The 144,179-nt window shown below is 46.7% G+C and overlaps 1 protein-coding gene across 6 annotated transcripts; it reads right to left on the bottom strand.

The window, feature by feature from the left end:
• Positions 1-45,647: 45,647 nt before the first annotated feature.
• SIPA1L2 (signal induced proliferation associated 1 like 2) lies at positions 45,648-141,820 on the bottom strand. Of its 6 annotated transcripts, XM_048486093.1 has the most exons (23): positions 141,580-141,820; positions 120,774-122,459; positions 115,188-115,321; positions 113,526-113,714; positions 110,341-110,515; positions 108,838-108,941; positions 104,358-104,435; positions 97,016-97,173; positions 94,010-94,586; positions 90,527-90,801; positions 87,218-87,475; positions 85,128-85,211; positions 82,515-82,618; positions 79,845-79,948; positions 73,865-74,250; positions 71,433-71,657; positions 69,994-70,144; positions 66,430-66,649; positions 63,588-63,719; positions 59,806-59,859; positions 58,767-58,890; positions 51,930-52,011; positions 45,648-46,861 (listed from the first exon to the last, which is right to left on the bottom strand). In XM_048486093.1, the coding sequence occupies exons 2-23, from the start codon at positions 122,233-122,235 to the stop codon at positions 46,715-46,717; spliced, it is 5,223 nt and encodes a 1,740-aa protein (XP_048342050.1). In that variant the 5' UTR covers positions 122,236-122,459; positions 141,580-141,820; the 3' UTR covers positions 45,648-46,714. The 6 variants fall into 6 exon arrangements, with proteins under 6 accessions (XP_048342050.1, XP_048342079.1, XP_048342060.1 ...); XM_048486122.1 differs by lacking the exon at positions 51,930-52,011; XM_048486103.1 differs by lacking the exon at positions 59,806-59,859.
• Positions 141,821-144,179: the final 2,359 nt, after the last annotated feature.

The following is a 144,179-nucleotide window of genomic DNA, read 5'->3' as shown; positions in this document are numbered from 1 at the left end:
GCTAATTATTTTTGGTTCCAAAGTGGCAAGACAGGACTGAAGCAATACAGGCAAAGCTAGCTTGTGAGAAGCCCATCACATTGGAAATTAGGTTGTCAGTTTGCCACCCCCACCCCCCCCAATTTACTGCAGTGAATACTCAGAAAGTATTCCTGATCCCAACGCACTTCCCCACAAGATATGTGTAAGTGCTGACTCCATGGCTACCCAACACATCCCTCAAAAATGCTCCCAAAGGGGGAGGACTGAGTAAACTACCACCATGTGCACAGTGTGGGAACACATTTGTTCTTTGATGAGTCTGTGGAAAATCACTAATTGCAGTACATGTGACTCTTCGGACTCTTTGCAAGCAGCTGTCCAATGGGGGTTGGGGAGGCTTGGGAGAAGTCTATTCATTTCATAGTGCCACCCACCTGCTGAGCCTGCAGCCAACAGTTACAGTGACAAATGTGTATCTAGCTGCTCTGCTGTTGGGTTGCCAGATCTTCTGCTGTAGCCTGACTCCAGCACCAGGGCAAACTGCTAACTGACAGTTGTTTGACTGGCATGGTGGTTTCTGTCATGGTGTACAGTACTTGGGACTGGTCTATCAAGCACCTTGCAGTGCCACAGAAGCCTTATTTTTAGTATGTCTGATCATGTTCAAGAAATGAGTGAATGGCTTTGTAAGTCTGTGTTTGATGGGGGGTTGGTGGGCAGCAGTCTGTTCCTGCCCCCTGCTTCCAATAGACCCCTGCCGCCTTCTGTATAGGACTTGTACTGGAGAGGCTGAAGGTGTCCTCCTCTGTGACCTCAGGATGCACAATTCCCTGGTCACTGCTGGTGTCTTACATGCACTTGGTGGGGTGGGGTAATGGAATAGAAGGGTTGCTGAGATGAATGGGAGCAGATGACAGCCCCCCCTGCTAAATGCAGCAGATAAATGGTGAATGGGAAGGAGTTACTTACCAAATTACTGTGAGTACATCACCATGAGCTGCCCTTTCCCAAGTGATTGTGTGATGGCACTCCTTCCAGGGCTATCTAGTAGCTAAGCTCACATGGGACTTGAAATGGTTCTCTTTTGGGCTGATTCCCCACTCACCATTAGATGCGCGCTCGCAACTCCAAATATCCAGGTTTCCAGCAGAACTCCCCACTACACCAGTGCCGAAAACGCATTGACCCCGTTTCAGCCACTCCCCCCACCCCTCAGCGTATGTTATTCCAGAACCTGGAAGAAAGTAGAACTTTTGGGGGGAAAACCCGCTGAATGAGGAGCAGTGGGGAACCGCGTGGGTGAATCCGGATTTGAATTTCCGGTTGCTGGTAGTAACGTGGAGCCTTTTGTCAAATGAGGAAACAGTGGACTGGACGTGATGCGCGTTCAGCCCTTTTTTCCCGTGGATCTGAGATTGACGTCATTTTGTGGAGAAGTAGAGCCAGTGGCATAGGATTGCAAGGGAGCATTCAGTTAAAGTCTAGTATTCATTCCTTTTTGCCACTAGAGCTCATGTGGCTTAGGTGGCTAAAGCAGCCTTGTGCTGTAGTTTGAAATCTTGTTGGTTCCAGCCCAGCCAGGGATGAGTTGTTTTTTTAAATTGTGCATGAAGGACTTGAGGGCAACTATTTTAATAATATAAAGGGACAGTAACAGCCCCGCCAAAAGCAGATGTTTGTGTGGGGTTTTTCTTCCCCTCCCCATCTAAGCACCATCCACACATTCCTCCTCTCCCGGCCATTGCAACAGCATTTATTGCCTGTGTCCCCCCCCCTCTCTTTTTAAGGGCAGCCAAACTGGAGCTCCCTCGTCCCGATCGAGTATATATTTGAATCAATTTGTTGACTATTTTTGCTAACCTGCAGGTAGAACCTGGAGTTCTCCTGGAAGTATAACTGATCTTCAGGCTATAGTGATCAGTTGCCTTGGAGGAAATAGGAGCTGTGGAGGGCAGATTGTATGGTATACCATAGATTTTAAGTGAAGTCTCTGCACAAATTCCTCCCTCCCCAGTCAAGGCCCTTGCCTACCCAAGAATTTCCCAGACCAGATCTAGCAATCCTATTGTTGATAATTATTAAACTTTCGTAGTTTCAGTGGCTTGAAACTGTTACCCAGTTATCCTACTCATCCGTTATACTACTTTACAGAGAGGAAATCTGTTGCGGGCTGTTGCATATTTGCTGTAGCACACTAGTTCACAGCAGCAGGGTTTTGGTGGAAAAGAAGGTGAATCAAAGTATGTGTTTGGCACAGCATTTAGCATAGTGAAGTAGAGCTGGCCGTGGACAATTCAGGCAATCTGGTGCCCAATTTAAATGTGATTCTTCCATTCCAGTGGAAATCAGTGGCTCTCTTGAGATCTAGTAGAGCTCTTTCACGTCACTGGCTAGCTGAACCTGCCTGGAACTGAACTTGGGAGGACCTTCTACTTGCAAAACCAGGTGCTTCACCATTAGGCCATGGCTTCATCCCTGAGCTACATTTTAAACTGTAACAATAGGTGTGGGTATACCCGCCGCAGAAGATAGTTCATTTCATACTCCTGACATTTTGTAAAAACAAGCAAGGCCCTGCAGAGGTCAATGTATCACTTGATACATCACTGGGCTAAAATTCAAGTATGCCTGTAAAAGGCAGTCGTTGGCTTTTCCAGGCTTTCTAGAGCCACATGCCCTGTTCATGACCTTATGACACAATTTGCTGCTGCTTGCTTGTCAGGAAATGAGTTCATATAGGGTAAAGCCTTTAAACGTTTTCCATTGCTCTCTGTGTGCTCTTTCTGTGCTCTCTCTTTCTCTAAGCCACAGAGTACTGCAATGGGTGAGCAGTTTTCTGCTCATGTCTAAAAATGGAATTCAGAGTAGTGAATTTTAAAGCATTTTTCAATGTTATTTAGAGAGGTGATATTGCTATAAGAAATTTTTTGTACTGCATAATTGAGAGACAGTTAGTGTTTAATTTTGGCAAGATGGTGTGACTTATGTCTATGTTTTTTAATTTGTATTTGGCTAATTTGTGTTTATGATATGCACTAGAGTCTGTAGTGACAATGACTAAACAGAGCATGGCTACAAGAACCAAGCAGTGTGCATTGCTTACAGAAATTTACGAACAGGCCTTTTCATTTCTTTTTGTTTTTTGGTGAGACATTTCATTTCACTCATTTTTATTGATGATGTTCCCAGTTCCTTTGTTTCTTTTATGCCATTTTTACCAGTTAGAGTGGTAATAATTCTACTGATAATAATTTTATCAGTTAGTGATAATAATTCTACTAATTAGTATAGTGGGGGGGGGGGATGACTGAATTTTCATCAAGAACAGAGAGAATCCATGTCAGAAGCTAGGATGTGTGAGTTGTATCAGAGTGTTCACAAAATTAAGTGATGTCCCTAGAAATAATCTGGATATTTTTCTCCAGTTTGCAACATTCAGGGATGTTGTGCTGCTGTCTACTCATTTCCCTTACATTTCCCTGTCTAGTCATTTAAGGTCATTTCCCTTACTTAATACTGCTCTCCATTCTCTTTTCCCTTTTACTGTTCTCCTTTACTAGGTGACCTTGGGCTAATATAAAGGCATGTTGTTGTTTAAAAAACTGGGTGTTGTTCTTGTCCTTTTGGGGGGGGGGCTTTGAGAACAATCACAAAATGCATATGCTCCTATAGTTTTGATAACTGTCAAAGAGGACATTTAGATGGAAGATGTAGGGAAATGGCACAGCTTAAATGCCTTCTTGTGAAAAAAAATGTTTAAAGCTGCTGAGGTCCTGTTCTTTACATCTGTTGTCCTTTAGGGTCCTGTAGGGATGAGCCGCTGACCCAGCAGAACCGCAGGCAGAGTGCTTGGCATGCCGGCCCAACTATGGCCTTCTGGTCGCACCCGCTCCCCCATCCCCCACCCCCCGGTGAGTCACAGGTCATGAACTACCTGGCTCACAGCCACCAGGTGTCCCAGACAAAGGGACAATGGAGCCCTTGCCCCCAGGTGTGGATTAGACCCACACACGGATGCTTCCTCCTGCACGTAACAGCCTGATGAGATCATGCATCACATGATGATCTTCCGCTCTCCCGCTCTCCTGCCTCCCGGTCCGCCCACGTAGCCCCCCCTTCTTGTAAACCCTAATAAAAGGATCCCGAGCCTAGCACAAGGCAGAGTAGCCGGATCCACGGCATGGGATCCCGCGCTCCCTGCTGCTGGCTCTCTCCACCAGATGGTATCTCCGCGTCTCGTCTCATTATTACGACGACCCTGCGGGCATGACTACAACTGGTGCCGAAACCCGGGAATCCTCGAACCTCCACCCTGCTTACCGTCGCCTGGGAAAAGGCCGCGGTACCGACGTCCGCTGGATCGGCGCATCCAGGGACTCGAGTTCTAGGACACTCTCTCGTCTGACGAACCAACGGTAAGTATGGGAGCTTGCAAAAGCAGGGCTTATGACAAGCACGTTAGTGAATTGAAAGCGCTAGCGAAAAGCGGCAGGGTCTCCGTAAAGAGAGGGGAGCTGCGCAAATTGGTTGAGGAGATTGAAGCTCAATGTCCATGGTACCCAGAGAGGGGGACATTGAATCTTAAGGATTGGGAAAACATCGGGCGCACTCTGCACAGAGAGCCTCGCGCGCCGATGTCGCTGCTACTGACGTGGAGGCAATGTTATGTCGCCATCAGCCTGCAGGTCTATGGCCCTCTTGCCGTAGATCACCCTCCTTTTGACCCTTCAGCTTCAATTTCACCCCCGGAACTTTCTCTATCCACTAAAATAGACGCCTGTCCTCCTCCCGCTTTACTTGCTTCCTCGCCTCCTTCGGATCCTCCCGCGGCTCGGCCGCCCCCTCCCTTCGCCCCGCCTTCCGCTCCACTCCCGCCTTCATTTTCTGAAGCCACCGCACCTCCGTCAGCGCCACGTAATGGCGCGGGTTTCAAAACTCTGGCAGAGCGCGTTAACCATGATCTGCGGAGGAAGGAAACCCTGACGGAAGATGATGCCTACCTTCTCGCTGTGTCCAATGTCTGCCTCCTATCCAATCCTTCTGCCTCTATGCCTTCACTCGAATCTAATCTAAGTTCAGCTAGTCTAAATCTCGTTGCTTGCTCTTCCTCTGCGTCTATGCTTCCCACTCTGCTAGCTCCTTCTATTTCTGAAGTCACCATGCCTCCGTCAGTGCCACAGAGTGGCGTGCATTTCAAAATCTCTGCAGAGTCCATAACCCCTGAATTGCAGCAGAAAGAAATGCTGACGGAAGAAGACGCCAACATTCTGGCACTATGCCCAGTCCGTCTCACTAACCAAAAGGACTGCCGCTTTGAATCCTCCTCAGAATGTCCCATAGCCAATCTACAGGACAATGAGGCGTGGAGAGGGGAAGATGCTCTCACGATGGCCTTAAGCCTAGAGTCCTTCATAAAGAAGAAGCCCCCCTGGCCCCCTCCACCTGTAAGGTTCAAACCAGATCTCATAGCCTCTGAGCCTATGCAAAGCCCTAAGCTCAAAGCCCCCAGTGGCAGCAAAATCGTTAGTACCTCAGGAAGGGCAGAATCCCAGTCCGTAAAGGAACCGCCCTGCGAGATCCAGAGAGTAAGTTTCCCAAGTCCGGATATAGCCACCTTCAAAAAATCCAACACGTGCTTGCCTCTAAAGTCCAGATCGAGCCGGTTTCGGAATCCAGCCCATAGAAAACAAAGGCTTGCACAACTTACTCATCGACCCCCACCTAACCCCTTCTTCCACAGAAAAACGAAGAGCCGCCAACCCCTCCCCCCTACTGAGGAGGGGGAAGGACAAGAAGCCTGGATGTTTAAACTCATGTCACTTCCTCTTAGGTGTGTTTTCAATTGTATGTTCAATAAAAATGATCCAGCTTGGAAACACCTCCTACAGAATTGGGACAAAAGACTAACCACACTTCTTTTTCAGCCTGCTTATTAAGCTCACTGGATGCCTAAAAAAGGATCTTGAGTCAAAATTGCAAACCTCCTCATTGTATTATGTATGCTTATGTATATTCTGTGTGTCTTGCCCCCTCTAAAGAGACCCCTAAAGTTTTCCCTTCATGAGAGGGGCTCTTCCATTGCTTCTAAGCTGTACTCTTGTGCTTGAGTCTAAAGTTTTCCTCCCTTTGATTATGTGTGCCTATGCCTTGAAAAGTTTCACCCATTATGGTATCAGCCTTTAAGGGGCACAGTGCTCCCTAGGATGCCATTGGAATCTGCTTCAAGCTACCTCCATTTTAGTTTAAACCCTCAATCTCTTCTTGCTGCTTTTCCTTGAGAACCCTTTCTTTTGTCTACTCTGAGCCTACACTGCCACATTGGCGTGGCGCAAGTTTATAGGTGAAGCCAGAATTATTTCCATGCTCCCACATTTTCTGTTGAGCGCCACCTGGCTAGTCACAGTGCCAGGGGAGCCTCTCAGCCACACCTATCTTACACAGCCTCCGCTGTGAAGGTAGGAAGCGAGCTCAAACCGGCCAAAGTCTCCTTACAGGGGGGGAAGGTAGAGCTAACTTCCAAACCCTTCCCCCCCCCGCCTTCTCTTCTGCACACCCCCTTCTCTCGAATGGGCTGACGCACCCCACCTCTAGATCTAGGATCTGATAAAGGGCTTTGCAAACCCCTCTCAAGTTGCTCGTGTGATCAAACCTCAAGCCCAGGAACTGTTTTCTTTGCGTTTCTCTCTAAATCTTTCCTATGGATTGCTATATTACGATATGACTATAATTGTGAATTGTTTAAGTTGCTTTGCAAAAAACCCCCACACTTTAGACGGTGATTGGGATTGTTTTACAAACAAACACCCGACCTGGATGTGACCTCTCCCTTCTCCTAAGCCTTCGGGCAACTCTCTGCCTTGTGTTTTTTAACGCCTTGAATGTTGCAAGTGATCGTTGTCGGAATGGGCCAACTGCACCTAAGGAAAGCTTGGCCAAAACAAACGAAAGAAAGGGGAGTAGTCCCCCCCCCATCGACCCAATCAAGGTCTCATCCAGCAGACCATATCCAAAGTACTATTCTCTATACTAACTCAGCAAAGGCAAACCCCCCGAGGGAAAAAGCCTTGCTTGTCTTTCTCTTCCACACAGGATTCCAACTCGATGGGGCCAACTCAATCCCAGGGACGAGGAAAGCCGGCCCTATTGAGAGGGCACGATCGCCCCCCCCCCCAGCCTGGGCCGAAACAGGAGGGATCTCTCTGGAGCCGGCACACCCATACTTCCACGGAGATCGCAGCCCTCGCTGGCCCCCCCCCCCCGGGGGAATGGCAGCCTGGGCCAGCTGTGGCTCAGAGGTTGACGCTGTGTGTCGCTGCTCCTCATCTACAGTCGCCATTCTCTCTCCCTCTCTGCCGCCCCCTGGCTGGAGTTTGAAGTTGCAGCCAGGAACATTCCTGATAGGTTAACCTTTGGAACTCTCCGCTGTTTCCAGCCACCTGATTGTTATCGGAACATGCCTTCTCTTGCAGCCTTGCTCGTGAGAGTCACTGAACTTGCAATGCTAAAGACTATCAGTAGCTCTCTCTCTACGTTCTTGAGAAATCCATGGACTCTACCACCATCGCTCTAAAGGCTTTGGTGGCCAAACAGCAAGAGCCGTGCATTGGACAATTATGCAGCCATGGGCTGCCCCCCTTTCCCTTCATCACCTAGCTTTTGTATTGTTTAGCTATGTTTATTGTATTGTTTAGCTATGTTTTTGTATTGTTTTGCTATAGCTTTTGTATTGTTTAGCTATAGCTTTTGTATTGTTTAGCTATGTTTATTGTTTCCATTTGTATGATGCCTTTTGGAGCCGACCTCCAAAGGAATTATCGAGTACTGTAACCCAACTGATCGTTGAAGTTGTTGCATGCCTTGATTTTAGAAATTATGTTATTTGTTGTTGTTCCATCCCTGCTCATCTTTCCGCTGGGACTCTCTGCTGTCTCAGCCGCCTTACCATCGTCCTGCCTCAGGCTCCGCCCTGGGAGCCCAGGCGTCGCCACCGCTCTGCCCTTCCCCTCGACCCCTCTCGCCGGAGCGACGCGGCTGCCCTCCCCAGGCAGAGTAGGTTTCCCTCGTGACCTCCCCTGTGGGAGTCCCCGGACTTGTTTCCTGTAACGCCAAGACTGTCGGCCGCTCTGGCCTGCGCCCTTGCGAAGTCCATCATCTCCACCTCGACTGCTCTGGATGCTCTGGCCTCCGGGCCGCAAGAGCTTCGTCAAGCGACCTCAGATAATCATGCCGCTATTGATTGCTTATTGTTGTTAGCTCATATGAAAGTGCGTGAGTTGCAAGATGCTATACTTTTGTTCAATTCTGCATTGGTTTGATTGTATGCCTTATTGCTGAAACCTTCTCTATGTAATGTATTCCCAGCTTTGCTTATAATGTGTGTAAGAGACCCTTTGACTTTCCCCTACGTCGCAACCAGGTTCTCATGTTGCACAAGCAGCTCGACCAGCTTGGGCAAATAGCTGAGGAGGTGAGCGTCCCCTTAAATTGTCCCAACCAATTCAGCTTCCTTCCTAAAACATAAAAAAGGAGGAGATGTAGGGATGAGCCGCTGACCCAGCAGAACCGTAGGCAGAGTGCTTGGCATGCTGGCCCAACTACGGCCTTCTGGTCGCACCCGCTCCCCCATCCCCCACCCCCCGGTGAGTCACAGGTCATGAACTACCTGGCTCACAGCCACCAGGTGTCCCAGACAAAGGGACAATGGAGCCCTTGCCCCCAGGTGTGGATTAGACCCACACACGGACGCTTCCTCCTGCACGTAACAGCCTGATGAGATCATGCATCACATGATGATCTTCCGCTCTCCCGCTCTCCTGCCTCCCGGTCCGCCCACGTAGCCCCCCCTCTTGTAAACCCTAATAAAAGGATCCCGAGCCTAGCACAAGGCAGAGTAGCCGGATCCACGGCATGGGATCCCGCGCTCCCTGCTGCTGGCTCTCTCCACCAGATGGTATCTCCGCGTCTCATCTCATTATTACGACGACCCTGCGGGCACGACTACAGGGTCCAGCTGCCTTAATATGCTCCTACAACCGTTTACCATGAACAAGCAATGAATGAAATAATTTCCAGTCAGAATGTGCACTGTTGCCTTTGGACTCACCCTGATGCACAGGGCAATTAAGGACTAGTGTTGGGGTCTCTGTTTCGCTGTCATGGAATGTACAGGTTGCACACTCCTAGATCAGCATGAGCCAATTCAATTCCAGGCAGTCAGATAATTATGGGACCAATACTGATAGGGTCAGGTTAGAATTTTTTGGCAAACCATGGAAGTATAGTGTGCAAGTGCCTTCCCACTTCCCCTAGCCATCTGCCAGTTTCTCAGTGTGGTCGGTTGAATGAAAGCTCATCGGAAAATTCCATCTCACATCCAACTTTCTTCACTCTCCTCTTCTATTTCTTATTCCCATGGGGTTTTTTTCCACATCCCTTTCCAAACTTCCCTTCTTCATAAGCAATTGTTAGTGGACATTTTTAACTCCTTTCACTTGTAAATAGAGACCCCAAGAGTGGAATCAAATTCTGGGTTCCTTGGTCACTGAAGGCAGCAGACCTGCAATATCACTGCTCTTAATCTTGTTATGGTCAGATGACTTTGGTCTATAACTCATGGCTTTGTCTTTTCAATGGTACAAAGTATCTGTAAAACTCTCCTCCAACAACAAATTTCAAATGAATCAACTTTCTTCCAATCTAACTTTCTTCATTGTCCACCTTTCACACCCATGGGGAAAACTATAGTATGAATTCATAAAACTCATAATTCATAAAACTATAGTATGAATTAATGGGAAAAACTATAGTGTGAGTTAAGTTGGTTGCCAGTGACACATTGTTACACATACATTGCAATCTGAGGGGTTGAGCTGTGGCATCTACACTGGTGATGGCCACAATTAGCCGGAGCTCGGAAGCAGTGCAACTGTGCATTGCCTGGCTGCAAACTCTGCCATAGTGCCTGTGCTCCCACCCAGCTGCCCTGCTGCAAAGGGTCATCTGAGCCACGGCACTTCCTGGTTGCTGGGGGCATGCAGCAGTTGCCCCAGAATCTCTTTTCTAAAGAGGTGTCAAGCGCGCAGGGTCTGTCCATGAAGCATGGGGATCTCATTGGTTGCCTGTGGGAGTGTCTCTTTATTTGCATGGTTGGGGGGAGAGCGAGGTGCAGGCTGCATCTGTGGGTCAAGGGAGCCTCTTTGGATGCTCCTGAAAATTAGAAAGTGGGATGTGAGTGCAGCTTGCCAGGAGCTGTCGTGGACAGGTGGCAGGCCCTGGGTGGCAGTAGCTGTGGCAGGCAGAAGAAGCAGCTAGCAGAAGAGCTGTCGAGCATGAGTGAGCAGTGTGCAGCTTGCTACGGGGCAGGGGAGAGTGTGGAGCACCAGCCCAGTGCACCCACCACATGACAATTTAAAGTGGCACATGGGTCATTTGTCCCCATGGTTGAAGATGGAACCAAGGAATAGGAAATCTATAACAATTTCAATCTCTTCGTTGTTAGCCCAAACATTGTGTAATTCCTCAGAAGTCACTACTTTTGTCTTCAGCTGTAATCCTGTGTTGCTGCTTTCTGCTTTAATCTTTATTACTCTTTGGGTACTTTTAATAATTGTGTACAGGGTAGGATTTCATGAGGCATTGTGCCTCTTTCACACATGTATCAAAGATGCATAAATGTAGTGGGAATCCTATTCAGACTGGGAAAAGTGAATGTGAAATTACAGGAAAGGTTATGGAAAAGGTTTTGTTGCCGCATTTCAGTCTGCTAAATCCACTCATTGACTGTGATTTCTGAGCTATCAGGGTTGGAATGGTGGGATAAACCCAGTCTGTTCTGGTTTTGGCAGGCCATCACATTTCTTTGGGCTTCACTATAGATAAGTTGCTAGACAGTGAGGAAAAGAAGGCTTTCTAAAACATGAACATAGTTTTGACTGACTGTACACGTTAACCTGCTCATTTGTTGGATTACTCTGGGTGATATCGTTAAAAGAATGCTTCTTCTGTGCATGGCAGGGAACAAAGATGTGCAGTATATGTTGCAGGCATGTGTAAATCCATTCTTATTTCCTAAATCACCATAATGATTTGACCTGCTGTAACAAATTAAAAGGGAGGGGAAGCAAAATTGCTGGGATTTGTTCTTCAGGATGGTGTAATTATAAACAAAGACCATCCCTCCCCCATCATTACCTCCACACCAGTCTTATTTGCAGGATGTTCTCTGTGGTTCCTGTCACTGGTGCTAAGGATCTAATTCATCAGCCTTACCGCAGATGGTGTTATCCACTGGGATTTCAGTTGATCCATAATTAGCACCAGCAACTTCACTTGAAAGGGTGCAGAGGAAAGGGGAGGGGAGGAAGAGACAAGGGCACCACATGTCTGGCCTCTAGACAAAATCTCTTTCCTCCCTCCATCTATCTATTCTTACAGAATGTGCATGTGGAAGACTGTCATTTCTGCTGCTTCATTTCTGCTGCTAGATTTTAAAACAAACTTACTTGGGGAGATATTAAGCAACATTGCACAGGTCTCATTAAAAAGGAAAACAAAAAACAACCCCTCTAGCATTCAGGCAGGGGGCAAGACAGTGGAGTAGCAAATGGAGCCATCTTCCTATGCTTTTCTAATGCCCCCCACCCCAGTTCCTCAGTAACCATGGCAGTAGTCAAGAAGCCACACAGCTTATTGAGGTGCACATACTATAGTCTAAATTAAACAGAAATCAGTGGGAGAGGGATGTGTAGGGCATGCCTTTGATTTGTTCATAGGTCTATGGTGAAATCCCCCCCCCCCCCCCCCCGCCCCATGCAGGCAACTTAACTACTTAAGGGAGGAAAAATAATGCTTTTGGGAGATCAGTTATTGCAATAGCACAACAACCACACAATATCCAACTATGTGTGGATCCAGCTATATAGATTTGTGGCATCTAAATTCAAATCTATATTTTTTCTAGACTGATAGGTTGCAATTCAAATGTGAATATATACATACATACATACATAAAACCTTTATTAGGCATAAAACGAATATAACAACCAGCATTATCCAGACAGATGTTCCATATATAAAACCACCACAGGTATTATTCCAAGGTTCCTAAAAGGAACCTAGCTACAGAATTTAAAATCACAGAAGAAGAGTTGTTTAGTAGGAATGCCACCTTCCCAGCAACAGAGTATTCCTTAAACTTAGCAGGAAGGAAGGTCAACAGCCTGGTCCTAGCTTCCTCGTATTTGGGGCAGTTGAGCATTATATGTTCCATGGATTGCACCACTATAGTACAGTGGGGGCATTTCCGCTCTTGCGAGTCAATTTTAAGAAACCTCCCTTGGAGTACAGAACAAGGGAAGGAATTACAACGAGCCCTTGTGTATATCCATCTCAGCTTGGGCTCTTGGAGTATACTCAGATAGTCTGCCATCACATTGGTTTTGAATTTGATGTTGAAAAAGAAGGGGGAACAATTAATACCCGCTTGGTCTTGTAGAACTTGTAGCTCCTGGTCAAGGAGTCGCCTTTTTAGTTGAAAAAAGAGTTCGGAAGGAGGTAGCATTTGCAAAGACTCCCAGGAGAATCCCAGGGAAAGTATTTTAATTTCAACTGCCCGCCACCACTTAGATCCATGGAGCTGGGGGAGGATATGATTGATAAGGCTACCAGTGTCCGAATTAAAGCACAGGCGAACCCAGAACTTAAGGGTGGCCAGCCAAGCTTTCGTAACCAGCAGATGCTGTCCCGCTTCCAAACAGAGTGCAGCATAAGTGTGAATATATACTCTTTGAATGGGACTTTATCAATCTCAAGTTCCTCTGGAATTGTCTTTCTCACTTCATTTGTTTGCCAGTCTATTATTTTCTCGTCTAATGTTAAACAAGGTAATCTGCAGTCTTCTGATAAATGCCAGGTGACTGTGCAACTTTTAAATCTGAATGAGTGTGCAGCAAAATCTAGTTCTGATTTCATGAAATGTCAACAGCAGGTAAGAAAGAATGGCTGAAACACGATACTAGATCCAGTTTGGATGATGTCCTGATCTCCAGTTGATTTTTAAATGATCAGTTCATCAGTTCAATTGAAATGATCAGTTCAATCAGTTCAATTGAAAATTCATAGCTGTTTGGAGCATTGCTGTAATTCTTCTCCAGACAGCACAGTTAAGGCTGTCAATCGGGCTCAGGAACTTGCAGGAGATTTGAAGCTGTTGTGCAGTGAGGATGTTGTTTTTTAAAAAATGGGGGAAAGGTCTATCATTTACCCTGCCTTTGTGCATTCCTTACTGATGGTAATGACTGGGGAGGGTTTTTATACATGTATGACTTTGAAAATCATCATGGAAGTTGTAGTGTCCACCGTCCCCCATCTATTTTATCATACCCTTAAAAATGAAGCCAAGAGTACTAAGTAACTATTTGCATTATGAGCAAGGCTAGCTCTGACTGGCTGCCTTCATGAGCTCAAGCAAGCTAGCAAGCACAGCTACTGTGCAGCCACAAATCTGTTTGCCAGGCATTTGAACTGTCTGTACTGAATTGAACAAATCTGGCAATTGACCGATCCTCATCGCAGTTACCCAACCAGGTACATTCAACTGTCAAATGCATTTGCTCATTTTGAACTTGGGAGTGTTCCTTGTTAACATTGCAAAACTCCCCAACTCCCAAATAAAGTTTTTTCCCCTTAATCAATTTCCACTCATTAATTGATTGATTAAATGTATTAAAGTATACAGAGGTCTGCCACCTTTGTATGTGGAGGTTCCTTTTAGTCACCATGGCTAGTAGCCATTGATGGACCCATCTCCCATGAATCTGTCTAACCTGTTTTAAAGTCATCAACATTTGTGACTATTGTTGCATCCACTAGAAATTAATTCTACACTTTTATTACTCTTTACTTAAAAAGTATTTCCTCTTCTCTGTCCTAAACCTATGGTACATCAACTTCATTAGGTGCTCTGTATTAAGGGAGAGGGAGAAAAAGATGAGAAATGTCATATCCATTTTTGTTTTAGACAGCCTCTCCAGTCTTTTCTCAAAGGAAAGGTGATCCAACCCCTTGTTCATTGTACTTTTTCCTGCTCTAAAATATCAATTTTGAGACAGTGGCCATAACTGCTCACAGTATTCCAAAGACCTCACCAGTCAGAAGTCCAACAGGTAAGTATAATGCATAGTTTTGGTATCCAACTCCACTCACAAACTGATCTGTTTATTCTAGAATTGATTAAATCTTTTTTTCTTTAAACATGGAAAAGGACTCAAGAAAGCATCCTCACAGGCTGAAGTCAGAAATTCAACAGGTGAGTATGTTCCAGTATTACTTTCCAACTCCAGCAATGTAATCTGTTTCTTCATAGTTGTACTGCTGAGGGAAAGCTCAGCAGCAGGGCACAGGCACACCCCACTCACACTCACTCCCACCCACAAGCCCTTCAAGGCTGATCCTGTCAGGCAGTCACTCACTGCTACCTTTGAGGGAAATGTATCACTGTGAGGAGATCTCACTTTCCCATCCAAATCTGTTTACACCCTTCAGGCTAGTTAGGATGCTCCAAAAGAGACTTTGTGAGGCTTTTTAACAATAAACAAAACTGGAAATTTAATTTGCAGGATTTCTAGACTAGATGTTATAAAGATTATTATGCTTTACTTTTTCTTAGGCAGGAACACTTGGATGTTACAGAAAGTTCTTAGTTATTTACGTCAGATGTTACAGATAAAATATTCCTTCACTCAAGTTACTTCCTTCAGGGTGAACCTTCCTACACGGACCTGAACAAATACCTAAACCATCCACCGTTTCCACCAAGGAGTTTCACACTGGGCTAAACAACTTTCATGTTCCTCTAAACCCTTCTTGACACACCCTCAGAGACTCTCCGGTCCCATATCTAGGTGCTGACTCTGCAGAGATTATAACCAAGCCCTTTGTGTGGTTTTAGTATTGTCCCCATGATTAGGTTTCCTCAGTGGTGAAGCTCCCCTGGGGACATTTGGGGACAAATGACCCGGGCGGTCTCTGTGGGGGGGCACAAAATCACCAGATCATGCCCTGCCCCCTCCTCTGCTTGCCTGCTCGTCCTTCTCCCTCGTCATCCTCCTCCTTGCCTTTTCTTGCTCTTGCTCTCTCTGTTTCTCTCTATATATAAAAAACTCACTCAGCTTGGTATTTATGTCTCCACTATCAGCAAACCTTTCAAGTTATGGTAAGTCCCAATTTCATTTTACACAGTTTTCCAGCATCCTCAGGGCATCTGCAAATCACTATTTTGTAATTTGCAGTCATCACTTTCTGTCCCTCCAAAAGGATATTTCCTCCAAACTGTCCCCCAGCACCCTCAGAGCCTGCGTGCAAATGAGCCTTCTTCTCATTGGCTCCTACTTTCAGTTTTGTCTCATGAAGTGGAGAGGGAGAGAACTGGCAAAAGGGCTAGGATGCAGCCAGCAGGGACAGTAGATAAGAGATCATACATGCCCTTCTGAAAATTGCACTGGTAAGTTTAAAAAAGAAAAGAAAAGATGACTTTCTACTTTCAGTTTTACAGAGGCTTCATGAGGGGGCTAATCAAAACAAAAGCTAGTTTGTGGCTTCTATCTGTTATCTTCCAGCATAGGCACAGTATGATATCTGTGAATTGCATTTGCACGAGATCTTTAATGCATTGAATATGAAAACAATCTCTTTATAGGTAATGGTTTAGCACTATAAAACTGCATTATGAAAACAGCACACAGGCAGCATGAACTTTGGAGATTCAGAATCTAAAGAGTTTACAAAATAATCTCATAAAAGCCAGAATGCATCCAGCCATGAAACTTGAACAATTGAACCTGAAAAGTTTTAATTAGTAGTTTTTTTTATATTATGCATAAGCCATATAGTTAAAAAAATTATGCATATACATGTAGGTGATGTAAATGTTGCATACTTGATTCCATTAAACCTTCCAGTCTTCCCCCTTGCTACTTTAGTTGCCTGTGGCTATTTTGTTTTTGGTATAGCTTTTGGCATACAATTTTATAATACCATGTCTCTCAAAGTAAGTGCATAATGTGGTTTTTCACTATAGATTGTAGAATGAATTTCAGATACATAATAGTTAGCTAAGGAGTGCAAGTCATATTGTTCCAACCTGGGTATCCAAATGCACCAATTGAATTAGTCAAAATAATGTTCCATATCTTGTCTTTATTAATGTTGGCAAGACTTTTAGTCTTGTCATAAGATACATGCAACGTGTAAATCCTAAAAGCTTTTCATATTGTACTGAGCCATTACACAGTAACCTATTTTATTTTCTAATCTGAGCCAAATGTTTAAATTGGCTTCTATTTTAGAAAGTCGTTGCTCCACATTACCCATATGTTTCCCTCACATGTGCCTGTATGGGTAATCCCTTTCAGAGGCACCAGGAAGCTAATTTATGACAGGTAATTGAAGCAGTGGCCTCCCAGGCCCTTCTAAGTATAGAAGAAGCCATTCATAATGCATACACAGGACAGGAAGACATTCTAAGAACACCAGCTGAGTATGAATAATTAACACATTAAAATTCCACTCTTGGTATTGAATTTCATACAAAATATGCTGCCCTCTCTTAGATACTATGATTTCTGAATTAGTTTAAAGGTAATTCCTGGATTTTATTCCCATCCAGTGATGGGCAACCTAATAGCACTAAGAGAAGTAGACTGAGCAACTCCAATGGAACTGCCAACAATTCTAGGTGGTGACAAATGGTCAGGTATGAAGTCAAAATTCTCTCACTATATTCAAAATATGATTACTGAATTCAAAGGGGTTTGCACAAGAGTACTGTAGTATCACCCTGATCTTGATAGCCCAGGCTAGTCAGATTGTAACAGTATCAGCCCCTGTTAGGAATTGGATGAGAGACCGCCAAGGGAAATTTAGGGCTGCTGCACAGAAGCAGACAATGGCAAACCATATCTGATCCTGTCTTTCTTTGTAAACCCCAGGCGGTCACCATAAGTCAGCTGCAACTTGACAGCAGTGACTAAAAATAGCATCATTCCTTCTAATCAGAGATGAGATGGTCCCATCCCTATCAATTGAATGGCAACACAGCATCATTCACAGACAAGTAAGGATCACCTGCAAAAGAGATTTCCAAGATATTGAGAAAACTGGGGGGGAGGGGGGGGGAAGCTGTGTGGAATTCCTCCCAAGTACACTTTTATTTCCATCCTGAAGACATTTTATTTTGTGTTGTGTGAAAACAGCCAGTGTTAACCAACACAAAATAACTTCTTGTGGCAAGGTTACTCCACCAGCAATAGCCACAGGAGATGATCCTGAAGTAACTAAAAGGGGAAACATGCACAGAGGCCATTCTTTGCCCCACTGTCCCCTTCTTCCAGAAACCTCCTGCATCCACTGCAAATTTGCTGCTGATGGTAGGGATAAACAAGATGTGCTGTGGCAGGAGGACTATAAGAAAGAAGTGGAATTAATAGAAATCCCTCCATCTCTCACTTGCACAAAATGAAAGGATACTCTGCCATACTTCCTCCACCAGAAGAGAAAATGGGGTAACTTTGCCCGATTATGGCTCTGTCATAACCTATGTCACATTGCAGGGCAAGACTAGCCATGGTCTTGCCCTCCCTTTCACTGTCACTGCTAACACCTTGGGTAAAATCCAGTCACTTCCTTTGTCTCTCTTGTTGGTTGCTTGACCATGCTAGTTTGTATCTCTACCTGGACTTTAACATAACGAGTTCTAGTGAAATTGACAAAACTGTTTCAATCAACCATGCTAGTTTGTATCTCTGGCTTAATGTTACATCACCAGTTTGATATGACAAATATTTTTTTTAATTTCTTGCAAAAACAGGATAAGAGGGAGGAGAAAATGGCTGAACAAAAGGTTGGGAGACTACAGCAGGTGTGAACAAAGGGCATGCGTTTTGTGGGGCAGAGAAATGAAGATTATTTCAATATGATCACATGCTCAAGGGAAGTTGGCTTGGAAACAGATAGAAAAAACATCACTGTAAAATGCTCAGGAGCACAATGGAGGAAAAATGAAGAGAAAACATTTCTGCAACCAAATGGTCAGAGGCATACTGAGGGGAAATGGCACCTGGAGACAAATTGTCTTTGGTGTCCCCCCTGGCCTGGGAAGTGGGCTCTGCCCCCCTACCACTACCCCCCTTTGCTCCCAGCTCCCAGGGAGACAGCAGTCCCTTCTGCCCTGCACTTGGGGGAGGCAAAAGAGACAGACATCTATTGGGGTGGGGCTTAGAGGGCATGGCCACACCCCACACCACCCTGGGGGCATAGTTACACCTCCCCAAGGCCCTCCCCCAGCTTCTGGGGGGATTGCTCCAGGCTCCCAGGGAGCCAGCAGCCAGCAGTCCCTTCTGCCCTCCCATTCAGGGAGGTAGAAAAGACTGCCGTCTATCTGCCTTGTGCACTTGCTTTTATAGGACTGAGGCTGGGGGTGGGGCTTGGGGAGGGCGTGGCCACATCCCCATGTCACCCTGGGGGCATGGTCACATCCCCCCTAAGCCCTGTCCCCGGCCTCAGTGATATAAAAGCAAGTGCTGGAGGCCAGTAGATGGCAATGATGACATGGGCGGGGTTGAGGGTGCCGGAAGATGACTGTCGGGGTGGCCTGAGCGCTGAGGGATGGGAATTCTGGTCTGTGTGAGTCTGCTGTGTGAAACTATTCTTCGGTTGCTTCCTGACTGCTTATCTCTCCTCCACTCAGCTAGTGAAGACCAAATACTTTGGTCTGTAGTGCAGCTGTGGGATGATTGTATGGTGGGTGGGGGAATGGGTATGCTGGTGCTTTAAAATAGATATGTCCTGGCTGGAGCAGCCAGAGACGTCTTTGTACTGGACTGGACTATTCTAACCTGCAATAAAGGAACCATTGTTCATCAACAACTGTCTCAATTGACTGGTTTAAGGATGTTCTGACAACGACCAGTCAGCAGGACTTACTGCTGCCTTGTCGTCTGCTTCCTGGTCACGTTGGGTGGTGATTTTTCACCCCCCACATGACCAGGTAAGTGGTACCCGGGGGGCAGAGGATACCTCTCATCCCTGGGTAAATATGCCACTGCAAATGGTGGAATTAAGAGTAAAAAATCAAGCATTTGGTGGCAAGATATGTTGTAAACAGCTTCTGGGAGAAAGGCCATGCTCTGAGGGGGGCTTGAATTCTTTCTGGTTTGGCTCACAATCTGTTTGCCAGACACAAGCAGGGAACTGATGGTGGGTGACACAACTTCAAGGTCAAGAAAGAACTATATCCAGCCCCATAGCAACAGGCCCAACAAAGAAAGTCTTTAAGAAATTACTTCAACTGACATCACTTAAATCTAGTGCTCCCTTTCCCCTCAGCCATGAAATTACTCTAATAAGCCGTTTTGGCTTGTATTGTAAACCACTTAGTGCCACACAGCATGCAACATTGTGGCAAGGTGCATGGAAAAGAGTGTTCTCTCACCACACCAACCTCATTCTAGTCACCTTAAATAGTTTCCAATTAGGAGCTTGATCCTCAGAGCCCTCACCAGCCTCATGACTTACGAATGAGAAGTACACCATCATTTCCTCACCAGCTGTAAGTCATGGAAAAGGAGAAGGTCATTCCTGTAATTCCCTAGGGAAACCAACTGCTGCTGGCATAAGAATTAAAAATGAACAGCTCAATGCAACTGATATTTAAAGGTCTTAACTGACATATGTGAAATCAAGGACCATGAACTAGCACATGCTTAAAATTCTCTAACTGAGATCAATGGGACTTATATGTACTGCCTAGATCATGTCTAAAGGAATCAAGCAATTAGCCAAAATTAATAAACTGCAACTCTAGATGGCACACATTGCAGATTTGTTAAAGGGATGCTAGGAACTATCAGAGTGCAATCTATTTCCTTATTTCTAATTCATGATGTGAATGTACTGAAACCCACGTCAGTTTCACATATAGTACAACACCTTTATTGTTTCATCAGTTTCATTGAGTCATATCTGACAACTGAGAGAACTGGCAGTTATAGAACATTAAATGATTCATATCATTTTACACCTTCTGTAGTCTTATTCCTTTAGGAGATGTTTGACTGTGAATACAAAATGTCTCTCACTCTGTCTCTGTCTTTGCCTAATAATAGGTTGTCAAATATGCTTTTCCCATCGTATGGGGTTCTCAGTTTGTTGTTTATCATGTTATCTTTAAATGCTACATCTAAGCCTTGTACGTCTGCCAATTTTTCTTTTGCATGGTATGCATATTGACTTGTTTCTTCGTTTTCTAATTGCTGTTTTGCTAGTAGTCTTTGATCACACATATTATTCTTACATCTCAAGGAAATCAATATTCCAGTTGTATTTGGTACCTGAGGCAATTCACCTGGCAATGTATTAAGCAATCCATGAAATGTTTAGTGGAGGCCTCCCTCCTATACCTTGCTGTCACACCAGTTTATTGAAATGTTTCTCTGATTTGGAAACTGGAGCAACATCAGGGCCAGGAAAGGAGAGGCTTCTATAGACAGTCCGGTATGAGAAGGCATACATTTTTTCAGTTGAACCTCTAATAAATATACTTCAACAAGGTTCAGAGGTTTAAAAAAATGCAGTTTTCTCACATCACATTACATTATCTAGTTGCAAATGCATTTGAAAAACATAGTGATTATTGTGTGACTGGCTAAAATCTTTGGAATTCCCTCCATGTGGAAACTAGGGTACGGATTATAAATTATTATTGCTGACTTAACAACTTTGGGTACCTTTAAAATATAAGCAAACATGTCTTTCCATGCAACTATGTAGAATAGTTTGAATTTTAAGGTTTGAAGGCTACATTCTATTCTTTTGTCTTAAGTTCACTATTTGTGGCTCATGCCTCCAATACGATTGTCAGCCTTATGTTTCTGAAGTCTATGCAGACAAAGGCTGAGCCTCAACATAAAAGAATAAATGGACACAAATGTAATATGAAATGGTAACATAAAGAAGCAGTGAGAGAATATTTCACTCTTCACTCCTCTTACCGTAACTGGTCTCTGACAATCTGGATGGGTGGGCACCCAGACACCCTGACTGTGTTAACTAAAAGGCAGGCAGGCTGGCTGGCTTAGTCCAGGGGAGCACTCCAAGCTGAGCAACCCCCTGGCTGGGGATTCTTTCATGTGGACTCTGCAACAGCACAGCACAGCCTCCATAGCCCTCTCTCAGTGACAGCTGTGGAAGCTGTGCTGGGGTGACACAGCAGAGTCAGGGACGCTGAGCTGAGCAACCGTCTGCCACCCCAGCACCCCAGTGCAGTGTCCACAAGCCCTTCCTCAGACACCACATTGGGGCACTGGATCCCCCCACTTGAACTTTGTCATGCTACCATGGCCTGTAAGATAGCTGCACTGGAGGATGCATGACAGAATATGGCTTAAAACATTCAGTCTAAGTGTTAATTAATTAATTTTAAGTATCCCCCACTTAAGTGTCTACCTTTGTCTTCCCCGGGAAGACAAGGACCCTCCTTTGTCCTGGAAAGATTAAGATCTCTTGGCATGGCTAGAGGATCTGTTCTTCCCTATAAATTAGCTGCCCATCCTGTAATCAGTACTCAGCATTTCTGAAATAAGCCTTTGGTTCAGTTACACTGCCTGCTCTGCCTTCCATCAGAGCTCAGTGCAGGTTGCTGGACTCTGCTCATCGGACCATTTCACTTCTAGATGAGTGACCATTTCACTTTATTCCCCCCAAATCCTTTGCTTTTCCAAATCTTTCCCCTCAACCCTATCTATATCCTAGGACTGTATGGATTCTCTGCTGCTTTGATTTGTGTGTATACATTTTTGCTCTTTTTAATTATTTTGCTCTTTTTAATACAAATTGTTAATTTTTTACTCACATTTTCTATTGGATGGAGGAAAGAGAGCAATAGAGGCCTATAATGTCTTTAGAGAGCAATAGATGCCTATGATGTGTTTATTGATCAATATACCACTTAAGCAGGTCTCAAGCATTCAGCCATGGAGAGCAATCTCTTAGGGCAGCAAAAAGTTTTGTTCCACTCTGGTTCTAGTGAGACAGCTAGATCCTATGCATGGATCTAGATCAAAATATGACACAAATGGAGAAGCAAAATATGAACTGAGGAGATATAATATTTCCATGTCCACTCATTTCCCACCTAAAATAATGTAATTTTTACACTTGAGGGTATTTTTCAGAATAAAAACCCCACAGTGATATGGAAATGAAAGCTTTTGTTTCTACTTCACTGCTTGCTTTATCTGTTAGCTCAGGGGTAGGGAACCTGCGGCTCTCCAGATGTTCAGGAACTACAATTCCCATCAGCCTCTGTCAGCATGGCCAATTGGCCATGCTGGTAGGGGCTGATGGGAGTTGTAGTTCCTGAACATCTGGAGAGCCGCAGGTTCCCTACCCCTGCCCCCCCCCCCCCCCACCCCCCCCCCCCCCCACCCCCCCCCCCCCCCACCCCCCCCCCCCCCCACCCCCCCCCCCCCCCACCCCCCCCCCCCCCCACCCCCCCCCCCCCCCACCCCCCCCCCCCCCCACCCCCCCCCCCCCCCACCCCCCCCCCCCCCCACCCCCCCCCCCCCCCACCCCCCCCCCCCCCCACCCCCCCCCCCCCCCACCCCCCCCCCCCCCCACCCCCCCCCCCCCCCACCCCCCCCCCCCCCCACCCCCCCCCCCCCCCACCCCCCCCCCCCCCCACCCCCCCCCCCCCCCACCCCCCCCCCCCCCCACCCCCCCCCCCCCCCACCCCCCCCCCCCCCCACCCCCCCCCCCCCCCACCCCCCCCCCCCCCCACCCCCCCCCCCCCCCACCCCCCCCCCCCCCCACCCCCCCCCCCCCCCACCCCCCCCCCCCCCCACCCCCCCCCCCCCCCACCCCCCCCCCCCCCCACCCCCCCCCCCCCCCACCCCCCCCCCCCCCCACCCCCCCCCCCCCCCACCCCCCCCCCCCCCCACCCCCCCCCCCCCCCACCCCCCCCCCCCCCCACCCCCCCCCCCCCCCACCCCCCCCCCCCCCCACCCCCCCCCCCCCCCACCCCCCCCCCCCCCCACCCCCCCCCCCCCCCACCCCCCCCCCCCCCCACCCCCCCCCCCCCCCACCCCCCCCCCCCCCCACCCCCCCCCCCCCCCACCCCCCCCCCCCCCCACCCCCCCCCCCCCCCACCCCCCCCCCCCCCCACCCCCCCCCCCCCCCACCCCCCCCCCCCCCCACCCCCCCCCCCCCCCACCCCCCCCCCCCCCCACCCCCCCCCCCCCCCACCCCCCCCCCCCCCCACCCCCCCCCCCCCCCACCCCCCCCCCCCCCCACCCCCCCCCCCCCCCACCCCCCCCCCCCCCCACCCCCCCCCCCCCCCACCCCCCCCCCCCCCCACCCCCCCCCCCCCCCACCCCCCCCCCCCCCCACCCCCCCCCCCCCCCACCCCCCCCCCCCCCCACCCCCCCCCCCCCCCACCCCCCCCCCCCCCCACCCCCCCCCCCCCCCACCCCCCCCCCCCCCCACCCCCCCCCCCCCCCACCCCCCCCCCCCCCCACCCCCCCCCCCCCCCACCCCCCCCCCCCCCCACCCCCCCCCCCCCCCACCCCCCCCCCCCCCCACCCCCCCCCCCCCCCACCCCCCCCCCCCCCCACCCCCCCCCCCCCCCACCCCCCCCCCCCCCCACCCCCCCCCCCCCCCACCCCCCCCCCCCCCCACCCCCCCCCCCCCCCACCCCCCCCCCCCCCCACCCCCCCCCCCCCCCACCCCCCCCCCCCCCCACCCCCCCCCCCCCCCACCCCCCCCCCCCCCCACCCCCCCCCCCCCCCACCCCCCCCCCCCCCCACCCCCCCCCCCCCCCACCCCCCCCCCCCCCCACCCCCCCCCCCCCCCACCCCCCCCCCCCCCCACCCCCCCCCCCCCCCACCCCCCCCCCCCCCCACCCCCCCCCCCCCCCACCCCCCCCCCCCCCCACCCCCCCCCCCCCCCACCCCCCCCCCCCCCCACCCCCCCCCCCCCCCACCCCCCCCCCCCCCCACCCCCCCCCCCCCCCACCCCCCCCCCCCCCCACCCCCCCCCCCCCCCACCCCCCCCCCCCCCCACCCCCCCCCCCCCCCACCCCCCCCCCCCCCCACCCCCCCCCCCCCCCACCCCCCCCCCCCCCCACCCCCCCCCCCCCCCACCCCCCCCCCCCCCCACCCCCCCCCCCCCCCACCCCCCCCCCCCCCCACCCCCCCCCCCCCCCACCCCCCCCCCCCCCCACCCCCCCCCCCCCCCACCCCCCCCCCCCCCCACCCCCCCCCCCCCCCACCCCCCCCCCCCCCCACCCCCCCCCCCCCCCACCCCCCCCCCCCCCCACCCCCCCCCCCCCCCACCCCCCCCCCCCCCCACCCCCCCCCCCCCCCACCCCCCCCCCCCCCCACCCCCCCCCCCCCCCACCCCCCCCCCCCCCCACCCCCCCCCCCCCCCACCCCCCCCCCCCCCCACCCCCCCCCCCCCCCACCCCCCCCCCCCCCCACCCCCCCCCCCCCCCACCCCCCCCCCCCCCCACCCCCCCCCCCCCCCACCCCCCCCCCCCCCCACCCCCCCCCCCCCCCACCCCCCCCCCCCCCCACCCCCCCCCCCCCCCACCCCCCCCCCCCCCCACCCCCCCCCCCCCCCACCCCCCCCCCCCCCCACCCCCCCCCCCCCCCACCCCCCCCCCCCCCCACCCCCCCCCCCCCCCACCCCCCCCCCCCCCCACCCCCCCCCCCCCCCACCCCCCCCCCCCCCCACCCCCCCCCCCCCCCACCCCCCCCCCCCCCCACCCCCCCCCCCCCCCACCCCCCCCCCCCCCCACCCCCCCCCCCCCCCACCCCCCCCCCCCCCCACCCCCCCCCCCCCCCACCCCCCCCCCCCCCCACCCCCCCCCCCCCCCACCCCCCCCCCCCCCCACCCCCCCCCCCCCCCACCCCCCCCCCCCCCCACCCCCCCCCCCCCCCACCCCCCCCCCCCCCCACCCCCCCCCCCCCCCACCCCCCCCCCCCCCCACCCCCCCCCCCCCCCACCCCCCCCCCCCCCCACCCCCCCCCCCCCCCACCCCCCCCCCCCCCCACCCCCCCCCCCCCCCACCCCCCCCCCCCCCCACCCCCCCCCCCCCCCACCCCCCCCCCCCCCCACCCCCCCCCCCCCCCACCCCCCCCCCCCCCCACCCCCCCCCCCCCCCACCCCCCCCCCCCCCCACCCCCCCCCCCCCCCACCCCCCCCCCCCCCCACCCCCCCCCCCCCCCACCCCCCCCCCCCCCCACCCCCCCCCCCCCCCACCCCCCCCCCCCCCCACCCCCCCCCCCCCCCACCCCCCCCCCCCCCCACCCCCCCCCCCCCCCACCCCCCCCCCCCCCCACCCCCCCCCCCCCCCACCCCCCCCCCCCCCCACCCCCCCCCCCCCCCACCCCCCCCCCCCCCCACCCCCCCCCCCCCCCACCCCCCCCCCCCCCCACCCCCCCCCCCCCCCACCCCCCCCCCCCCCCACCCCCCCCCCCCCCCACCCCCCCCCCCCCCCACCCCCCCCCCCCCCCACCCCCCCCCCCCCCCACCCCCCCCCCCCCCCACCCCCCCCCCCCCCCACCCCCCCCCCCCCCCACCCCCCCCCCCCCCCACCCCCCCCCCCCCCCACCCCCCCCCCCCCCCACCCCCCCCCCCCCCCACCCCCCCCCCCCCCCACCCCCCCCCCCCCCCACCCCCCCCCCCCCCCACCCCCCCCCCCCCCCACCCCCCCCCCCCCCCACCCCCCCCCCCCCCCACCCCCCCCCCCCCCCACCCCCCCCCCCCCCCACCCCCCCCCCCCCCCACCCCCCCCCCCCCCCACCCCCCCCCCCCCCCACCCCCCCCCCCCCCCACCCCCCCCCCCCCCCACCCCCCCCCCCCCCCACCCCCCCCCCCCCCCACCCCCCCCCCCCCCCACCCCCCCCCCCCCCCACCCCCCCCCCCCCCCACCCCCCCCCCCCCCCACCCCCCCCCCCCCCCACCCCCCCCCCCCCCCACCCCCCCCCCCCCCCACCCCCCCCCCCCCCCACCCCCCCCCCCCCCCACCCCCCCCCCCCCCCACCCCCCCCCCCCCCCACCCCCCCCCCCCCCCACCCCCCCCCCCCCCCACCCCCCCCCCCCCCCACCCCCCCCCCCCCCCACCCCCCCCCCCCCCCACCCCCCCCCCCCCCCACCCCCCCCCCCCCCCACCCCCCCCCCCCCCCACCCCCCCCCCCCCCCACCCCCCCCCCCCCCCACCCCCCCCCCCCCCCACCCCCCCCCCCCCCCACCCCCCCCCCCCCCCACCCCCCCCCCCCCCCACCCCCCCCCCCCCCCACCCCCCCCCCCCCCCACCCCCCCCCCCCCCCACCCCCCCCCCCCCCCACCCCCCCCCCCCCCCACCCCCCCCCCCCCCCACCCCCCCCCCCCCCCACCCCCCCCCCCCCCCACCCCCCCCCCCCCCCACCCCCCCCCCCCCCCACCCCCCCCCCCCCCCACCCCCCCCCCCCCCCACCCCCCCCCCCCCCCACCCCCCCCCCCCCCCACCCCCCCCCCCCCCCACCCCCCCCCCCCCCCACCCCCCCCCCCCCCCACCCCCCCCCCCCCCCACCCCCCCCCCCCCCCACCCCCCCCCCCCCCCACCCCCCCCCCCCCCCACCCCCCCCCCCCCCCACCCCCCCCCCCCCCCACCCCCCCCCCCCCCCACCCCCCCCCCCCCCCACCCCCCCCCCCCCCCACCCCCCCCCCCCCCCACCCCCCCCCCCCCCCACCCCCCCCCCCCCCCACCCCCCCCCCCCCCCACCCCCCCCCCCCCCCACCCCCCCCCCCCCCCACCCCCCCCCCCCCCCACCCCCCCCCCCCCCCACCCCCCCCCCCCCCCACCCCCCCCCCCCCCCACCCCCCCCCCCCCCCACCCCCCCCCCCCCCCACCCCCCCCCCCCCCCACCCCCCCCCCCCCCCACCCCCCCCCCCCCCCACCCCCCCCCCCCCCCACCCCCCCCCCCCCCCACCCCCCCCCCCCCCCACCCCCCCCCCCCCCCACCCCCCCCCCCCCCCACCCCCCCCCCCCCCCACCCCCCCCCCCCCCCACCCCCCCCCCCCCCCACCCCCCCCCCCCCCCACCCCCCCCCCCCCCCACCCCCCCCCCCCCCCACCCCCCCCCCCCCCCACCCCCCCCCCCCCCCACCCCCCCCCCCCCCCACCCCCCCCCCCCCCCACCCCCCCCCCCCCCCACCCCCCCCCCCCCCCACCCCCCCCCCCCCCCACCCCCCCCCCCCCCCACCCCCCCCCCCCCCCACCCCCCCCCCCCCCCACCCCCCCCCCCCCCCACCCCCCCCCCCCCCCACCCCCCCCCCCCCCCACCCCCCCCCCCCCCCACCCCCCCCCCCCCCCACCCCCCCCCCCCCCCACCCCCCCCCCCCCCCACCCCCCCCCCCCCCCACCCCCCCCCCCCCCCACCCCCCCCCCCCCCCACCCCCCCCCCCCCCCACCCCCCCCCCCCCCCACCCCCCCCCCCCCCCACCCCCCCCCCCCCCCACCCCCCCCCCCCCCCACCCCCCCCCCCCCCCACCCCCCCCCCCCCCCACCCCCCCCCCCCCCCACCCCCCCCCCCCCCCACCCCCCCCCCCCCCCACCCCCCCCCCCCCCCACCCCCCCCCCCCCCCACCCCCCCCCCCCCCCACCCCCCCCCCCCCCCACCCCCCCCCCCCCCCACCCCCCCCCCCCCCCACCCCCCCCCCCCCCCACCCCCCCCCCCCCCCACCCCCCCCCCCCCCCACCCCCCCCCCCCCCCACCCCCCCCCCCCCCCACCCCCCCCCCCCCCCACCCCCCCCCCCCCCCACCCCCCCCCCCCCCCACCCCCCCCCCCCCCCACCCCCCCCCCCCCCCACCCCCCCCCCCCCCCACCCCCCCCCCCCCCCACCCCCCCCCCCCCCCACCCCCCCCCCCCCCCACCCCCCCCCCCCCCCACCCCCCCCCCCCCCCACCCCCCCCCCCCCCCACCCCCCCCCCCCCCCACCCCCCCCCCCCCCCACCCCCCCCCCCCCCCACCCCCCCCCCCCCCCACCCCCCCCCCCCCCCACCCCCCCCCCCCCCCACCCCCCCCCCCCCCCACCCCCCCCCCCCCCCACCCCCCCCCCCCCCCACCCCCCCCCCCCCCCACCCCCCCCCCCCCCCACCCCCCCCCCCCCCCACCCCCCCCCCCCCCCACCCCCCCCCCCCCCCACCCCCCCCCCCCCCCACCCCCCCCCCCCCCCACCCCCCCCCCCCCCCACCCCCCCCCCCCCCCACCCCCCCCCCCCCCCACCCCCCCCCCCCCCCACCCCCCCCCCCCCCCACCCCCCCCCCCCCCCACCCCCCCCCCCCCCCACCCCCCCCCCCCCCCACCCCCCCCCCCCCCCACCCCCCCCCCCCCCCACCCCCCCCCCCCCCCACCCCCCCCCCCCCCCACCCCCCCCCCCCCCCACCCCCCCCCCCCCCCACCCCCCCCCCCCCCCACCCCCCCCCCCCCCCACCCCCCCCCCCCCCCACCCCCCCCCCCCCCCACCCCCCCCCCCCCCCACCCCCCCCCCCCCCCACCCCCCCCCCCCCCCACCCCCCCCCCCCCCCACCCCCCCCCCCCCCCACCCCCCCCCCCCCCCACCCCCCCCCCCCCCCACCCCCCCCCCCCCCCACCCCCCCCCCCCCCCACCCCCCCCCCCCCCCACCCCCCCCCCCCCCCACCCCCCCCCCCCCCCACCCCCCCCCCCCCCCACCCCCCCCCCCCCCCACCCCCCCCCCCCCCCACCCCCCCCCCCCCCCACCCCCCCCCCCCCCCACCCCCCCCCCCCCCCACCCCCCCCCCCCCCCACCCCCCCCCCCCCCCACCCCCCCCCCCCCCCACCCCCCCCCCCCCCCACCCCCCCCCCCCCCCACCCCCCCCCCCCCCCACCCCCCCCCCCCCCCACCCCCCCCCCCCCCCACCCCCCCCCCCCCCCACCCCCCCCCCCCCCCACCCCCCCCCCCCCCCACCCCCCCCCCCCCCCACCCCCCCCCCCCCCCACCCCCCCCCCCCCCCACCCCCCCCCCCCCCCACCCCCCCCCCCCCCCACCCCCCCCCCCCCCCACCCCCCCCCCCCCCCACCCCCCCCCCCCCCCACCCCCCCCCCCCCCCACCCCCCCCCCCCCCCACCCCCCCCCCCCCCCACCCCCCCCCCCCCCCACCCCCCCCCCCCCCCACCCCCCCCCCCCCCCACCCCCCCCCCCCCCCACCCCCCCCCCCCCCCACCCCCCCCCCCCCCCACCCCCCCCCCCCCCCACCCCCCCCCCCCCCCACCCCCCCCCCCCCCCACCCCCCCCCCCCCCCACCCCCCCCCCCCCCCACCCCCCCCCCCCCCCACCCCCCCCCCCCCCCACCCCCCCCCCCCCCCACCCCCCCCCCCCCCCACCCCCCCCCCCCCCCACCCCCCCCCCCCCCCACCCCCCCCCCCCCCCACCCCCCCCCCCCCCCACCCCCCCCCCCCCCCACCCCCCCCCCCCCCCACCCCCCCCCCCCCCCACCCCCCCCCCCCCCCACCCCCCCCCCCCCCCACCCCCCCCCCCCCCCACCCCCCCCCCCCCCCACCCCCCCCCCCCCCCACCCCCCCCCCCCCCCACCCCCCCCCCCCCCCACCCCCCCCCCCCCCCACCCCCCCCCCCCCCCACCCCCCCCCCCCCCCACCCCCCCCCCCCCCCACCCCCCCCCCCCCCCACCCCCCCCCCCCCCCACCCCCCCCCCCCCCCACCCCCCCCCCCCCCCACCCCCCCCCCCCCCCACCCCCCCCCCCCCCCACCCCCCCCCCCCCCCACCCCCCCCCCCCCCCACCCCCCCCCCCCCCCACCCCCCCCCCCCCCCACCCCCCCCCCCCCCCACCCCCCCCCCCCCCCACCCCCCCCCCCCCCCACCCCCCCCCCCCCCCACCCCCCCCCCCCCCCACCCCCCCCCCCCCCCACCCCCCCCCCCCCCCACCCCCCCCCCCCCCCACCCCCCCCCCCCCCCACCCCCCCCCCCCCCCACCCCCCCCCCCCCCCACCCCCCCCCCCCCCCACCCCCCCCCCCCCCCACCCCCCCCCCCCCCCACCCCCCCCCCCCCCCACCCCCCCCCCCCCCCACCCCCCCCCCCCCCCACCCCCCCCCCCCCCCACCCCCCCCCCCCCCCACCCCCCCCCCCCCCCACCCCCCCCCCCCCCCACCCCCCCCCCCCCCCACCCCCCCCCCCCCCCACCCCCCCCCCCCCCCACCCCCCCCCCCCCCCACCCCCCCCCCCCCCCACCCCCCCCCCCCCCCACCCCCCCCCCCCCCCACCCCCCCCCCCCCCCACCCCCCCCCCCCCCCACCCCCCCCCCCCCCCACCCCCCCCCCCCCCCACCCCCCCCCCCCCCCACCCCCCCCCCCCCCCACCCCCCCCCCCCCCCACCCCCCCCCCCCCCCACCCCCCCCCCCCCCCACCCCCCCCCCCCCCCACCCCCCCCCCCCCCCACCCCCCCCCCCCCCCACCCCCCCCCCCCCCCACCCCCCCCCCCCCCCACCCCCCCCCCCCCCCACCCCCCCCCCCCCCCACCCCCCCCCCCCCCCACCCCCCCCCCCCCCCACCCCCCCCCCCCCCCACCCCCCCCCCCCCCCACCCCCCCCCCCCCCCACCCCCCCCCCCCCCCACCCCCCCCCCCCCCCACCCCCCCCCCCCCCCACCCCCCCCCCCCCCCACCCCCCCCCCCCCCCACCCCCCCCCCCCCCCACCCCCCCCCCCCCCCACCCCCCCCCCCCCCCACCCCCCCCCCCCCCCACCCCCCCCCCCCCCCACCCCCCCCCCCCCCCACCCCCCCCCCCCCCCACCCCCCCCCCCCCCCACCCCCCCCCCCCCCCACCCCCCCCCCCCCCCACCCCCCCCCCCCCCCACCCCCCCCCCCCCCCACCCCCCCCCCCCCCCACCCCCCCCCCCCCCCACCCCCCCCCCCCCCCACCCCCCCCCCCCCCCACCCCCCCCCCCCCCCACCCCCCCCCCCCCCCACCCCCCCCCCCCCCCACCCCCCCCCCCCCCCACCCCCCCCCCCCCCCACCCCCCCCCCCCCCCACCCCCCCCCCCCCCCACCCCCCCCCCCCCCCACCCCCCCCCCCCCCCACCCCCCCCCCCCCCCACCCCCCCCCCCCCCCACCCCCCCCCCCCCCCACCCCCCCCCCCCCCCACCCCCCCCCCCCCCCACCCCCCCCCCCCCCCACCCCCCCCCCCCCCCACCCCCCCCCCCCCCCACCCCCCCCCCCCCCCACCCCCCCCCCCCCCCACCCCCCCCCCCCCCCACCCCCCCCCCCCCCCACCCCCCCCCCCCCCCACCCCCCCCCCCCCCCACCCCCCCCCCCCCCCACCCCCCCCCCCCCCCACCCCCCCCCCCCCCCACCCCCCCCCCCCCCCACCCCCCCCCCCCCCCACCCCCCCCCCCCCCCACCCCCCCCCCCCCCCACCCCCCCCCCCCCCCACCCCCCCCCCCCCCCACCCCCCCCCCCCCCCACCCCCCCCCCCCCCCACCCCCCCCCCCCCCCACCCCCCCCCCCCCCCACCCCCCCCCCCCCCCACCCCCCCCCCCCCCCACCCCCCCCCCCCCCCACCCCCCCCCCCCCCCACCCCCCCCCCCCCCCACCCCCCCCCCCCCCCACCCCCCCCCCCCCCCACCCCCCCCCCCCCCCACCCCCCCCCCCCCCCACCCCCCCCCCCCCCCACCCCCCCCCCCCCCCACCCCCCCCCCCCCCCACCCCCCCCCCCCCCCACCCCCCCCCCCCCCCACCCCCCCCCCCCCCCACCCCCCCCCCCCCCCACCCCCCCCCCCCCCCACCCCCCCCCCCCCCCACCCCCCCCCCCCCCCACCCCCCCCCCCCCCCACCCCCCCCCCCCCCCACCCCCCCCCCCCCCCACCCCCCCCCCCCCCCACCCCCCCCCCCCCCCACCCCCCCCCCCCCCCACCCCCCCCCCCCCCCACCCCCCCCCCCCCCCACCCCCCCCCCCCCCCACCCCCCCCCCCCCCCACCCCCCCCCCCCCCCACCCCCCCCCCCCCCCACCCCCCCCCCCCCCCACCCCCCCCCCCCCCCACCCCCCCCCCCCCCCACCCCCCCCCCCCCCCACCCCCCCCCCCCCCCACCCCCCCCCCCCCCCACCCCCCCCCCCCCCCACCCCCCCCCCCCCCCACCCCCCCCCCCCCCCACCCCCCCCCCCCCCCACCCCCCCCCCCCCCCACCCCCCCCCCCCCCCACCCCCCCCCCCCCCCACCCCCCCCCCCCCCCACCCCCCCCCCCCCCCACCCCCCCCCCCCCCCACCCCCCCCCCCCCCCACCCCCCCCCCCCCCCACCCCCCCCCCCCCCCACCCCCCCCCCCCCCCACCCCCCCCCCCCCCCACCCCCCCCCCCCCCCACCCCCCCCCCCCCCCACCCCCCCCCCCCCCCACCCCCCCCCCCCCCCACCCCCCCCCCCCCCCACCCCCCCCCCCCCCCACCCCCCCCCCCCCCCACCCCCCCCCCCCCCCACCCCCCCCCCCCCCCACCCCCCCCCCCCCCCACCCCCCCCCCCCCCCACCCCCCCCCCCCCCCACCCCCCCCCCCCCCCACCCCCCCCCCCCCCCACCCCCCCCCCCCCCCACCCCCCCCCCCCCCCACCCCCCCCCCCCCCCACCCCCCCCCCCCCCCACCCCCCCCCCCCCCCACCCCCCCCCCCCCCCACCCCCCCCCCCCCCCACCCCCCCCCCCCCCCACCCCCCCCCCCCCCCACCCCCCCCCCCCCCCACCCCCCCCCCCCCCCACCCCCCCCCCCCCCCACCCCCCCCCCCCCCCACCCCCCCCCCCCCCCACCCCCCCCCCCCCCCACCCCCCCCCCCCCCCACCCCCCCCCCCCCCCACCCCCCCCCCCCCCCACCCCCCCCCCCCCCCACCCCCCCCCCCCCCCACCCCCCCCCCCCCCCACCCCCCCCCCCCCCCACCCCCCCCCCCCCCCACCCCCCCCCCCCCCCACCCCCCCCCCCCCCCACCCCCCCCCCCCCCCACCCCCCCCCCCCCCCACCCCCCCCCCCCCCCACCCCCCCCCCCCCCCACCCCCCCCCCCCCCCACCCCCCCCCCCCCCCACCCCCCCCCCCCCCCACCCCCCCCCCCCCCCACCCCCCCCCCCCCCCACCCCCCCCCCCCCCCACCCCCCCCCCCCCCCACCCCCCCCCCCCCCCACCCCCCCCCCCCCCCACCCCCCCCCCCCCCCACCCCCCCCCCCCCCCACCCCCCCCCCCCCCCACCCCCCCCCCCCCCCACCCCCCCCCCCCCCCACCCCCCCCCCCCCCCACCCCCCCCCCCCCCCACCCCCCCCCCCCCCCACCCCCCCCCCCCCCCACCCCCCCCCCCCCCCACCCCCCCCCCCCCCCACCCCCCCCCCCCCCCACCCCCCCCCCCCCCCACCCCCCCCCCCCCCCACCCCCCCCCCCCCCCACCCCCCCCCCCCCCCACCCCCCCCCCCCCCCACCCCCCCCCCCCCCCACCCCCCCCCCCCCCCACCCCCCCCCCCCCCCACCCCCCCCCCCCCCCACCCCCCCCCCCCCCCACCCCCCCCCCCCCCCACCCCCCCCCCCCCCCACCCCCCCCCCCCCCCACCCCCCCCCCCCCCCACCCCCCCCCCCCCCCACCCCCCCCCCCCCCCACCCCCCCCCCCCCCCACCCCCCCCCCCCCCCACCCCCCCCCCCCCCCACCCCCCCCCCCCCCCACCCCCCCCCCCCCCCACCCCCCCCCCCCCCCACCCCCCCCCCCCCCCACCCCCCCCCCCCCCCACCCCCCCCCCCCCCCACCCCCCCCCCCCCCCACCCCCCCCCCCCCCCACCCCCCCCCCCCCCCACCCCCCCCCCCCCCCACCCCCCCCCCCCCCCACCCCCCCCCCCCCCCACCCCCCCCCCCCCCCACCCCCCCCCCCCCCCACCCCCCCCCCCCCCCACCCCCCCCCCCCCCCACCCCCCCCCCCCCCCACCCCCCCCCCCCCCCACCCCCCCCCCCCCCCACCCCCCCCCCCCCCCACCCCCCCCCCCCCCCACCCCCCCCCCCCCCCACCCCCCCCCCCCCCCACCCCCCCCCCCCCCCACCCCCCCCCCCCCCCACCCCCCCCCCCCCCCACCCCCCCCCCCCCCCACCCCCCCCCCCCCCCACCCCCCCCCCCCCCCACCCCCCCCCCCCCCCACCCCCCCCCCCCCCCACCCCCCCCCCCCCCCACCCCCCCCCCCCCCCACCCCCCCCCCCCCCCACCCCCCCCCCCCCCCACCCCCCCCCCCCCCCACCCCCCCCCCCCCCCACCCCCCCCCCCCCCCACCCCCCCCCCCCCCCACCCCCCCCCCCCCCCACCCCCCCCCCCCCCCACCCCCCCCCCCCCCCACCCCCCCCCCCCCCCACCCCCCCCCCCCCCCACCCCCCCCCCCCCCCACCCCCCCCCCCCCCCACCCCCCCCCCCCCCCACCCCCCCCCCCCCCCACCCCCCCCCCCCCCCACCCCCCCCCCCCCCCACCCCCCCCCCCCCCCACCCCCCCCCCCCCCCACCCCCCCCCCCCCCCACCCCCCCCCCCCCCCACCCCCCCCCCCCCCCACCCCCCCCCCCCCCCACCCCCCCCCCCCCCCACCCCCCCCCCCCCCCACCCCCCCCCCCCCCCACCCCCCCCCCCCCCCACCCCCCCCCCCCCCCACCCCCCCCCCCCCCCACCCCCCCCCCCCCCCACCCCCCCCCCCCCCCACCCCCCCCCCCCCCCACCCCCCCCCCCCCCCACCCCCCCCCCCCCCCACCCCCCCCCCCCCCCACCCCCCCCCCCCCCCACCCCCCCCCCCCCCCACCCCCCCCCCCCCCCACCCCCCCCCCCCCCCACCCCCCCCCCCCCCCACCCCCCCCCCCCCCCACCCCCCCCCCCCCCCACCCCCCCCCCCCCCCACCCCCCCCCCCCCCCACCCCCCCCCCCCCCCACCCCCCCCCCCCCCCACCCCCCCCCCCCCCCACCCCCCCCCCCCCCCACCCCCCCCCCCCCCCACCCCCCCCCCCCCCCACCCCCCCCCCCCCCCACCCCCCCCCCCCCCCACCCCCCCCCCCCCCCACCCCCCCCCCCCCCCACCCCCCCCCCCCCCCACCCCCCCCCCCCCCCACCCCCCCCCCCCCCCACCCCCCCCCCCCCCCACCCCCCCCCCCCCCCACCCCCCCCCCCCCCCACCCCCCCCCCCCCCCACCCCCCCCCCCCCCCACCCCCCCCCCCCCCCACCCCCCCCCCCCCCCACCCCCCCCCCCCCCCACCCCCCCCCCCCCCCACCCCCCCCCCCCCCCACCCCCCCCCCCCCCCACCCCCCCCCCCCCCCACCCCCCCCCCCCCCCACCCCCCCCCCCCCCCACCCCCCCCCCCCCCCACCCCCCCCCCCCCCCACCCCCCCCCCCCCCCACCCCCCCCCCCCCCCACCCCCCCCCCCCCCCACCCCCCCCCCCCCCCACCCCCCCCCCCCCCCACCCCCCCCCCCCCCCACCCCCCCCCCCCCCCACCCCCCCCCCCCCCCACCCCCCCCCCCCCCCACCCCCCCCCCCCCCCACCCCCCCCCCCCCCCACCCCCCCCCCCCCCCACCCCCCCCCCCCCCCACCCCCCCCCCCCCCCACCCCCCCCCCCCCCCACCCCCCCCCCCCCCCACCCCCCCCCCCCCCCACCCCCCCCCCCCCCCACCCCCCCCCCCCCCCACCCCCCCCCCCCCCCACCCCCCCCCCCCCCCACCCCCCCCCCCCCCCACCCCCCCCCCCCCCCACCCCCCCCCCCCCCCACCCCCCCCCCCCCCCACCCCCCCCCCCCCCCACCCCCCCCCCCCCCCACCCCCCCCCCCCCCCACCCCCCCCCCCCCCCACCCCCCCCCCCCCCCACCCCCCCCCCCCCCCACCCCCCCCCCCCCCCACCCCCCCCCCCCCCCACCCCCCCCCCCCCCCACCCCCCCCCCCCCCCACCCCCCCCCCCCCCCACCCCCCCCCCCCCCCACCCCCCCCCCCCCCCACCCCCCCCCCCCCCCACCCCCCCCCCCCCCCACCCCCCCCCCCCCCCACCCCCCCCCCCCCCCACCCCCCCCCCCCCCCACCCCCCCCCCCCCCCACCCCCCCCCCCCCCCACCCCCCCCCCCCCCCACCCCCCCCCCCCCCCACCCCCCCCCCCCCCCACCCCCCCCCCCCCCCACCCCCCCCCCCCCCCACCCCCCCCCCCCCCCACCCCCCCCCCCCCCCACCCCCCCCCCCCCCCACCCCCCCCCCCCCCCACCCCCCCCCCCCCCCACCCCCCCCCCCCCCCACCCCCCCCCCCCCCCACCCCCCCCCCCCCCCACCCCCCCCCCCCCCCACCCCCCCCCCCCCCCACCCCCCCCCCCCCCCACCCCCCCCCCCCCCCACCCCCCCCCCCCCCCACCCCCCCCCCCCCCCACCCCCCCCCCCCCCCACCCCCCCCCCCCCCCACCCCCCCCCCCCCCCACCCCCCCCCCCCCCCACCCCCCCCCCCCCCCACCCCCCCCCCCCCCCACCCCCCCCCCCCCCCACCCCCCCCCCCCCCCACCCCCCCCCCCCCCCACCCCCCCCCCCCCCCACCCCCCCCCCCCCCCACCCCCCCCCCCCCCCACCCCCCCCCCCCCCCACCCCCCCCCCCCCCCACCCCCCCCCCCCCCCACCCCCCCCCCCCCCCACCCCCCCCCCCCCCCACCCCCCCCCCCCCCCACCCCCCCCCCCCCCCACCCCCCCCCCCCCCCACCCCCCCCCCCCCCCACCCCCCCCCCCCCCCACCCCCCCCCCCCCCCACCCCCCCCCCCCCCCACCCCCCCCCCCCCCCACCCCCCCCCCCCCCCACCCCCCCCCCCCCCCACCCCCCCCCCCCCCCACCCCCCCCCCCCCCCACCCCCCCCCCCCCCCACCCCCCCCCCCCCCCACCCCCCCCCCCCCCCACCCCCCCCCCCCCCCACCCCCCCCCCCCCCCACCCCCCCCCCCCCCCACCCCCCCCCCCCCCCACCCCCCCCCCCCCCCACCCCCCCCCCCCCCCACCCCCCCCCCCCCCCACCCCCCCCCCCCCCCACCCCCCCCCCCCCCCACCCCCCCCCCCCCCCACCCCCCCCCCCCCCCACCCCCCCCCCCCCCCACCCCCCCCCCCCCCCACCCCCCCCCCCCCCCACCCCCCCCCCCCCCCACCCCCCCCCCCCCCCACCCCCCCCCCCCCCCACCCCCCCCCCCCCCCACCCCCCCCCCCCCCCACCCCCCCCCCCCCCCACCCCCCCCCCCCCCCACCCCCCCCCCCCCCCACCCCCCCCCCCCCCCACCCCCCCCCCCCCCCACCCCCCCCCCCCCCCACCCCCCCCCCCCCCCACCCCCCCCCCCCCCCACCCCCCCCCCCCCCCACCCCCCCCCCCCCCCACCCCCCCCCTCCGACCTCCAGGGGTCGGAGGACAGCGAGGGAGGGACTTAGGAGGCCAGCAGGACGACGACAGGGACGAGGTAAGTGGGAGAGGGAAGGGGGAAGAGGCGGCTCCGTGCGGAGCCGCCTCTCCTGCGGCGGCCTCTGCTGGGCCCGCTCGCACGCTTGCGTGCGAACGGGCCTCCACCCCCACGCCGGCAGAATTCTTGCCGGCGTGGGGGCGCATAGAGGCCATGCGGAAACGGCCACATATTATTATGTTCTTTATATTTTAATGAAAATATAATTGAAAACGTAATCCGGAGTCATGATTCACATTTTTCACAACTTTTTTTTTTTTGTGTTCCTTGCAACATGGCCAATTTTATGACTGCTTGACTACTATTATATAATGAATCAGTAACTTCTATCATTGTTTTCTATTGGTCACTGTTCTCACAACACAGACAAGTTTACTAGTAGGTGTTCTTAAGTATAGCATCTTAAGTTATTAAGAAACATGGAACAACTACAAAAAAATGCCATTTTGCAGTTGAGCTCTCCTGCTCTCCACCTGAAACATGCATAGTATAGCTGTTTTTATGTCATTAACTCTACATCATTGGCTGCCTCCTGCAAGGACAGGAAAATGGTCAATGAAGTTGTGTGACTCAAGACAAGCTGAACATGGTACAGAGGACAAGGTACTGGAAATTTGAATGCTGATAAGGTTCAGTGTTAATCTGGGTCTTTTATCACCCAATCAGTAAAAACAAGTGCAAGTAAGAAGACATAGACTTGGGTTTTCTGCTATGAATTAAATGGTTTATTAAGGGCTATTGTTAAGGAACTTCAATTTAATCACATTACCTATTCTTTATTATCTGTTCTCTGTTGTTTTTTGGTGGCCGACTTTTAAAGGTTATAATGCAGTCCTACTTTAGTTATCTTTTGTCAGCACTTCCCTTTTCTTATAACCCTTTTCCAACTACTGACTACTTCATAATACTATTTTCATCTTCTCTACAGACCCTCTCCTTATGAAAATTCAAGATTTTTCAAATATGAAGCATGCTATGAGATGAGAGAATGATGTTAAACATTAACATCTAGCAATGGAAATGAAGGAAAATGAACCTCCCTGCCACCCCAAAGGAAAGGCTACATCGATTTGGAAGTCAATGGTTTTTAACAGCAGTTGTCATCTCATTTAAAGAGATGTGGAAATGGTTGCTATCTTTTCTGCCAGAATGTCAAGATACTATTTTATTGATGTTATCATTAGAAATGACAGAGGATCATATTAATCAAATAAATTGAGAATCCAGGCCTTTGGTGCTTTCTAGTGACAAGAGGACTGAAATCAATTGTATTTTGTGACTCACGCTAGCAATATTCGTTATAAGTAGTAACAGAGAACCAGCATGGTCCGCAAAGAATTCCATTTTAGAAAATGCCATTAATGTGAATGGGGAGCTAATTCCCCATAGTATTTGACTGCAAGTGTCTCCCAGGCTGTGGTCTCCTCAATGACTGCAGACTATGCTGTCAAGAAAAATTCTACTTAGCTACCATCCTAACGGCAATATCCTGAAGGCAGATGAGCCGGAATTCATAACAGTTTGACAATTTGGTTGGTGCTTCCAAAGAAAATTCTCTCTCTTGCCAATCACCTTTGTTTATTTCTTGTGGCATATCTACATTTTTCTTTCCATCTCACTTGCCTGGTACAATATCATTAGGAAGCTATCATACTTTGGAAACATTATGAGAAGGCAAGAGTCACTGGAGAAGACAATAATGCTAGGAAAAGTTGAAGGCAACAGGATAAGAGGAAGACCCAGCATGAGATCTATTGACTGTATAAAGGAAGCCACAGGCCACAGTTTGCAAGAAGTGGGCAAGGCTGTTAACAATAGAATGTTTTATAGGACATTGATTCATAGGGTCACCACAAGTCAGAAGTGGCAACAACACTTAACACTCACACCTAAAAACGCATGACAAGTTTTTTGTTCATTTTGGTTCACTTTCAGGCTATTTGCCCAAAAGTACAAGGATTATTCCCCCCCACCCCCGCTAGCCAGAGTTTTTATTGTTGTTGTTGTTTATTTAGTCTCTGCATCTTGGGTCAATAAGCTATTTTTGTGATGGGGGTCCACATAGTCCGCACATCTCCTGTTCTTGTCCGTGACCTAGAATTTTTTATTTCCATAATTGGGAATATTAGTTTTCATATATTTTGTATGAAATGTATTGTAATTTTAATAAATGTGTATTTTATTCCCACCAAAAATATCTTCAGTTTCTGAAAATTTCTATTTTGATACGTTTTACATTTGATATAAATGCATGCTGTGAAAGAAGAAATATTGTGCTCACTTCTTTATTTTCACATTGCACATATTATTTATTACTGTTGTATTTGTGAATGTTGATGTTTGCATGTAAATTCTAACAGTTCCAGATGAGGTTGCAAGTGCCCCCAAATTGGTATAAATATTTGCCCTGTGTTTGGACACAGACAATGAGAACAATGAACACCAGGGAACTATCAGCGTTCATTGGAAGCAATTTGAACAATCTTTTTCTTTTTCTGGGATTGTAGATATTCAGAGGAGAAAGATATAATTTTCACAGTCTGGATATTTGCAGCATGCGGATTCTAATTCTCATTCCAGCTTTGCTATGTGGAAGCTTGGTCATTCTGGGGATGAGCTAAGTTTGAATCAAGTTTTCTTTACCATTGAATTGCAATAGTTTCCCCTTTTTTATTATACCACCATGTTTAAACAAGGAAAGTTACTTCTGCTAGAATAAGACTATTTACCTAGTTCTGACTGGCAGCAGAGTCAGAGTCTTGGGAAGAGAAAAGACTTCTAACCTCCTGTTTCCCTGAAATCATTTTCAGGGGAGATGCCATGTATTAAACTGGGTTCATATGAATGTAAAGCTCATGGTCTACCACAAATCTGTAGCCCCTCCCCAAATCCAACACAGGCAGACATTTCCAAAGAAAGGCATCACTATTTAGGAAGCCAGACTTTACTGAATTTGCGTTGAATACAGGAACACATCTCCAGCTCAAATAACTATGTCAATTGTTACTGGTAGAATGCACATATCCTTTTATGTATGTATTGTGTGATCATTATCAAATATATTGCAAATGAAAGAAATAGGTTCAAGATACTCTTCGGATGTGTACTGCAACATTATAATTGTTGAGCAAATGGACTTCTGCACCCACTGGCTGAGGCATTTAGAAATGACATTGAACAATGACATCCACAGTGTGAATTACACTGTGGCAACAGGCTACTCATTTGTAAAAATTGTTGTCAGCAAATTACTGTTAAAGGGTGTAGTGAAAGCTGAAATAAATATTTTGATGAAAAGGGATAAGAAACCAGATTTTTATTTTCTTGCTTCTAAAATGCTGAGATTCTTTGTGCAAGAATGGCAACATATCTATTATTGAAGGTTACGTTATTATTTTCAGTATTCAGGCAGATTTCAACTTACACAGAATAAAAGTTTTATTTAACAGAGGGGAGATGGGAATAGGATAGATGGGATGGAAGGAAAAGGTATGACAGGAGAAATATATTTGCAAGAGCTTTGGCTTAAAAGTCAGGTTTTTTTAAGGCACAGGCTTATTACATTTCGTTTTCAGTTTGCTTAGATGTTATTAAGATGATGTTTAGATGGTATGGTTACAGATATTTCAGATGGTACTGGCTAATGGATTATACAGGGTTCTAACACAGATTGGTACCCTCACTCAGCCTTCTCTCAGTTAGAAACCCCAAAACTTAAACATAAATCACTCTCTCAAGGAAACAAAGCAAAACCCCAAATACTCCAGACTATTGGTATCAGGAATTCTTCTTCACTCTCAGGTCTATTCCTTATACCGGTTTTGCAGAATATTGTACCACCTGGCCAGGGTCTCTCAGCCAGGCACTCATGGGGTTTCTCCTGCAGTCACCATCACATAGTAGCTGCTTGCAGGATCAAAGCTGTCACCAGTAGAACCAGTCACATATTCCACATACACTGACTGAACTACTCCTCTGAGAGGTTATGTTTTAGTTAGGCAGTTAAATGTTCACACCAAGACATCCAAAAGCCGCTTAAACTTTCTTGTCTGGGAGACATCCTCCTTCTCTGTGTGTCATACAGAATCTAGACCAATCAAGAGTGCAGGATACCTCATCCAATCAGGTGGGTTCCCTGTTCCTTAGGCTTATTTCTCACTCTGACATGTAAACAACCGAGTCTTTAGACAGACTTGCACTTTTTAAAACTCACTCTTTCTGTGCTGTCCACCCTAGCACCATTTTGAGAATACACAGTTGGAACAACCAGCCACCAACCACAAATGCAAAAAACTAGCCTAATGATTAAAATGCCAATTCTAAACTGACTAGAACTTGAGAACAATAACTAACCACTACTCAAAATTATTTAGAAGTTTAGCAAAATGGATAAAGTGTTTCTTCACAAGAATTCACTCCTTTGCACAGTTTCATGTGGGTCTGCACAGAGGCCAGGATGATGAACAAGATGGCATCCCGCAGGACTCCATCAAATAAATGCCACAGAAGTCTCCTAGCACTGCCTTCTGGAATTGGCCAGTCAAGTAACAGTTGAACCCCTGAAGCATGTACCCCACTACCAACTCAAACAGCTTCTCCAGAAGGATACCATAGTTACTGATATCTAATATCACAGTGAGGTCCAGAAGAACCATCAGTGATGCAATCCCCTGTCATTCTCCCAGTGTAGATAATCCATCAGAGAGACCAAGGCTGTTTCTATCCCAAATCCGGGCCTCAATCCAGATTGAAATGGTCTAGATAATCCCTCTTCTCCAAGACTGCCTGAAGCTACATGGCCACCACTCACTCAAGCACCTTGCTCAAAAATCGGATGCTGGCCACTGCTCAGTAGTTGTGGAAGGCAGTGGGCCTTTGTCAGGAGAGGCTGCATGACTACCTTTTCAAGGTGGTCAGAATTACACCCTCCCACATAGAACTGTTCCTTACCTTCCCAAATGCATTTAACCAACCCTGCCCGGCTCAAAACCAACAGCCACAAAGGGCAAGGTTTTAGCTATGAACAACTGCATACATCTGATCAGCTTGCCCACTTCATCAGGCTTCACCAGCTGCAAGTCATCTATGCAACTAGGACTAGACAACTTCAATGGCAATCTGAGACTGAACTAAACCAAACGTGGAATCTAAGTCATGAGGAATGCAAGCAATTTTATCTGCCTGTGTGCTGTTCATCTTGAAAGAAACAAAGCAGCTCAATAAATGCACTTCTACTGAAAGAATATCATTTAAAGTTTAGTAAGAGCCTGAAACCACATTCACATCAAAAATCAATCAGCCAACAAATTGTGGACTATAAACAACATGGTTAAATAAAGACAGACTTCAATTTTATGTTTATTTCATGTTCATTCCTTATTGTTTAGACTCCACTTTAAAGAAAACATCTGGATAGTCACAATTTTTATATGATTGATTTGCTTTTCTGTTTTCCCAATTACTCCACTGACTATGGGTTTACAACTGTTAAGTTAGCTGTTAAGGCATGGGCACAGGCCCCTATAAAATATACATCACAATATTTATTTACTGTATTTATAGTCCACCTTTCTCACTGAGTTTCAAAAAGACTTAAACTAGATGAGATCTTAGGAGTTCTCTGTCCACTGAAAAGGGGCTTGTCTAGCATCTAACACTACGAGATGGGGGTTCATGAGGATTTATGTGTACACTGAGAAGGTATCAATAGTTTAATACCTTAGATTTTCATACAGATAGATTTATTTTCAATTCATATATGTTCTGCTACAATACTAATAAGCTATCAGATATATATCTTAATTTAGCATGTTCTAACATCCTTGGAAGCAGGTGGGTAGGGGCTTCATATTAAATTTGATGTATTCACCTATTAAAAATAGAAATATATTAGCAGCTACAGCAGATCACCATAACAGTAATGATAAATGATGGTGAATATAAAAAGGCATTAAAAGGCAACAATAGGGAATGAGAGCAGAATTAGAAAATCTTGCTAGCTAAATCCCCATAAACACCTAAATTATCTGACAGTTATTTAATGGGGTTTAGCTAGTGAAATTTATCTGGTAGTTGATGAGGATACCAGGAAAGGAGCAGAAGCTTTGCCCACATTTGAGCCAAGCCTGTTTTTGGTGGCTCCACCCTGTCTGATTGCATGAAGAGATGTGGGAAGAGGAATGAGCACCTGTTTCCACCTGGACCAGCAGTTTCTTTCCAGAGGTTGCCTATTTAGGACCAGCAATTCTCCAAGTGTGGTGTGAGGCAATGGGGAAGGGGGTAGGGACTACGGTGAAAGCAAGCCTATTTTTCCTGCTGTCCTCTGCTGGCCCACATGGCATGACACCTCAGCACTCCCCTCATCCACTGGGGAGAGGAAAAACAATGCTGCACTCACATGTTTTTGTTGTTTGTCAATTGGTCTTCTGTGCAGGCACAGATGGGGACTGCACATGTGCAGACCTGCCGTGGGAATATTAGACAAGAATCTGTGAAGCTCTGCAACTAAAAGTGTCCCCCTCACTGCCAGTAATGCTGAGAGAACCTTCCTGCCCAAGCACTCACATGATGAGGGGGAGAGGAACACTTTTCCCTCAGCTCTCCTTCTGCCACGTGAACATCAGGCATTATTCAAAACAGGTAGGCATGGCGGGGAAGGAGGGAGGGATGTGTGCCTACACAAAGACCACTCGAACAACAGGTAAGTGCAATTTTTTTTTCAACTTTGTGGCCTTGCTGTACAGTCCCACATGAGAGAGTAGCAAGCTGTAGACAATGAGGACATGAATGTGCCTCAGTCCATTTGAATAATGCTTGCAAAACTGCTCTCCCTACAGCTGCATCCCTACGGGAATCCACATCCATCACATAATGCTGAATAAAAGTGGATTGAGTGAATCACTTGGCTGACTTACGGATGTCTGATACATCAACATTGGCAGAGACTGCAGCTGACGATGCCTGTGACCTGGTGGAGTGTGCTTTAACAGGGTATGGAGGGAGAACAAGATCTTTCGCATACCTCAGCAGAAAGTTGTGGGCCAAGGCATTTCTCCCACAGCGTAGTCTTCAGGCAGTTTGCTCTCTCCTCCCTGGTCTAGGGGTCAGGAACAAGCCTTGCAGGATGAGATGATATGGCTCTCCCTCGGACAAAAGCGACAAAAGGCATGGGTGTCATGTTTGCCCATTTTGCCCCTACATTTCCTGAAGAAGGATGTTGATTTTTCCATGGTTTTACGTGTTTTCACTTTCTCCTCAGCAATGAATGTGAGCTCACTCTCTGCTCCCCCTTCTCCTCATCATGAGCGCTTGGGCAGAAAGGCTCCCTCAGCACCTCTGGTGGTGATGGGAGCAGCACTCTTAATTGCAGAACTTCACAGAGTCTTGTCAGATCTTCCAGCAGCAGGTCTGCGCATGTGAGGTCCCTATGTGGGACTGCACAGCCAGACCTTGAAGATGAACAACAGCGTGTTGGATTGGCAGCCTAGTAGCATCTTTCGGCACCTGTTGGTTTAAGCCTTCAGCTCAATCTAATACCTTTTGCAAAGTACTGAAATCAGAAGCTAGCAAAATATACAACTGCCATGCTTAATTACTTTCTATTAATGGAACTTTTTAATGAGACACTGCTCATAATGCTAGAAATCAAAGTTGTTGCTAAAGCTGCAATGCTATTCATTTTTGATCTGTTGATGGTTCTTCCCAAAGTGGCAAAAAAGAAATTATGCATATAAGTAGAGCATTTTGTCTTAAAGGGACAGGTGTCCTGTATGGACCAAGTGAGTTTGCATTCAGAAGCAACACATATTCCATTTCAGTCTCATGGACAACAGCACATGGAATATCTTACCTGTTTCCTTTCATGGGCTGTATCGATTGCTACTAAGGTAACTGAGGCCCTTTCAACACAAAAATACACGTATTTTGTGCTAAAGACAATTAGTCTCTCTACAGATATTATGAAAAGATAAGGCATCAAGCTTTTAATTCAAAAGATATGAGCTGAAGCCATGGGTATTCTCTGTTCCTCTAGTATGGAACATAAACATGATGCAAGCTAAATGTGCATAATGGCACCACTCCTTTTAAAATGAGCGTCTGTCTATAAAGCATACTTTCCTAAGTCAGTGAACACTGAAGTCTATTGATTGTGGTTGATATTTTAACATTTATTAAAAAAGCAAAATGTATGTTCATTTCAAATAAAACAGTTAAAATGTTAAAGCATACAAACACAGATTGTGTACTAGCAGCATTCAATTGTTAGACTTTTCTAGAACTCTGCAGTGCAGTTTTTGGCAAGCTAAAAACACACCATAGCTTGCAACCCACTGTCCTCACCATAGTGCAGATAAAACAAAAGCTTTTATAAAATTAACAGGTTAAATATGCTTAAATAAAGATGTTAAATACAAGTCACTTTCTCCAAGGTTCTGTACAAAGATAAATGAATCTTGAATTATACAAATGTTTGACTGGCTCACACCATCCTCGATTTAATAGTTAAGCTCTCGATAACCACCTTAGCTGAACATGAACTATACAAAGGTAACTGAAGTTTGAGTAAGCAGATCAAGTGAGCTATGTACAAGACATGTTTCTTTAGAAAAAATCAGAACACTGGTTAAATTCAGGCACCATTTTTCTTGCAAATAAATAATCCCTAATGTTTTCGCATTCACGCTAAAGTTAAATCATCAGTGCTAATTTTTATAAACACAGTTTTGTTACTATTTAATTCTACTTCCTTTCTTATTGCTATGACAATGTGACTGTAAATAATCTACTGTACATACAAAAAAATAGAGCACCTTTAAACATTAGAGTCTAGTTTTTTTTAATCTTATAATACTGAAACCCTAATGACCATAATTTGTTTTAGCATCTTTCCCGGAGTACCTGAAGGGCAGAATATAAACCACAACAAATTCTTTTCCAGGTAAGCCCAAGCTAGAAGTATATTCTAAAATGTCTAAAATGACACCAGGAATTGTACATTCATCTTCACAAACACAAATGTCTGCCATTCATTCGGTTTCCTTCAGATAAACATGGAAATAATTGTGGTTCACAGCCTTGTTTTAATGAATATGGCTGGACAGAGACTATACCAGAAACATGTAAAATGGATTGTGAACACAGTGAAATGATCTCAGGCTAATTCAGAACTACTGGTATTATGTGGCTCCAATAGTGCTTTTCAGGCACTTGGATATTAGGACTTCTTGTCAACAGTATTGAAAAACCATTCTGTAAATTTTCTTAGTTGAGCAGCTGCTGTTTGTGATTCTTCTTGAAGTCTCACGTTATCTTGTCTCAAATGCTGAACTTCGGCTTGGAGGACAGCTTTGTCTTGTTTTTCCTAGACCACAAACAAAGGAATTGAATGACAGTTACAGCCGTTATGTTTATTGCTTATGTTTTTGAGTGAGTTGATTTCTGATTACTTTCACTCTCTATGAACTACAACAGTTTTGGAACTCTTAAACTGAATTCCCACCTTTTCCTACCATGTCATTTTAAAGAAAGTAGTAGTTTTAAACAAGACAAATGAGATTGTACCACTTGGATTCTATAACAGAGCTACGTGAATACAGTTCATTTCAGAACATACTTCGTTATAATCAAGATATCATTACACTATAAAATATAAGAAATTTATAGCCATACATCATATTAAGGAATAAAACACTCAGACTTAAAATTGTTTGCAATAAAACAGAAGTCCTTAGAAGTCCTTGGAAACAAATGACTATGTGCATGTTTTCCATCCACTGTCTATTAAATATTGCATGCAGAAGGAAAAGGTCAAACAAATATAGGCAGAAAACCCTTGTAGGATATATAGAGGAAAAACTCACGAGGTGAAAACTATTTCCAAATATAACACACATGTTCCTAATCCATGAGCTGGATCAACAAGAGGCTCAAGTAGTACAATCCAGTTGTTGGGGGGGTGGGGTGTTGTTGTGGCTGAAGGTAGCACGATGAAGGCAGCACTATGCCACCTCCAAAGAGACTTCAGGCAGTACAGAAGGGAGGGAAAACAAAAAACCCTCCAGCCGCCCAAATTCCTCCATAGCCCAAACAAGTAGCAGGTCCAGGGGTCTGCGTTCCTGAGCTGGAACACTGGGAACACCCCCCCCCCCCCCCCCAAAAAAAATGGCATCCAAGCAGATGACAGCATTGCTATGCAGCAGCCTGGTCATCCAGGTTTTGTTGCTGTGAAGCTGAAGGGCAGCCGGCTACCGGCACCTTTGCCCTCTCTGCCAGTGGGGGCGCCCCTTATGCTGGCAGAAGGGGAAAATGCATTGGCAGGGCTCTCCACAATTCCCTATGAGTGTTCAGACACCACCACCACCCCCCCCCCAAAAAAAATCTGGATTGACCTGCCCATCTGTTGCTGTCAAAAATATCTAGAAGGTTTAAAAATCAAGGTTTAAAAAAGTATGGGCTTTTGTGCACTTACTGCTTGCCTCGAGGCTGTTTGCCTCACAGTGGGGCTTTCCCCTGTTTTTCTTTACACAAGAGATTGGGCTGGAGCACTCACTCAAGCACTCGTTCTCACGTCCATTCAGCAAAGACAAGCTGTTCTGGAACAACAGCTTTTATTTGTAAGGAAAACACCTCTACAACCATCAGTATTAGCTACCAAAGAATTAAAAACTAAAACTAAGAGCTCTACCTGGTAGGACCAAACAAAATCACACAGAAAATGGGAAAGGCAGCCTCGCCAGGAGTTTGAAGGAAACTCACTCGCCCTTTCTGCCGCCCCCCTTTCTTTTCTCCTGCTATCCGATATATCAATAGACCATTCCCTTGCTATAATGTCAGACCTGCAGTGTTTAAACACACACAAACGCACTAAAGCCCTTCCGATTGTTTGGAAATGGTGGCCAGAAGAGCCCATTTGGGGAGGTTGCCTCCCCACCCCTTCCTTTTTCCTGACATCTGATAGATCGATAGACTTGTTGCAACGTTGTTGCAACGTTAGACCTGTAGCGTTTAAAAAAACACACACACACGCAAAACCCTTCTGACCATTTGGAAATGGTGGCCAGAAGAGCAGGGAAAAATGTTGTTGCATGTGCTGAGAAAGGTAGGAGCGGAGGAAGGAGCAACAAACCCAGATAAAGAATTTTATCTGTTAATCTGTTTTGCTTCAAGGGGAACAGTGAAGCAACATGAAAAGTTGTGTTTTGCCAGCATTTGGAAACTGCACAGCTTCTGTGTTCTGCCCAGCAGTGGCTTCCGAAAGGGCAAAAGACAATACATAAAGGAAAGGCATATCAGAATGCATGACAGAATGCCAGTGAGTAAAGAACACATGGCCTATATGGAACAATATGGCTTCCAGTTGCTTCCTTATACTTATAGATGGGAGAATAAGAGAGTATCTTGCCTAATGAGCCAATCACTTGTATAGGCCCAATGTTTGAATATAACTTAGGTGGATTCCGCATGGGCCCAAAACAGCGGTGTGAAAATGATATGAAAACAGTGTAAACCCTTTTACACTGTTTTAAACCATTTTACACCACTTTCACAGTGTTTTCACACCGCTATTTTTGGCCCATGCGGAATTTGCCTTAGATACATAAAATCCAGCATATGTAGGCTTGCATGAGATGTTTCCAGGATTTTAACTGGATAACCAATCAAATGAAATGTGACTCTGCTTTTCTTACAATGTGTTTGCAAAAAACCTCTTGCACATCTTAATTCCTTTCATATGTTATTGACTAAGGGCTGGAATTCATTTTCATCAATTCCCCCTTACATGCCAGTTCTCCAGTTCCTTCTCATGCTGCTCTTGGGGCTTCCTTGTACCCCAGGAGCAGAAATGGAGAGCATTTCAGGCTCTAGTATGTGTGTAGATTGTTTTTAAGGCCAAACATGTAAGCAAGCCAAAATGAGCTAAACCTCCTTCTGCCTGTAGCTTGTATCTGCACAATCGATGCAGAACACAAACATACACACACACTTCCCCGAGGAGTTCAGGGTGGTATTCATTATTTGTTCTTCCCTATCAGTCTTTGTACTACCAAGGTTCTTTCTCTTCAGCCTAATTATGGGAGTGAACTTGACTGGGATCAATGACTGCCCTTCAGGACAGGGGCGATGATAAGTAAAGAGGAGGTTTAGTATCTTCCAACCATGCACCCTGTTTTGCTCTAAAAACCAGGCCTCACTTCATACCAATGGAAACGGATGCAGATTTAAACAAATGGGAGTAATACTGTCATGTGCACTTTAGCCTTTAGACACTCTGGGGATATTGCTTAGTACTCCAGGGGCAAAACTGTTCCAGAGACATAACTAGCTTTTCAAAGTGTTTCCACAAAGTAGCCATATGCTACTTTTGCAGAGGTTATGCAACTGTTCCTTGCAATTGTTTGCAACAGAATTTTTGAAAGCAGAGGCAAAGAGAAAAAAAACTGAAAGTAATTTAGATAGTCATTTCTATTGCAAGAAAATGTTTAGTACTGTCAGGCCTAGCTAATATTGAAACATTACTTTTTTCTTATTGTTATTCCTAACAAAAGGACTCATGAATTGACTAAGAAAAAAGAACATGCAGTTCAAGCTATACTTATCAAATAAGATGGTGTTGTAAAACATATTTTAAAAGTCTATGCTTTAAGCACACTTGTTTTCATGTTTTCATACAAAATAACTCAATAAGAATGAACTCAGTAAGAATTACAGTCACAGACCACTGTAGCTGTGAAAAATAGTCATGACTGTGCATCACACAACCAAAGTAAAATATTCCATATTGAAGACAGTCCCAACATTAGCTTTTATAATACAACAGATCACCTAGATAATTTATCATGTGTACTGTAAGGAACCAAAACCAATTAGATGGTTTTAAAGAGAAGAAGAAGAGTTTGAATTTATACCCCAACTTTCTCTCCTATAAGGAGACTCAAGGTGGTTTACAAGCTCCTTTCCCTTCCTCTCCCCACAACAGACACCTTGTGAGGTAGGTGGGACTGAGAGAGTTCTGAAGAACTGTGACTAGCCCAAGGTCACCCAACAGAAATGTAGGAGTGTAGAAATGCATCTGGTTCACCAGATAAGCCTCTGCCACTCAGGTGGAGGAGTGGGGGAATCAAACCCAGTTCTCCAGATTAGAATCTACCTGCTCTTAACCACTATACCACACTGGCTCTCAAGTGGATTAGACAGATTCATGGAGCATAAATTCATCAAATTTCTGAATGCCAGTGCTAAGAGGCAACATGTGGGGAAGGACTTGGCTTCTATGCTTTGCTTGTTGGTCCCTGTGCAAAAAAGGATGTTGGACTAAATGGATCACTGATCTGATCCAAGGAGCCTGTTCTCAGACTCTAGAGCAGTGGTTCTCAACCTTCCAAATACTGCGACCCTTTAATACAATTCCTCATGTTGTGGTGACCCCCAACCCTAACATTTATCCATTTTACAGATGGAGAACACTGATGCAGAAAGTCTTAGGCAACCCCTGTGAAAGGGTCATTCGCTCCCCAAAGGGGTCCCGACCCTCAGGTTGAGAACCACTGCTCTAGAGCCAGAAGGCATAAGGTACCTACCCAGCTTTCCATATTAGTCCAGCCACTACCTAAATAATAGGGAATAATTTGGGGAAAGCAAAAATAAATGGCTCAAGTCAGACCAAACATTCATGTTGTTTGCTTACTTAATAGATGTACTTAATAGATGACCATCAGGTCAATGACATATATTGCAGGAAAGGCAATAATTAAAGATCACCATGTCAATCAATTCGCTTAATCCAATGAAGAAAAAAAAAACCCTACCTTCCTATCAGTTAAATCCTGAAAATTCAAGCAAGAACTTTGATGTTAGTTTTCTGTTTTCAAGGTGCCCCCCATAGCTAAATAAATGAATGAATACATAAATACTTAGTAAAATTATGACCAGATTTCATACATTAACCTATACTAGAATAGTTTCAGTTATTCACTCCCCCACCCCTGTTTCTGAATTCCAGAAGTCTCCCCAGAAGTGTATGTTTATGCTATTGCCTGTTTACTCATCCATAACACATTATCTGAAAGGTTCATTCTACAAAATGAAACCTTTAAGGACATTTTCAGTGCAATCCTAAACAGGGTTACACTCTTCTAAGACCGCTGAAGTCAGTGAGCTTAGTAGGATGTAGCTCTGTTTAGGACTCTAGTCAAAGCCTGCTCTCACTGCCAGAGGCTTTCTAAGCTCTTTCCCGGCTTTGCTGTAGGAACTCTTTTAGCCTGAAGATATCAGAGCTGAACTTGGACTATTCCGCATGCAAAGTATATGCTGCAGCTCTGTGTAACAGCCTGTCTTGGTGTAAATATATATAGGACAGAAATCATACATGCATAGGTATCATAACAACTGAACAATAAGGGAAACCTTTTTATTGGGATACACATTTTTACCTTCCGAAGATCTGTTTGCAATTGTCGGAGGATCACTTCCAGCTGGTTTACTTTTCCAGTCAATGTGGTGGGGCTATCTTCCCTGAAAAATTAAATGGCACTTAACTTGGGGCTATTTTAAAGTATACTACTTGCACCCAGATAAATCAGTTCAACACAAAATGTAAGTGAAAATGTGATGATAGATATAATTCTTGCAGAAAGCATATGTGGGAAGGCCCACATATGTGAGCTTTGTCTCACAAATTCTGCTCTCTGTGCCCCCACTTTCAGGAATTGGACACATGGCAACCAGAGACAGAGGGGTTTTTAAAATTAGTGACACCTTGTTTATGGAATATCCTTCCTCTTCAGGCTCACCAGGCACATCTGCTGCTTTCTTTTAAACCAGGCCCAAACGTTGGTGTTCACCCAGGGTTTAATTAAGCTATTTCTCTTTTAACACTACTTTTGTCTGAAAACTTATTTTAAACTTTCAGAGGCATATTTTTTATGGCTTACGTTTTTTCTGATGGGCTGGGTTTTTAATGCTGAATTTTAATTAATATATTTTAATGTTTTGTTTTTATTACTTTTATATTGTGAGCAACCTCAGATAGGTTTCTGGAACGATGGAATAAAAATGTTTTAAGTAAATAAATAATGTGTGTATTAAGTCATGTAGAAGTTTACACAAGTGATGTCTGAAATATAACCACTGTTTCTAGCAGCTGGCAATTACTGGGAGACTGGGGTGGGGAGTCAGTACAACATGTTACATCACTTCGCAGAAAAAACACAGCAGTGACTTCATGTCTCTCTAGGAATTGCTGGTAACATTATGTTAAACGATATAGTTTTCACTGATACCCAGAAAGGCATGATACAATTTCTGCCTTTCCTCTGGAAGAGACGAAATACTGACATGCTGATGGCGATTTTTTTACTTTTTCTCCTGCCTGCCACTGAAGTGGCGGCAGGCTACAGGAGCTAGAGGTGGGAGATCTCCCACCCCCAGCGGGTAACTGGCAACCCTAAGCATACTGCAGAATCACACTTAAGATAAAATGCAAACAGATATTGATTGCTGTGTCTTTCTCAATGTGCAAGCAACTCTGCAAAAATGAGATGAATGCTGTCACTAACAATGTTAACAGTAAAAGCAGCACAAAACAAGTTGCAACTCCAATCATATTAACTGCAAAAATCACTCTTGCCTGATGGCTACTTACAACCTTTCTATTACTAGAAACCAAAACTTGTCTTAATGAGCCAACTAGTTCCCCCAGAGACAAGCAAAATATAGCTTCTCAGCCTCACTGATTTCCTTTCTTTTTCTTTGTTGTCTCCTTCATTGCCAAAATATTAGATTGTAAGCACTGTAAGCACCTGAAGAAAAGAACCTGCATTTTCACTTAGGTTACTCTGAAGTGGTGCATTCTGAGATGTTGCTATATAGTTTAATAAACACTTTTTGACATAATTCAAACATGATCAAACTACTTATTCAGAAGAAATTTAAATAATTGCTTGAAAAAATAACCACCAACAATACAATCTGGGTAGAGGGGCAAAACCACTGAGGAGGAGGTGTGACCCCAACATAAGAACCCCTTACACTGGCATAAGAGGCATTTATGCTGATGCACAGGCATTTATGCTGGTGTTGGGGAGCCACTGGGCACCATGATGACTGGGTGCCATTACAGCCATGGCACCATCATCCTCCAGTGAAGGAGCCAGCACCAGTCCAGAAGGGGGGGTTCCTGGGGTTGGAGCCAGCTTTAGTCAGTTTCCTGGGTCCTTTTGGCTTGAGAAGGCTCACATTTGCCAGCAAAAAAGTAGACATAGTCTATTGCCCTGCCTAGGGGGATTTCACAGAGGTCAGGGGAGCTTAGTTTTTTGCTTGCTGGCCACTGTGCAGCAAGTCTCTTAGGAGGGGGCGCAGCTGCACTGTCCCTAGGCCTGCCACAACTACCCCCCTCCCAAAATTAGGATTGCACTGCCTGTTGTGGTACATACAAGTTAACCATACTAATTAAAGTGGATGGATTGCCTCTATCCATCTGAAAAAAATATTGCTGCCAAATGTTAAAAGAGGAAAGTGCAGTCTTTCTCTTCTGTATGTAGTGTATTTCTGGACCTGCTTTTCTACTTGATGGAAGATGAGAGCGGCATGTCCAGTGTGACTGCTATTCCATTTCAGGGACTATGATACATACCATGGAAAACAGATAATCTGAATAGTGAAATGTAACATACATGATTGCCTTTGAAGGGTATTTAGAAGTTTCAGTTTCTGCAGAACGCACGTTCATAATAGCAACCAAGTCACCCAAAACATAGTTCTTAGATACCTCTATGTTTTTGAGGCTGATTCATAGTGCTTTAAAGTTCTAATGACCTGCGAGTGACTATCTAAAAGTGTACCTCTTTTCATATATGACTCTTCTAAGGTCACTTCAGGAAGGCCTTTAATAATTTATTTGAGAGCCATGCACAGTTATCTGCTTCTACAGACCTCCAAATGAGTTTTTGAAAGGTGCTGGGGCCTACTTGGAATAGTGCCAACAGTTTATCAATCAGTTTTACTGGTTTGTTCTGTATCTATTGTGCTTTTAATTCTATTAACTGATGCAAGATCTATGTGCTACACACATACAGGTTAAAATATTAAAACAAGGAAATAAAAATAAATGCCTAAAGCAGGGGTAGGGAACCTTTAACACTAAAAGAGCCATTTGGACCCTTTTCCACGGGAAAAGAAAACACTTGGAGCCGCAAATAATTTTTGACATTTAAAATGAAGATAACACTATATATATAGGGTTTTTTTTTAACCTTTTACTCCGCTCATTCTGAGAAGCGCATGGAAGCGCCCGCCCTGCTGCCTGCAGGGCGGGCAAGGATGAGGCCAGCAGCTCGGCCTCGCCGGCCGCTGGGAAAGCACCCGCCCGGCCTTCCAGCGGCTCGGGCGAGTGAGGCCGAAGCCAGCGGCCCGGCGACAGCTGACCGTGGGCAGTTGGTGCGCCCGCCCTGCTGCCTGCAAGTTGGGCAAGGATGGGGCTGGCGGCTCAGCTCGTGGAGCCACAGTGCAAGGGCAGAAGAGCCGCATGCGGCTCTTGAGCCGCAGGTTCCCTACCCCTGGCCTAAAGCATATAGATACAGAACAACCTGGCAGGTTTCTTATAGAACTTATACTTGAAGGGAGAGGGGTTGAGGAAAAAATAGTATTTTCAAGGCTCAAGAACATAAAGTTCAAATTATGACTCATCCAATCATGTCTGTTCTAACTGGCAGTGGCTTTCCCAGGTAAGGAAACAGCTTTAATCAATTCTAAGATCCTTTAACAGGAGATTCCAGGGATATAAGTGGGGGTCTTCTACATGCTAAAGCATGTACATCACTGAGAAAGGACATAAAAATCTGCCATTTCACACTTACCTAAGATCTCAGAAGTCAATTTTCCAAATAAACATGTACCTTTCTATGTATCAGAAACTGTCCTTCCATATTCTGCTTACAAACAGTTGCTCTCAAGTAATATATAAAGTATTCTTCTGTTCATTTGTACAAGTAAACGGGGTGATTATATCATCATTTGCCCCTCTCCAGGAACTATTTTCCCTTTGATATTGATGTGTGCACCTAAATATCCTCCCCTAACCAATACACTGGCTACTAGTCATTCTTGCCTGTGTAATTTTGCCTGGTGGCTGTCCACTCATATTTTTGCATCCACACTTAGTTATTTTCATTTATTTAGACAATATGTTTCACACCACTCTGATAGCCCTCCAGTAAGAGACAGGTATTTAATTACTCTGCCTCACATGCTGCACTGTACTTGCTTTAAGCAGCCCATTCCAATGGAGTGGGTAGATCTGTGGTGGTCAGGGACGGTGGCACAGCTGCATTGCCTCCTAACGTGTTTCAGGTGGCATGAGGAAATTGAAAAGCAAAAAACCTTTCCCGCAAACCTGAAAACCCCTGTTACTGCTCAATGGCCTATGCCACACTAAAACGTGGCATAAGTCCCCAGGCGACACAGAGGAAGTTCCAGGGCCAAAAGCTCTGAGGAAGCCAATTAAAATTGGCTCCACCCTGGGAGCACCCCTAGACCATCCCCACCAATGTCAGCATGGGTTCCCATGGGCAGAGGGGCACCAGAGCGTGAAGCAGAAGTTTGGAGGGTGCTCCCATCTTCCATTGAAAACAATTGAAACTCCATTGGATAGATGGGGCTCCCCCTTTGGAAGCTCATAAAATTGGAACCCCCTTACCCAAACTTAACTAAACTTGGGGGGTTCTTCTGAAGAGAGTCACTTGCAGCTGTGCTGCAAATTTTGTCACTTTATATTGAAAAACATCCACCCCCCAAACTTTAATGAGCCAAAATCACACTGAGCATCTTGTGGGAAAAGGTCCCACCATTAACTTCAATAGGGGTGAATGGGTAACTGTTTTGCTCCAATTAAATTCAACATGAGATCTTTACAGGGCTCTGGGGGGTTGTTTTTCAAGGTAGAAGAACAACATTTGCAGCACAGCCCCTCAGAGCCCTGTAAAAATCTCCCTTGAAATACAGCACCCTGTGCACCAACCCTAAATTCCCCACAGACTTTAATGGGGCTGAAAATGTTGGTATTTGTAAAAAAAAAAAAAGGTCAACTCCCCCACCCACATATACTGGTATGATATTTGGCTTTTTTTTCAGCTTTTCCAAACATTCTAGGTCCAATAAACACATATCTGAAAAATATCAGAAAAAACTGATGCACACTCCTATTCTCTGCCCTGGTTCCTAGAAGCTGCTTACAGATTAGCTTGATAGGTATGACAGAGGTTTGCCCTTCATGACTTTACAAAGACCTCATGGACCCCAGACTGAAAAACTATGTCATATAATATTTATCTGAAAGATCTCAGAGAAGATCTCAGGCTCATAAGAGGCATTTTAAAATATTTAGAGAGTAATGCTATTACTTTCCTCTTAAAATGCATGATACACTATCAGAACTATTTATATTTCTGACAAATTTATAACATTATTTCTGAACTATATCAATATTTTCCTGATAGAACTTGCACTACTTGACAAAATAGGCATGTTTAATAATCAGCAGATCCAATAGGATATACTTTATCTGTTTCCTAGTGAATCAGCTTTTCATTTCTATTGAGATACTTTCATAGCATATATAATAATCAGAACCTGACAGGTGTACACATTCCATTTATCCTCAATACATGGAATTTTAAAAAATACAAGTGAAATAAATTTTATCATGAACATTTTAACTAATTTAAATATATTAAATCAAAATAACAGGATTACATCTTTTTCTATTGTATCTTAATGATAAAAACTTTTGTGCATATGATCGGCACCCCAATCCACAGTCCTGGGAGGCCAGGGATGGGGCTGCTGCTGTGCTACCCCACCACCTCCAGAGGACTTTCTGATGGCATGGGGAGGCAGAAACCCCCAGCCAACCCCCATAAAGCTTTCCATAGGGCTTAATGGACAGCATGTAACTGACTGCGGGCACTGGGCCACGAGTAACTGATTGCAAAGCTGGGGTGAAAGACATCGGCTCCACCCCAGGAACACCTTCAGCATGTCACTGCTTTGTCGACCACTGGCATGTTTGCCCCTCCACCAGGGCAAGTGATCCGGGGAGGGCAAATCCACCGGCACAGGCCCACATTACCTCAACAGGTCGATTCCCTCCCACCTCATATTGGGTCATTTATCTTACAACATACTTCTATCCCATTCACACTGGGATTTATAAAACATTTTCTTAGGGAAAGCATGTATTGTAAAAATGGTTTTACCATTTGTAATATTCTGTTTTTTGCCTAATGAATGTTTCTCAGTATTAAGGAGAAAATATTCGGTATTCTCTGATTTCTACTTCAGTTTATCAGAAGAAGCAAAAGAAAATAATTCTTTTAATTTAGTATGCAAAACTGGTGAATTTGAACTCTGGCCACCTTAGCACTTTCTAATTCTACAGTTAAGAAATCCACCTCTACTGTCAGAACTGTCCCATGACTCAACTTTGGCCTGTGAATTAATACATTAGGCACACAGAGCACAAGTCCATGTGTGAATTCTTGGGCCTGTCTTATTAATTTCACTCCTTCCTCCTATCACACAACTTAATTTTAGACAGTTGTAATAATTTTCTAACATAATTTATAATCCCTTTGCTAAACTATTATTTTATACTTTTTCCAATAAACATTTAACTTTTGGGGATGAAATATGTCAAATAACATAAAACAGGATTGGTTCACTCAGTTCAACTTGGTTCTTTTGGTCACCAAAATATTGGTTCTTTTGGTCCCCAAATATTGGTATCAGCATAAACAACCCCCTTTAAATATCATCATCAACATCATCAATTTAATTTGCACCCTGCCCTATCCCCGAATAAGTATCTCTTGAAATATGTGTATATAAACTCTGTGGTCACAATGCTGAGATACTTAAAACTAAACCCAAGGCTAATGTTTTCTCAGCAGAATTTTAGACGTTTCTCCCATGCCAGATAATAAACCACTTTTGAATCTTTCTTCTGTTGCAAGAGTTGTCTGCCTTGTACTGCACGAAACTGTAGTTTAACCGAACCATCAGTAGGCATTCAGTGCTAACATTGTTATTCAAGTATCGAAAACCAACTGCATGCAAAGTATTATGAGTACTTTGCAGAAAAGATGGCCCTTGAGATCTTTAGATTACTGAGGATAGCAGAGCTGAAGAGCAGAGGGTGATGGTATATCAGAATTTGGTGACCTATTATTGCTGTGTGATGGCTTAGGGGGGGAAATACCTTCTGACTTACATACCCAGTAGTATCAATGAAATCTTTTCCATTAGTCGGACTTGCACTCAAAGGTAAGTCTTGATTATTTTCCAAACTCTGCACACGCTGTATGTCATTCATGGTGCAAAAAGATGCTACTCTTTGATCTGGAAAAGCAAATCAATATACACTAAAATATGATAGCTGTGTACAGATGATTGCAGTATATAAAAACTGTTCAAGAACTAACACATTTTATCTGGATCCATTCATAGACAAGGAAGCAAGTGTCTGCATCATACATTTTTTATCCCCCTCCCCAACCCCCATATGGATTTCTAACAGATATTAGAAAGCCATCTGCTATAGTCTCAGTTCTGCATATATCGACATAAAGCAGGTTTTTTTTCATTGTTTAGTGCTGTTTGGTGTTGATGAAATTTACAGAAAATTGGAGACCATGACCAATTTCACATGGTAGTTAATAAAAATGCAGCCACTTTCTAGGCAGGAAAAAACCGCAATTCCATAAAAAGTTATGGAATATAGTACAGCAGAATATATTTACTGTGCTACTACACTTGAACATATTGCTTAAGTAACTGGTTGTTTGCAGACTTGAAACCCAATATGCTAGGACTACATAGTGATCTCTACCTGTAATTTTAGTCATTTAAAGAAGCAGATTTTTAAGTAAGGAATTTCAAGTATCAGCTTATGTCCCTAGAAGTCACACAATACATGCTCAACTTGCTTGGTTTTTCTAAAGGACATGCAATGTAGCAGACAAAATATATCCAGTGCTAGAGTAGGCCATACAAACTGGTACAGAATATGAGATAATTATATTTGAGTTTTTCCATGCAAAATATTTGCTAAGTAATAGTAGAGACCTTTCATTTATGCATAGATTTCCCTAGACAGTCCACAGGCTTTTACTAGTCCTAGCCAAGACATGCCTAATCCTTTCACCTTGCAAAGGCCCAAAGCTTGCATTTAATCATGCAAACGTGCAAACATATAAAAGTATAATGGAAGGTTTAAAGAAAATTAACATCTAACAGTCATCTCCAGACCATCACCTAGAAACGAAGTGTGATGACAGACTGGCCCAAGTTCTTCGTCAGAGTCAAAATCTGAAATAAGATTTAGAATGTTCCTATGAACAACACAGAGTTTACTGAACTAATTTTGGAATAACGTAGCTGCTATCTGTGTGACAGAGAAAGCTTTTGGAATATTACTTAGCACCAGTGTTTACTATGTTATCCTTCTCAAAGCAGTATTTTTCATTGTAAATATATCATGATACATTTTACAAGTGTAAAAAACAGAACACATGGCTATCAGTTCAAATAATTATAAAATGAAATGCAGAGGAAAAACTGGCCCATCATTTTAAGAAATACTATAACTACTGACGTACATTTCTTTTGTTAGATTTCTATTCAGTTAGATTGCTAAATATATCTTTGTGATCTCTCTAATTCTAAATCACAAGTTCATATTGGCTGCTAAAGACAAAATTTCACACTTCATTGACATCCTGAGACCGGAGCTCATTATGACAGCATGAGAAAAATTCAAAAAAAGGAATTTTGTTCTCTCTGGAAAGTAACATATTCATAGCAGGCTTTGTCAAACCAGCGGGCAGGCAGAGGGAGCTCCTTATTTGGGCAGTGACTCCCCCTGATGTCACTGCCCAAATAAGGAGCTCCCTCTGCCTCCCGGCTTCCCACCCTCGGCTTATACCGGAGTCAATAAGTTTTCCCAGGTTTGGGCAGTAAAATTAGGTGCCTCAACTTATACACGGGTTGGCTTATACACGAGCATATACGGTACATCTTTCCATTTTGATGAAGGCTTCTCAATAGTAATAATAAAGGATTACAATTTGAAAGTTTTAAGCAGCCAAACCTTTTACAATTTTTGTGTTCTTTAAAGAGAATGAAAACAAACAAGTGCATAGAATGGCAGTGATTAATTATAAAAATTGTGACAGGTTATATTTTAAAGTTTCTTTGTATGAAACATTTTGATAATAGTTTTGTAAACAACTCCTGTTTTCCTCACAGATCAACTCCCCATTTAATTTGAACAGTAAAGTCCTCCCATTGCCGAGGCAATGCCAGTGTGGGAGGACCTTGCGTTAGGGGAAAGGTATGGCTTCTTAATGATTTTCTTCAAGACTGCATGTCTTGTTTTTGATAATCTCTCAGATTGGATTGAGAGAGCTACAAAATCTCTTTAAAAACTTCAAATGGGATAGTAGATAGTAAAAAATGCGTACTGAAAACAACTGATATTCAGTCCTAAAAACTGATGCTGTATAAATAACTTTATTTTTAAGGTTTTAATATTACTAAACCTTCTCAGTGACCTGGGGGCACCTTTCTAATTTATGTAAAATACTTGTTTGCCTGAGCTATTCTATTACTGTAGGTTGCATGTGTTCTTGGCAGGCAGAAGAAAGTAGTTCCTAGAAGCCATACTAGACACACTTGAGGGTGGGGTTGGGATTGAGAGAGTGGTTTGCCCTTCCATCTTGGTTAGAAAGTTGGCCAGCTGGGCACAGCTCTGCTACCACACTGCCACCCTGCCTCCAGAGGACTTTTAGGCAACGTGAGAAGGCAGCAGAAAAGAAAGAAAACCAGCCACCTGGAAAGCCCTTCATAGTGATCAACCGAGTTACACCACTCTTTTGGGTGGCATAAGTCCTAGGCCTGTGCAACTCAAACCCTTCTCCAATTTTCTTAGGCTACAGTCCAAAATACACTGTTACATTAAGATCAGTGGGAGTTCTAAGCACAGCTTGAAACATATAGTAGAGATCTTGAATTTCCATAGTGTGTTGAATTCCATGGATTGAGTTGTGGTCATGAAAGTTGACAACTGAGATGTGTCCAAAGGGGAAGTTCTTTGCACCAAATATTTGAGTGTGAATACAATACCTCAGCAGTTCTTAAAAGTCATACAATATAGTTTCCTGCCTTTTCATCTGGCATATAGAAAATCAAAACCTGGAGTCTTTATGACCATTCACATTTCTCCATAATTTAAGTAGCACCAGAATATGGGCAGTACTTCACGCTTAGCTCCCAAGCCTAAAACTTAGCCTATCTCAACTCATTTTCAAGCTGCAGTAAAAATATCCAGTACGTTTATTTACCAAATCAAGCCTTTTAAATTGTTTATCATTACAACAGAATAATAAAAACCTAAACATATGCCATTTCTGTTGAAAGTTTATCTATTTTATATGTTCAATTCATTTGTATGCCACATTGCTCCAAAAGGGGAACCTGAGGTGGCTTATATTATTCTCCTTCATGTTATCCTTACAACAACCCTGTGAGGCAGATTAGGCTGAGAGAGTATGACTGGTCTAAGGCAAGATTCCACAGTACCAGCAGGGATTTGAACCCAGGTTTCCCAGATTTTAGCCAGACATTCTTAACCACTATACTGCACTGGTTCCCAATTAATGGTTAAGTCAGTTGAATCAAGGATAGGAAAAAGTATAGCTTAGATTAAGACCATCTCATTCTTAGATGTGGCTCCCATGTTCAGGAGAGAAGATTCCTGAAATCTCCCAAACTGAATTTTAAACTTCCTTAAGTTTAACAGCTAAGATATTGATGAAAGAGTTATTCAGATACTCCTGGCAATGTATACTATTTTCCCCTAAGTTTCCCTCTACATTATGGCCCATATTCTTCACACCTCTTTGTTATCTGAACGATACCAATTAATCGCCAATACTTTAGAAGACTACGCTTTTATGGTTTAAAGGAGGTATATCCAAAAGAACTGAAATAAATACATGTAGTTCAAAAAGATATTTTAAGCATGTACAAAAAGTTATTTTCCCTTCCAACTTTGATTTAAAAGTTAAAAAATTGCAAAACTGAATTATTCAAGAGGGTTTTTCTGCGCAGATAATAGGGTTGCACTATACAAAATGGTATTCAAACTTACTTGGATAAATGATTAGGAACTGTGTGTACTGCTTATTCTAAAAAGGATTCTATTATGTAATTTCTGCACTGCTTCATGTATCATGTTAATATTCAGGCTAAGCTTCAGTTCTTTCTGGTTGGTTCCAGACTTCTAAAATCCTAATGCACTGATTATCAAATGTCCCATTTTGTTGATTGTACAATGTGCAATCTGCCTTGAGTTCCTATGACAAAGGAAGACTATAAATTATGTAAATGCAAAAAATAAAATAAAGACTGAGTAGTTATCTATTTTTATGTTTCCTTGGGATAGCCAAAGCTACACATTTATCATATTTATGCTCATTTATGCACATTTAATGGAGATAACTTACAGCCCAATCGGGGTGGGGGGAGAATCCATCTCTAGAGGGAGTGGGCCCTACACCAGTGGAAATGTCCTGCCTGGGGCACTTACGCTGGCAGAAGGACAAATTCGCTGGCACCTGGCCACTGAGATGCCCTGAGACATCTATCCATGGTGCCCAGGTTTACTTTAGAACTCCTGTGCCACCCCGAGCTGCATCGCCATACTGGGAGTCTGGCAGGAGTATAGCTGACGTTGGTTGGCTTCCACCCCAGGTTTGGTGCCAGTTGCACAACAGCCCTGGCCCTGTAGCAGCACTCCACTTTTGGATGCCGTGAGTGCATAGGGCTCCACTGGGGGAGTTCTGGTGGTGGGGAGGGTTTTGGAGTTTTTCCCCTCCCCGAGCCATCAGGAAAGCTTTCAGCCATTGCATTTAATAGCTACTGACAGAAACCTTTTGTTCTGCCCAAAAGGTTCATGTGATTAAATTATTGTAATGAATGATTTTTTTATGCTACAACTATATCTAATACAACAGTTACACAAATTCTCTCGTTACCTTCAAATGCTTGGGCGGCATCTACCAAGTTAGACCAGTCTAGGCCTGTTGCTGTATCAGGAAGGGGCATCAGGCCAGGATCATTGAATCTTGACTTGTCAGATAAGGATCCATCAGAGAACCAAAATTCATCTAAATTTAAAAAAAATGTATCTTTAGGCAATATCTTTAAAATGATAGAACATAATGATTTTGAAAACTGTAAATATCAGATTTGCTGGAGGTTTGAGCACTGCACCATCCATATTTATTTATTTATTTTTATTTATTTATATATTACATTTTTAAACCATCCTCCCCCGGAGGCTCAGGGCGGTGTACAGCATTTTCATATCACATAATACAATGAAACCAATATAAAACAGTAGATTAAAATTCCCAGCTCAATTGTATACAAGTATGGCGACTTCAATCTCTGAACCCCAACCCCGCCAATGGGAGGCCTAGATGATATGGGGCCTGATGGTCATCCCGGCTGGCCGAAAGCCTGGTGGAACAGGTCCGTTTTGCAGGCCCTGCGGAAATTCTGTAGGCCCTGCAAGGCCCTGGTCTCCTTAGGGAGCCTGTTCCACCAGGTAGGGGCCAGGGCTGAAAAGGCCCTGGCTCTCGTGGAGGTCAGCCGGATCTTTTTTGGGCCAGGGATTTCCAGCAGGTGCTCCTCCAAAGAACGGAGGGCCCTAGCGGGACAATACGGTGAGATGCAGTTCCTCAGATATGTAGGCCCAATGCCTCTAATGGCCTTCAATACTTTGAAGATGGCCCGGAACTCGATGGGCAGCCAATGAAGATGGTACAGGACTGGAGTAATCCGGTCCCAACTAGATGTTCCTGTAAGCAACCTGGCTGCCGCATGTTGAACGAGTTTCAATTTCTGGATCACTGTCAAAGGCAGGCCAGCATAGAGCACGTTACAATAATCCAATCTAGAGGTGACGGTTGTGTGGATCACAGTGGCCAGGTCAGAACAGGACTGATACGGAGCCAGTTGCCATGCCTGTCGCAAGTGTTGGAAATATAAAGTTAAGCATGGCTAGCTGCCCAGCTGATGATTCCCCACCAACTGTGTCAACATAAATCACTTATTAGCAGGTGCCAACTTATCATTTGCATGTGCAAAACTGAAGTATTCAAGGCCCCTTCCGCACATGCAAAATGTGTTTTCAAACCACTTTCACAACTGTTTGCAAGTGGATTTTGCTATTCCGCACAGCTTCAAAGAGCACTAAAAGCAGTTTGAAAGTGCATTATTCTGCATGTGCGGAATGAGCCCAAGAGAGCTTTTTCTGCAGGCAATAGAGTTGTATTGAACTACAGCATTCACGAAATTACTTAGATAAGCTACTAGGGACTGAAGCCTATCCTACTCTGTTTTTTTTTTTTTTACTGAAACTAGGATTTGACGAGGTAATTTTTGTATCATGTAATGTGTCATGTGAATATTTATGTTTATGCATTGTTTTCGTTCCAGTTTTAGATTTCTGATTGGTTAAACAACCCTAATCCTGAATACCTCAACCTGTTGATTGTACTGGGCTCACTTTATAATCTGCCTTGAGTCCAAGTAAGAAATTATGTAAATAAAAATATTATTTGGAGGTTTGAGGAGTCCTTATCCTCACCCCCACCATACAAACAGGAAAGCTGAGAGTCCTAACCATCTCTGAATGCTCTTGACCTATAACTAGAAAGAAGACAAAGGAAGCTGATTGTAGGACTGCATGTTCCCTACCCCATAAAGTACCAGTTCTCTCAGTCTTTTCTGACTCTGATGACTGTAACAATGGTGAAAAATTACAACTATACTAACCATTGGTTAGTTACATCAAGGTTTGCTCTAAAACAGTATTTGAAGATCAACATCCAACTGTAGTTTCAAATCCTGATGTAACAGTTCTAAACAGGGGTGGGAAAGCTATCCTTGAGTGGAGGCACACAGGCATTGCGTCTGCACCCCCTCCTCTGTGCACTACTTGCTGCTGATGCTGCCCTTCCCTTTACTTGTTGTATTAGCTCAGATTCTTTCTGCCCCCCCCCCAAGTGTCAACCCCATTCCCCCCTCCCCAGTTCAATGTTTCAGAAAACCACTTGTCGGGAACGCTGGAGCTTAGCAGCATCATTTTGAGAGCAGTGCTAAACTCTGCTCTCCAAGTATTGGCTGCAGGCAAAACTTTCACACAGAGTCTATATGTGCAGCCTACACGCTGTTACCCCTTTAAGTAGAGCAAATAATTTTTTCTGTAAGGGAAAAACTCTGGCAGTCTCATGAATAATGATCAAAAAGAATACAATGTCATGTGGAAGCTATCCCCCAAAAGAAGAGGTAGCTATGTTCCACCTGGGGGGAAATCCCCATGTAGCAACAACATTGGTTAGAATTAATCATGATAAGGGATGTTGCTGTTTCTCAACAGAGATACCTTTTCTTTTCCATCTCTCTCTTATTATTTTATTATCAAAAAGGCACAACATGTCAAACAATTAATTCAGAAGCAATGGAGATGAGAAGGTAACTGGCTAAGCTAACAAATTTCAAGATGCCCTGGTAATACAGTTTCCAGTTTTGTATCACACCACACTGATACTATTTGAAATGATGATCCACATTGGGGGGGGGGGGGGGCGCAGTGGGATGTCAAAGTAATTTCCCACTTCGACACTGTACCTGCTTGGGACCTAGAAGCACTAGAATAACCTCATATTATACACAAGTAAATGAATACTGATTAGTATGCTACTGTAAAGACATTCAGTCATAATAATCTGATGAATGTAACATAATATTTAATAGGTTTCCATGCAACTGTAAATTAACAGAATTAACATGTTTAACAAATAAACTTACGTCGTAGGTTTCCAATATCAGCTGATAGGCTTGTTCTAGGAGGTAAGGTGCTGTGATATGGTGGGGTAGTGCTGAACAAAATATCATTTGGTAAGGCTTGGTCTAGCATTGAACTTCGTGAACTAGCATATGAAGATCCTCTCCGATTGCTACATATACTCTCATCAGAAAGGGTGCGATAGAGTGTTCTTCTTGGTGATAGGTTGCCATAAAATGAAAGCTAAATATTTTAGAAAATTAAATCAGTTAATAAATCTGAACAGCTGGCATATTTTAATTGCAATAATAGTTCATATGGTCTGATAAGGCTGGCCATAATATAAGCATCTATTTACACTGGTAACTGATCAATCATTGTAGGCGCACCTGGGCTTGTAAACTTGGTTACCTGAAGTGGCTACCATAGACTTCAGGTCAACTTTAAGTACCTTGGGCATGTAGAGATAAGGGGAGTTTGTTGGTGATATTAAAATTATCTTAAACCATGTGGGAGGCAATTATATTTAATTATGTAAAGCATTTATAACAGCCCAATCCAGGAAGGTAGTGGGACACATCCACCTATGGAGGCAGCGTGGGTGGGTTTGTCCTCCCTGGCACCCTTACCCTTCTGGGGCATTCCAGAGGTATGGACGGGATTGGAGCCAACATTAGTGAGCTTCCATCTGGTGTTTTGCCTACTAGAATGCTGATCTTGGGGGCTTGGGAGTGAGGTAGGCTCATAGAGCCTAATGGTGGGCTTTTCAGCAGCAGCCCACTTGAAGGAGGTGGAGCGGTACCAAAGTGACACTATATCCCTCTGCTGGGGGTGTGTGTGTCTTGGTTGGGCCATCTATTTTGAGGAGGGACAACTGAGATTCAAGGCAGTTAGAGTAAAAACCATAGAACACATAAAGTTTAAAGCAACAACTATTTCAATTATTGGGCAGCCTGATCCAGAGGTGGGGGGCTCTAGAGGTGGCACAGGGCTATCCTGGTAGATTTACCCCCCCCCCAAGGCACATATCCTGGTGGAGGGGCAAATCCGCCAGCACCTGGCCACTACAGGGCCTGGGACACCCAGATGTGGCCCCCAACTCTGCACTGGTGCTCCCAAGCCATGCTGGTATGCCAGGGGCATTTCTGGGGTGGAGTCGAATTTAGTTGACTTCCACTGCCCATTCAGCCCCCTTGCGCCAGCAGAGTCAATCTCAGAGAAAAGCCATGTTTTCCATGACATATCTCCACTTTCCCCTTATGGGGGATTCTGGTAAGCCTTTTTCTTTTCTTTTTGGGCTTCCCACACCACGAGAAAGCCCTTTGGAGAGGGCTGGGTCGTATAGGAGCTGTGCCGTTCCTGCCCGCCAGTCCAGTCTGGATTGGGGTGTTAAACTGTCAGCAAAAACAGTGTAATTAACATTCATAAGAGAATGTGACCCCTAAGAAGCAGACTATAGAAACCATCAAGAGACTCTGAAGGCTGTCTTTAAAAGTTCTGTATTTCAGCACTTATGGGACTGCTCAGGGCTGGAGAAGGCACAGCGACATCCCATGAGTGGGCAGCATTGGAATGTACTGTAACAGGATTTGAAATAACTAGGTACTACTGTGCTGAATAAAGTTGGTGCATGGGCTTATGTTGGGACAAATGATTCTTCAGCCATGTGAGCCTTAAGTTCTGAAGAGTTTTACAGCATGTTGAAATGGACTTGGAAACTATGCATAGATCACAAGATAGTGGTTATATGATCCCTGCAGCCAATCTGTAAAAACAGATGGGCTACCACATTTTTTGTTGTTTTTTCTTACATCAAGTCACAGCTGATTTAAGGCAACCCTGTAAGGTTTTCAAGGCAAGAGACAGTGGGAGGTGATTTACCATAAACTACCGGCTGTGTCAGGACCCTGGTGTTTCTTGGAGGACTCCCATCCAAATACTAGCCAGGGTCAGGGCTGAGATTGGCCCAAGGTCATCCAACAAGTTTTACAATTTTGGCCAATGTCTAGAAAATTGTGGGGAATTGTGACATATAAATGCTATCAATCTCAGATGACTTTTATGAATGTCCAAAAACAGACACCAACGAATGCTCACATTTACTCAGTTTTGAGACATTCACTTATAAATGTTATCATTCTCCAAATAAATTATGTATATTTTCTATATCATAAACATACCACACATAATATGCATGCCTGTGACTGGCCATCTCACAGTGACTCACAAAATTAAAACTGATATACATGCAGTCCACATAACCTTGATAACTTGGAAAGTCTACAGACTACAAGGAATATATTTGTAGTATGTTGCTTCCTTAAAACAGTGAGCACGAAGGAAAAAATGATACGACATTTTTACTCTTTCAAGAATGTTTAAATTTGGCTGAAAGCTGGACTACTCTGAGATCCTGGTTAGAGCAGAAAATGTTGGGGAAGGGGTGTGGCTGGGAAAATTTAGAAAAAAAGATTTACCCAAGGGACTTACAAAAATTAGAACATTTAGGGAGCTCTGAAAATACAAAAATATTTTTTAAGAGAAGGTGTTACTGCCTCTAAATGTGTAGCATGAAGGCACTCTGCATATTTGTTCATGGTATTTTCTGTACTGTAGACAAATACAACATGTTTTCAAAAATATGCCGATTGATTAGATGTGACTAATTTTGTTCACAATACGCTACTGAAGTTCAGTTGTTTTCAGTGTTTATCTCTGTATATGGTGCTTGTCCTAGTATGACTGTATGAGACTATTTCTGTCCAAATAATACTGTTTTATTTACTACAAGTTTTTTCTATTTTCAACTTTTAGATTTTCCTACCTTTCAGTGGTAAAAAATGAAGGTACATGTGCTAAGATAGCATAGGGAGCAGCAGTTTGCAGCTTTCTCTCAATCATTGGAAATATCTGCAATTTGCTTATAGAAAACCAAGACCTTTTTACTTTTAAATACCCTGTTAACGGGTACAATTATATACATTAACTTATAAATGGGGAATTTTATACTCTTAAAGCAGAAAAAATAAAGTTAGGTTTGATAAAAAACTAAGTATATTTTTATTTATTTTTTTAAAGAAGAAAAAAAATTGTTTTCCAATGTTTTTATAATTTCCAGAAATTTTGCATCTATGATACCAATTAGTAAGAAGGGAACATTTTAACATGTGATAGTGCAAACGTGCAAAGTGGTATTTGTGATAATAAAGATCAGTACTTAAGCTTAAGCAATGGACTGGAATGTTCCATTCACTTGCCTGTTTTCTCCCCATGTGGCAAATAGTTCCAGGAGTCAGGAGGGGGAAGAGACTGAGAATGTGCTTCAGAAGCACAGTGTAGATTCTTGTGCTAGGGTGGCAACTGCTCCCAAAACAAACATTTAAAAAATCTACATAGCTAATTATATTTATAATTAATTAGCTATGCAACATGGGCACCAGGTTGGGGATCCTTGCACTAAAGCTTTTACAGTGTAGTTTTAAAGTATACTTACCACCTGAATTACTATCACCATAAGTTGTTTTCTGAATCCTGAGCAGCAGTATCAATTGACAGATATAATTGAAATAGAAAAAAGGGTACCTAACCTTTCGTCTGCCCTCTTCTACAGAGATGCTCTCTGGCAACATCAGCTTCAGAAACTCTTCTTTGGACAAAACATGCTGGCTTTCAGGAGCTGAATTCCTTACTGAGGCCTGAAGCTGACTTGAAGACAGCCTAACAACATCATTATAGAATCTGAAGAAACAATGGATTTTTTACCGTTAGCTAACACTTTTTGGTTTGTTTGTTTTTATAGTGCCCTGGTAGTTGAATTCTTGTTAACTTCTAAACATCCCAAAAATTAATCTCAGCTTTGGGATGCCATTTGTTTTGTTTTTTTAAAATAACAGCTCAGCTTTAAATGACCATGACCATGAGTAGAAAACATGTCATATAATTCTTTTTCTGATCAAAATGGGCACTATCATCTTACTTTACTTTATCCCTTATCACTCCTCTTCTTACTTGGATTAACATTAAGATTGCCAGCTCTGTGTTAGGAAATCTGAGTAGGATTCACTCTACTGAATACATGACATGGATTATTGCATCAGAATAACCAGTGATAGTTCCCTTGTAATCTGTTCTAGTTCACAAACATACACTATTGTTAAAAAAAAGTTCTTCAGAATAATGAGTGCCCTCTTTATAATAAATTGTATTCAGCCAAAGGAATGTCAGACTAAACTCTTAAGAATTTATTTTTCAAATGCATAGGGCTGCCAATTTCCAGGTGGGGCCTGGAGATCTGGAATCACAGCTGTTCTTCACACAACAGAGGTCAGTTCCCCTGGAGACAATGGCAGCTTTAGAGGGTGGGTTCTATGGTATTATAATCAGATGAGATCCCCTCCCTAAACCATGTCCCTGGCCCCACCCCCAAATCTCCAAGAATTTTCCAGCTTGGGGTGGTCTGGGAAAGGAAGGGGGTTTGAGAAGGGAGGGAGTTCCGTATGCATAACGCCGTAGAGTTAGGGTAGCCAGCTCTGGGATGGTAAAAACTAGAAGTTGGCAACCCTATATAGAATCTACTTTCCAGGTGTCCATTTTCTCCAGGTGAACTGATCTCTGTTGTCTGGAGAGCAACTGTATTTCCAAGAGATCCACAGCTACTACCTGGAGGTTGGCACCCTACTTATAATGCATCTTGAAAACTGGAAATTACTACTTGTTAGTACATATATCTAAGACTAGCAAAGGCAGTATAATTTGCTATCATATTCTGATCAGAGAGGAAAAAGGTTCTGTTATACCACGTTGTAATTTTTTAATGAATTACATTTATGTTGCCAGTGACCTAACTGCTTTGATGCAATGTAAACAAGAAGCAGGAGACTCATGAGAACTGACCTGCCTGATTAATGACTGTGTCTCCCTAGCCCTTTGGAGTTATTACTGGGCTTTCATGTTCTTTCATAATTTAGATTCCTCCCTTTCTAATTGCAAACATGTATTTTTCCTAGACATACATGGCAAAACTTACTCTTGACATTCAGAAGATTCAGATTCCTTAGGTGTAGGGCTACCTTCTGACTTTTTCCAGCCAATGACATATTTGCTTACTGCTCCTTGTCTAGGATAGCGTTTTGCTATTGAGCCAGAGATCTGTTGACTACTATTTTGAGACACTATGTACACTTTGGAGGTATCTAAAGATCCACTGGTTTTGATACCATGTGCTGAAGGACTTCCTGAATGATGTGACCCACTGGAAGTGAAAAAAAAGATACCAAAGAGTCTTGCAGCACCTAAAAACTACTGAAATTAGAGTGGCATAAGCTTTCAAGAGCTAGAAATTACCAGATGCATGAAGTGTTACATTCAGTCACCAGATTATATAGACAAATATAAAAAGAAAAGGGGTGAGGGAGGATGGAGACGATATAAAGAAAAGCCAAAAGGCACACTATACATGACATATGTGTATTACACATTTCACTGTAGAGGTCAGATGAAAACACAATTTATTCCAAGGGACAGATAAGCTAAATGGAACTCCTACTGATGAATTAGAAAAGTAGGATTAAAATAGTTTACATGACTTTGTAAAAAAGGACCATGAGGCGGCTTTGGACAAGCAGCAGAGGAGCACATCCACACACCAGTTCCTGGAATGCTTACTGCTGCCACTGCCCCTAAATCTTGCTCATCCTTGTTTCCCCTGATTGAGCCTTGACCAGCATAGGTGTGACAGCTCTCACACTGGTATCGCATTCCATCTCTGAAACCTCCACTCCATGCATTTCTCTTCCAAGCCATGCTTTAACTCAGCAAGGAAATGGGGGGAGAGACATAACCCCTTAAAGGGGATTAGAAGGGGAAATGGCACAGAGCAGCATGCTATTTTGAAAACTGAGCTTAGTTCCACCCACTTCCCATGATAGGTACGTGTGGGTGGACATGTCGCCCCACAAGTCTCCCTTCAAATTGGAGGGGAAAACAAGTTGGCTTGGAATTAATCCAGTCCATGCTGGGGTTTCCAGGGTTCCATGCATGGAAAAATCCCATGTAGAAACAGTTTTCTGTAATGAGCTATCCCATTTCCAGTCCCTTTGCTGTCATTCTCCTAGAATTTTAAACAATACTTTATTTCACGATTTATTTTGAAGAGGATTTTTTTCCTACTTCAGTTCCAAATTCTACATCTTGTTAAAATGAAACTGGATGTATAGAAACCAAGAAAAGCCACTTCATTGAAAATATATAACGGCTTTAAAATGTCTATTTACCGTAATCTGTTTACAAAGTACTTTGTAATTCAGAAAATGAAAGGAGGAAACCCAATTTTTGTTGAAGGCTTTCACGGCAGGAATCACTGGGGGGCTGTGTGGTTTCCGGGCTGTATGGTCGTGTTATAGCAGATCCTCTGAAGATGCCAGCCACAGATGCAGGCGAAACGTCAGGAGAGAATGCTGCTAGAACATGGCCATACAGCCCAGAAACCACACAGCACCCCAGGAAACCCACCGGGTTTAACTCAACAGGCCTTTAACAGCTCAACAAGCCATACTCGAACCTAAATTCCAAAACACACATACATCCAGATTAGAGTACCACACCCCTGTCTCAAGTCAAGGGACCTTTGACTACACAACATCAGGGCTGAGCTGCAAATCCAGTATTAAAACAATAATTCACTACCAACCTCTGATATATAAACAGTCACGCCAATGTAAACATAATTAATTGTAAACATTTATTTCATTAAGGATTTCTCTATTGTGAATGTGGATCATTCAGTCTGAAGAGGAGGAGGCCACATTGTTTACCCCTCTTTGATCCATGTCTTTATAGACAACTTTATAGACAACTCCCACATATGGCCATGCTGTGTGACAGGCACAGACTCCTTGGATTACAGTTCATGATTTGTATGTGCATATCAGGACCAAGGACATTCACAGTACTTCTATCTGAACTACAAAATATAATATTATGTAATGTTGCTTTACCACACCTTACACCTGAATAAAAATCTAAGCTGAAACACAGAAAAAGTTGTTCTTGACATAATATGGTACTAGTGTAAAACAGAATAGCATATAAGATATCAGCCTTTCTTTACTGGGATTATCCAAAGATTTTATAGCAGGAAAGCAGCAGTGTAATCAACAGGTTTCATAATGGAAATATAAGTATACCGTACAAGTATACTGCCAAGCAAACAAATTGAGATGATTCAAATAAGTATGCTATAATGTGTGCTTTTACTGTGGGATTCTATGGAGTATGTGTATCTCTACCAACAGTTTAGAGACAACTGTGGGGTAAGATTTTTCAGAGAAGGATTATTTTTGCCTTTCTTCATACATATTGAGAATGCTTCTGATGCAATATAATTTTAGTTACAACAAAAACAATTCCAAAGATTAATAACTTTATGATTGATTGTGCATATTGGAGAAAATCACCCACCTGGAATGTGAAGATATTTCACTGAGGTCTCCCATGCTGCCATCACCTGTATGACTGCTAGAAATAGCCGCATAGCTGTGAACAGCATACATTTTTGTTTGTTCATCATCAGGTCCAGCAGTTTCAGAAGATTCGGTCCACTGATCATTACAACCATGTATCCTGGACCGGCTTCCAGACAGGTGCAAAGGAGCCAAAATTGGAGTAGGCATACAGGGAGCAGTATCAATTCCACTGTCAGTGGAAGCTCCTTTGCTATAAGTTAATCCAAGCAAGTCAGTATCCATTAGGTCGCCAGAGCCAAAATGCTTGTCATCGCTGTTGCTAGATGTGTTACTGGACAGAGTATTGCTGCTGGAATGGCTGGAACAGTTTTTGTCTCCAATCTTTAAAGAAATATTTTACAACATAATTATATTTCCTGTTACTCAAAAGTTTTCACAAATGATGGATGCAAACTTAGACACATTATCATTTTTAGAAGTACCAAATAAAACTGGCACAGATACCAGATCATGCAACTAGTATTATTTGTTACATGTATTGATGGCATCATTAGTATTGTTATCAATACAACTGAAAAGCAGACTGGATTTTTTTTCACTGCATATGAGACAACATGATATTGTGCACAGTGAATTCCTTTCAGACGTATACCCAGCTATTAATATTATGAAATCCTGGTTACTGTTGAGAAACATTTTCTAAATGCTTTTAAATAACTCAGCAGAAGTTACTCTTGTCCTTTCTCAGATGAAGTAATGCTTTTCATATAGCAAGTGATCTTCTGGCTGTGTCTTTTTGGGATTGTCACCCTGTTTTTGCCCTGGTTTAAGAACGAAATCTATTTATATGAGGCTACAGAGCTGTGTTAAAAGTAAGCTTGAAACACATAGCACTCATATTAGAAGTGGGCAAATCTGAGATGACTGCCACACTCAAGCAGGAGTTATGCTGAAGACAACTACAGGTCATAGGTATTGAGCTGTGCCTCCCACAAGATGAACCACTGGTGACCCTGACTGTTTTTTCAGCAGCCTTCGTATTCCAGGTGGTTCTACCCTCAGGAAAGGATGGAAAGAGCCAGAAGATCACATGATACACTGTGTATTTGAACTGGCCCACCAGAGTGAGGTCATATTCTAGAACACAGTGCTGTGAGCACCAGTTGCCTAGTAGGAATTTCAACTTGTCTTTCACAAAGAGCTGCTTTCAAATCATACAGTAAACTGCTTCTGTAATTCAAGAACGTTTCAAAAGTAGTTTGTAATTAATAATAATGGTGAGCTACAGTTCCATGGGGAAAATCAATCTGCATGTACATTCAGAAGTTCTTTGGTTTGCTGCCAGTTAAGTGAGTCACCAGCTCTAATTAACTGCCATCCAGATCTTTGAGCAATATCTGAGAGGCATTGGCTCGCACTGCAATCTCTGAGAGGCAGCAGAAGGCATCTGAACTGAGAGCAAAAGGTGAGCTCTGTTTTTTGGGAGTTATTCTTAAAACTAAATGTGTGTTTTTGAGGGTCTGTGTTTGTTTTTTGAAGGCTTTTGTCTATGTGAGGGTTTTTCTTGTTTTTGGCAGTGTGCTTGCCTCACTTCTGAGAAGTGGGGCTTCTAGTCACTCACCAGCTCTATTTAACTGCCACCCATACAGTGGGAACCTCCAAAAGACTTCCAAATATTCCAAATTGGAGATGGCACAACAATGAAAGGTGGGGGGGGGAGGGTAGGTGTTCAAGTGGACTGGATGAGTATGGTGTGGGCAGAGGGAGGCTGGGATGGGTAGAGGAAAAAACCTGCAGAAATCTTTTCCTTTCAGAATTGAAAGGGAAAAAGTTGTGCTTTGTAAACATTCACAAAATGCAGGGAATAACAGAACAGAATGCAAAGTTGGTGCTAAGGAGGGGAAAGTGCATGCGTAAAGTGGGGGAGAACCCTGATGGGAATATATGCTGAAAGTGAAAAAGAAGGTGCACGCATAATGGGCCTAAATTATCCATCAGCGGAATGAAATTTTGCAGCCTTTCCCCTCCCACTGCAGCCCACTATCTCCACTAGATACTGCTCCTGGGGGGAACAAGGGACACTGAGGAAAAGTATGAGTAAAATCTGCTGCAAGAGTGGAGAATCAGTGGGAATAGGCAATTTACAGCCCAGAGAACTTCCAAGCAAAAAGGGGAGAAAAAATGGCAACCTGGAAAGCCCTCCATAGGGCTGAATGGAATTCAAAAGGGTGTTGCAAGTCCGAGGCCTCTGCTGAAGTATTCCCAGCTCAAAAGCCCAGGTAGAAGCTGACTAATGTTAGCAAAGATGATCCCCATCCCGCCCCAGAACCAGCATCTGCTCGTATACCAGCACAGCTCTGCGGCAGTGCCCACTTCCTGGTTTGGCTGCTGCGGAGCTAGGAGTGCCCAGATGCTGTATCTTTGTTCTCTTCACCATTGTGGGTTCCCCTTACACCAGCGAAGAGGGTAAATGTGCTGGAATGGCCCTGCTTCCAGGTGCTGTTTTGCCCCCCCTCCCCCGGGTTTGGGCAGTTAGTCTGTTTCCAACCTTTTACCTTTTCTGTTATCTAGAAGACAGAGGCGTACCTGGGCAAACTGGAGCCCTGGGCAAAACCTGAGTTTGATGCCCCCCCCCCCCATGGACAGCCACCCTCCCCCACCGTGACCAAACAATGATTTTTTCCACCAGGTCGTTTCAAAGTCACCATCACATTATAGAACATCCCCCAACTCACAAATCTGAACACAGCAATGGGCCATGCCACACAGCAGAAATAATTTTTTGAAAACATTTTCAAAATGCTTTCAAAATGTTTTATTACTGCTATGAAAACATTTTATGGTGTTTGGGTGCTGTGTGGTTTCCGGGCTGTATGGCCGTGTTCTAGCAGCATTCTCTCCTGACATTTCGCCTGCATCTGTGGCTGGCATCTTCAGAGGATCTGATAGTTGGGAAAGCAAGTGGAGTATATATACCTGTTGGAATGTCCAGGGTGGGTGGAGAAACATTGTCTGTGAGTAACAAAGAAGGCAACCAGGTCAATAGTTGAGGGCACCTGAATAGAAGTATGAGTGCAATAATGAAGATCTGAGTAGCATGGGTATAACAACACCTTTCGAGATAGCAAGGTCACTGGGTGGTTAACTGAATAGAAGTATCCTGGCCTTTGTTTCTTTTATGGTTGTCTATGGTCATCCTGTGTTTGTGTGGAGCTGAATAGCCACTGTCTTGACTCTAGTATTTTTTTCACCACTGGCAGCCAAGTTCTGCTCCATTTTCATAGTTTCTTCCTTCCTGCTGGCTAAAATTGTCCATATGTGCTTATGGATTTCAATTCGTTTCTCTGTGTAGTCTGACGAAAGGGCTTCTTGGTAGAGTGGTCCAGTAAATCTCCTCGCTCTTTTCAAATAATATTCTATGTCCAGGCTTGGTTTATCAAGTGCGTGTTCTGCTATTGCTGGATTTTTTTGGCTTCGAAATAGTCTGCAGTGCCTTTCGTGTTCTTTTGATACGCGGTTCAGCGCTTTGGCGCTTGGTGGTCCCTTATGTAGATTTGTCCATGTACTGCATTGGTATGCGATAGACTCCTGCAGTAGCTAAAGGATCCCTCTTATCCTTTGCTGAACGTAGCATCTGTTGAATTTTCTTAGTGGGTCTGTAGATTGTTTGTAGGTTGTGCTTCTTCATCAGTTTTCCTATGCGATCAGTGGTTCCCTTGATGTATGGTAAGAACACTCTCTCTCTAGATGGCTCTTAATCTTTGATCCTCTGAAGATGCCAGCCACAGATGCAGGCGAAACGTCAGGAGAGAATGCTGCTAGAACACGGCCATACAGCCCAGAAACCACACAGCACCCAAGTGATTCCGGCCGTGAAAGCCTTTGACAATACATTTTATGGTGTTGTATCCAGTCGCCCCAATTGGGGGAAACAGCATTCGCTTTCAATGTTATTTAAACTGGGGATCTGAAATTTTCCTTTTGTTGTGGATTTAAAAGGAGGTTCCGCCCTCCTTAGTTTAAACAAGTGATGCCGGAATCCACCTCAAATGTTAATTATTTTTACTTTAGTGCTCAACCTAGGGGATTCGTGATTCTCCTTTTAAATCCACCTTAAAGGGAGAATCTGGGGTCCCCAGTTTAGACAACATTGAAAGTTATTCTATTTTGGGGTGGATTCTCCTCCACCCTGAAACAATATCCCTTTCAATGTTAAAACTGGGGACCTCAGATTCTTTCTTTAAATCCATGCCGAAGGGGGTGGATTTAATAATAATAACAACAACAACAACAACAACAACAACAACAACAACAACAACCTTTATTAGGCATTAAGAGAATAAAAGAAAGAAAGAAAACAAGCATTGGCAGGAAGGGAGTGGATTTAAAAAGAGAATCTGGGGAAATTTAGGGGTTGCCTGTTGTCAGGGGTGCAATTATTAAGATAGCAGCACCAAAATTTCAGAGTATCTTCATGAGCCCCTATTGATGATATCATCCAGGTTTGGTTAAGTTTGGTTCAGGGGGTCCAAAGCTATGGACTCTCAAAGGTGTAGCCCCCATCTCCTATTAACTCCCATCGGAAACAATGGGGGATGGGGGCACTCCTTTTGGGAGTCCATAACTTTGGACTCCCTAAACCAAACTTCACCAAACCTGGGTGATATCATTAGGAGAGTCTCCCAAAAAATCCCTGAAATGTGGGTACTGCTAGCCTAAAATCTGCACTCCCTGCAGGCCAAAAACAGAAAAAACACTAAAAATACAAAATCCCCCACAAACGAACCTGCAATTTTGTCGCCCACCACAAGGTGGCGCCCTGGGCAGCTGCCCACTTTGCCCAATTTGTGTCCCAAGTTAGAAGAGTGGGTATCAGAAAAATCGGGTAATGGTCATGGAACAGGCTGCAGGGAATAAAACCTCAGGCTGAAAAATCAAATTTGGTGGATGCTCTTTTGTTTTATTCACAAAAGCACACATCCAGGATCAAGTTGGAGTTGAAGGGAAGGTGAAAGGGTTAGATATGTAAATTAGGGAGAAGAGGAGAATATGGCTTGGCTTAATTCCTACATCAGTTTACCACAAAAGTAATATTAGTGCAACAATAGGCTCTGTTTCCCAGTTTTCACACTTCAATTCTCACATTATTTAATTCAGCTGGAAATAATTGTTTCTTAACAACAGGTTACCACCACCGCCCCCAAAATTAGCAAGAACAATCACAACAAGATTCTAATTAGATGCATTCTTTAAAAGTGAACGTTTTCTTAAATAATAAAATATGTGATCACTGGTAATTAAAGTAGATGTTTATTCCTCACAATATGACAAGAGATGAAAAAGTATGAATGTCACTTGAATACAATAGGGACAAAGCAACCCAATGTAAATCAAGTTCTAATCAGATACTAGAATAATGCTTACATTAGCGAGGCTTTAATCCATTCAGTGACCTCAAAACAAGTGCATTTTAAAGAGCATTTGTTGTTTCTAGGTCACTGCCAGAAAAAAAAAAACACTTGAAACCACTCCTAAATTAGAGACGCTTATTAGTTCTGCATAATAGTTAGAAAATAGTCAGACAGTGTCATCTACATTTGCAATGTGGGTAGATATAACTGGCTGGACTCCTTGCTAAGGGATCAGATTTGCACAAATTGCCATTTCTTATACTGAAGTCTACCAAGATAGTAGCATAGAATATAAAACCAATGAAAAGGGGGGAATTCAGTAGAATGGTACAGAAATAAGTTTCTTTGCACTTGCAGTTTATGCCTCTCACAGTATAATATTCTCCATATTTCTGATCTCTATATGTAAAGGCTGTTATGGTACTTTCAATGAGGTTGGTGTATTCATCAGCACCAGCTTCTGCAAATTCTTCCTGTCTATTTCTCCCCTTTACATCACAGGCTGTGTGCACATTCACACAAGAACAATTCCTATGTTGGAAAACCCTAAGTAAAAAGACTTACATGAGAAAATTTGTTTGGTGAATCCTTGCCATTGTTCTCTTTCTGTAAAGCCCGGTCTTTATAGGAACTCAAGACTTTGGTAGATGGTGCATGCCACTTGGTTTCTGTCATAAATAATTATGTGTTTTAATTTCTAAAAATGTAAAACATATTGTACAAAGGACTCACGATTTAATGCTATCTTGTTTCACATAGATAAATTCTTTGTAATTTCCTGATCAAATATCATGCATTTGTTCACTCACTTAAATTAACAACACTATTTAATACACTAAAATGAGATTCTGAAAAAGAATTAAGAGCTTGTTGTAAATATCTGTATGCAATGTAAATGAAACAAATGTAAACAGAATCTTAAGTCAGGACTACCAAGTGGGGTGGATTGGAGATCTGGAATTTAGTTTCCATGGAGCCCAGCAAATCATATGATGTTTTCATGTGACATTTGAACTGGCTCTGTGTAGTGGGGTGGGGGGAGCAGCAGAGGGAATCTTTGTCTGGGTTCTTTTGTAGCTCTCAGCAACTCTATATGAAATCAATGTGCAAATCCTTATTCTACTTCCAAACTCCTTTGGTGTGCAGACGTGAAAAAGGAAATTATTGGAATGAAAAGGAACATCTTAGGATCTGCAGAAAAACGTGATGGAACTTGTAAGGAAGGCAACTGTTAAAATTAGTCCCTTGTTAAATGAAACTAATTGTATATGCCCAGACAACTCCCTGCAGCCCCAAATGTCAACTGTGGGATATTCTTGCTATGTCACCATTCTGTTGCCATAGGAGTGAGAAGGTAGGGACAGAGAGAGACAGGAAAATAAAAGTAGAGAATAACATCAGTATATGGGTGTGTATTAGTCAGTTTGCCAAGAACAGGCTACGCAAAGACATACATGCCAGAGTGTAACGAATCAGACATACGCAAACAATCTGAAAAACCAGACTTCTCACCACCAGTCTTCTCAAAACTGGGTATCGGATATGGATCAGCAAACAGAGAAGGAAGAGGTGCTACAATATGCAGGTAAATGGTCCAAGAGACAGTGACAATAGTTCTGACCCTCAGGTGGCAGATGCATGCATATTTATATAAAAATTATCTTTGGATGTCAGAACATCTTTGTGAGAAATGAATATTAAAATGAGATGCAACATATCAATATATAATTTAAAAGGAAGAACAACACACTTCCCCCATGGCTTCAGCCTATGCTAAATTCAGAATTTATACGGGGCTGAAAGATGACATGCAGCATACCCATGTAAGATTGCCAGCTATTATGGGATGTGTGACACAATATCCATATGTTCCATGTGATTAATGAACCAAAACATTACTGGAGCAGCAAGGAAGCCATGAGGAAACTGCAACCACAGTGTTTTGTAGTATATAAAACAGGAGAGATTCTCACAGCACAAGATACCATGTACTTGTGTATGCAAGAAAGCGCTGTAAGGACTGTGAGGAACGTGTGAAAAAGAAGAAGAGTTTATTTTTATGCCCTGCTTTTCTCTACCTTCAGGAGTCTCAAAGCAGCTTATAACCACCTTCCTTTCCTCTACCCACGACACATAGCTTGTGAGGTAGATGGGGCTGAGATATTTCTGAGAGAACTGTGACTGGTCCAAAGTCAGCCAGCAGGCTCCATGTGGAGGAGTGAGGAATTACACCCATTTCTCCAGATCAGAGTCTGCCACACAGAGAGAGCAGCAGTGGCGTAGGAGGTTAAGAGCTCATGTGTCTAATCTGGAGGAACCTGGTTTGATTCCCAGCTCTGCTGCCTGAGCTGTAGAGGCTTATCTGGGGAATTCAGATTAGCCTGTGCACTCCCACACACGCCAGCTGGGTGACCTTGGGCTAGTCACAGCTTCTCGGACCTCTCTCAGCCCCACCTACCTCACAGGGTGTTTGTTGTGAGGGGGGAGGGGCAAGGAGATTGTAAGCCCCTTTGAGTCTCCTGCAGGAGAGAAAGGGGGGATATAAATCCAAACTCCTCCTCCTCCTCCTCTTCTTCCTCTTCTTCTTCTTAAGCAGTATACTACACTGACTTTTAGCATAACAAAATATGGGTATGTGGAAGAATGTCAAAAACTGTTTGAAGAAACACATGTACTATCAATATAAAAGGGGACAAAAAGAAGATAAAAAGCAAGGGACAAGTACAAGGATTTTTTGGAGGGAGAACTATTTTGGGGACCTTTCCTCATTTTGATATATGCAAAATGTACCAAAGAGCAATTGAACATGCCACTGTATCGCTCCCAAATTCCCACTAATTCAGAACTAACGTTTTGTGTCAACTATGAATCTTGCCATTTAGCTAAAAATGCATGTATTTTTTAGTATTAACTGAAACGTTTAGATTCAGATGCATGGATCTCATATATCAAAAATTATTTGTTGAATTCTGAATGTTCTACAGACTATTTTAAAAGCAACAAGATTGGTCCATGCTTTGTAGTAAGAAGATATCATGGGTTCTCCTCTGTTCAGTTCAGTCTGGCACTTTGTATTCTTGTGCTTCTAAATCAGCCAGGAAGTGCTACATGTTTCATTTTTGGGGATGTTTTAAGATGTCAGACTGTTAATATCTTTTATGAGACAGGCTTCAATGCAAGTAGAAAGCAGGATAAGCAAAAATGGCCATTCAGTTTAGAGAAGTCATTCCTTACCACTGAGATGTCTGGCCCCTTCCAAAGATTCTTCATGTTCTCTGCCTCCTTCATTTTCGAGTGGACCTGAACTTTGATGCTCGTGAAGTAACGGGGACTGGCACCTTGTAACAAAGAGAAATAAAGATGCTTTTCCCCCTGTGAAAGCAACTAATTATAGTAAAAAATGCTTCCTTTAGGATAGCTACAGAATTCTTCCTCCCCTTGTTCTTCTTCTCATTAAAGTTATCAGCAAGAGCAGCCATGGTGGTTTCAGTTCTACAACCAAGTTTTTTGTAAATCTGTCACCTTTTCAACATTACATTACTAATTCCCATTATTTAATCCCAAGAGTTTATCCAGCATTCAGATTTTTAGTAGTATATAGCCCGTGTAGTTTGTAATGATATTCTAAATCTAGAACTAGAGTACACCTGTTATGATGTATAGTTAAAATATAATGGCAAAAATAGCTCCCTTGTGCCCACAGAAATTCAAGATAGAACAAGCCAATGGACTGGGTTTTTCTTAGAGTAGCTGAACAACCTGAAATACTTAAAAAGTGAATATTGAACATTATAGTATCTTGCATAGATGTTGGTTTTGGGGAGGACAGGAGTGGGATGGTTTTCTATTTTTCAGAACTTTGGCCACCCAAAATACAGGTTGAGTCTCATGGAAATGTTCCACTAACATAATATAAAAGGGGGGGGGGGGCTAGCAATTGTTTCCACCTGCTAAAAAGCTCTGACTCCCCACTCATGCTGTTCTTGGAAGCCTCCTGTTCTCCAAGAGCAGCAAGTGGAGGGGGAAGACAAGAATAATATGGTCTGCTTACAAAAATTATTTCCATCAGCAGAAATAGGCTGTAAGACGCAAGTGATTGTGCATATGGAAATATCTCAAATAAATTTGCTAGGTGGACTGATAACTAGTAGAAAGATCCACATAAACCAGAGGATTTTTTTGTATTATTACAAAATAGGTTAATCCATGAAGAAAAACCTTTGCATTCTTTCTTTCTTGATACAGCTGTTGTTGTTGAAGAGGAAAGTAAGTTGGACCAGTATCTAGGAGACCCAGTTTCGAATTCCAACTGTGCCTTAAAGGATTGGCGTGAAAGTAAAAATGGGACAGAGAGAACTGGCTATGCTACAAAAAGCTCCTTGAATTTTTGAGCTGATATTATTGTAAAGTTATCTAAAAAACTACAACTAAACCTATTTTAAATTAAAATAAAATGGTCTCTAGACGGGGAGGAAGGAGGTCGGGCAGGGGATACCCTCCCCCTCCAGTCAGATTTCCTGTGGTCAGTGCTCATCATCCTTGTTAGATAGGTCCTGGTGTTTGTTTGAGGTGGCAGGGGAGGGTGGTGGAGCAACACACTGCCATGCCAACCTGGGTTGCTTTCGGGGGCAAGAATGAGTGCGCAATGGGGAGGCCAGGGTGGGCTTGGCAAGGCAGTGGGCGCTAACCTGCTGCTGCCCTAGCACACCGGAATGCTGTTTGGGATGGGGGGAGGCTCTTAGGTTGGGGGAAGGCAGGCAGGGATGGGATGGAATGTCACCCACCAATGGTCATACAGGGGGTTGGTTGGGGGTTTGCTGTCAGACATTCCATCTTTTAGGCAATTGTACATAAGGACAGGTGTCAGATTTGGGGGGAGGCACAATATGAGAACTTGCCCCAGGCGCCATTTTCTGTAGATGAACCCCTGTTGGGAAAAAGTTCTTTTTTATACACTTTCAAAGGAATATGACAATGCATCCAGAGATGCAACCCATGTTTGTTGATTTGGCTTGGAATGCCCCCAAGGAAAAGCAGCTTAGTGGTCTAAGGGAATATCTTATAACTGTAATACAACCAAGGCTGTGTTCAAAGAAGAGATAAGGTCAGCCACTTCATGTGGAAGGTGTGCTGCTGAGAACTGAAGCTGATTGATATGGGGGTCTAAAATTAGGGAGGTGTCAATACCATGTAAAACAGGCCCTACATTTGGCCAGGATTGTCCAAAATCTTTCCCCTCTCTACCTGTTATTCCCTGTTGTTCGAATGCACCAAACTACCTGGTATACTATACAGATGAGCAAACCTAGTCAGTGAAAGAAGACATCTAGAAACAACTGTACACATTCCATAGATCTCTCCATATTATACATTTTGATCAGGGCTGCAATAGGAACAGCAGAAAAATCAACAGGAAACTCCTGAGGGTTATCCTTCTAGGACCATTCCAACTCGTCAACTATCCCTGCAGAGATGAAGAGTTTAGTAGTCCTAAACCTCCAATTTAATTTGCATGAAGTAACTCTCTAATCTATGCTGCTGTGTTGAAAGTAACAGGAGACTCCTTTACAAAGACAACAATTTGATAGTCTGTAATAACATTTTATGCAAGCAATGGGTTAGATACCGCAGAGTATTCTCACTGATGGAGAGATTTACATCCACAGACTATGATCGTCTTGCCTCCTCCTTGCTGTAGCACATGTCATTCCTTGCGGTCCCCCAGCAGTGGAGGGAGGCAAAAAAAGTCATGTTCTGCTGACAAAAATCCTTCCATCAGTGAAAATGCACTCTGGGATCTAAGGCAATTGGCATACAAATGAAACAGAGATGTAAAGAAACGAGTACCCATCATATCCCACTTGATGCCTCCACTGACTACTCCCACTTGGTCCTGGGTCACTGGAGGATGACTGGTTGCTTGGCGAGCTTCTGAAATAATTGACCAAAATTATTAAAATGAATTGTGAAATCTGTGGTATTTCAAATTCTATTTTGGTATTTTAGTACAAATTAAAACATAAAAATGAAGTTCATAAAATATGTATACAGTTAAAAAATCAGAAATATTAATATTCCTGAGTCCTTCGGGGGTAGGGCGGTTTATCAAATCAAATCAATCAATCAATCAATCAATCAATCAATCAATCAATAATATGAGGGCTTTGGTGAAATCCTTTGTGGAATTATACCCTTGTATATGTGGTATAGACTTAACTATCATAGTCCAGCATTTGGTAAAAATATGAGAATTAAATGCATTTAATTATGAGCAGGCTATGTCAATATTCTCAATTATGAGCAGGCTATGTCAATATTCTCAAGTAGAAATTATTTCATGATTTTATATATCAACTTTTATTTGGACAAATATCTATAAATTGATGTTATCAAGTGTCCCAAAATGTCAGTATTTTTAAGGATCTACTTCTGTAAGAGGAAAGAGTTATTTCAGGACAGGTTAAAGAAGAAAACTGGGAAAGTGTGTAAATGTTCCTAACTCTTCCAACTTAAGAACTACTATTTGAAGAAGCTTATGTTTACGAAACAAAGCAGTGACTGCCAAGAGATATTTCTTGAATTACAAAATAGTTCTTGCATATAACCATCATAAGTTCCTCATCCCAATTGTTCTTTTACAAGCCATAGCTATATTATGACGCTTTATTAACGTGACTTTTACATTCCTAAGCAAACAATTTAAAAAAACAATTTTATGTTTTACTTCCAAAAAAGCCTCTGGTATGCCAAATATTTTTCACCACTGTATAAATGAAAGTAGAACATCTGCCATAGCATGATGCTTCAGTATCATATAAGGGACAAATGTGAGCAAGACATTAGTCTGTAATAAATGGAAAAGTTAAAACACATTACTACAAATATGCGCTCTTGCACAGGAGAGAGATAACAAAAGCCACCAAAAATAAGATCTGCAAGATATTTGTCCTGAAAACAGAGTTGACTGGTTAATTTGCAGAAGCATTTTAAAAGAAGCTTAAGTGGTACAAAGACTAACATGAAGTTAGTATTGTAAGTAATTCCTGGAAATGTAAACCATTGGCTATATTCACAAGAAAGGGTGGATGTACAGCAAGGTCAGCAGAGGGGCATGTGGATGCAGCAACAACCTGCCCACCTATTAACAGCCTGCTGTTTTACTCTTCACCTCTACCAGCTGACTCTGCAATCCCTGTTCAAAAGCCAAAGCAGTTCATCCTCCTTGCCTTGCTGCTCACCCAGGCCTCTTTCAAAAATGTGGCAAGCCATCACACATGTCTTGTAAGAACTTCGTGGATGCTCAGAAAAGTTTGGGAAGTCCTATAAGACTGCTTTAAAGCAGGCATAGAGGATTAGCTGCTTTGACTCCTAAGCAGAGACAGAAGAAATGGCTGTTGGCTTCAGGTGCTACTACACACTGATCCAAAAATGCTGAGGGCAGGCAAATGAAGTATATAATTCTTTTGCAAAAACAGCTACTGTTCAACACTATCAAAATCAATGGATGCATGTTTCCCATTAACTGCAGCTAAGGTAGACTGCCCTGAGTGCCTGTAATAAGATAACTTTATTCATTTACAAACAATTGGCCCTCTTTTTTTTAACGAAAGCTTATTATTCATCTACACTGTCACACTGGGACAATCACCAGGTGATGGTAGAGTAGCTCAACAACTTTTGTACTCCTTTGCAAACAGAGGGCAAAGTTGGAATTTTGGTACTTTTCCATCATCATTAACAGCAGTGACTATTTCAACAACTATTTGTGTAAGCAAATTCTGATCTCACAAATTCAAAAGAGCAAAGCTCTGTTAAAATTGTATAGTGCATGAATGACTCCTTATACAGACATAAAGATCACTTCACGCCAAAAATTAGGAACATTCTCAGTAATTAATGTAGCAAAAGGCCCAGAACTAACACACAAAGTGTATTACCTTGCACAATCTGACAGCTTTCGATCAAATGAAGTACTGCGAGGAATGGCTGTTTGTGCCTGCTGCAGAAGCTGTTGACTCTGCAGTCTATCAGATGTTCCTAGGCTTGGAGAGGCACGAGAGAGAGACTGGCTAGCAGGAGCTGGCACCCGATGCCAAGTAGTATTCCTCCTGAAAGGGGTTTTATATTCACAAGGGGTACCTTCACTATCAAGTTTGTATTCCACCATGGGGATTCGACAAAGTTCTGAGCAACCCCTGCAGTAAACATAGATATGGAAACTTTTAGGACTGAAGATATACTTTCCATCATAATAATCACATTATTTCCTTTTAAATATATATGGGACATTGCCTATTGCATGCTGAAACAAGTAAGCAGGGAACACTTTTTAAAAATCTGTATCTAATAATTTCTATGAAAGATTTTATGCAAGTGTCCAGGAAGAAACTGATCACACACTTAAACAAGATGTACTGATAATCATAAGTGACTGGGATACAAAAGTAGGGAAAAAACTAGAATCAAATACTGTTGGAAGATTGACTCAGGAGATTGACTCACAGAATTCTGTGAGGACAACAATTTGTTCATCACAAACACATGTTTCAGGCAAACCGAGCAGACAATTGCATACCCAGACATAATTGAAAAGCTAATATAGAAACCAAATAGATTACATCATTACAAGCAGAAAATGGAAAAGCTCTATTCTCTCTGCTAAAAAAAGACCAAGAGCTGATTGTGGCATACATCATGAATTGTTAATATTGAAAATTAGAATAAGGCTGAAGAAAAACACCAAACATTCACAGTGACAAAATGCAATCTAAACAACATTCCTGAAGAATACATACATCATGTAAAGAATAGATTTACATTACTAAGTTCCAGTGAATGTGAACTGGAACAACTGTGGGTTAAAACTACTTCATTTCATTATTAGATCCAGGGAAGTTTGCATTACAAACCAGATAAGTTTCAAAAAAGAATGCACAAAGACTATTCATATAGCCAAAAGAAATTAAAAGCCTTGATGGATAACTGAATAACTTTTCAAATCATAAAGATAAGCAAGAAGCAAAAGTAAAAAGTGACAGAAATAGAATCAGAAGTCTAGCCGGTGTAAAGAAATAGTACAACAAAAAAGAACAAGAATCTTTCACGAGACTCAAGAAATCAGAGGGAAATTTAAAGCACTATTAGGCATGCTGAAAGATCAACATGGAAATACATTAACTGAACAGGACAAAAGGAAAAGAAAGGATGAGAACGCTGAAGAACTATATAGAAGAGACATTGTAGTGCATGAAGGATGAAGAAGAACCTACAGTATTAGCAAATGAAGTGAAAGCTGAACTCAATGCAAGCTGGGAAGAAGCTACAAAACATGTTTAAGGATGTAATTAAAAATGAACCAAAATAAGCTGTTTTGTTAAATAATTTGCCTAAGCTACACTGTCAAGGAATTTTGTTATAAGGCTGTTCTATATGCTGGATGCATTTCTATGTATGAATGTGGCATCAAATGATTTTATTAATGTATTTTCATATATGTACTGTTGAAGGCTTTCATGGCCAGAATCAACTGACTGTGGTGAGTTTTCCAGACTGACTGTACTGGGTTTTCTGGTAGTTATTACTCCTAATCTTTTACTTGCATCTACGGCTGGCATCTTCAGAGGCATGTCACAGTGAAATGGGTTTCTCCCCATGGCATAGTGTGAAATTGCCAGCCAGAGATTCAGGCAACAGTTAGGAGCAAAAACTATCAGACCACAGCCACAATGCCCAGAAAACCCACAAAAGCCAGTATTTGCCTTTGTGTCTGTGGTGAATTCTATGAACGCTTGAAGGGATTGTTCTCATTTACATATGATTAAAATAAATTTATTAGGATATACACAGAGTACTGGTTCATTTTAGTTATCTGATAGCTTGGATACAGTTTTGCTGCTTATAGTTTGTATCTCATACTGTTGATATTATAAGTGTAAGGATGTTCCAGTGGTGACCAAGATCGATCTAATTCATGCTATAGTATTCCCCATTACAATGTATGGGTGTGAAAGTTGGGCAATGAAGAAATCTGACAGGAAGAAAGTTGACTAATTTGAAATGTGGTGTTGGAGAAGAGTTTTACAGATACTGCAGACTACTCAAAAAGACGAATAGGTTCATTTTAGATCAGATGAAGTTTGACTTGTCCATAGAAGATAAAATGACCAGACTGAAGTTTTCATACCTCGGTCACATTTTGATAAAACAGGAGTCCTTGGAAAAGACAATAATGTTAGGAAAAGTTGAATGTAGCAGAGAATATGAAAGACCCAACATGAAATGAATTAATTCAATAAAGGAAACCACAGCCCTCGTTTTCAAGACCTCAGCAAAGCTATTAGCGATATTTCATAAAGTCACCATAACACAGAAGTGACTTGACAACACTTAACACACACACCTCTATTGCTGTATGAAAGCATGTGTTACAAGACTCAAAAAAGTGGAACTAAATAACTGAAAAAGCTCAAAATTTACATTAAAAATCATTACTAGTCCAAAGTATCAATAAATCAATAAATGTATCAATAAATATTGATGCCAGGTGACAAAAGCAGTTAATGAGCTACACATCCTAATGCTAATATTACTATTATTAATATTAACTATTATTTGGGGGGTCCAACTAACTGAGTAAGCCATATCCACTAACTTCAATAAATCTCTGGATCCTATAAACCCTTTGATTTCCTAACTAAGATAACACTGGAAGAGCAAGGCTTCCGTCAAACAGAAGGAACAACAGGTGAAGAATTTTTCAGTTGACCTTCGGAAAGGATACATTTAGTCTGCATTCTTGATACTGTGATGACAAAATAATAAGCATCAGTTTTAAAATTTTAGTACAGATGAGTGACAAAGTTGGCAATCTTAAGGACACTTCCTTGGGAGTAAACACCATTGAATAAAATGGGACTGACTTCAGAGCGGACCAACTTAGAGCAGGACTTGTTGATTTAAAAACAAGTATTTTCAGAAAACGAGGTGATAAGCAATGATGTGTGCAATATCATTCAAAGGGCATGGAGTGTCAATAGGCAATATTGCAATTTTATTAAATAATTTTACAACTGATTTTGGGGGAAAAAACACATCACACAAAAATCCCTACCTGTTTTAACTTCAACAATCTTCTTAGCAATACCAGACAATACTGATTTTCTATGCATCCATATTAAAGAAAGTCAACAGTGAAAGGTCAAAATAATCAATGTTAAAGATATATGCGATACATTATCAAAGGTTACCTTCTAGGTGACCCATCCTCATGTGGCTGAATAATCACCACCTTTACAGTCATAGAAGTGCGGAGCAGATCAATCATTTGTTCATGAGTAAGGGTTGCTACAGCCACTTTACAGATTTCCACTAGTCGACTGCCTTGACGTAAGCCTGACTTCCATGCATAACCAAATGGCTCCACATCTGCTACAATCCCTTCAAAATTAACATGAAATCCAAGCTGTCCCAAGCCATTTCTCCTCAGAGTCATTTCTGCTGTTTCACATCCTCTGGTAACTATCTGGAAAAGTATTTTATTGTTATCTATAGTCTCACTAGACAAGAAAAGTACAATTTACATATAATCTAAAGCTAGAGGGAAAAGGGGGAAATTGGGATTTTTTTTTTAAATTTAAGTTTCATACACAGCCTAAAATTAGTTTTTAAATTTTCATGTTTTTAAATAATGTGGGAAAATTTGAATCTATAGTTCTACTGTGAAAAACTTTTAAAGGAAAAACACACAAAAATACTCATAAAAATTATGAAGAAAGAGTAATAAATTTAGATATTCAGCTAAACTGAACAACAAAATTGAACTTTTTGATAAGGCTGCAATTCTATGCACATTTATCACAGAATAAGCCCGATAAGTCAGCATGAGTTATTCCAAGGAAATATGCACCTATCTACTCATACATGAGTCGAGTTTTTCAGCACATTTTTTGCGCTGAAAAAGCCCCCCTCGACTTATACACGAGTCAGGTGTATTTTAAAAAATATTTTAGGGTTTTTAATTTGTCGGCCGCCAGGGGGCGCAGTTTTTAGGCTAGCGACACCTAAATTTTAGGGTATCATGAGGTGACACTCCTGATGATACCAGCCAAGTTTGGTAAAGTTTGGCTCAGGGGGTCCAAAGTTATGGACCCCCAAAGGGGGAGCCCCCATCCCTCATTGTTTCCAATGGGAGCTAATAGTAGATGGGGCTACATTTTGAGGGTCCATAACTTTGGACCCCTTGAACCAAACTTCACTAAACCTGGGTGGTATCATCAGGATAATCTCTTGCTGATACCAGCCAGGTTTGGTAATGTTTGGCTCAGGGGATCCAAAGTTATTCCTCAAAGTGGGTGTTCTCATCCCCTACTGTTTCCAATGGAAGCTAATAGTAGATGGACCCCTTTTGAGAGTCCATAACTTTCGACCCCCAGAACCAAACTTCACCAAACCTGGCTGGTAGCATCAGGAGGGTCTCCTAAAGATACTCTGCTAACATAAACATTCCTCCCCTGACAGGTTTTGTGAATGTTCCTTCTAAAATGACACCTGCCATGTGCAATTTTAAAAATATGTACACTAAAAATAATGAACTATTCTTTTAAAAAGCAGGGTAGTTTTGAGTCCCAGTGAACAGGCATGTTCATTCCAGTTTTTATTCTAAGATACATTGTTTAAAACCCTTCCTTACAAAAAAGCTAAGGTTTTTGTACTTTTAAAGTTATTGTTGATACCATATTGTTCTTGTTGACCCTCTTTTCCACTTACAGAGCTAGTTTACTGTTTTTCTTTGAAATAAATATTCAAACACATCTAACCTACTGATGCCTCAATTAATGTAATTTTATTGGTATCTATTTTTATTTTTGAAATTTACCAGCAGCTGCTGCATTTCCCACCCTCAACTTATACATGAGTCAATAAGTTTTCCCATTTTTTTGTGGTAAAATTAGGTGCCTCGACTTATATGCGAGTCGACTTATACACGAATATATACGATATACGATTAAGCTGAAGATGTATACAACCATATATAAAATTAGTTATCGTGAAATTATAACATTTACACATCATTACATTACAATATACATGATTGAAAATTACCAGTGACTGAATGATCCATAGCTTCTGATTCAGAACTTTCATTTCATGCTTTACCGATTTCAGAAAAAAGAATCTTTGCATGAACAGAAATAAATTTTGCAACTGTCATGTTATTGGTGGCTGATTTATTTGTGTGACTGTGTATGTGTGTGCATGATATTCCTCTGTTTATTTCATTTGATCAAAAGATTACATGAGAAACAGGGTAGATCTAGAATTGTCAACATATTGGGAAATTCTTGGACATTTAGAGGTGGAGTCTGGGGATGGTGGGGTTGTGGAGAGGAGGAACCTCCAGGGATTATAATGCCATAGAGTCTATTCCAAAAACCAGCTATTTTCTCCAGGCAAATTGACCTCTGTTGTCTGGAGATCGATTGTAATTCCAAGAGCTCTCCATGCCCCACCTGGAGTCTGACAACCCTAAGTAAATCCAAGGCTATACTGAACAATGGCAAAATCATACATACTGTCTTTCAGATGGTACTCCTAGACCAAATAGCAAAAGATGTTTTATGCTTTGTAGTATTTTGGTTACAATATCAAAGAGGATCTTGTTACGAGGGTTTGATTTGAGACAGAGGAATAAAAGTTCAGTACTTGACCCATCACAGCTTTTCACTTGTTTAGTCCAATGCACATTTTGCCTATAGGGTTGCCTGGGTGGTACCTGAAGTTCTTCCAGGATTACAACTAATCTCCAGATTGCACAGATCAGTTTATCTGGAGAAAATGGAAGCCTTGGAGAGTCGACTCTATGGCATCGTACCCCTTTCAGCTCCCTCCCCTCCCCAAACTCCACCCTTCCCAAGCACTGTTCCAGGTCTGAGTTGGTAACCCCAGTTTTGATAAAATAATTTTCCAAAGATACTTCATGACCAATTTTGGCAAAACTGGTTGATTCACAAAGAAGGAAGGAGAAAGAACCTATAGCTGGTAAGCTATCCTGAATGTGTAGGGGCTAGGTCTACTTCAAAGAAGAAGAGCATTTGACAATTTCTCCAGAGACGGTGTATTTACACTTCAAACATGAAAAAAACGAGAGCAGAAAAAAGTCCAAGTCATTAATTAGGCAAACTGAAAGAGACAGTTAGTGAACACATTTATCTTACATACCCTGTTTTCCCGAAAATAAGACCTATCCCGAAAATAAGACCTAGCATGATTTTTTGGGATTTTTGGCGGATGCTTGAAATATAAGCCCTACTCCAAAAATAAGCCCTAGTTACAGATTCCCCAGCATTGCTAATCTGGTCACGTGGGGGGTACAAAATCATGGAAAAAAAATAAGACATCCCCTGAAAATAAGCCCTAATGAAAATTTTGGAGCAAAAATTAATATAACCCTGTCTTATTTTCAGGGAAACTTAGACTCCTTCACAAAGCAGTGTGGAAATCTGCACAATTCATACCTACGTACAACCTGTCAACACCACAGTAATTTCTTTCACGGTAGAAAGTTCTCAAGTTTCCAACTTAAGCTTGTAAAGAAGATCTATTTGGACAAGTCAGTTAAACTGTGATTTCCAAATTCTACAGTCAAGTATTACATTTGTCCATCTCTCTATGTATATTTAACATTAGTAGTAACTTCTGAAATAGACTACACTAAAATAAACCATACTTACTTCTAGTCTTTGAACCACTTCTCTGATATCATCAGCACAGTTATCAAGTGCAGACAGAAGAACGCATTCTCCTCTTTCATAGAAGATTTTAACACTCATTAACCCAGACGTCCATCCAATGACATCTCTACAGGAGCAGTTGAACACAACATTTTTTGATTCCTTTTCAATCAACACAATAAACTCATTTGAGATACCAAGGAGACATTCAATGTCAAGACACTGACCAAAATCCCGTGCCATAACATTCCATATCACTGCTCCAACACTGAATAAGTGGGCATCCTTTCTTGCTTTAACTCGCTCTTTTTTTTTTGCTCCCAGAGTGATAAAACTAAATTTGACTGATGTGTCTACTGTTGCTGTAGTCACAAAATTTTCTGCAAGGTCTTTCAGATACTCTTGTCGTGTTCTGGTGGCCATGGCCCGAAATTTTTCTGATTTGTGTGCTGCATTTTCCGCATTAATAACTTTGGCTAAAAGGAAGTCCCGGAAGACTGCTGATTTGGGGAAAGTAACTCCTTTGGGGATTGGCGGCCCAAATGGTGGTACATCTTTTGATCTTGAAACGCCAACACTAGGATTGAAAATAAAAGGAACATGAAAAAGAAAGATTGTTTTATAAAAGATTCATGACCTGAAAAACATCTGTTTATACATCAGTTAAAATACTCTTCAAAAGGTGCAGCTTTTGGCATTTTGTGTTCAATCCTAAAACGTGCTGAATCACCAAAAACTGTTAAATGTGGGCACATTTTCTGTTGTACAAACACATTATAAAATGAGATATTACAGATTCATAAACATCTATATCAGCAAACTGCCTATCAGGATCCTTGGCTGTAAAAAGTGCAATGCAACCATTTGTAAAAACAAACAGCATAAGCTTTCATGAACCAGAGTCTAATTCTTCAGGTAGATATTTTATACATGGGTAAGAAAAACAAGCAAACAGAAGGGTTAATGAGCCATGAAATACAGGAAGCAGACATTGAAGTATAACCATGTAAAATTCAAGTTTTATTTTTAAAAAAACTAATCAGACCGTTCACTAGTTATGCTGAGTTGATCAGCATCTGTTATGGGTGCAGTTTTCTGTGTTATGCTGTATGCTCAGAATGACAACTGGTAGTATCTTCGAGACCGCATCACCCCATACGTCCCTACGCGGCCTCTCTGATCGCCGGAGGCCAATCTACTGGTGGTCCCTGGCCCCTCGGCGATGCGGCTGGCCTCCACACGGGCCAGGACCTTTACAGCCCTGGCCCCGGCCTGGTGGAACGCTCTTCCTCCAGCTGTCCGGGCCCTGCGGGACCTTGGTGAGTTCCGCAGGGCCTGTAAGACGGAGCTGTTCCGCCGGGCCTTTGGAGGAACCAGCCGCTAATGGTGCCCCTTCCTTGGCCCTTAACATCTGGGCTGCTAATCATCTAATGAGACTCGCCATGCCTCCCTTTACCATGGGGAGGGAGGGATTTTATATTATTGGAACGCTGGACGCCACCTTACATCTTGAATCTAAATTTAAAATTTAAATTTTGAGTTTTATCTTGGGTATATGCATTGGGAAATTTTATCACTGCTTTTAAATGTTTATTTAATTATACTGTATTTTATATGCTGTACACCGCCCAGAGCCCTTCGGGGATGGGGCGGTATAAAAGTCTAATAAAATAAATAAATAAAATAAATAGTCTTATATTACATTAATACTACAGTGGTTTCCCGAAGTGGTCAGATTTACAGTATGGCCACAAGCAATGTTTCTGATTCATTATGGCCAACTTACAACCGACTCATGTTCCTCCACCTTTCTCTACTGCCTGAGTAGTACACACACTGGTGTTACCATTCTCCAGGTGACAGCTGGAGATTTCCCACTTTTACAACTGTGATCAGTTCTCCTGGAGAAAATGGCTGCTTCAGAAGGTGGTCTCTGAGGCATTGTACCCCACTGAAGTCTGTCCCTTCCCCAAACCCCATCTTCCTCAGGCTTTACCCCTAAAATATCCAGGTACTTCCCAACCTGGAGCTGATTCCTAACAAACAAACAAACACACGCGCACACACGCACTGAGGGAGAGTTTTCCCATTTATGTATAATGAACTTCAATATTTAACAACAGGGTTAGGCTTCTGATCAGTTAATTTGGTTGTTCAGTTCACTTTGAGTAGCATGGTTCTCAGAGTAATGAGTGAATACCAACTTCATACCTGCGAGACCGTCTGACCCCATATGTCCCAAATAGGCCTCTGCGTTCTGCAGAGGCCAATTTGCTGGTAGTCCCCTGCCCCTCATCGATACGGCTGGCCTCTACCCGGGCCAGGGCCTTTACAGCCCTGGCCCCGTCCTGGTGGAATGCTTTACCATCTGCTGTCCGGGCCCTGCGGGACCTTGGTGAGTTCCGCAGGGCCTGTAAGACCGAGTTATTCCACCGGGGCCTTTGGGGATGCCAGCCGCAGACTGCCTGCCCCCCCTGGAGCCCCCACGACAGTTTTACCATCTTCAACATTGCCTGATCGCTGATACCATCCATTTTTGGGCAATGCTGGCCCTCCTGGCCTTTGGGTTGGGCGCCATCTGTGCATGCCTCTGGGCATGTATTTTTATTTGTAATTTTTGGAATTGCTGCTATAATGTATTTTAATGAATTTTAATGTTTTATCATTATATTGTATTTATGAGACCTTATATTGTATTTGTTTTATGTCTCATTGTACACCGCCCAGAGCCCTTCGGGGGTTGGGTGGTTTATTAAGTCTAATAAAATAATAATAATAATAATAATAATAATAATAATAATAATAATAATAATAATAATAATAATAATAATAATAATAATAATAATAATAACAACAACAACAACTACTTCCAATGGCACTGCAGAAACTCTTAGCCCAGAATAATATTGTGAAATTCCTAAATGTATTAATCACTGACATTTTTAAATGCATAAAGTTGCATAGGCAAAGACAAACAGAAAATCTCAACAAGAAATCTGTACTTACCTATAGCACACGTTTTCTGTGCAAGGATTGTGGACTTTAACAATGACAAATACATGTTGAAAATGAGAACGGATATTTTTTGGAGTAAAAGGAAGTGCTCCAGGCTCTTGGAAGACAATGGTAACAATGTCATTTCCTATATGCCTTTTCCTTAGAAGCTAAACGCAAACAATAAGCATTAAAATAGTTAATTCTGATTACAATTAATTTCATCTATATCTACTGGAAAAAAACAATTAAAGTAGAAGTCTTTTTTAAAAAAATCAATACTTATAAACTATACCTGAAGGAAGCTGAATTAGAACATGGCACATAAGATACTTAGCCACAATACATTTTATTGTCATTCATTCCACATTTAAAAGCACAGCTCTCAATTTTTAGACAGTTCTTTATTTAAATCATCAACTTTTCACAAAGTCCAGTCTAGTACACATATCTTCAAATATGCAGAACAAAGCTGTTATCAGGGCACTTTTGCACATGCAGAATAATTCACTTTCAATCCACTTTTACAATTGTTTGCAAGTGGATTTTGCTATTTCGCACAGTAAAGTCCAGCAGCAAAGTGCATTGAAAGTGGATTGAAAGTACATTATTCTGTATGTGCAAAAGTGCCCTTATGGTTTGGCCCACTGTAAAGCATGCATCAAAAATAGGCTTACTGCCTACCAATTATTTTCTACTATCTAATTTCTTGAGGCAACAATATATTGTTTCTACACCTAAAGCAAATTCTTAACATCTGTAACAAAACAATTTACTCCCTTAAAATAGCTGATGATTACCAGGCAATTGCATTTGGATAAAGCAGTGGAAAAAGACAAGGATCTACAGATTCCTGTGCTATGCATACCAGGCTTCTCTGGTTTCCCTTCCAACTGCAGTTACTCACAGCATTATAGAAACCAACAGACTTTCAGGAATTTTGTTATGATGTTGTATACCGAATCCTTATACAAAGGAGGTCTCAGATGCTCTAGTGCACATGAAAAAGGCCTGCATCTGATCCTTGAATATATGCTTATTCTACACATTTGCATTAGTAATAAAGAAACTATACAGGAAATTGCTATTGATTATAAAAGCACTTTGAATTAGATATTGAAAATTGATTACTGAATTCCATATTGGCTTGGACCCTACTGGAAATATCTGGTGAAACAGTTACTTTCTTGCTTTACTCTATTGTTGTTGGGGGACAGGAAAGTCCGAGGAACAGCAAGAAGGGGGAATGTGAGATTGACTGTGGGAGGGGGCAAAGTGCAAAATATTCATACTTCCCATTTCATTTATGAAATCCTTTATGGGATTCCAGCTATTGCATTACTTCCTTAGGTAGAATGACCTACTAACATGGTACCTGATTTAGGCCACTGTTTTGGAACAGAGATGGCACTAGTCACCCTGGTGAACAATTTATGTGTAAGTCAGGATAGGTGCAATGTCTCTTTGTTGACTTTTTTATTTTACAGCAGCATTTGATATGGTGGATCATTCAGTTCTGCTGAACCACTTGGAACATGACATCAATTTTGAAATGTGTAGTGATCCAGTTATTCTGATCAATGGAGTAGTCAATGGAGATGCCTATTCAACTTGATGGAAATTGTTGTGCAGAGTGTTCCAGAAGTTCATCCTCTCAGTGATACTAGCTTATATCTACTACCAAGGTGTAAATACATTTTTCTAGAGCTTTGGGGCTGCATCTCATAAAAATGCTGGTTGGCATCTATATTTCATTAACTAAGCAACCTAAAGCAGCTCCCTCTCCCGGACGTCATGTTCAGGTGGCTAAATGGTAACAATCTGAATCCAAACACGGCAGAAGTGATGATGGCTGTAAAGTCTGAGGGGAAGCAGAAAAGAGTATCGAAAGGCGCTGCTGGCAATTTTATCATCTGTCAGGGAAGTGCAATACACAGCCATGATGAGGAAGAGTCAAACCTGAACAGCTCTTGATGCTACGTGTTGAAAATATTCCACATTTGAAATCATGGTTGAATTGTACAAACTACAAATGGATTTCACCTACCAATGTGAATGAAATGGTTGAGATAATGTGTCACAATGTTCTGAGTACAGTAGTGAGAGATCAAAGAAACTGTTTATTACAGTGTAATTACTGATGAGACCACGGATATCACCACACAAGAACAGGTTTCATTTTGCTTCTGCATTGCTACAGAATATATGTTTGTGGAGGATTTTATGAAACTGAATCCACCACTGCTGCAACTCTCTTTTCTGTTTTGAAAGATATACTCTGTTGCTTTGATCATTCTCTTGACAGATGTTGGGGCCAATGCTATCATGAGGCTTTGAATATTGCTGGACATCTTAATGGAGTGCAGGCTCTTATAAAGGTTAAGGAGCCAAAGGCACTATATGCTCATTGTTTTGCACATGTTGTGAACTTAGTGGTACAAGGATGTGTCAGAAAATGTTAGTATATGTAGAAATTTTCTGAGTGAGTTACCTGACATGATCACCACAGCGCATGAGTGCACTGACATGCTTCACATGCTGAATTTCTTCACAGTTCAGAGACCGAATGAACACTGTAGGACTTCTCAGTGAAGCGTTCCAAGCAACTGTTGAATGAGGGCTGCTATATGTGGTCAATTGTTCCTCTTGTGCCATGGCTTCACTTATCACCCTGAGAAGGCACACTTGGCTGAGATCAGTTGCCAGACCACAAGAACCCAGAGTCTAGGACCTACCATTTGAGGACTCCCAACTGTACTTCACAAAGACGGATGATACCTCGGCAGACAATGAAATGTCTTGGTGTCACAGTGCAATCTCCTCAACACTGTTAAGTCTCACTACATGCTTCACCATCCTATCATCAATCCCAGCAATATCTGAGGTACACTCTCTCACAGGGCTCATCTAAATGGTCTTTTCAACCCCAGACCCAGTCCAGGTGCAGAACTTCCAGAGCCGAGTCCAAGCCAACTCAGTTGCAATCCCCTAAGGATCGGTGGCAGGGACAACAGTCTCTATGCTGACTAGCTTGACCATTCTTCCTGGATAGACTGGTTCCCTTTTACGAGAAATGGAATTCTATCACATCTGATTCTTAGGTGTTATCTATTCTGTGACATGGTTATGAACTAAATGGCCCCTTTGTACTGCTCCAATTTCTGTGGAGATTCTTTTTGCAAAAGGAAGTCATACAACCAGTCCTTTGAATAATGGGTTCTATTCTAGATATTTCCTAGTTGCAAAAAGGGATGGGGGAGTTAGGCCCATTCTGGACCTGAGAATGAGTAAATTTGTTAATGTTAAAAGGTTTGGGATAAAAAGCATGAACATGTGCATGGAATATTCTTTGCCAGTGTTCTCTCTGGGCTGCACACAGGCAAAAGGAAATTTTTAAAAGGTCTCTGATCCACATTCCCCCTTCCCCCCCGTTCATGCAGATGGGCTTTCTCATTGCTTCAAGAGACAGCGCCCAGGCCGCCATTTTAGGAATTGTCCTTTTCTTCAATAGATACCACCATCTCATCATTTTTCAATTGAAGTGGAAACTGATGAAAACTGCTGTTGCAGTTAACCCCTTATTGAACAGAAAGTCATCTTACGTATTTTGGGGCTGGTTGTTAAGCTGTTTGTGATTTTATTGTGCTTTTATTAGATTTGTACTGAATATATTTGAGACACTGCTGTTAGCCACCCTGTCGGGCTTTGGCTGAAATAGCCCCACCATTTACCACCATGAAAAAAATTTCTGTTCTCAGTCAAGAATACATAGACCCATCCCACAGCAAAAGCAACACAGCAGCAAGCAAGCAAACAAAGCCATTTCAACAAGGAAACATAATAATAAAACAAATAATAAAACACTCACACACAATTGTGCATTGTACACACAGAGAATTCAAGACAGCCTAGGATTTAGAAAGGGATGAAGATAGCTTTGGAATAGTTTTAGGATGTGGCAATAATTGCCTGTCCTGAAGTGAAGAACTCCAAAATAGCAGAGACCTGGTGCCAGAACTGTTCAATGCCAAAGAAGAAACAATGCACTGGAAACAATGCAACTGAATAAGTGTTAGTTCACAAGACACTGTGGCAAAAAGGGGTCTTAATATAGGAAAATCTGCCTCTCAGGCAATGAGGAGGAAGGAACCATTTGGCTTGTCTCCATAGAAGTACAAAGTCATGGAAAATGGTGGCTATACTGGGTACACTGAGTACTGACCAATACATCAGGTGTAAGACTGATGCTAGGGCTATTCAATTGAAAAGGAGTCCAGTTTGATATGTTAAATATTTTCCAGAATTCCAAATCTCTCAGGCACAGGACAGGTAATGATTGATTGATGGAAGGGGGAAGATGCAAATAGATCTAGGCGTCTTGAAGCTGGCACGACCCGTTATGAGGCTGAGCCTAGGTGCCATCTCCAGGCTGTTTGCCCCTGACTTGTGAATGGCTGGCTTTTCCTATTAGACAAACCTTTTTTCTTTACTAAGATGCAGGCTAGGAACTGTAAAAACAACTCCAAGCAAGCTTCTATTTCCTCAAATACATTTGAGCAGGCTTTGAATTGAGTTCTTCCTGTTGCACATCTTCTTAGGTATTTGTATGCTAGCAGAGTTTTATACTATTTGGTTTACTTACACCTCAGGTGTATGCTGCTGAGCTGTGAGGGTTGTACTGTTTAGTTTTAAAAATTCTTTGTTTTAAATTTTTACTGTTTGGGTCCGAGACACCTCAAGAAGTTTTTGTTGCATATAAATCTCCTAACTGGATTTAAAAAAACAACCACCTGTCAGCTGGGAGTGCCCCTAAAGACCCCCTCCCCAATTTTCACAGGTTTTAGCTATACAACCCTTTTCTTGTGAACTCACACATAAACAAATAATCTCTCTCCAAACTGCAGCCACTGACACTACGTTCCTTCTAAATCACCCCAGACACCCTTGCTTCACCCTGGTTGGAAAGTTCTTCTCTTCACAGACAAATCAGCTATGCCACACAGTCCAAAACAAGTGCCTTTTTCTGGTTTTCTGTGGCATGAAGCTATGGGAAACCAGGAGGGTTTTATTTACTGCAGAGTGGAAGTTTTGCCAGTTTTGCCTATGGATACAGCAGGAAGGTAGGGCAGTTCTGTGCCTCAGCTGCCATTGTAACGGAGTCCCTCATGTGACTTTGTCAATATGGTCTGGCATTAGTTGTCTCAGGGAGGGGCTCAGACCGCGCCCCCAGCAAAATCCTGGGGCAGCTCAAGCCCCCCCCCCCCAGTAGTTGACACCTATGCTTATAGGTGGCTGAGATAGAATCTCTCTGAGCTTTATTTAAGAAAGAAAGGGTAAGAATAATTTAATTAAATAAATGATATTGCAGAAAGAACTAAGAAGTTCTGCAATCCCAACATACTACAGTGTCATCATGTTTAATTCAGACAAAACAGTTAACACACTAGGATTCCAAAATCAGGATAAAATGTCAACAAATATGCAAGCCAAAAACTTCCAAGGCTTAGAATTACTGTGAGCTGCTTTCTTTAAAGACAAACCATGATTTGTTATTGCATCTGAAAAAAACCTGGGTTATTTGTTGCATTCTATGCCACTTTATTTTCCAACTAATGAATCATCCATATTTTCCACTGAATTTCTCTTTGTTACCATCTTCACGTTTCAGATAAGTTTAATCTAATTTTTTTACCTCTCTAACATACTTTGAGCCATAACTGAACATTTAACCAAGAACAGCAGAAATTTTCAGTTTAGTACACAGGCCACTGTTCATTTATTCTATAATTTTCCTGTACTCTGTCAGCAGGACGATAAACTTAGTAAATTAACCTCAGTGTTAAAAACATGCATTTAGAAATAAGATCCACTAGAAACTATCCAAACACTGTCCAGCAAATGAGAAGCCTTCTTCCAACATAAGGAGTCTTCCTCCAACATAAGTGGTTCCTCATGCAGTGGAAGCTGAACCTCTCTACTCATTTATGCTGATCTTACTTCTAATTAACAATGCAGTGTTAAGGAAAGGCCTACCCTTCAAAGTCCATTGGCTTCAATTGATTTAGAAAAGTGGTATTCTCCATAGGATTGGTCTGTAGATATTTTAGGATTGCAATCTAAACATATTTAAATGATTTCATAAATGGTGATGTAACATTTTATTATATTAATAAGACTTCACCATAAAAGAATGTATGGTTAATACTTTTCATTTATTTATTTATATCCTAGTTTTTTCACCTATGGGTCCCCAAAGCAGCTCACAGTATCATTCTCCATTCTTCTATTTTCTCACAATAACCACCCTGTGAGGTAGGTTAGGATGAGGGAATATGTCTGGCCCAAGGTCATCCAGTGAGATTCTCTGGAAGAAAGGGGAATTTGAACTCATGTCTCTCAGGATTCTAGTCCAACACTCTATTCACTGTGCCAGGTCAGCTCTTGATTATGAAAAGGTTAGAGAAACAGAATCTATACTATTTTTAGAAGCCTGCACTGGATTTGAACAATCTCATCTAAAGACTTTAACTCATCTATCTGGCTGCTTGTACCTTAAAATGCAGCATGCTCAAGGCTAAATGAAACAGTTCCTTCTGTGCCTATGGACATTTGAAATTGGGTTTATTAGCCTTAAGTTCAAGGTCATTATCCATTTGGTTATTTCTTTTTGGAATATAAGAAGGTATAATAGTTAAATCTTTAATTCAAATGTTTCTAAGCTGCTTTACTACAGGTGCACTGATACTTATTGGCTATCTAATGCTCTAATAATCTATTTTTGGTGAACCTCAACTATTTATTTAAGCTTAAAGCAAGAACACAATCTTGTAATAAATCCATATCTTTCTTCATTCAATTTAATAGTGGAATATAAATAAACATCACAAGGAACCTATCAAACTTATTTTACTTTAGCCATAAATAAGTGGTTTTATAAGAAATGTAAATTATAACTTGTTAATACTGACAAATATAAACATCACATATTTCTATCAGACCTGATTAAAATTGGGCTCATTCCAAATATTACCACAGTGGTTTATCTTATCATTACGACAATAATTCATTTTATTTAAATCGGGTAAAATTGGATTGGGAGAACAGATCTGTATTAATCAGGCCTGATCAAAGAAAACAAAACAAATGACATAAGAGTGAAGGGAAATCTTGCAAGGAAACGATCTGAAAAGTGTTTATAAGGGTAAAGGTTCAACAGGGGAGGCCTTTAAATATGATTTATAAGGAAAGCCAATACAAGGAGGTGGTACAGGCCACAACAGAGTGGGTAGTGCTCTCCATCAGAGCATTGAATGAAGGCTCTCCACTCTATATGGCAGCCAAAGTGAAAAATTACCTTAGTGTTTGGATCTCCTGTTGGCTCTAAAACTAGAGGGATGTCCTGATCAGTGACCAAGCAGGGCGTAGTTATTTCCTAGAAAAAGCAACAAACAGTTCTGGTGTGCCCTATTTCTGGCTCATAGGTTAGTGGATTCTAACAAATGCTTAGTTCTTGCTCATTGGACATAGTGCTGATAAAGGATTACAAACTGCCTATAGAAAAAATGTGCTTTGTCCCTTTAACAGAGGCTTGATGGGATTACCAGAAAATGCTATTTACTTGAAAAGCTTCAGTTGACCATTTCCACATATTAAGCCTACATTAAATGGGACAGCACACTTTCCCCAAACCTGCTGGCAACCCTTTGCTCGTGATAAGTGGCTATATACCTTGGATGTAGATGGATGTATAAACTTTACTTCATTGCAACACAGGCTTGTAGATGTCATTTGAATCTACAGCCGCACTCAGACATCACAACAAACTGCTGCCTGTAATAAGCACAAAGACAGCTTATTCATGTGCTCCTGCCTGTCCCTTCCTTGTGTTCCAAGCATGACTGAAGATTTTTAATTTGTTATGCTATCCAAATGTAGGTGTTGAGGAAAATAGAACTTGTTTGCTCTCCACTAATTGGGATTTTGGAATCTGAAATAATCAAGCCTTCACTTGAGTTCTGTGCATGAAAAGAGGAGTGAGGAAGACAGAAGGTAGTGTACAAGCATGACAACAAAGTTGCAAGCATGCCTGTAACAGACAAAAAAGAGATTTGAAGTGATGTCTGAATGCAGCCTATCATAGGAAGTTACCACCACTTGGCTATATGGATGAAATAAGACGTGCCTTACAGGCAAAGCAAAATTTCTATACCATGTTGCTGGTTAAGTCTGTCCTTGAAGACATCAGTAACTACATTTGTAATGCTGAACTTCATGTGAGCTTCAGAGAGAAAAAAATATTTCATGTGGATTTTTTCCAGTTTATCAAGATGACAATGAATAGAGAAGCTAAACATCCATTAGCTATTATTTCTACACATTAAGGCTGGCTAAATGTGGTCACTTGAGTGTGCTTATTACATTTTATGGAGAAGTGTCCATGCTGTGAAGTACTGCTGGTATCCAGCATCATTTTAAAAAATAATGTGGTGGGTCTTCATATCTCAGTTGTATTTGAATTTGGAAAACTGCCACATTATTTTCATCCCAAGGAAGCCATAGAACATAGTGTGATGCTACTGCTAAAAATACCAAGACTATCAAAGATACAAAGACTGATGAGTGTTTACCAAAACATTATGGAAGGGTATGGTTGCTACTGGGAAAATAATGGAATTAGAGCTGAAATATTTTGACAATAAACCAAGAACAGCGTTTATTTTCTCTAGAGAGGAAAACACATAAGGGAATAGTGGGAAAAGATATAGGCAAAAGTAAGTTAATGGAGTAGTGTGACTGAGCAAATGCAAAGGAATGGATAATATGTACAATGTTTAAAAAGGTGGATTGAGGCAAAAGGTTATTTCCTGAACTCACAAATTAGCAAATCCAAGACACAGACACACATCAAACATCAAGTAAGGTCACTATTTGTTGTCATTGCCTGTGTCCACAGACTAAAAGTATTTACTCAAAATCAAGCTTATTCAAATAGATGCCTTATTTTCCATAACAAATGAAATCTACAATTTAAACCATCCACCGATAGATTATGGCTTCTGCAATGTTTTTCCAGTGCATTCTGCATGCTGTGTGTTACCAAAGAAAATCTTTGCAGAAAAATGTAAGTATGTGATAAGAATATTGGCAACAACTTTCAAATTGTTAATTCATCAGCTACGATGCAGCATTTTGTGATCCTGTCACAATCCTATCTTCTCACTTTTCCCTAACCCAGAAACAAGACCAGGAAAATTGGTACAAGAAAGTCAGAATACAGAAGAAAAGCTGATTCATGGGGTTGTGAGACTCAAGTGAAGTATCAGTTTTGTGAGTTACAGGGATGCAGCAAGGGGGAAAGCCTCAAATGTCTCCCTTCTTCTTCCATCAGCACAGGTCAGCTGATGGCAGAGGGAGCAATTTTGCTTTCCTTACCCTCCCCACTTCACCTCACTGACTTGCTTGGCTATTATCCACATGGGTCCCACCAACCCAGAAATCAAGTTCCACAAAGTCAGAAATGGCTGCTGAGGTGACAGAAATGTGGGGGAGATCTGCAACTATCACTGGATCCCAACCACCATCTTTATTAGTTGCAGCAGATCTCAGAAGATTATTAAGGGTTTTTAATTGTCATATGTGATGTTGAGCATCCTGTCTTTTATGCAGCCTGGCAGTTTGGAATGAATTTCCCCAAAGCTCAGTGTCTGATGCGCTCCTACCGCCAGATAAAGACTTTCTTGTTTACCCTGGCTTTCTGTTGAACATGACTTTTTCTGTTGTTTTTTGTGATTTCATTGCTGCTTTGCTGTAGTTTGGTAGTTAATTCATATGTTTTTAAGGCATTCCTCTATTACTCTGGTGTTTCATTTGTTCTTTTTGTATTTAACTTGTCTGCTTTATGTATATGCTTTCATGGAGACCGAGGGAACTGTTCACAGCTGATCTTAATTGGTCCAAAAGGTCCTGAATTCTACAAATATGATGAATATGGAAGAAGTCTTTTCATACAACATTTCTAGCATTGTTTTAAACAATATGACAATGTTTTTATCTGAAAGCAGATTATATGATTAACAATGTGTTATTACGATTTCCTTTTGCTCTTTATCACATATACAAAAAGAGCAGTGAAAAGTATATAAACGAAACCGTCCCAACTCTGTAAATGTCACTCTGTCACCTTCTTCCACCTTAAAAATATCAGTATGTTGCCATTAAAAAGACTGTTTTAGTTTTTGTACATCTTTACTGGCGGTTAAAAGCAGTGAAGATAACAAAAACAGAACAACAGCATTTCTAGACCTTTTTTTGCACCATCTCAAGTTGTACACAATTTTTTTCCTTGCTTGCATATGGAGAAGTTATCACAAATAAATATTCTTTCTTCTTTGAAGACACACCAACATTCAGAATTTTACAATTGCATCAGTAATCTAATTTGTGGATGGCCTTTCTATTTATAAATATGCTTTTTCTCATCCATAATATTTTAATATCTCTATATTATTAAAAATATTCCAGTGATTTTCATACACAGAAACTTATGTGTATTCTTGAGTACCTGCAGAGCTCTGAAACAGTGTTTATAATATATTGTATAAATACATTTTGTAAATCTTATTTATAAACCATTTTTATATTGAAGATTTTATCTCATCAGCTAGTACAGGCAAAGACAGGGTTAACCTTACAAAAACAGTAATCCTAACACCATTGAAGCCAATGGCAAAAATCCCATTAACTTCATTCATTCATGATTGTACCTCAGGGTTAGTAAAATCTCTGATGCTGTATAATCTTTAGCCACCCTTAATGTTTTGAGCTATTCTGAACAAGCCTATTGATGCATATTTTCAAACATTAATTGTATTTTCTGAGTACTGCTGCCTTCTCTATCTGCATAAAATGATACTACATAAAAAGAGACTAACCTATTGAATTTGCACACTGCAATGGTTAAAAAAAACAAAAATGTACTCCCCCTGCATCTTCACATGCTTATGCTTATAAATTATTAGGCTAGATTAGGGTTGCCAACACTGGCTTGGGAAATTCCTGGAGATCTTGAGAATGGAGCCCAAGGACGGTATGATTTGGGGAAAGGAAGGACCTCAGCAAGACACGTTTCCCAGAAAATAAGACAGGGTCTTATATTAATTTTTGCACCAAAAGATGCATTAGGGCTTTTTTGGGGGGTAGGGCTTATTTTAGGGGAAATACAGTACCTTCACAATTCATTAAGGCAGGCTCTCGACAGCCCCATTGCTTCCCCATCACGTGTGATGCAAGATGCATCCTCATTGGCAGGGAGCACCCTGCTGGATCACACCATCCTGATCTGTAACTACCAGCAGGGTTTGTTTTTGGAGTAGGGCTTATATTTTAAGCCTCCTCCAAAAATCATGAAAAATCATGATAGGGCTTATTTTCAGGGTAGGGCTTATTTTCGGGGAAACACGGTATAAAGCACAGAGTCCACCCTCCAAAACAGCCGATTTTGTCCAAGGTAACTGATCTCTGTTGTCTGGGGATCAGTTGGAGTTATGGGAGATCGCCAGGTCCCACTCAGAGGTTGGCAACCCTAGGCTAGATTAAAGTTGATTTTCAAACCAAAAATGTTTAACTTTCCAGAAATATTGCACAGTTGAATATGGCAGTGTACTGTGAATTTAAATATTTAACATTGTATTTTAATAATCTACAGTGATCAAATTAAACCAAAACCACAGTTTCTAAGAACTATTCATAACAATTTGACAGAAGATTACAAAAAACAAAACAAAAAACCTCACCATAAAACATCATATTCCAAAAACTAATTTAAGGAGACATACCTGTTGCCTATTGCTGGGCATATAAGGAAGCATAGTTGACACATGAAACATTATTTCATAATCTTTGTAGGTAGTATAAAGGGAATGAGTTCCAGTTGAATCAGCTGAAAATGAATATGGTTAAGGGGATCAGCAAAAATATTATCAATACAGAACACAAATGAAACGATCCTATGTCTTCATTTTCAATTCTAGAAAATATGACCTTAACTCAAAACAGATACAAACCAATCTATCTGATGTTACAAAACCCTCACCTCAGTTCGTACATCTTACTTCATATTTATAATTAGGCAATCTCAACAGGTCATCTGCAGCCAGACACGTACAAATGTCCCAGGCACAGGCAATTTAATCATGTGGGAGATGGAAAACCTCCCCCCACACCCCTCCTCCTCCCCCCCCCCCGGGTCCATACTGACTGTGACTGTGAAAGATGGCACGGGAGAAGACGCTGCAGCTTGGAGCGTGCGACTGGAGGAGGAGAGCTGGAAGGGCTGCTCCCTAAGCGGCCCCGGGCAAGCCAACAGGCCTGAGGGCGGCCCCCATGGCTGACAGGGAGGCTGTATGTGGGGCTGGGCAAGGGGGAGCGCGGAGAAAGAAAAATCAGATCTTGTCCCAGGCTCCATGGGGGGGAGGGGAGGAAAACTGGTCTTGTCCCAAGCACCATTTTTTTGCCAGGATACCTCTGCCTGAAGCAACTAAAAATTAGCTACAGGTATGTAAGTAAGTATAACCACAACACACACATAGCCTACACCCTGATCTTTCAATACTTTTCTAGTCAGGTAACCAGGAGCTTCTTGTAGTTGCTACATCTGGCCTCTTTGGCTACATTCAGATGCCACAATAAAGTGTTTGTTAAACAGGGTTTATTGTACAAGGCCTGGTTAGTCTACCAGATTTACATAACAGACTACAATTTGTCCACAAAATCCCATTTAATTTGCTGTTTGCCACCTTTTCTGTCTCCAAGCAGAATCTCTGGATGTCATTCAGAGTTCCTTCTCATTTCCAAACTGCTGGCAAAACATCACTATGTGTTTATCCCAGCTGATTCACTGGATTCCTACACTTTTATCTTTCAGGTTTCTTAAGTCATCCTCCTCCTGGACTTTTCTAAAGCACATAACTTCTTGCTGAGTCATTATCACAGTATATGTGTGTGGGGGAGGGGGAGGAGTTACAGAAGGCAGAGAAAAGGAGGGATAGAATCTCCTGAGAAAGCACCATCTATAGTTGTACTCAGCCAGAGCAGTAAAGTTTTCTGTTATTCTCTGCTTCCAGCTGTATATGTAACAGGCTGAGAATGGTAAGGTTCCAAAGAATTCATGCATTCAGATGATACCAACAAGCTACAGTTAACAAGCCAGAGACAAATCATAGTTTAGAATTACGATTCAGTAACATCCAAACACATGATCAGGATTCAAAAAAGGCTCTTCCTTTGGCGAACCTAAATGTTCCCTTTGCTATCATTTTTTGTGTTTCATTAAAACTTACTTTTATTATCTAGTTGAGCTCTGTATTTATTAAAGCCTTTCAGCCGTACTCTCTGGCCAAGGAGATCAAAGAATTCCTCAAAAGCAGGCCCTGCTGTCTCATTGTTATACATTTCTTCCTCTGTGCTTTGGCCTGCTTTGCAATACAGGATCCCAATCTTGTGTTGGAAACTCAGCTGAAATATGACAAATAAAGGTAAAGGAGGAAAGTCAGCCAAGACAAACTTATCATTAAAAGCTTTCACAGTTACATTGTGTTCCTATTATACAACGTAAATTTTCTTTTTAAAAAAAGCTCAAAAAAATCTAAAAGATGGTACTGTTGGCTAATTTATATACCAAACACAAAGAAAAGTATTTAAAAAATGAAGACTATGGTTTAATTGTATTCACATTATCCCATTATAACTTCGAAACACTTTATTTCAACATACCCAACTCTACAGCAGAGGTTGATTTTCACATACACTGATTTTTCTCTTTCCTTTTAATGTCAATATAATGTTTCATTAAAAAATGGGTTTCTGTACTGCCCCTTCCCTTTCAGGCAGTTTCCAACAAGTCACATAAAGAATATAAAATACATCATAATGTATAATAATATATACAATGCATCACAATATATAATAATGTACTATTCCTTATACAATAAAACTATACTACTATCAGCGCAATAAAATCAACAGGTTAAAGACCATGCAATACAGCTATTCAATGGGGGACTAATTGAGGGTTGACTGGGAAGGGGAGACCAAAGATGGTAACAGTTGCTGCCTCAATCATACACTGCCAGTTGTTCTGCTGTAAAGTGTGTATATGTATTCATGCAAATTATCAACATGTGTGGTAGTTCTATAGTAACACTTTCCTCCCGTTATGCACCAGCTTCCTGATCTTCTTACATTATCCACTTCAAGCGCTTGTTATTACCCAGGAATTTGGCTGTTACTGTGGAATTTTCATAGCACATCTTACTTTTTTCAGTGGTCTTAGTTGAGCAGTGGTTTCATATTGTTGGGTATTTTCTTTCTAAATGTTATGTTTTTATTTTGCTTCATTTTTTATAACGTTTTATTCTGTCAGCTATTCTAAGAGTCTATGAGTAAGAGGTGGCCAATAAATTTGGGGGGTGGGGCAACTGGGCTTTATATAGACTCCAGTTGTTTATCCCATCAGCAGTCTAATCCAGATGGTCTCTTACTTCCCACTTACATAAGACTACGGCAGGATAAAAAACATGATTGGAAAATTATGGAGGCAGCATGGTTGCTCTTCAACTGTTCTTTCATCCTGGGATAGTATTGCTTCACTATTCCACTTACGTCCTTATTCACTGAAAACATATAGCCATTTGAGACCTTCTCCTCAAGATGCTACATGACCATTACTTCAGTTGAAATGACAGATGTGAGTGGGAACACAAAGGCTGGCAACTCACAGGAGCATTAGGGGGCACAGGCTTTTTAGCAGTGATGTCAAGGTGCTATAGGAATTTCAAAAATCTCTATGGCAAAAGAGATTTTCTGACGTTCTTCAAGTGTCATGGCATCATTTCCATTGAGTGAGAGAGGGAGACAGGGACATTAACTGGAAGGTGCCCAACCAGTACCAGGTAAGCGGCAACCATAGGTGGGGAGGCTGTCTGACCAGGAAGGGTGAAAAAGGGAACCAGAAAGATATTCAGAAGATGTGGAAAATAGAACAGATTAGAATAAAGAGGCAGGAGGTCAGAGTAACAGAGCTCCTCTAAATAGCCTGTACTCCTTTCCTAGGCAAGAAACAAACCGAAGAAGGGTGTTTCCTGCTAGTAAAACAGGAAGCAAAATATGTCTTATATCCTGAATCCATGGCAAAAAATCATGCATGATGCCACATACTGTTCAATAACAAATGTTACTGGTATTAGCAAGAGCCTTGGCTCCTGCAAGATGTAATATGTTGCCATCAGCTCTTTTGGATGGGAGATTTAAGAATATGGAACGTTCTAAAAGGGTTTGTTCCTGAGATTTGGCTACTGTTGAAACACCCAATCACTCTCTCTTTGTATGCCCTAAATACGACAAGATACACATGAAATATACGAATTCCATTTTCTTGCAATGTTCCCAGTGGCAAGAGTGTTATAAGATACCCTACCTCCTGAACAGCTCTGATGTGCTCTTTTGTGGAACAGTTGCAAATTTTATACTGGAAATTAGTAATTTTAATGGTGTTTTTATATTAAATATAAAAATTATATATTAACTTATATATTAAAATTATATATTAAAAAGATATAAAAATTTAATGGTGTTTTTATTTTTTATATATATATTTTAATGGTGTTTTTAATATATATAATATATATATTGCTACTGGTATTAGCAATGTCTGCACTATATAGGAAAAACAGAACTACTTCTTTGACAGCTAAGTGAGCAAGACATGATTATCCACACTGGCTTTCACACTACAGCCATACACACTACCCACAGCTGGCATTACTGCATTGCTGATGGCATTCTGTCAATTAGTGGAAACCACAGAGTTTGGGTTAATACTAGAGTAACACCAGCACTTGCAGTGACTGAAGTGATGTAATTACATTGCTGGCAAGGGCCACGTCAGGAAGAGAGTCTCTCATAGGTTATCAACCTTACGCAGGCAGCCCTAGATGTGAATAAATTATGTTAATTAACACAGGAAAAATTCTAATAGACATCTAAATTTTTCTAATTGAAACTCCAATGAATTTTTGATTTTCTTGTACAGTCTAATTCTAATCTATGTATTATGCAATATATATGCAGTTCTCTATCCTATGCTGTTCTAAACTACCAGAAACTAACTACTTTTTAAAGTTTTATTTATTTCAATTTATATTCCATTTTCCCAGTGCAAATGAAGGCTTACAGCAGTTAACAACAATTAATGAAATGCATTTCAATTAACAATAACAATATGATAAATATTATAAATAAAAATTAAAACACTATAAATACATACAATAAAATACAAGTAATACCTTACTGCAATATGAATACATACATTATGTTTTAACCAGGTAATTGAATGTTGACACAGTTTAATATCCTGAGCAAACAACTTTATGTTCTGAAACTAAGTTACTCTGCATTCATGACAACAAAACATTTCAACAAGATCACAATGGTCACATAAGTTCAGGCAGTATGATGTATTACCTACCCCTTGTTCATCCAGTTTAAGCAGCTGTTCAGAGACTCTGGGTGAGTTGGAAGCTTGCCTCAAGCACTGAATGCTCAGTTCTGGTATTACATATTCCAATACTTCCTTAAGCGGCAGGCCTCGTGCTGTGCCATGTCTAGCAGTCGATGGAATAGCATCTTCTAAAATTGCTCCTCTCAAAGTTGTAAGCTACATGGAAAGTGAAAGTCTTAATATTTACAATTCTAACACTATGCTGGAACAGTTTTCAGAAAGTGAAAGAGAGGCACACACATTTAATTCATTGTGGATTTGTGCAAAAGCTAGCAGGGCAACCTCAAAACTAAACCAAAGATAGATATGTTTAAAAGAGCAAGTTCAAGAAAGTCATTTAACAACTTAAATCAAAACCACACTGAATTACCAGTATTCTGCACTTCATTTTAACCCTTCAGTCACTCATAAGTGACATATTTTCATCACAAGCACTTCTATAAACAAGATATTGCATTAAATTGATGTCCTACCCTGTTTCCCCGAAAATAAGACATCCCCTGAAAATAAGACGTAGTAGAGGTTTTGCTGAAGTGCTAAATATAAAGCATCCCCCGAAAGTAAGACGTAGCAAAGCTTTTGTTTGGAAGCATGCCCATCAAACAGAACACCAGAGCATGCAGCTGTGGAGCGGAAAAATAAGACATCCCCTGAAAATAAGACATAGTGCATCGTTGGGAGCAAAAATTAATATAAGACACTGTCATTTTCGGGGAAACACAGTAGTCACCACAGCAAGTCTCATATCTAATGGATGACTACATAAGAAAATTGTCTGGAGAAATGAGCCTTCAATTCTACAGTTATATTCAGATGTCATGCTTAACAACTCCTACTTCCTTCCACTTTTCACCTCCAACTTTATTCAGCATCCTTACATTTAAGAATCTTTTCTAGCTGTTTCGTGACTGTCCTTCACAGTCACAACCACCCTCTGGTTTCATGGTTAACCTTTTTGGTTAATGATGGAGCAACAATAGCAGAAGGGATTATTTTTAACTCCTATAACAGGGGACTAGCATTTCACTTTCCAGATCTGCAGCAGACTGTAAAACTTGAATATCCTTATACAGATCAGGGCTCCCTACTGCTTTAATAGGAGCCATTCATCTCACTTAATAACCATTTTTTAAAATATCATCTTTTTTTCTGGTCCTGCTAAGCAAGAAAAGGAAATTATCCTAGGGTTTTGTTTTCTCATTTAATTTTTATTAACTTTTATTTATAGTGTTCAGCAGCTTAAACATTTTAGGTTCCATTTCAGATTTTAAGAGATGCTGTAACCAATCTATGGAATGTATACAATGGCTCTTTGTATAGTATTCTACATACATGTATAAGCAAGTACCATCCTGTCTTCAGATACAAGCACATGTGGAGAAAGGATATAATCAGGTCAGCAGCAGTTTTCATAATTGTAACGGTACTATTTCCAGTTGCCTCAAATCATAAGAAATGCTGCCAGCCACACACATAGTTAAACAGTTCACTTGGTGTGTTTCTCCATTCAAGTTATTGCATGTTCACTGCCCACAAGCAACAAATAGAGGCAGAAATGTGGAATGAAAGCTCTGTGAATGTACTACTTTCATTCACCAGCCCAATTCAGAAACAGTACAGAAACCTAACCTCGCTTGTTCTGAATACTACACGGTAGTTGAATTGTGAACCTTCTTTCTCCTTTGCATCTTCAAACTTCTCCCTTCGGATGCTGACTGCTACTGGTCCTAAATTTTCATCTGTTCCAAAGTAGTTTTGATGCTCTGTAGTTCATGAAGAGGATAATATAATAATAAAGCATTAGACTAATAAATCCCCACTCATTCATCAGATACATTTTGGTGGCAGCAATCAGAAACTCTCCTTCCTGTTTGTCATCTTCTTTTATTATGCCTGATAATAAATTGCCTGATAAGCTGACAAGATATCACACCTAAAAACATAAATGAGTCAGGTCCAGACATCACGCTGTAAAAATACAAAAGACTAAAATTGCATATCTTCTCACAAGAATAACACATTGCAATAATATTATGACTTACCATTTAAGTTGTGAATCATTCTAGAATATGTCACTGATGCAATGGGTTGGAAAGGAAGCAGTGAAAACGTTTTATTATTAATGATCAAGCACACATTTAAACACACAACTCAGTGGCACAGATTTTCTTTTTAAAAGGATCCACTGCTAGAGTTTTCAGACCTAGCTGGCACCCTAGTAGAGGAATTTAGGGATCAGGGACCAGCGCTTCAGTAACATACCAACACACAATATCTCTGCTAGAAAACAGAAAAAAAAACTTTCAATTTGTCACTGTCAATTAAGATTCAAGTTCACCACAGGCATCCTGACTCAGCACCTGCTGCAGGACTCTACTCCCAAAGGCTGCTTCTTCAGACACCTGTTGGATTAGTCTGTAAGTGTCTGACAAATGTCGAAAAAGATGACACTCCTGCGGCCCAACATATTTCCTCAGCTGGTGCCCTGGAAGCAATGGCAGCCAAAGTTGCAGCCAGTCTGATGAAATGGGCTTTGATTTTTGCCAGAAACCTACAAACTCTGAGCTTTGTAAAATAAAATTTAGATTTTATTTTGGGAACCAAGTTGGGATCTATCCTAAGCATTACTGAATCTTTCATGAAAGTGCACAATTCCTTCTTAGTTCTGAACGCTCCGTGCAGAGGTGATTGCAATTAGGAAAGCAACCTTCCAGGTTAACAAGCTAATGTCAGTTTTCCCCAAAGGATCTCTGTGACAAGACTTTGCCCAAACTCCAAGATGGGAATCTGTGTATTACTGGGGAGGTCATCTGTGTCACCCCTCTTATGTTAAGGTGGCCCTTTCTTCCCTCACCTTCTGTATCACCTTCCCTAACAATGGAAGAGGTGGAAAAGCATAGAGCAGGGTCTACAGTCATTGCTGTCTTAGAGAGTCCATGCCTTCTGTGGTAACCTCCTGATATGGGGAGAAAAAATTGGCATCTAGTGGCACAAAGGTCCATCTCTGGTAGACTGAGCTTGTTCACAATGATCTGGAACATTAACTGGTAAAGGAACCATTCACTCTGGTCTAAGTCCCTCCTGCTCAGCCAATCAGCCTCTAAGGAGGATGTCATTCAGGCACAGATAAAACATGAATTCCTTGAAACCATAAATGTGCCATCAGTATGACTAGCACTTTTGTGAACACCCTGCAGGTCAAACTTAGGTGAAATGGTAGCACCTTGTATTGTAGGTGCAAGTGTCCCAGACAAAAACAGACAGCAACATGAAAAGGCATGCATAGGAATGAGGAGGTAAGCCTTCTTGAGGTCTAGTGAATCACCTGTAACATAGTCCTGAGAGATTCCATCCTGAATCTTTCTTCTTCACCCAGAGGTTTAATTGTTTTAGATTCAGAATGGCTCTCCAGTCCACTGATTTTTGGAGGACCATGAATTGGGGGAGTAGGGGAGGGAATACACCCATATCCCTCTTTGCACTGCAGGGACTAACTCTGTCCACACATCTAACTCTGTCCACACATCTCCTACCATCTCCTTCTACATATTTGTGAACACGGAAAGCCTGCCTCCAATTCTATGGTCAGGTTGAGTTTCCTTTTTGGCTGGGGTTCCTGCCTTGCTTGGCAGCACTAAATTGGCAGCAGTAAATTGGTTCCTGGATCTGAAAGAGTTGTTACCTCTGGTTCTGTAGGTCCTCTGATCCCTCTGCTTGAATATAGAATGAAAAGATCAAAAGATGTTGTAGCCTTTGCTTTTTCCATCTTTGTCTTTGTCGGCACTGGTGTATGAAGATGATGGCATAACCTTTTGTTTTCTTTGTTTTGTTTCAAAACTTTTTCTAAGGTGGAATCTCTGAGGAACAACAACCAGCAAACTTATCCATGGACAAGTTGGCTTTCATGGAAGTATCCACACTTCAGTTTTTCAACCAGAGATTTCTATGTGCCACCACCATAGCAGCTTGGGTCCTGGCACAAAACCACATGGCATCCAAAGAGACACTGGATATAAACTTTTATGATACCCACCACTCCTCTCAATTTTTAATAAAGACCTTCTGAGTACCACCAGGTGGACCCGTGGAACTTTTATCAAGTCATTTTATCAAGTCATCTTTTATACTACTGACACCCTAGCAAAACTGGATAGGACCGCCAGCACTCTGATGGCCATAGAAGAAGCCTCATAGACCTTCTTCAGTGCTACCCCTCTCTGAGGCTGTTTCCGCACAGGTGGAATACAGCGTCCCAGGGACACTAAAAACAGTGTCCCTGGGGAGGGGTTCGCATTGCCACTGCTGCAGCGGCGGCCTCGCAACCCCCGAGAGGCACAAAGCCGCTGTTTCCGAACCTCGCTCCCTGATTGAGTTTTTTTGGAAACAGCGGCTTCCAACTGCTGCCAAGCGAACGGCAGCGGCTGGAAGGTGCCATTCCCCCCCTTTCCCGAATGCCTTACCGTCCCTCCAACCCTCCGGTGCGTCATCAAGGCTAGGGGACACGCCCCCCTGCCCTGCGACTCCAGAGCTGTCGTGCAGGCTGCGCAGTCTTCCCCGCCCCTACCGGGACTGTTTATGCGAATGGTCCTGTGGGGGTGCGTCAGCGTCATACACACCGACACACACCCCAAACGTGGCTGTGCGGAAACGACCTAAGAAATCCTTTAAAACATTTTCACTATCTTTAGACAAAACTGCCCCTGAGTGAAGGTCAACCACCAGTGCATCCATCAAGGGCCCTTTTAAGTCTAGTACTTCTTCGGATAGGGAGTAGAACTTTTCGGCCACCATGCCCAAGGCATTACTGGTGAAACCCAGTCCCCTTTGATAGCCTTAACAAAGCATTCAGGAAGGGCTTTACTGGTAGTTTAAAAGTTCTCCCATCCAGCTGTGCAGATGGTATAGTCTTATTAAAAGCATCAGACTCTTTAAATTGATATTTAATATATGCGATGACTTTCTTCAGCAGCCTTTGAAAGTGCTCTGTGGAAAACAATCTGGAAGACTGATGCTGTGGTTTCTCCTTATCCCCCAATCAATCTCCTTCCCCTTTTTCAGAGGAGATGGTCTCAGAGCAAAAGAAGAAGATGTTGTTGGCCTCAACATCAAGCTGTGTAATACCAAGGTGCTTTGTCTTTCTCAGTGCTTTCCCAGACTTTCTGGTGAGGAGGGGGGAGAGGATGAACATGTCAACTCTTAGTCTTCCGGTCATTTGGGCTAGGGGAAGCTGTTTGGTGGGGTTGTTTTGGCTGCAAGATTTTTGCATTGGCTTGACTGCCTGTAGTCATGATGCTGCCTTCCTGTGGGGGAGGGGGTATCTCACTGCAGTCAGCCACATACATTGGACATACACTCCCCCTTGCAGAGGTATTCAATAAAATTCTACTATTTTATTTGTTGAATTTCAAGGAAAGGGAAAGCAAAGAGTCTCTGGCATGGTTATTTGAGGCAAAAGTGAGTGAGTTAAGGGGTGGGAGCAGAGGTGGGATCCAGCAGGTTCTCATAGGTTCCCGAGAGTAGGTTACTAATTATTTGTGTGTGCCGAGAAGGGGTTACTAATTGGTGATTTTGCCATGTGATTTTTGCCTTAGTTACACCACTCCTCTCAGCAGTAATGCGCAGAACTTGAAGCAGTCTAGCAGGAGGTGCACCGGCATGCGTGGCAGCCTGTGCCTGCGTGTATTCGTTTCCCGCCCAAGGACCAGCGCAGCGGCTGCATCCTTGCCACAGCCCCACCCAGGAATGCCCATTGCGCCCTTCGTCTTGCCCGCCCGAAAGCCCCCCGGTAGGCGCTTCGCCAGATGTTGAATCCCACCACCATGGGAACCTGTTACTAAAATTTTTGGATCCCACCGCTGGGTGGGAGACCCCTCAGTTCCCTAAACTAGTTCACTGTATTGATCACATTGTGCTTTGCTCTTTATTTTGAAGCTGAACAAGGTTTTTGAAGCTCTTTATTTTGAAGCTGTACAATCTGGAGGAAATCCTTAGAAGGGATGGACAGACAGATAGATATATAGGCAAGTTGACCAATAGCAAAGATCAGAAGAAAAGAAGATTAGGAGAAATAGAGAAAACTTCTTGCCCTTGGGAGAAAGAGAGGTGTGGGAGTTTTTACCCCTCCTTGATCCCCTGCCTTTGCCCTTTCTTTTCCTTCATTTCTTGTGCCGTTGATACCCACATTTCCAACAATTAAAAGCATCACAGATGCATGTCGTAATTCAAAAGGTAACAGATATTTTAGATATTTTGTGTCACCTCTGTGCACAGACAGCAGCATTCAAAGATCACCCAAAAGGAATTCAATAGAGCTCTTTTTGTTCACTAGGTTTCCTCTGCTGCAGAAATGCAGTGCCAGAAGTGCCAGTGCCTCACCATGCAACATCCAGTAGTCTGGCCATCTAAATGATCCCAGCATACAGGATCTCTAACAAGGAATGGTAGGTTCTGAATGCTGGGATTATAGCAAAATGCAGGCTCCTGCAAATAGCAAACTAAAATGCAAAAACAAAACAAAACATGAAATGTCAGAAGAAAGAAAAATCCAGTGGAGTAATACTGTTTTCACGTTCAAACTAGTGTGGTTCAACAATATGGGACATTACGGAGAAGAAGAAACAAAACATTTACCACCCTCATTGTAATGTGATCTGAATTAGTTGACTTATTTGTATAGTATTTTACTGTTATGACATCTTCACAGATCCCACAATTGTTGGGGTTTTAATATACATTTCATGCATCTCTGTGATGACATCACAACCACAGGAAAACATTAGTTTTAAATGTACGTTGTGAGTCGCCCCAAGCCTGAAAGGGAAGGGCAGCCTATTAAATCCAATGAAATAAATAAAATAAATAAATTATACACTAATTCCCTTATGTCTTAGCTGTAGGAGTGATAGATTTCTGTATTGATCCCATTTTGCAATATCGTGCCTTGCTGGACAGAGAAACACCATCCACAGCAGACTTAAATTATTAAACTTAAATAATTAAGTATGTTGAGGCTTTCATTACACGTAGATGGTTGGCAACTTCAAAACAGTTATGTTAGGGAACACATTCAACGCATTAAACACTTAGAAAAAGCACCCTCAGGATAGTAGAAGGTATTTTACATCTGACATTTTTTTCTTCCCACTGAGTTAAGTAAAAGTTTGGCATTGCTCAAAAACCTTCAACATTGAAAAGAATTACAGAATTTTCTCTTACCTCTTCCATAGAAGAACTTTCTGTAGTAATATGCACCAAGATCAATATGTTCGATGATATACCGTTTTACTTTCTCCCTGTGAATTGGCTGATTCTCTCTAGGTACTTCCAGTACAGAAACACCAGCATTTGTGCAGTGAGAACTTAGGGAAGATTCAAAGGAGCAACTTTCGCCTGAAGAAAAAGATGTTGAGTTCGCTCTAGAGAGCGCAATCCGCCTATCACCTTCCCCACCAGTTTCGTTTCGGAAATAAGAACAACTCAGTACTAGGTCATTACTTTTTCCATCCCCTTCATCAGCATCTAGGTTCTCTTTTGAATTGAGATCCTCTTTACTCCCCAAAGGAGATTCACAGCTTCCAATCTGGCCTGTTGCCACTAGGGGTTGAGATGCAGCAGAAGCTCCAGTGGTTATATTTTTTCTTTTCCCCACATTTATTCTGGTAACCATTGCTTCATTAATGTTAAATAAAATGCTCTGAACATCATAATGTGCAAAACATTTCTGACAATTCCAAGGATGCAAATGCTTCTCAAGTCCCTTATCCTCTAATTCAGATGGGAATTTAAGAGTTTCATGTTCACTTTTAGCAGTTCTCAGTTTTCTAAAAAGAGATGTTTCTACAGCTTCAGACTTCAACTTCCATTTGAAAGGTTTATCCCGATCTCTACCAATCAGCAGGGCACTATCCATGTAGTCCAGTCCAGAAATTCTAACAAATTCTCCTCTGGAAATCTGCGCTGCAGCATGGAGACTTGGAGAAATTCCAGGGTCACAGTGAAAAAAATCAGAAAATCCAAATGGCATATGTGCTTTATGTTCAAAGTTTTCCACTCTGTAACCTCGGAGCATTGCAAAAAAATTCTCTCCAGACAAGCCTTGTCGGTCAATTGATGAAGTGCTTCCGTATTCCCTGTGAAGCGATGCTCCTGTATTTGGGTTGATAGCATTCTGATCCAGTACATCCTCAGTATCAATATCACTGATTGTAACATCACTGTTGCTTCTTTGCCTTATTGGGTGAAGTCCTCTATGTGGAGAATGGACAAAAATGTCTCCTAACGTATACTTGGACTCTGCAAATTCTATATCAAGGTGTTCTTTTTGCTGTTCTTCATTCAGGTCACCGTTTACCGATCCAACGCTCTCATAACTGGTTTGAGGCCGACTATCCCACGTAGCTTTGCTTAGTTCCTTGACACAATCTTTTTTAGGTGGCCATTCAGATACTCTGGCTCGGACACCCATTTTAGGCACAGCGGGGGTACCATTAGCAGGATTATTATTTTCACCTTTGCTAGTTGCACTTAAAGGAAGAGGAGGGCCCATGTTACTATTTAGAGCTTTAAATTTTCTGGCAAAGTAGTCATCAGACTGCATACTTCTTGCAGATTCTTTGAACTTTGAAGAGGCTCTGCTGAGTTTGTGCTTTTCTTCCTGTGAAGACTTCTGATCATTCATATCCACACAGTAAGAAAACAGCACCAAACCTTAGGTTCAGAACATGTGTGGTTGTTGGAATATTTCCATTAACAGCAAAATGACAAAAAACTTTCAAGAGATATACTCCTAAAAACCTTTCAGCTTCTTGTTCCAGAAGATATTTTGTTGGAAGTCATTTCTGACCGTTTTATTTCTTCAGATCAAAAACATGTCTGATATCCACTCACTTTCATTCCATGAATCTGTATACCAAAAGAGAGAGAGAGAGAGAGAGAGAGAGAGAGAGAGAGAATCTGTCAACACCTTCTGCATGCAAAATTTCAAAAACGAGTCTACAACAGAGTTGTCATGTCTCCGAACACAAGATTTTCAAGCCACTATTATGCAACTATTTTATAATTATTGAACTGTATAAATAATTATCTTTTATTTCCACTACCTACAATATTTATGGATTCTTTTTAGTTATAATGGATTGTAACCTGACAGGGTTTTTTTGCTTGTTTTTTTGCTTTTTAGCTCTGAGTGGTTATGAACCTTTACATTGGGCTGCAATTATTTAAAAAATTGTACCCCCAAAAATAAACTCACTCTATGAGTTGATATATAGCTTCATCGCATCCCTGTTCTACAGCTCATAGTTTGAGTATTTTTGTTGTCCTCTGTAATGATAAATTTTACAACTTATAGGATACCAATTATTTTTATGTAGATTAGAACTAGGAATTATATCTGAAACTATCTTAAATTGTACAAAGCCTTTTCTGCAGAGGACTCTCAATAACGGAAATTTCCATTCTCCAGATATCTCGTCTGTTTGGGATCTATGCACTAGAATTATTTTTATCCTCCTAATTGTTTGGGAGAGGCTTTTACATTTCTGGGGATTCTTTCTCTCTCACTCAAACACACGCATACAGATATTTTAACTCTTCCCATATGATTTACTTCTTGCTTTATTGCAAACTGATAATTTGTTACAGGTAATTGTTTTAGATTGATTTTAGTTATACTGATGATTTGCTATATTTAAATCAGACTTTTCTGAAAGACTGGAAATCCTTTGCGGACTACTTGAAAACATATTCAAACAGAGAAAACAGCAGGATTCAACTCTTAAATGAAAACAGCATATTGGATTAAGACAATTTTAGAAGAAAGAGTAAACGTGAAAAAATGTAGATATTAATTGTAAGCACAGAGTTAGAATTAGGCTTCCATCTTTAGTGATATATCATATATACTCGTGTATAAGTCGACCCGCACATAAGTCGAGGCACCTAATTTTACCACAAAAACTGGGAAAACTTATTGACTCGCGTATAAGTTGTTGGTGGGAAATGCAGCAGCTACTGGTAAATTTCAAAAATAAAAATAGATACCAATAAAATTACATCAACTGAGGCATCAGTAGGTTAAATGTTTTTGAATATTAATTTCAAAGAAAAATAGTAAACTAGCTCTGTAAGCCCTGATTCTCCTTTTAAATCCACTCAGAAGGGAGGGTGATTTAAAGAGAGAATCTGGGAAGAATTTGAGGGTGCCTGTCAGGGGAGGAATGTTTATGTTAGCAGTACCAACATTTCAGAGTATCTTTAGGAGACCCTCCTGATGATACCACCCAAGTTTGGTTCTGGGGGTCCAAAGTTATGGACCCTCAAAATGTAGCCCCATCTACTATTAGCTCCCATTGGAAACAATGGGGGATGGGAGGACCCCCTTTGGGGGTCCATAACTTTTGACCCCCTGAACCAAACTTCACCAAACCTGGCTGGTATCATCAGGAGTGTCACCTAATGATACCCTGAAATTTTGGTGCCGCTAGCCTAAAAACTGCGCTCCCTGGCAGCTGACAAAGGAAAAACCCTAAAATATTTTTTAAAATACAGCTCACTCATGTATAAGTCGAGGGGGGCTTTTTCAGACAAAAAATGTGCTGTAAAATTCGACTTATATGCAAGTATATACAGTATGTGTTTGTGTAGGTTTTTTCATTTAGCATTGCTATCGTGGGCGGAGGGGGACTAGATTGGGTTTCTTCTTTGTCTTTCTGTATATGTAATGTTCAGATGTGTGGAATAAATAAAAATTCTCAAGGAAAGGGGGGAAAGACTAAGGCCGTTTCCGCACGGCGGCGGAAACGGCTGGGTCGGTGCATTTCGCGCCGACCCGAAGACGCTGGGACCGTCCGCATGGACGGTCCCGGGAAGAGGCGGGACGCCGGCGCCACGGAGCGCCGGCGCCTGGCTGACCCGGCGTGTCCCTGGGTCTCCGGCGCGTCGCCGAGGCCTGGGGACACGCCCCCCTGGCCCTGCGCGCCTGCTCCAGCAGCGCAGGCCAGCGTGGTCCCCAGGCCTCGGCGACGGCCGGAGGCCCAGAGACAAGGTAAGATGCCGAGGTGGGGAGGCGGCGTGAAGCCGCTGCCGTTCGCTCGGCAGCGGCTTCACGGCGGCGTATTCCCGAAAAGAACGCTTCCCAGCGTTCTGGGAATACGCCGGCTGCGGGCCAGCCGGGCGGCGCGAGGGCGGCACGGCTGCGCTGCAGCTGCGCCCCCCGTGCGACTGGTGGCCTGGAGACGGCGTTTTTACCGTCTCCAGGCCGTCATTTTCTGCCCGTGCGGAAACGGCCTAAGTGTAAGATTACTAGTTAACTCAAAGAAAGTCATACAAAGAGTATTAAAATTATTATTTGCCAATGTCAAGTAAGATGACAAGCTAAAAAATCTGAGTTTATTTAAAACATTCCCCATATATTGAAAGCTATAGAACAATTAGTAAAATTAAATGCTCAACTAGCAAGTAGGTTAATTAAAACAGTTTTGGCGCCTTCTCACCAGAACTGTCTTCTGCTGTTACTCTGCTGTCATTAATAAAATCCTTGAACCCATCCAGTGTGCTGTTCTATGAACTGAGAGTTTGACACTCCACCACGCATTTTGCCCCCTTCCTCAGGCAGAGTGGGGCTTGGACATATGCCGTGATTTTCATGGTGTATGTCCGCTTTCCATTATGGAAGAATTTAATGGTGGGGGGGGGTGTTTTGGGGCTTCTCACGGTGCAGGTAAACCCTTTGGAGGGGGTGGGTAGTACTGGAATAGCCATCCCTACCAGCTGAGCCCTTCTGGATTGGGCTGTTAATCATGAGTACAGAATGAGATTGCATGTGCTGTGCTTACTACAGACCTCCACATGTTCAGAAGTCAATCTGAACAGAGATATGCACACCCAACTGAAGGATTCCCAACAATGAAAAGAATGCAGGCTTTATACAAGTATTGTTATAATAAAAGTGTAATTCTGAAAGGGAGGGGGGACTGCTCAGGAAGTGGCATGACTCCAGTGCCAGTATAAATAACACTTTCACTGTTGTAAGGGACATTCACATTGGCACAGGCTGGTATTGGGGAGCCATCAAACAGTGTGACAGCTGGGTGCCAGCACTGCTGCAGTGTGCTCCTACAGTGCAGGAACCCACGCTCGTGCCAAAGGGACATTCCTGGTAGGTGGAAACAGCTTTAGTCAGCATCCTGAGGCCTTTCGGCCCAGGAATGCCCCCATTTGCCAGCATAGATTTACTCCAGCAAATTTAGTGGTGCAGCTCATTGAGCTGCATAGGCCACTTTCACAGAGGAAGAGGCAGTGTGGCCTTTGGCTTGCTGTCTGTGGCACAGCAAGCCTCTTTGGAGACAGTGCAGCTGTGCTGTGGCTTCACCGTCCCCGGGCTTTCAGCCCTGCCTGTCACCTAAGTGGTACATTATCATGCAAGTTTATTTTATGCCACTGTGATGAATCGAATAGTTGTATAATATAACGCATTCTCTACATGTCAAATTGAATTAATACATAACAGAGAACCAAGATTAACTTTCTAAATATAGAGTGCTACAAATAGCTTGCAAGACTTATCTGAGTCACATACAGCAGCTGTATAATCTATACTCTGCACCTCTCCAGACAAAGCTACAACTGCCAAGTGCAATCTAATAATTAGCATATGCAAGGAGAAGAACTAGACCATGACATCAGCTTTTCTGCTTCACATAAAATCAATTATTTGGAAACAAATCTAAAAGCCACTATAACCACAGAAATTCCATATAAACGACTGCTGGAAAAAGAATCAGCAAGGGCCACTGGCTTCTAGGCCTTAGCAAACAGAAATAATTTCTAAGCAAATCTTACACTAATTTTGAAATATAACAGAACTAAAAAGAAAATGTTGTTAACCAAATCTAAAGGGATCTTAAGAATATATACTCTCTTTAAAAATCTGCCAAAAAATAGAAAGTAATATTCTGGTAGGATTATTATAAAACATTATAAAAACTACATATGAGAATTTTGCCCCATTCACCATAATCAGGTGGAATGAACTATTTATAGTTATTGGTAACCCCATGAGCTCGCTATTTTTGCTAGCAAATTTGGTCGCATTCTACATCTCCCCACAACTGCCAGGTTGCAGCAGCCATCCTCAGTTCAATCCTGGAAGCCAAAGCATGCTGACCAGACCATTCCACATGGCCTGTGAGGAAGGTGACTAGGCTTAATTGGGCAAGCGACAGGCTATCCCCAAGATATATGCCAAAATATATGGAGACATAATCTCCAAGCCTCCAGGTGAGTTCACCTAGGTTCTGAACCAGTGGTCAGGTGGTTATGGCAGAACTAATTGAAGCAGAAACCAGACAAGACAGAGGTGATGCTGGTTGGGAATAGAGTTTGGGGGTGCTCATAAACCCTGCCTCAGTCTTTGAGAAGCAGGTGACCATGGTGGCCAGGAGTACCTTCTCTCAGCTGTACCTGGTTTGCCAACTCCCTCATTGCATAGGCTCAGCCAATCTGACCATGCTAATCCATGTTTTTGAAGCCTCACAGTTGGATGAAATGCACTCTATGTGGGATTGCCTTTGAAGACAACTTGGAGACTACAACTGGTCCAGAATGTGACAGCTTGACTACTGTTAGCCTCAAGAACATATATTGGCCATTCTGAAATAGCTACATTGGTTGCCAATCTGTTTCCAAGCTCAATTCAAGGTATTGGTTATGACCTTTAAAGCCCTTTACAACCTGTTATGCACATATTTGAAGGTCAGTCTCCTTCTATATGTCCCTGTATGCCAAGTATGGTCTTCAGACAGCCATCCGTTGGCTGTTCTGCCACTTAGGGTAGCTTGTCTGGCATCAGCCAGAGCTCAAGCCATCTCCATTGTGGCTCCTGAGATGTGGAATGGGGTCCCTGAAGAGGTAAGTGAAGGCCCACCCTTATAAATCTTATGGAGGCACAGCAAATCTTGCCTGTTTACTAGGGCATTTCAGGGGGTGTGAGCAGCAGGCCTCTTTTAAATAAAAATAAATAAAAAGTGGAGATGTTTCAGGTCCTGCTGTTTCTGTGTGGAACACAGGGCAGACTTCAACAAATTAATTGCTACAGAGTGAACCAGGTATCAAATTACACCATTAGAGTTCAGGGCAAAATAAAAAAAAATTACAGCTTTCAATTGAATTTTAGTAATTGATCTAATTCAGGGGTCGGGAACCTGCGGCTCAAGAGCCGCATGCGGTTCTTCTGCCCTTGAACTGCGGCTCCACGAGTCGAGCCGCTGGCCCCCATCCTCACCCGCCCTGCAGGCAGCAGGGCGGGCACATCCATCGCCTCTTGCCTGCTCCGTTGGAGCGGGGCGGGTGGTTTCCCGGCGACTGACAGGCCAAGCCGCCTGCCCCATCCTTGCCCGCCCTGCAGGGAGCAGGGTGGGTGCATCCATTGCCCGTGACCACCCTGTTGGAGTGGGGTGGGTGCTTTCCCAGCGGCTGGCCAGGCCGAGCCGCCAGCCCCATCCTTGCCCACCCTGCAGGGAAAAGGTTGGCGCATGCATTGCCTGTGGCCGGTGAGGCCGCGCCACAGGCTTTGCCTTTCTCCTGCCCCATTGGTGCGGGGTGGGCGCTTTCCCGGCAGCTGGCCAGGATGAGCCGCCCGCCCTGCAGGCAGCAGGGCAGGTGCATCCACACGCTTCTGAGAATGAGAGGAATAAAAAGGTTTAAAAAAACCCAATATATACAGTGTTATCTTCATTTTAAATGTCAAAAAGTATCTGCAGCTCTGAGTGTTTTCTTTTCTGTGGAAAACGGGTTCAAATGGCTCTTTGAGTGTTAAAGGTTGCTGACCCCTGATCTAATTCTTCTCAGACCTTGTAGGCAGGGCAAGAAATTCTACCCGCACAGTATCTTCTGTTAGGCTCCATAAGTGAACAGGAACCACTTCAGAGAGGACTTACCCTGGCTTAGCTGTCACTCTGAGTATTTAAATCCTGGTCAACCTTTGTCTGCAGCTTGATCAAAATCATTTCCTTGCTAGTAGTTTCCCCATCTCCCAGGCTCAACTTGTCTAGGTCTATATGATGTTCCATCTGACAGTAGAGGCATATTGTTTTTATTCTCCTGCTATTGCTGTCCATATTCCCCATGGGTTAGACACAACTTCCAATGAGGGGAACAAGTTCAAAGGTCTCCCCACCACCACCACCATTGTCCCTGAAGTTTTTGTGTTCCCAAAAATTGCTCATGGGGCTTGGGGAACCTAGGGATGCACTGCTTGGACCACTAGAAGAATAAAAATCAGCAGAATTCCTCACCCATTCTAGCACTAAGATTTATCTTTTGTAAAAGAGATTCCATAAATGGAATGTGGGACCCTGTGGAACCAAACTAAATCACACAGATAATAGGGGAGGAGCAGAGCCTTCTTTTCTGTTGGGGGAATGATTCCCTGTTTGAGTAATTAGAGTAAATGAGAGACAGTTGCTATGATTATATAAAAAGAAACTTTACTTATTAAATTAGGGTAGGATATACATGGAATATAAAACAATAAATCCTTACTATTCTAGTACAAACTTAGTTACAGAGCTTAGGCCCATGTGAGCCCACATGTGGCCTAGGTATTCACCTCTTAAGGTGAATCCATGTTACAGGTACAAAAGAAAAACCTCATGTGCTGTGAGACAAAGAAACATAGTTAACTTCATAACCTCTGACCTACGTGCTCTGTCTCACATGAGCAATGTCCGATTAACTGCCCAATGGCCTAATCAATGAACTGGTCTTAAGACACTGACCTCACTAGCTAATTAACATGCACACAGTTAACCCTTTCGTGTCAGGATTGTGACAGACACTTGCAAATTCCTAACATTTTCTATACATAAATACACAATAAATGTACAAGTAAAGGCAGAGCCCCCTTTTCTACATTATTTGCATTTTTAAAGGCTCCTTTTCTTCTTATCTAAAGTACACCTGCCAGTCCAACTGGGGTAAAAATACTGCATGCTTTGCTGTTTTCCTGGAAACTCCGCCCCCACTCCCTGTCCTTTGCTCCAATGTAAGACCAGTCCCTTGCTCCAGCATTAGACCAGCTGTGTTAAACTCACACATATACACACACACAACCCTTCTAATCATTTGGAAACTGGTGGCCAGAAGACAGGGAAAACACTGCTATTGGGTGAGCTGAACAAGGCAGGAAGGAGCAACAAAACCCAAATAAAGAATTACCTTTCCTGTTTAGCTATTTTGCTTTGTGGGGAAAAGCAACAATCCAGGATATCACCGTGAAGGGTCCTTCTCCTGGTAGGCTAAGAGGACATCTTACTCCTCCCTATGGGGGAGTTGGACATTTTTGGTCGGTTAACTGTTTTGAGCTTCCCACAGTGCAGGAAAGCCCTGTGGGGTGGGCAGAGCAGCGCTCAAGGAGCACCATCCCCATTTGCCTCAGCTCTGGATTGCACTGTTAGGCTAGAAGGCTGGCAATACTGTGCAGTTATCAAGCAAATCACAGTAAATGTTTGGAGAGAACAAGGACATTTGTTTCTTAAAGCTACAGGTGTTGCTTCTATTATTTTAGCCTTTTTTAAAGATCCCATATTTTTCTGAAAGCATGGAGCACTTTTCAGGTTTGTATGAAGATATATTTTATATGTTAATAGCTTGTCTCTGAATTTGAACATCCACAGATTTGATGATGCAGAGAATTAGATATTTGATGACAATAAAAAGTCCAATGCAGAAAATTTAAAAGTATTTCCGGCAACTAATACCTGTACCTAATATGAAAAGAATTTTTATGAAACTTTGGGGGTGGGGGGGTGGGAAATTATGAATTTTGAGCAGATAGTTCACTGAATTTATTCTTTCTTCAATTATCCAAGCTTGAATTTATGCTTTTGTTTAGCCAATATGCAGTGTTTGCCTATGTTTCTGATTATTAGCTGATCTTTATTCTATAGAACGCTAGGCTGAAGCCATAAGCATGTGGGAGTGTGACTGGGTGTGCCTGTGTCCACTGGAAGTTCGTGCAGAGACAAATCACAAGTAAATGTTTGCAGAGAACACAAGCTACGAAGCAGAAGATACTTTTCCCTGTTTGCAGGGAATGCAAAGGAACATTGTGTGTGGAACTGCCTCCCCCAACTCAGCCCTTCTGCCCACCTCTGTCCAAGACGCTGAAGGCAACACTGAATCAGGCGCCACCAAATCTCCAGAATCAGTTCTCTGCAACCTTCTGATAAGAGGGACAGGAGAGATTTCCATCAGGCTGTCCCCAAACAGAAGACTGCCCTCCCAAGAAAGCTGGTGCACTACCCACCTGGATCTGGCTGATTCCAACCCTGTTGAAAGAAGCAAGGTGCAAACCATGTGGAGGCCTGAGACACGAAGGAGTATAAAACCAACAAAGGGAAAGGAAGGGGCAGAATTTCCTTTACCACCTGTCATGATTAAAACTGCCATGCCTCTTTTTTTGTAAAAACTCTTAATTTAGGCCATTTTGAGGCTAGTCCAAATTTGACCAGCTTTCTAAATTCCCTGATAATTTAAAACAGGAAGTTATGAGCTATATTAACTTTTACTTCACCCAGTGATGCAAATCGTTCAGGATTTCCCAGGATCATACCCAAAATAGATGCACCTGTCTGTGGTGAAATTCCTCAACTTATTCTAAAGTCAATTTAGTCAGCAATAGCCTGAACACAATGAACTGTTCTCTCTAAAAGAATCTTTCCTTCCTTTCAAGCATCCTGTAAATAAAAAAAACACCCTTCCCATACTAACAGACTGCTTTTGTTTACAGGAAGGAAGTCCAACCACAAACTCTCCATGCAGCAATGAAGGCACAAAAAGGTGTTTCATGTACTACACCAGCACGATAGGAAATGAAATAGATATTGAAAGATGATGTCTTGTTTCAGAAAATGCTTACGTGCAGGAGAAGAATGATGCTGTGCAAAACAAAACTGTAAAACTGTCTCTGTAAAGGGCAAGAATCTCAGGGCCAACCTGGACACTTTTTTCCCCTCATTAATCTGCACCAGTTATGTCTAATACTCCTGAGACTGTTCTTGAAGATTGTTTACTAGCTGCTGGTGCAAAATACTGGTGAGGTGGAGAGGGGGGATGAGAGTAGCCCACCTTTTCCACACCAGTATTTCTGGTTCGGTTTTAATCTTAAACCTTTGGCATTATTTGGGACCTGACTATTTCAGGGAACATCACTCTCCAAGAAAACACATAGCTCATTATCTCAGCACAAAAAGATCATAACAATTGTAGGTTTCTGTAGGGGCCCCTAACTCCAGAATGTACTTCATAGTACACTTCTTTGATAGGTTTCAAAAAAGATGGAACACGTGGTGACAACTTACTTCCAACCAACTGCCGCATAGGACCCAGTTTCAGCCAAGCCATGTGTGGAAGTGAGTCCTGTGTGGCAACTAACCACACTGCATTCCTCACAGCCCAACCAGTCCCCTGCCTGCCCTCCCCCACAACCCAGGAGCAAACAGAGTTTGGCAGGGCAGCGGCAGCTAGGCACTCTCCCACCTGGTTTGGCAGCAGCTGGCCAGTCCCCCCCTCACCTGCCTCTTCTGCCACCCCCGCTGCTTCTGCTCCTCCCCATTGCTTGCCCACCACACCCGCTACCCACCACCACTTCTGCCACTCCCACCCCTTATGCCACCCCCACTCCTCCTTCTGCCTCCCACTGGCCCCTTCTGCTGCTTGCCTGCTAGTTCTGCCACACCACCACTGGTTGCCCACCATTTCTGCCATCCCTCCCACTGCTTCTGCCATCCCTGTTGCTCGCCTGCCATTCCTGCCATCTCCCCGGCTGCTTCTGCTGCCTCTCGTCACTTCTCCGCCCCCTCCTGCTACCCTTCTACCACTCTCCTGCTGCTCACCCACTACTTCTGCCACACCTGCTGCTCACCCACCACTTCTGCCACCCCCACCACTCACCCCCACAACAATTTGGGAGGCACAATTTTAGTATTTTCCCAGGTGCCATTTTTGGCAGGTATGCCACTGGGTGAGGCCAAGACGGGGGGGGGGGGGATAAAAGATGGGGAGTTACCTCCTTGGTGGGTGCCCTTAATCCACAAAGTTTTCTAGCACCTGTTATACCACTAGTTATTTATAATTGTAACTTATGCCTCTGAGAGGAATCCAGTACTTCCCTGATGGTTGTCATCAGAACATGCAAGTCTCTGATTCTGGAATACTGAATGCAACAAGGAATTTGATACTATTCCCAAAGCCTAGATCAGGGTCCCCAGACTTCTTGCATGTGGGCACCTTTGGAATTCTGGCACAGGACAGTGAGCCCAAGCACAAAAATGGCTGCCAAAGGACGTATGACCTGCTAAAGGCCAAAATATATGTTGTGTGTCACAGACGAAAGTGACTACAGTAGCATATTCTTCTCCTATCCAGAGTAAAGTCATGTGTTAAGCCCTCCATTCTTTTCATGCAAAAGAGAAACCTACATATGCAGAATGAGAAAGTGAGAGAAGCAGTGCAAGAAAAGGCAGGTAAAAGACTGACAGAAACCTTCAATTGCCCAGTAAGCAACTATTTTCATAAATTCACTCACAATTTTATACCCACCTCCACTTTACATTGAAATTACAACATTTGAACAGGGTCAGTTCAGCCAATACACTGACCCTTAGAATGCTAGGGATTATAGTATTATCTTAACATCCACCTAAGGTTTTGGTCCAATCACTAAGACCAGATAGTTTCTGTACACTGCCATATTATTATTCACATGTCAAGTCACACTTACTGACACACTTTGCCAGGTATCAGGGTATAACCAGTATGTCTGGTGGGTGAGGAGGCAAGGCCTGCTATTTCCCCCACCTCATACACATGTCTTGTCTTTCATCCCCTACGGGGAGGGTGGTATATAAATTGAATAAATAAACAAACAAACAAACAAATAAATATTGGTCCAGTGTATTTCAATGTTACACAATGATGCATTTCCAGTTGGATACATGGGTGATAGTTAACAGGTTATTAGTAAATTAAATACAAACAAAAATACCACAGCCAAATGATCAAACTGAAAGTTCACAGAAAATATAGCTAGAATGCACAAAATACTGTAGATGCCCCTTCTTACAGAGAACTGTTAAATGATTATGCAGGACAGAATAAAAATCTGTAATGTGTGCGGCTAGAACTGTAAATGACCTTGATCTGGCTGTTCAAGCATTACACTGCTTTTGTTGGATACAAAGGAGGGAGAATAACTCTCCAACTGCTACAGCTTGTGATGAAAATACACAATCAGCAGCTGCTCAGCTACGACTACTTTCTCATATCAAATGAATGCTAAAAACGTACTCCTCCCTCCCGTCAATTCAAGATGCTATTTTTAAAAACATCTGCCATTAGAGAAGTTCCATTAATCCCTATAATATTTAGGCTGCTGGTATATATTTTGCACCAGGGGCACATTTTCAAGGGTCTTACTATCTTACAAACACTTGTAGATACATGCATATTAATAGAAGTAAATGATAACAGTACCACACTTTAACATCACCAATAGCCAAGATTTAGATACAGTAAAGAATGGAGGTAGGGGGACCCACCAGGACCAAACATGGACAGGAACTCATTTCATGGTTTCTTGCCACATTGGGAGACAGATGAGTGTGTAGGCAGAAGAGAGAGTACAAACACCAAAGAGGGCAAGGCAAAGTAAGCTGGCAAGGCAAGGAGAGAAGCAAGTCACAGAGGTGGGGTGAGGTGGGGGTATGGAGCAAGCCAGAGGTGGTAACCGGGAAGACAGAAAGCCACAGACTGGAGTCAGTGACAGAAAGTAAGCCACAGCTGCTGCTAAGGAGTTCTCATGCATCTTTTAAAAAATTACTCAAAAGAAATATCATAAATAACAAGTATTGAAGAAGATAACACATCCAGAAATCTGCTTTGGGTTCAAATTAAAGGGACACTGGTGTATTCTGACGACACTAAAAAGGGCATCTTGGAAAGGAACGCACAGCTTTTTCCTCAAAATGTCCTCAGGACACCTTATTTCAGCTTAAGTCATCTTTTTTCTAAAATGATTCGAAGTGCATCTTTTTTCCTTAAGCCACCTGCAAAACATCTCCTACCTGGCTGTGCGGAGTGCAGGAGCTTAGGATGCATCTTATTTTTTTCCACACAGTCATTTCACTCTCTAGTCCAGTGATGGCGAACCTTTTCGAGGCCAAGTGCCCAAATTGTAACCCAAAACCCACTTATTTATCGCAAAGTGCCAACATGGCAATATAACTTGAATACTGAGGTTTTAGTTTAGAAAAAATGGTTAGCTCCAAGGCGCGTGTTACTCAGGAGTAAGCTTGGTGGCTTTGCTTTGTAGTCAGTGGCTTTGCTTTGAAGCAACCAAGCAACTCTTCCAACGGGTGTATCATGAGCCTAGGAAGATTTATTCAGAAGCAAGCCCTATTGCCAAGCTTACTCCCAGGTAAAGGGTTGCGCTTTAGTTCTTTGCATGAAAATCAGTGGGGTTTAACAGCGCTTAGCAGGGTTACCTACACTGCTTCCCCAAAATTAGGACTTAGGTTTAATGCTAATAATCAAGCCCAGTGACCCAGGCCAGCCTAGATGTGTGTGTGTGGGGGGGGACTCTGTGCGTGCCCACAGAGAGGGCTCTGAGTGCCACCGGTTCGCCATCACTGCTCTAGTCAATTTCCCTCTCAACTTGTGCCTGACATTTTGTGTGCTGCCTCCATTTGCTGAATGCTACCCCAGGACTTTGTTCTGCAGGCTCTGAACCTGGGTGCCTTTTCAGCCCATACACAGATGTATTCAGCTCATCCTGCTGTTTCTGGCAATATACAGTCTTCCTCTTTTTTAATTTTCTATGAGCTGCCTGCAAAGTTATGCAGACATAAATATGAGAATCTTAGCCGCATGGAAAATGGGTCTACCACCCTTTGAAAAGCGTTGGGTAGGTGTGCCCTACGTGGATCATGTCAGTTTCTTCTTACTGCACAGAAGCTAATTCTTTCATTGCCACTACAAGAGAGGAGTGCAGAGTCAGGTTTTGCTTTCAAAATGGCACATATACTGCCACCATCACCACCCTTAACTTTTAAAGATTTTTTTTCCTTTTCTTTGCTAAGATGTGCTGTAGTATTACAGTATGACATGGTAAGAAAGAGGAAAGTGAGGGGATGAAAGTGTTTAGGGCCACAGGGAATGATTTCTAGCACAATCAGTATCATGCCAGTGTGATCTCAGCATGATTGCAACTACTCATAATGCCTCCTGCTGATTTGATAGGGCCTCATCTTTGCAACCTGCCTGTCTCTTGGCATTTTTGAATGCAAGGATTCAACCAATTAATGAAACTGAATTACTTTTTAAAGTAACTAATTAAATTAACCTTGCCATGAATACACCACAATATTACATGTACCAAAACTACTGTTGCAACTATACCCCCAATGGGAACAAGAAATAGGTCAATTATCCTTAATATCTATAGTATCTACAATCCAGAATTTTTTTTCCCTAAGACTAATCAGTAGCCCAACAGTCAAGATGCCAAAATACTGTATGGAGATTTGAACAATGCCCCTCCATTAGAATAATAGCTGCTTGAAATAGTAATTAAATGTATATCCTTGTAATTTTGTTTTACCATACGGATGAAACACTTTGAGCCCATTTACTGTGCCTCTTCAATCTGAAAATGTTATAGATTCTGCTCTAAAGTGGAAAATGGCTAACAATAACATTACTAGATGATTAATACAAATATTGCAGAACCGTAAAATGTCTGCAAGTTTAAGCTCAATGCAAGTTCTTCTCTCTTTGTTGCATATCCTACTCCTCTTTCACACACTTCCTTACACCTTTCCCATTTGGTAACTTCAGGGTTAATCTCCTGATCTAGAGGAGACATACCAGACTGTTGGAGATGGGAGTTTGCTTGATTCCTACTGGAAGGCTGTGTCTGCTTTCTGCTTCATAAACTCCTTCAAGACAGGTCAAGCTTGACTTCTGGTCTACTGATGACATAAGATGGCTGATTCAGAGTTTGATTCAGGATCTGAAGCTCAAGTTAATGGTTCAAAGTTGACTCAGCCTTCCATACTTCTGAGCTTAGTAAAATGAGAACCCAGCTCTCTGGGGGTAAAGTGTAGATGACTGGGGAAGGCAATGGCAAACCATTTTATAAACGTAGTCTGCTTAGCAGGCATTGTGATGTGACATCATCCCATGGGTCAGTAAAGACCCAGTGCTTGTATAGGGAACTAACTACCTCTACTTTTTACTTCAGGAAAAAATGTTAGAATATGCAGTGTGGTTGGATTAACTCAACTAAACCTCCATCACACCAGGTGCTTCCCTCCTTTTTCAAAATGAAGCACAATACTTAACCCAAATCATTTTGTGCAGAAAAGGGATTCCTCCTTTAAACAGTTCCTCCGTTGATATAACAAACACACTGAGGAAAACTGTACTGTTATCAAGATAACAGCTCCTAAAATAAAGTTTTCATTAACTTCACTACTAAAGCAATATAAATAATTTCCTCAAAGCAGCTTACAACAGCATTCTCCCCTCCTCTATTTTACATTCTCAATAACAACACTGTGTAGTAGGTTAGACTTAGAAGAAGAAGAAGAAGAGTTTTGGATTTATATCCCCCCTTTCTCTCCTGCAGGAGACTCAAAGGGGCTTACAATCTCCTTGCCCTTCCCCCCTCACAACAAACACCCTGTGAGGTAGGTGGGGCTGAGAGAGCTCTGAGAAGCTGTGACTAGCCCAAGGTCACCCAGCTGGCATGTGTGGGAGTGTACAGGCTAATCTGAATTCCCCAGATAACCCTCCACAGCTCAGGTGGCAGAGCTGGGAATCAAACCCGGTTCCTCCAGATTAGATACATGAGCTCTTAACCTCCTACGTCACTGCTGCTCCTACGCCACTGCTAAGAGAAAGTGACTGGTCCAATGTCACCCAATGTCATCCTTCAAAATGTTTACATTTCTTTAGCAACTCAGAATATTGTTTTTAAAAATTCCCTAGTCGAGATAATTTGAAAAGTCAAATATATCTTAACCTTTCTTTTTAGTTTCAGAGGGTAGCCATGTTGTTTGCAGTAAAACAGCTTCTTCAGTAATGTATGGGGATTTACTTTTCATTGCATGCACAAGCACAAAACTAATAACAAGCAGATAACTATCCAATCTTTGCAGTCTTGAGCATCCCATACAAATTTCCAAAACAAAACTGAGAGGGTTCTTGTCCATTTTTGTCCAGAAAATGTTGTTCTAAAAATAACAAAACCATTAATGTGCAGACATGATTATCAAATAGTGAAGCAAATTTCAACAAAATTCTCATGTTAAAAATACAGAACTTATTCCATAGCAGTTATTTTTAGTAGTTAGTTTTAGACCAATGTAATTTCAGCCTTCAACTAAACACTTTTTTTCCCATTCATTCTGTGAACCTGCAGACATTCTGTATAGTATATTCTAAACAGAAGTTAAGACTTGGGAAGTATAAGTTGGCAATAGCTTTGAAAAATATGCATACAACTTGGATCCTAAGATTTCATATGGAACGGTGTTGCACATTTACAACAAAAAAGTGAATCTGTTACACTTTCTTGGGATGTAAGAGCCATGCAAATAGGTTATAAAGACTTTAAAATAAAAAAACTATCTATCTATCTACACACACACATATATATGCTTTCAAATATTTTGAATACCTTTTACAATATAATAATGTATTCGTAAAAAGACCTTGCCTTCTACCAGTCACAAACTCATGAAAACTTAACCAACATGCATAATTAAACGTTATGGATAAGAGTGTACCAAGATTTTTTTGTAATACACAGCAATAAAAAGTAGCATTTACAGACAGGGTATAATCAATTACATTTCTTGTAGTAGTATCTACTGAATGGGCTGAACAGTAAATTCTTGTTATGTGTTTTATGTCTGTGCCTAGACCTAAATACATTTTAAAAGGAGACCAAATCAAACAGAGAAAGCACCATCCATCACAAAAAAAATAATTTTGAACTGTCAACATTCCTACTATGCAAGAGCAGAATTGACTAATGTGTGAAACAGCAAGCAGCAGCAGCAGTAGTAAACATCTACACTTTTTTGTACACTCATTTCAAGGCAAATACCATTGATGTCAAACTGTTTCGCATATCTGAGAAATATGAAACTATAAAACCTTTTCCTACTATTCCTGGAAAAGAAACAACTCCATGTAGTCTGAATAAACAACCAAAAACAAATATTTACTCAGATCAAGCTATGACTCTGTTCTTGAAAGTAATTCAGCTTAATAATGAGACTTAATAACCATATCATTACAATCCACAAAACTTGCTTCCAAAGAAACACTTTCAGAATCAAGGCATTCGAAGCAATCAATGAAGGAAATGTCTGGCATCAAGATAAGCATGGCTCAGACCATCTGTAAAATGTGACCAATCAATGTAAAACCAATGTCAGTGTAGTGTAGTGGTTAAGAGGGTCATCGGACTAGTATATGGAAGACCCAAGCTCAAATCCCCTTGCTAGGTGTCCGTGGGTCAGTCACACTCTCTGAGCCTTACCTACCTTATAGGATTGTTTTGTAAATAAAATGAAGGAAAAGAGAATGATCTGAACTGCTTTGGGGTCTCAATGGGGAGAATGATGGGGTATAATTGAAGTAAATAAATAGATAACACAATGCATTGTCTCAATTTCTTTTCTTCCTCCAGCCACAAAACAGTAAAATACAACTAGTGAGAGAGCTCTCAAAAGTTCATGTATGTAGAGACTGACAGGATTATGTTTACTTTACATGAGCATTACATGAATTATGAGCCAACTATTTTGAAGACTATTTTGAAGTTTAAATATACATAATGTTGCACAATTATTTCATCAATCTTCAGAGGGATATTAGAAATGTGTTTTATCACATATTTCATGTGTTCTTCCAACAGTTACAGTTTAGAAAATAGTACAGATAAGGCCTCCCACATTCTACAGATTCCTGCATTGCTGCTATTGAGTCCACGATCCCCTCCAAATCCAAATTCAGCACCCTTACATTTTAATCCTGTTATTTCAAAGGCACTCTTGAGGGAAATCTGTCTTTAAAAATAATTTTTTTACCCTCCAAAATGCAAGGTAAGCAGAAATAAAGCAACCCAACAGAAACAGAACTTCTCACGTGCTTATACAAAAATTGAGAACATTGTGTGTCAACATCACTTGCACCAGTCATTGCACCACACTCGTTTTTGTATTAATACGCAAAATATAACTTTATGAACTTTGTAAGTAAGCCAAAGTAGTTGTTTTGCCCAGCACCGACAAACACACATTAGGCAGTATGACAAGCTAGAGAGAATATGAACTTTGCTACAGCAAATCAGTTATGACAGTTCAAAAACAGAATGCGTGAAACATATTTTAAGTATTTTGCTTAAAATAACAAATTTCATTTTTTGCAGTCATTTAATTACCACAAAACTACAGGAATGCCAAATGTGCATAAAATACATTGCTTTGGTAAACAAATCGTTAATATATTCAGATAGGAAGGGATAAACTTAAATTTGGTTCAGTTCCTTTGACTATGAAACAGACAAAAAGGTAACATTTTATAATAAGAAAATTTATACGCCATGTCAGAAGACAGCTCAAAATGCAGTTTTCTGAATGATACAAGAAAGCCATCTAGTGTTAACATTGAGAAATGAGGATTGCGCGCAAGAATTTAGAAAGGACAATTTATTTGAGTCTTGACAATGAATACAAATAAATGTTTTGATGTACAAACAAACACCCTCCAGGGATACAGACAAACACTGCCGGTGTTCAAAATGATAGTCCATCAAGTATTAATAATGCAGTTTTCAAACTCACTTTGTATGTTAATAGACACATCTGATAATTATCAACTTCAGAGTGGTCTTTTGTCAAAACTAGGCTGGAGCTAGCTATGTAACAAGAGTAGTAATCCTTTCTAATGATAGTGGTACAAAAATGTATAAAGGAACAAGGACTTAGTTCTGTCGAACCAATGACACCACCCTGTGCATTCCATCTCAGCTAAGCATGTCAGGGGTCCAATGAAAAAAAGTTTTTAAATGAACTGGTGGCCATTCTTCACATGCAGGAGGGTAGGTGATGGATAGGGAAAAGGGGACCCACCTATACACACCCAGCAAAAAGAAATCGTGTTCTTTTCTTTCTGAGAAACTGTTTATAAAGACCACACCAGAAATTTCCAAACGATGCACATCAGTCCATTCTCTCCAAGGCATAAGAAGGATTCTCTCATTTCCTCCCTTCCTAAATCGGACTTATCTCATAAATAAGCAGACAATACCAAGAATCCATCATTGGTTCCAGAGTTACAAAGAAAACCTGACCAGCCAGTTTAGAACAACTGTGAAACTCAGCTGTATTAGCCGTCGAGTTGAAATTCCTCTCCTGGGGGAAACCCAACGAAATCATTTCCTCTGTAAGGTTTTGTGTTTTTTCAAGTAATGCCCCCACCAGCAAAGCGAGCATAAAGCTCTGCAAGTGTAAATCGGACGAATTCCTACCCACCCCTCCTTCGCCATTCCGGCATTCCCACCACTGAAGAAGCCCGTTTAGACATTCCCGAGGCAGGCAAGGCAAACCACAACTACCCCGGCTCGCCCCTCCACCCCACCCCCCGATTCATGAACCCAAATAATCACCTCCAACTTTCCCTCCTGACCGTCGCTTAGCAAGCGACTCCGCCTGTCTGTCAAGTGGAGCTCCGTCTGCCCTGGGGCAATCCCACCAGCACAGTCGCTCCCCCCGCTCCCCCACACCTTTGCAACAAACGGACAACTGAATACTTCTCCCACAAAGAGTAACTTGCCGAGGGCTCCGGAACCGCCACCGCGCCCTCCAACAGGCAAGACCCGCTTCCCCTCTCATCCTTCCCTGCACGGCGAGCCCCACATGCCGCAGGGGACAGAGGCGCCAGCCCTCACCTTCGTCAAGCCCCATCCGCGGAGTTGGGCTGCCTCCCGGCAAGGGTCCGGCCATCGGACCCTGTCCGCGACCTCCGCTCCCAAATGGCTCCCCAGACTGCCTGCCGGGCGAGGGCAGGCTCCCGAGTGGGGAGGTCGGGGGTCGGCGAGTGACTCGTCTCCCAGCGCGCGCCACCCGCTCTCTCCCCTCCGTGCAGTTGGCAGCTCAGGCGAGATCTGGCTCTGTCGGCTCAGCCGCCGGAGGAGCAGAAAGGGAGGGGGGAGAGAACGCGCCACACTCGCTCGCGCACCACACAGGCGCCCGCCCCGCTCGGCTCGGAAACGCCTCCCTAGCTCCTCATTGGTTTCAGGCACCCTCCCATTGTGGGCAACCTAATGCTCCATTGGACGTGAGAGGTGCCGTTCAGGAGGAGCGCTCCGCCTCGCCAGCGGCGCTTCCCACCATCTGCTTTTCCTTGTGATTGTCTCCGTTGCCTTATAGAGTCCGAAGGGAGATACTGCCGTCGCTCTTTCCCTTTCCGAGACAACGCGAGCGGCTTGCCAAAGTTTTCTCTCTGGAGAAACTCTCTAGGGAGGAGACAGGCCTAGCGGGAAGTCTTGGCTAACAGCTGGCCTGCCATGGGTGACAATTGCCGGTTTACGAGACATCTCTGAACCCATCGCGATCCCTGGTGATTCTTAAAGTGGCTCGTCATTGCCTCCTAATGAGAATGACCAGAAGGCTGGCTATCTATCTATCTATCTATCTATCTATCTATCTATCTATCTATCTATCTATCTATCTATCTATCTATCTATCTATCTATCTATCTATCTATCTATCTATCTATCTATCTAACTATCTTTTCATTTTCGACATGAATAATAATGTGGAAAGAGGCTTGAAAGTAAACATATGCTGCAGGTAAGTAAACATTCATGAATAAATTTCACCAAACTTTCTTGTCTCTCAAGCTGTATTATACCTCCAAATGTCTAATGCAAAACTAGCCCTTTGGTTGCCAGGTTGCCTATGCCTTTTAATGACAGGGCCATGTCAGTTTTCAAGAAGACCCTGGCAACTCCACCCCAAGGCTCTGTAGTGCACAGAACTCTCCTATAACAAGTTGTGTCCTACTCTCAGAACCAATTTCAAAGCACACAAACCATGGCAAGACTTCTGCAACATGAGGAATCCAACACTGCTCTACTGATGTTACAATGTGAACATGCAACATTACACTACTGATAAAATTCTTACTTTATAGTATTATCCCTATAAAGAACAAAAGCATTTACGTGCCCATCGAATGCAAGAGCATCTCCATCAGGAAATGCTTTTACAAAAAATGTTAAAATTCCTCCAGTTTACTGTTGTTTCTTATCTTTGTATTCAATCATCAAGAGTAGAAACATCCAGAATTTCAGAGTACTCAGAATATTTATTTATATTTAAGAAGAGTTTGTTGGATTTATACCTCCCCCCTTCTCTCCTGTAGGAGACTCAAAGAGGTTTACAATCTCCTTTCCTCCCCCCCCCCCCACAAACACCCTGTGGGGTGGGTGGGGCTGAGAGAGAGCTGTGACTAGTCCAAGGTCACCCAGATGGCATGTGTTGGAGTACACAGGCTAATCTAGTTCCCCAGATAAGCCTCCACAGTTCAAATGGCAGAGTGGGGAGTCAAATCCAGTTCACCAGATTAGAGTGTGCCTGCTCATAACCACTATGCCATTGCTGCTTTATATTTAGATATATAGATTTATATTTCCCGTCTCCACTGCAGCAGGGCTCAATGTAGCAGGTGACAATTCAGATCTAAGTTCAAAATCAGCAAGAGTTAAAACATTATATTCCATAAAATCATAATAAATAATAAAAACAGTGCTCCAAGCTCCCAGCAGAGTTGACTAGCAAAACTAATATATCCACAAATAAATGGGGAGGAGAGCTGAGGGGAGCATATAGAATGGGAGAGGTCTCTGCCTAGTGACTGGTGGATGTCACAGAGCAGCTGAAAGTCCTCAACTTTGTCCCTGGCAAAACATCTCTGTCTTGCAAGCCCTGCAGAATTGGGCTAGTTCCGCCTTACCATTTGGCAATTGAAACTGGACAAAATGAACAATTGTCCATTTAACCACTGCACCATTTGATAACTGGAATATAGATTCACTAGAAATGTGCTTTCTATATTAGAAAGAAGGCACAGACTGGGAAGTTGCCCACTGCCAATACTTGGAATTAAGTTCCTAGCATCCAGACTCAGAAAGAGCAAGATGAAATAAAGGGTATTATCACATGAGCCAGAAGTGCACATGCCACTCTGTTGTGATTTCTTTTCCTTTTTTCCTTCCTTTCTGCCTTCCTGTCTCCTGCCTTGCAGTTGGAAAGTGTAGATAACAATAGTGTGGTCTTGCTATTCCTCTTAAAGGAGTGCAATATAGTATAATGGGAAATACTGGTCTGAAAGAAGTCCCAATGAAGTCTCAAGAAGGTTTGCAATTTTGTCCTTTTAAATAGTGTATCGTGGCAAAACATAGCTTCAAACAGGTATACTCCAGGGGAAAAGAGCGAAAATGTCAGCATGCTCTGGATTCTACTCGTGTGTTTCTCTTTATGGTCT

This window comes from Sphaerodactylus townsendi, linkage group LG01 (genome assembly GCF_021028975.2).
Source record: "Sphaerodactylus townsendi isolate TG3544 linkage group LG01, MPM_Stown_v2.3, whole genome shotgun sequence".
Classification (NCBI taxonomy): domain Eukaryota; kingdom Metazoa; phylum Chordata; class Lepidosauria; order Squamata; family Sphaerodactylidae; genus Sphaerodactylus; species Sphaerodactylus townsendi.
Note: the sequence above shows the minus strand (reverse complement) of the source record. Positions and strands in the feature narration are given on the sequence as shown.

What these genes read in the sequence shown, in the direction of transcription:
- SIPA1L2 (XM_048486093.1), bottom strand. Translation starts at nt 122,235, where the DNA reads ATGAATGATCAGAAGTCTTCACAGGAAGAAAAGCACAAACTCAGCAGA. An exon ending in TTAAACTGGATGAACAAGGG is followed by an intron (nt 110,516 to 113,525) that starts GTAGGTAATACA and finishes GTCATATTTCAG; the next exon opens with CTGAGTTTCCAACACAAGAT. An exon ending in TCATCACACTTCGTTTCTAG is followed by an intron (nt 58,891 to 59,805) that starts GTGATGGTCTGG and finishes TTGCTTTTCCAG; the next exon opens with ATCAAAGAGTAGCATCTTTT.